This window comes from Lepus europaeus, chromosome X (assembly GCF_033115175.1).
Source record: "Lepus europaeus isolate LE1 chromosome X, mLepTim1.pri, whole genome shotgun sequence".
Classification (NCBI taxonomy): Eukaryota; Metazoa; Chordata; class Mammalia; order Lagomorpha; family Leporidae; genus Lepus; species Lepus europaeus.
Window position 1 is genome coordinate 1,662,349 of NC_084850.1, and position 129,953 is coordinate 1,792,301.

The 129,953-nt window shown below is 48.3% G+C and overlaps 2 protein-coding genes across 9 annotated transcripts; one reads left to right on the forward strand and one right to left on the reverse strand.

Moving 5' to 3' along the window:
- Nucleotides 1–25,301: 25,301 nt before the first annotated feature.
- On the forward strand, nt 25,302–26,591 carry PNMA5 (PNMA family member 5). The gene is given in 3 exon segments (XM_062184377.1): nt 25,302–25,935; nt 25,938–26,235; nt 26,237–26,591. Coding segments are annotated over 3 exon segments (1,287 nt in total).
- An 8,229-nt stretch (nt 26,592–34,820) lies between these two features.
- On the reverse strand, nt 34,821–102,098 carry ZNF185 (zinc finger protein 185 with LIM domain). Of its 8 annotated transcripts, none has more exons than XM_062183842.1 (24): nt 101,989–102,098; nt 88,790–88,865; nt 88,556–88,679; nt 88,127–88,192; nt 86,325–86,363; nt 86,132–86,209; nt 85,454–85,543; nt 84,599–84,685; nt 83,795–83,878; nt 83,455–83,496; nt 81,457–81,540; nt 74,221–74,307; nt 71,104–71,202; nt 69,852–69,950; nt 67,689–67,784; nt 66,969–67,046; nt 62,187–62,387; nt 53,882–54,082; nt 49,886–49,996; nt 49,454–49,534; nt 45,348–45,419; nt 42,092–42,194; nt 37,153–37,251; nt 34,821–36,392 (listed from the first exon to the last, which is right to left on the reverse strand). In XM_062183842.1, the coding sequence occupies exons 2-23, from the start codon at nt 88,821–88,823 to the stop codon at nt 37,153–37,155; spliced, it is 2,055 nt and encodes a 684-aa protein (XP_062039826.1). In that variant the 5' UTR covers nt 88,824–88,865; nt 101,989–102,098; the 3' UTR covers nt 34,821–36,392. The 8 variants fall into 8 exon arrangements, with proteins under 8 accessions (XP_062039826.1, XP_062039824.1, XP_062039823.1 ...); XM_062183840.1 differs by lacking the exon at nt 101,989–102,098 and adding an exon at nt 96,708–96,823 and having other exon boundaries at nt 83,455–83,493; XM_062183839.1 differs by lacking the exon at nt 101,989–102,098 and adding an exon at nt 96,708–96,823.
- Nucleotides 102,099–129,953: the final 27,855 nt, after the last annotated feature.

A 129,953-nucleotide genomic window follows, 5' to 3' on the forward strand; every position in this document is an offset into this window, starting at 1 on the left:
ATCACGCCAGCCCCATGTGAGCTGGCCTGGAAGTTCTTGTGTCATCTGTTAAGCGTGCTGTTGGACTGACAGCCTTTGAGGAATCTTTAGCATTTAATGAAGATAGACCTAGGAATATAATAAAAAGGATAATTATCAAAATGGTTATTAAGGATGAGTTCTTGGGTGAGCCAGTCAAAATTTTTCAATATTGGACCATAAGCATTTTCAGATAGCATAGGGAAGCATTAGTAATCTGGCAATTTTTCCAGTTAGCAGTCTGTGACAGTGGGAAATACTTCTTGGCCACCTGTTCAACCAAGAGTAAATTCAGGAAATAGCATTATTGTGGAATAGGAAGGGAGCACACTATTAGTCCGGGAGAGAGACAGGTTAATAAAAGTGGAGATACTGCAGGGTCAAGGAAGAGTAGGGGAAGAAACAGCAGAGGAAACTCTTCCAGAACTAGTGATTCACAGTGGACCTGCGTGGAGAGCGTGGGAGCCCAAGTTCGGGACACCAGCAGCAGACTCAACACACCAGCGCTGGAACGCGAGGTGAGCCGAACTTCAATAGCCCAAGACACCAGCGGGCAAGCGGAAAGAGGAGACTAGAGGGAACGAGGCTTGAAACTCTGTGGGGGAAAGTTCACCAGGCTAACTAGAAGAGAGAGAGGAAAAAAATAAAAAAAGTGACCGATACGGACACAAGTTTCTCTCTCTCCGCTCACCTCTCAAAGGCAAGCAAAACAGAGCAGGCGCCATTTTGGACACACGTCATAAGCAAGGCGACCTCAGGTCTGCACCAGCCCTGAGCCTAGCAGAAACACCTGACTCTGGGGGGAGGGGTGAAATAACAGGAGATTAGCATCTAACTTGGCAACCCAGTGGGAGACTGCAGGAGAATTGGAGCCCACACTGAGGGCAGCAGAGATTCCCTGTGTGGTCCTTGGGAAAGAGCTTCCAATCTCTGGCTCCTGTGGGTATATCATTCGCCTGCTAACTACCTCCAATTCTGTTCAGCTGTGTGGAATTGCTGCACTTTTGAATCAAAAAAAGAAAGAAAGAGAGATTTACAATGCCTAACCTGGGAGTGTCACCTTTGGCACACCCTTAACCTGGGGATCCAGAGCTCTCAGGCCACACCCATCTCAAGCCTCTAAGGCTCCATCAAAAGCAGACAGTCCACTTAATCCAGTCATAGTATAACAAGAAAAAACACCACATCGAGGGAAGAACAATCCAAAGAATATCTCCACAATGCCAAGCAACAAACGCAGAAACCGAGGAAACAAGAACAAGGAAGACACTATGACGCCCCCAAATGAAAAAGACACCCCAATTCAAGATTATGAAGATGATGAGATAGAAGCAATGCAAGAAGCGGATCTCAAAAAATTGATAAGAACATTAAGAAGTTCTCAAAAACAAATTCTTGAACTACAAAAATCCTTAATGGACAAGATAGAAAATCTCTCTCGTGAAAATGAAATATTAAGGAGGAATCAAAATGAAATGAAACAACTAGTAGAAGAAGAAACTGTGATAGTGACTAGAAATCATAATGAAATGAAGAATTCAATAGATCAAATGACAAACACATTAGAGAGCCTTAAAAACAGAATGGGCGAAGCAGAAGAGAGAATATCAGACTTAGAAGACGGAGAACAGGAAAGGAAACAGGCAAACCAAAGAAACGAAGAGGAAATTAGAAATCTAAAAAACATTGTTGGGGATCTACAGGATACTATTAAAAAACCCAACATTCGGGTTCTAGGAGTTCCTGAAGGCATGCAGAGGGAGAAAGAATTAGAAGGCATTTTCAGTGAGATACTAGCAGAAAATTTCCCAGGTTTGGAGAAGGACAGAGGCACCTTAGAACAGGAAGCTTATAGAACCCCTAATAAACATGACCAAAAGAGATCCTCACCAAGACATGTTGTAATCAAACTCACCACAGTGAAACATAAAGAAAAGATCCTAAAATGTGCAAGAGAGAAACGTCAGATTACTCTCAGAGGATCTCCAATTAGACTCACAGCAGACTTCTCATCAGAAACCCTACAAGCTAGAAGGGAATGGCGAGACATAGCCCAGGTACTAAGAGAGAAAAACTGCCAGCCCAGAATATTATATCCTGCAAAGCTCTCATTTGTGAATGAAGGTGAAATTAAGACTTTTCATAGCAAACAGAAACTGAAAGAATTTGTTGCCACTCATCCTGCCCTGCAAAAGATGCTTAAAGATGTGTTACACACAGAAACACAGAAACATGGTCACCAATATGAAACAAGGTAAAGGAAGGAAACCTCACAGCAAAAGATCACAGGAAGCTCAATTTCTCTTTGACATAGAATTAAACTCTGATGCTCTGTTAAAGCAATGTGTTAAAGTAATCTATTATGTTCTCTTGATGTCTGTTAAATTCTAATTGTTCAAAAACAGCTGAATTTTTATTAAGAGCTATGGGTTATTTAAATATGTGCTTATTTTCAAAGATTTGAATAATCACCTTGTAACAATGATCAAGTTTGATCTATGTTATGTCATGATTTTAAGGAATCTTATTTCAACCAGATATTTTGGATTTTGAGCCTTCTTGGCATTCTTGACAGGCATTCAAAAAATCAAAGTTTCAAACAATCTGGTCTCTAAAATTTCCAGTAAATCCTGGACTTTGGTTTTTCCAGTTTGGGCCCAACTGAAAAAATCGAAGGACCTATGTCTCTCATCTTATAGAGACACCAACTAATCAGGCTACTTGGATTATATTAGAAGTACTGCCAAGATGTGATGTGGTACCAAACTTTAAGTTTCTATAATGGAAAATGCTATTAATACAAATGTTTGAGAATTAAAAAGTCTAATGATCTTGTGATACTAGACATGATAGTTATCTTAATGAGAAAGTCCCAGAGGCCTAAAGGGTTAAATACTTGTAAATTCCTACAGGTGTTTTCAAAAATACTGTGAAGTAAGCAAGTGCCTCTTGTTGGTTGATGAGTTTATAATTTTAAACATGGCAACTTAAAGTCTTTTGTCATCCACAGTTATATATGATTTGCTGCTCATAAAACTAAAGCGTTGTTGGTTCTGTGTTTAGCTGTCCTCCTATAGGTTCCTATGGACTTTTTCCAGCCACTTCTATTGTATTCAGTACTTTGGGATGCCTCTGTAAACAGATGAAGCCAATAATGTATTAACAGTACCAACTGAGAGAAAGTATGGTTAACTGAGGTTGCTAAAAACAAAAAGCAATTCAAATCAATTGGCAATCTACAAAAAGAGTTAAAGGTTTTAAAAGCTATTATTAAAATTGCTATATTGGTCTACTATGCTATGTTATATGTGTGTACATATTGTATGTCCACATGGGGAAATTTTATTAAGAGTTTTATTTTAAATGGCTTATAAATAAGATTGTCCATAAATTTAAGCTGCTAAAATCAATCAAAGATATATTTTAATTTGTGTGACCTGAATCTGTGTATCATATGTTTTAAACGTGTTGGTAGAAAGAAACTAAAAACATTTTAGATGGTTGTGCTTAAGTTTACTGGCTAAACAAAGTACACCATGTTAGATATTTAAGAGGTGTTTTCAAATACATGATTCTTAAAATTTATAGAAGGCATTGGACCTTCTGGTAAATGTTTTCTTAAGTTGTTATCTAATGGTTGAAACGGTTTGCTAAGTATTCATGTGATATTGCTATTGTCAGCAAGCGATCTAGGACTTGCTCCCTCATTTCTCTATTCTAAGCCCAACTTGTTCTTTCATTTCTCTATTCTCTTCAAGGTAGGAAACTAATTCTATTATGAAGGAATCTGTAGGACGCACAATTTAATCTTTAGACCTTACAAAAGAGATGCTAACATTTTTCTGTAATAGCATAGCCAAAATAAGAACTTAAATAATAATCTCATAGCTAGATTCACTTCGCCATCAGTGAAGTATACAGTAAGTAGAAAAAACCTCCCTTTCAGACCAAAGGGAAGGAAAGTTTTAAAGTGAGAATATAATTTTCCTCATGGGCATTGTCTACCTTAGAAAAACTACTACAGAACACGCCTGTGACTATAGACTTGCAGTTCAGGCCACCGAAGATTAGAGATGGGACTTGGGCACTCCCTTGACTTGCATCCTCTGGTCTGCTTTAACACAAACCAGGAGGAAAAGAAAGCTCGGCATCAGAAGCAATGGGTGGCAGGCCTATTAATGGCTGATCTGTACAGTGATCTGCCCTCAAGGAGACCCAACAGGCCAGTGCACTGCAGTGGCTTTCAATGTGGTAAGCCTGGGCTTCAGCAGAAGTCAACTTGTGAAGAGCCCTGGCAGCTCTGCCAAGAGTTGGATCACTGGAAATGGACCTGCCCTGGAGTCGAAGGATGCCCAGGTCAGAGCCACAGATCTTATTGGCTCTAAGCTGAAAAGCCCTTCACTCAGCCCAACTTCCAAAGTGACCACTGCAGCTGAGGGGACGGCCAAGTAGGGTCAGCAACATTGCAGGCAGAACTGTAAATTTCTTGTTAGAGATTCCCCTTGCCTTTACCTGGCCAGCTCTCCTCCCAAGCCAGCCAATTAATGAAAGTCAACAGAGTGCCTTCCCCTAGGAGGTTCACACCTCCCTTAGGATATACCCCATGTGAAGAGATAGATAGGTCTGGGCCTCTTAACTTACAAGGCCTAAAGCCCACCAGATTATTATCAAGCCCCTTCTATCAGGTTCTATTAGCCTCTCAATCAGAAAACTTAATTGTAGCTTAGACAGCACCTTTCTTAGCTCCTCTAATAATGACTCTGTCCTTTGTTCTAGACCCTGTCTAGCGTACTTGGGCCTCATTCCTTTGTAATCATAACCTCTACTCTACCACCAATGGCTCTACTCCCAACCTGTGTGTACTGATGGTCCTCTTCCACACTTAATGCTGTATAATTGTTCAAACCTGGTAAATGCCACTCTTAGGATCATTGGTTACTATCCTCACCCTGTCTTTTATGACCTTGTCTAAATATGATCAGAGTCAGCGAACTTGGAAGACTTCCATAGTTTGGCAACTCATGACGACAGCCTAGGGTGGTTACTGGCGCCATAAACTAGAGTGTCAATTTGTTGGGTCAACAACAGGAGCCACTGTGCACTTGCTCCTCATGTGGGATCTCTGTCCTTAATGTGCTGTACATTTTGATTTAATGCTATAACTAGTACTCAAACAGTATGTTTCACTTTGTGTTTCTATGTGGGTGCAAACTGTTGAAATCTTTATACTAAATTGATCTTCTGTATATAAAGAGAATTGAAAATGAATCTTGATGCAAATGGAAGGGGAGAGGGAGTGGGAGAGGGGAGGGTTGCGGGTGGGAGGGAAGTTATGGGAGGGGGGAAGCCATTGTAATCCATAAGCTGTACACTGGACATTTATATTCATTAAGTAAAAGTTAAAAAAAATAAATAAATAAAAAAGGAAATAGCATTATTGTAAAAAAAAAAGTTTAGTTCTTTAAAAGAGAGAAGACTTAGTTCTCTTAAGTAATCAAGGACATGATTATTATAGACTTGCATGTTTGTGTCCTTCCAAAATTCCTATGTTAAAATCCTACCCTTGTGGATAATATTAGGAGGTGGGGAATTGAGGAAATAATTAAGTTTAGATGAAGCCATGAGAATGCAAAGCATGAAGCGTGCTCTCATCAGACACTGGATTCCCAGGGCTTTGACTTGCACCTCCCAGTCTCCAGAACTATGAGAAGGAAACCTTCATTGTTTGAGCCACTTAATCTAAGACATTTGGTTATTACACCTAAACTGACTTAGAACAATGATAAAATTCCATATAAAGCACCAAGAATTATTCTGATAAAACACCAAACCTGTGCCACTGTCCTAAAATGTATAAAGGTCTGTGAAATTCTGCTATACTTCCTAAGATGCTGTAAACTACTGAGTTGTTATTGTTGCCATCCATAACTGTTGAAATCTTTACTTAGTATATACTAAATTGATCTTCTGTATGTAAAGATAATTGAAAATGAATCTTGATGAAGAATTGGATGGGAGAGGGAGTGGGAGATGGGATGGTTGTGGGTGGGAGGGTGGTTATGGGGGGAAACCGCTATAATCCAATAGTTGTACTTTAGAAATTTATATTTATTAAATAAAAGTCAAAAAAATATTTGCCATCCACAATATGACTCTCAAAATATTTATGTATGTTTCAACAAAACATTGTAGGTCCTATGCTTAAATATCTTGTCTTCTAGGTTAAACATTTTCCAGAGACTCCTAGTGTCTACAACACTTTGGTAAACTATAATTGTGTAAAAATCCTTTGCCTGTTTCCTACTTGGATTCAAAAACTGCTTAAAGTAACTATGGGTTAAAATTATGTATGTTCCTTTAAACTCTCCTACTTGATGGGCACATGCAGATATCACATGATAATTCTTTCTAATCCAGGTTTTTCTGTGTTTTTTAACTGACCTAAGTAATATAGTTTTACTTATCTCAGGGAAGTTTCATGTTTTCTGTTGCTTTTATTGAGTTTAATTGCTTAAAAGTTTGAATCTTAAAGGAGTTAGCTTTATCTGACTACATCTAATCCACAGCTTTGGTCATATATTTTCCTTTTTGAATTTTTTTTTCTTTTTTTAACTTTTTTGAGGTGGAGGGAGGGAGGGACGGACGGAGGAAGAGAGAGAGAGAGAGAGGTCTTCTATCCGCTGGTTCACTTTCCAAGTGGCTGCAATGGCCACAGCTGGGTCAGACTGAAGCCAGGAGCCAGGAACTTCTTCCAGGTCTCCCACGTGGGTGCAGAGGCTCAAGCACTTGGACCATCTTATGCTGCTTTCCCAGGCCGCAGCTGGATGGGAAGCAGGGTTGCCAGGAATTGAACCGACACGCTTATCACTGGCAGCATCTTTACCCACTATACCACAATGCCAGCCCCTACAGTTTTGGTTAAAATAGTCAGGGCTAACTTACTTTGACCAGCTAGCTGGTTTAAATCTCTGACAATTCTTTAACATCTGAAACTCTAAAACTAGATCTTTGAAACTAAGGCTAATGAGACTTATGGTAACCAAGGGATCCTGCAGTGATGCCATGGAAACAGATGAAGCCTCTGTGATGTTCTTAGGAAGTAGATATCTTGAATTTGAGAAAGTGTTGGGACAGAAAACACTCTATGTAAATAAGTGTGGGCTATTCAAAAGGCAAGAGGTTTTTTTAAATTTTTTGATGTTTAAAGAGTTAGGAAGGTAAATGTTTTGATTAGAAAGCTTATATTAATTATTTTTGGAAATTGAAAAAGATGCGTCTATCTTAGAAGCTTTTCTTTTTTTTTTTTTTTTTTTGACAAGCAGAGTGGACAGTGAGAGGGAGAGACAGAGAGAAAGGTCATCCTTTTCCTGTTGGTTCACCCTCCAATGGCTGCTGCGGCCAGCGCACCACGCTGATCCTAAGCCAGGAGCCAAGTGCTTCTCCTAGTCTCCCATGCGGGTGCAGGGCCCAAGGACTTGGGCCATCCTCCACTGCACTCCCGGGCTTCAGCAGAGAGCTGGACTGGAAGAGGAGCAACTGGGACAGAATCCAGAGCCCTGACCAGGACTAGAACCCAGGGTGCCAGTGCTGCAGCGGAGGATTAGCCTATTGAGCCGCAGCGCCGGCCATAAGTTTTTTTGATGTTAGGAAAATATATGAATGGTTTTCTGGTAAACTTATATGAATAAATTAAAAATTAAATATCAAGGGGCCGGCGGTGTGGTGCAGTGAGTTAAAGCCCCAGCCTACAGTGCTGGCATGTCATATGGGCACCGGTTCAAGTCCTAGCTGCTACACTTCTGATCCAACTCTGCAAATGGCCTGGGAAAGCAGTGGAAGGTGGTCCAAGTGCTTGCACCCATGTGGGAGACCTGGAAGAAGCTCCTGGCTCCTGGCTTCAGATCAGCTTAACTCTGGCCGTTGCAGCCATTTGGGGAGTGAACCAGCGGATGGAAGACCTCTCTCTCTGCCTCTGCCTCTCTCTATTATAACTCTTTCAAATAAATAAAATAAATATTTTAAAAAAAAGAAAAGAAAATCCATCTCTTCTCTTAACCAGATTATTAAGCATTATTCTCACAACTGTTATGTTTTCCACTCAACCTGAGTGTGATATTATTTTATGTTTACCTTATATTTGTAACCTGATATTATCATTTAAATGTAATGTTCATATATTGATTCCTCAAAAGTGAAATGAAGACACTACAATAAAATATTCTTGTAGTAATATGTTGAACAACATTTTAGTATGGAAGGTCCCAATAGCCAATACGAATTTTGGCATGCTTCAGAGAGGCTGTTAAATAAAATATTACATCCACTTAAAAGCAGAAAGCTCCTCCCCCAGAGTATCTTGCATATCCTTTCCAGGGGTCCCTGAGACAGTCCCTTCTTTTTATGCAGGAAGCACTCTGCCTGTAGCTGAGGGCAGGCATTTTCAGGGAAGCTTCAGTGTAAAAAAATATATCTATAGGTGACAAGAGATTTAAAATGGCTGTGGATGAGAGTTTGTTCCAAAAAACAAATGATGCTGGGGCCAGCACTATGGTGCAGCAGATAAAGCCGCTGCTCGCAGTTCCTGCATCCCATTTGGGCACCAGTTTGAGTCTTGGCTGCTCCACTTTGGATCCAGCTCTGTGCTATGGCCTGGAAAAGCAGCGGAAGGTAGCTCAAGTCTTTGTGCCCCTGCACCAGCATGGGAGACCTGGAAGAAGCTCCTGGCTTCTGCCTTCGGATCTGTCCAGCTCCAGCCATTGCAGCCATCTGAGGAGTGAACCAGTGGATGGAAGACTCTCTCCCTCTCTCCCTCTCTCCCTCTTTCCTTCTCCCTCTCCCTCTCTCTCTCTCTCTCTCTTTCCCTCTGCCTCTCTGTGACTCTGCCTTCCAAAAAATAAATAAATCTTTTTTTAAAAAAATAGTGCAATTAGCAAGGACATTTTGGTACTTCTGTGACATCCAATATTTTCAAAGATAACTGAAGAGGTGGGTGTTTGGCCCACAGTTAAGATGCTGCTTAGGACACCCACATCCCATATGGAAGTGCCTAGATTCAACTCCAGGCTTTGCTACAGATTACAGCTTTCTTTCAATGCACACCCTGGGAGATAGCAGATGATGGCTCCAATACACAAGTCTGCCACACATGTGGGAGATCCAAATTGCATTCTAGACTCCTGTCTAATTTATCTTGGCCCAGCCCTAATTGTTGCAGACATTTTGGGAGTGAGTCAGTAGGTGAAAGACTTCTCTATCTTTCTTGTTCTCTCTCACACACATACATATATACATGCACATGCAAATATAAATGTATGAAAAAGATAACTGGGCCAGCACCATGGCTTAACAGGCTAATCCTCCGCCTTGTGGCGCTGGCACACCGGGTTCTAGTCCCAGTTGGGGCACCAGATTCTATCCCGGTTGCCCCTCTTCCAGGCCAGCTCTCTGCTATGGCCCGGGAAGACAGTGGAGGATGGCCCAAGTCCTTGGGCCCTGCACCCACATGGGAGACCAGGAGAAGCACCTGGCTCCTGGCTTCGGATCAGCGAGATGCACCGGCCGCAGCGGCCATTGGAGGGTGAACCAACGGCAAAAAGGAAGACCCTTCTCTCTGTCTCTCTCTCTCACTATCCACTCTGCCTGTCAAGAAAAAATTTAAAAAAAGAAAAAGAGAACTGAAATTAACTGATAAACCTGTATGGGGGCCGGCGTTGTGGCATAGCAGGTAGAGCTGCTGCCTGCAGTGCCGGCACCCCATATGGGCGCCGGTTCAAGACCCGGCTGCTCCGCTTCTGATCCAGCTCTCTGCTATGGCCTGGGAAAGCAGTAGAGGATGGTCCAAGTCCTTGGGTCCCTGCACCCACGTGGGAGACCTGGAGGAAGCTCCTGGCTCCTGGCTTCACTTTGGTGCAGCTCCAGCCGTTAAGGCCAACTGGGGAGTGAACCAGCAAATGGAAGACCTCTCTCTCTCTCTCTCTCTCTCTCTCTCTTTCTCTCTGCTTCTGCCTCTCTGTAACTCTGCCTTTCAAAAATTAATAAATCTTAAAAAAAAAAAACACTGTATGCTGTTGTCTTTTATCAGGCAAAGTAGCACTAGGACATGTCCTGGACAGCAAGAGACTTCATAAAACTCCTGAAATTTATATTAATATCATTTATATTAATATCATTCAACAACACAAATGTAACATGATGTGTTAAATACCTTTTCTGATTTGACGTTTATTTTTATATTAATATTTTATATTAAAAATTCATAACATATCAAATAAACCTATTATTTCTAGCATTCTTTTTTTAAATATTTATCTATTTATTTGAAAGGCAGAGTTACAGAGAGGTAGAAGCAGAAAGAGAGAGAGAAAGAGAGTAGAGAGAGAGAAAGAGTCTTCCATCTGCTGGTTCACTCCTCAAATGGCCACGAAGGCCAGGGCTTGGCTGATCTGAAGCCAGGAGCTTCTTCCAGGTCTCCCATATGGATGCAGGGGCCCAAGGACTTGGGCCATCTTCTACTGCTTTCCCAGGCCATAGCAGAGAGATGGAATGGAAGAGAAGCAGCTGGGACTTGAACCAGCACCCATATGGGATGCCGACACTGCAGGCAGCAGCTTTACCTTCTGCGCCATAGTGCCAGCCCCAATTCTAGGATTCTTACAAGATGAAAAACCTTTGTGATTTTTTGGAGTTATCTGAGAAATCTCAATGATAGTTTTAAGCACAGAAGATAACAGTCAAGATTTTATTTTGGGAGAGCAAAATGTCTAAAGTTGTCAATTTGAACAGCTGATTAAATAGGACCATGGATGAGTGAGAACTAATACACATCTGCCTATTTAACAGCAGTTACAGTAAAAAGTTTTAAAAGCAGACACAGAAAGTTATATGAATGCTTAAAAAATTTAGTTCTCTTTTTACTATTTTCTTAATTAATTTGTGAGGCAGAGAGACACAGAAAGAGTGAGGCACAGAGAGAAACAGCTAGTCAGAGAGGTCCCATCTGGTAATTCTCTTCCCAAACTCTCACAAGCACCAGGGCAGAGCCAGGCTGAAGCTGGGAGATTAGAACTCAATCTAGGTCACCCACATGGGCAGCAGGGGCCTAGTTACTGAAATCAAGCCCAGGCACTTCAGTGTGAGATACACGCAGGCATCTTAACCACTAGGCTAATTGCCTGCTCTAAAACAGGGAAAGTATAAAATGCTAATTTTGCAATAATACATATGATACTCTCTTTAAACACACACACACACACACATACACAAACACACACTCACACACTTTCCAAACCTAAGACAGCTATGGTCATAAAAGGATTTCCTTTTCATTCAGATTCTGTCTTACATTTTGGTAACTCATTCTAGAACACTCATTTGGCTTTAGGACAAAACTGCTTTTTCCTTAAAAAAAAAAGCACACCTTATATATTTGGCATAGTTAATTCAGTATAAGCCTGAGATTTTAAGTAACCGAAAGATCATGGAAACAATTTTCATGGCTGACATGCTACACATCAGACATAATTACTGTTAAAATTCTTTTTTTTTAATGAGTTCACTTTCATTAATTTTTGGGAATTTAGGAACATTCCTTAATTATATCTAAATCAATAATAGTGCAACTCCTTAAGGTGAATTTGTCACTAATACAATCATGTAATTGGGGAAAAGAAATATTACAAACAGACAGGGAAAATTGGATAATTTGTAACTTTGATTCTTTTAGTTCAGCCATGAATCAGGCATTAACACAGAAGCACATAACTTACTGGTGAATATAAAAGAGCTGGCTTGGTAGCCTTTACATTTTTACAAGGTTTATGTTTCTGTGCATTGGGGCAAGTAAAATTACCTGCTTGATTTGAGACTGAGGCAATCCAATCAACATTTTCAAAGGAGACCTTTAAGATTTTCTTTTTTTGGTATGTAATCTTATGGAGACTGTGGATGAAATTTGGGGTAAGGGACTGACATTGATAAAACACACAGACTAATTCCAATTAGGTTTTTCAGTCACAGATGGTTGTTACTGGGGACCCTGAGCCCCTGGAGAGTCACTGAGACCTGGAGAGACCAAAGCTCTAGTGACTATAGGCAGGTGAGGGATCGGACTTGGAAGGGAAACATCTGCAAAGGGTGGTTAGAGGGATGAAGGGGGTAAATGAAGAAACTCAAGGGAACTGAAGGGAAGGTACAAGCTGATGAAAAGTGAGGGGAATAGAGTGGTTTGAAGGGGGAAAGCTTAGATGACCCAGTTTGGAGAGATCCCAAGTATTCCAAAGAGGTTAGTGAAGTTTCTAACTGGCTCTGTCAATAATATTTGAACACATTTGAAGATACTGATATGAGTCAACACTTGAATGGCTAAGTATGTAAACAGCTGGGAAGAAAGGAATGGAGGCCCTGACAGAATGAGACGTGGTCATGCAATTAACATATAATTAAACAGAAGGAGAAAACTTGTAAGGTACCAGAAAATACTCCCAGTAGTTACATCTGCTACACTATCCGTATCTGAGAGCCTAAGAACTTCCTCCCCAACATCTGGATTCCAGGAATCATATCAGTGTCATCGATCTCCAGGTTCACAGAGGGAAGTGGACTCTCCTCAATCTGCAGGCTAGAGAGCCAAGGGGACACCCTCATGCAATCTCTGGGGTATGAGAGTGGAGAGAACCACAGCAGTCCTCAACCTCTGGGTTCAGAGATGAGAGAGAGCCCCCCATCCCCAACAAACTCCAGGTCTGGAAAGCTGAGGGTACCCCGTTGCACACTTTCTATGTACTGAAAGAACAAAAGAGGCCTTGGAAAAGCTGCAAATAAAAGATTTCATGGCTAGAAAGAATAAAACTCCTTACCATTACATTACAAGAGACTTGTGGCTGAAGTGGATGAGAAAATGTAACTCACCACCATGTATCCCAATTTACCCAGCTAGGATGGACACAAAGAATGTGGAAACTCATTTGAATATCTTGGTGACATTAAGGGTACAAGGGCCACTGCATGCCATCTTGGATGCAGCATGTTTAACTGTCACATAAAAACAAATCTCATGTCTAGCATTTATCCAACAGTGGGTTAAACTGCTTCCTGCGACACCAGCATCCCATATAGATGTCAGTTCATGAACTGGCTGCTCCACTTCAGATTCATCTCCCTTTTAATGTGCATGGGAAAGCAACAAAGGATGGCTTAAGTACTTGGACCCCTGCACTCACGAGGGAGACCCTGATGGAGTTCTAGGCTCCTGGCTTCAGCCTGCCCCAGCCCCACCTGTTGCAGCCATTTGTGGAATGAACTTGCAGATGAAAGAGTTCTCTCTCTCTCTCTCTCTCTCTCTCCCTCTCCTTCTTCCTCTCCCTCTCCCTCCCTCCCTTCCTTCTCCCCGACTCCGTAACTTTACCTTTCAAATAAATACATCCTAAAAATAAAAAATAAAAAATCAATCCCTTTGGATTTATACAGGAAATGTTATTGCTGCATCATATAGTGGTTCTATTTTTAATATTTTGCAGACCCTCCATAATGCTATCTATAATAACATTCTCAACAAACATGTAACAGAATCCGCTTTTCTTTACACCCTCGCCAATGCTTGTTATCTCTTATCCTTCTGACATTGACCATCCTAGGAGGTGAGAGGCAATATCTCATTGTGGTTTTATTTTGTATTTCCCTGGTGATTAATAATATTGAGCATCTTTTCATAAAATATTGGCCATTTGTATGCCTTCTGTGGAAAATGTTTATTAAGTTCATTCGCACACATTTCAGACTGATTTATTTATTTATTTATTTATCTATTTACTTGAAAGTCAGAGTTACAGACAGACAGAGAGAAATAGATCTTCCATCTGCTGGTTCACTCCCCAAATGGTCACAACTTCTGGGACAGGCCAAGCAAGGCCAAAGCCAGGAACCAGGAGCTTCATCTGGGTCTCCCACATGGATGAAGGGGCCCAAGGATATATGGGCCAACTTCTGCTGCTTTCCAGGGCACATTTAGCACAGAGCTGGATCAGAAGTGGAGCAGCCAGCCCATATGAGATGCTAGTGTCACAGATGGCAGCTTCACCTGCTACGCCACAGTGCTGGCGTAGCACATTTTAAATTGAGTTATTTGGTATTTGCTACTGAGTTGTACGAGTTCTTTATTTTGGATACTAGCTCCTTATCAGATATGCGGTTTGTAAATATTTCCTCCCTTACTTCAGGTTATCTTATCATTTTGTTGATATTTTCCTTTTTCATGCATAATTTTCTTATTTTGATGTACTTACTCATTTTTTATTTTGTTGTCTATACTTTTGGTGTCATATTCCCCAAAAAAATCATTGCCAAGACAATTTTCATGAAATTTTTCCCCTATGTTTTAAGATTTCACTATTTTTAGGTCCTATTTTAAGACTTTAGTCTTTTATTAAGATTTATTTATTTATTTGAAATTCAGAGTTACACAGAGAGAGAAAGAGAGGCAGAGAGAGATAGAGAAAGAGAGACAGAGAGAGACAAAGAGAGAGAGAGAGAGAGGTCTTCCAACCGCTGGTTCACTCCCCAGTTGGCAGCAATGGCTGGAGCTGTGCCAATCTGAAACCAGGAGCCAGGAGCTTCTTCCCAGTCTCCCACACAAGTACAGGGGCCCAAGGACTTGGGCCATCCTCCACTGCTTTCCCAGGCCACAGCAGAGAGCTGGATCAGAAGTGGAGCAGCCAAGACATGAACTGGCGCCCATATGGGATGCCAGCACTGCAGGCAGCAGCTTCACTCACTACACCACAGCCCCGGCCCACAAGACTTTAGTCTGTTTTGAACTGATTGCTGAGTATAATATAAGAGAAGGGTCCAATATCTTTGTGTGTGTGTGTGTGTGTTGGTTTTTGGGGTTTTTTTGTGTGTGTGCTTGGACATCTGGTTTTTCCAACACTGTTTACTGAAAAGTTTACCCTTTCCCCATTGTATATTCTTGATGTCTTTTCTGAAAATTAGTTGATTGTCTATTGTGGCCCGGGAGTGCAGTTTAGGATGGCCCAAGTCCTTGGGCCCTGTACCCGCATGGGAGACCAGGAGAAGCACCTGGCTCCTGGCTTCAGATCAGCATGGTGCGCCGACTGCAGCACACAAGCCGCAGTGGCCATTGGAGGGTGAACCAACGGAAAAAGGAAGACCTTTCTCTCTCTCTCTCACTGTCCACTCTGCCTGTCAAAAAAAAAAATTAGCTGATTGTATATGCTACCATATGATCCAGAAATCTCCCTTCCAAAGGAAATAAAATAACTGTCTAACAGATATCTGGACTCCCATGTTCGTTGCAACATTATTCACCATATGAAACCTAGATGCCCATCAACAGATTAACAGATAGAAAAGTATTATAGGGGCCGGCCCTGTGGCTCACTTGGTTAATCCTCCGCCTGTGGCACTGGCATCTCATATGGACGCCTGATTCTAGTCCCGGTTGCTCCTCTTCCAGTCCAGCTCTCTGCTGTGGCCCGGGAGGACAGTGGAGGATGGTCCAAGTGCTTGGGCCCGCATGGGAGACCAGGAGGGAGCACCTGGCTCCTGGCTTCGGATTGGCACAGTGCCAGCAGTGGGGGCCATTTGGGGAGTGAACCAATGGAAGGAAGACCTTTCTCTCTGTTTCTCTTTCTCACTGTCTGTAACTCTACCTGTCAAATAAATAAATAAAATCTTAAAAAAAGAAAAGTGTTATATATACATATATATTTGAATATTATTCAGCCCCTAAAAACTAGGAAACCCTGGGGCCGGCGCTGTGGCATAGTGGGTAAAGCCGCCACCAGCAGTGCTGGCATCCCAGGCACCAGTTCGAGTCCAGCTGCTCCACTGCCAATCCAGCTCTCTGCTATGGCCTGGGAAAGCAGTAGAAGATGGCCCAAGTGCTTGGGCCCCTGCACTGCCGTGGGAGAACCGGAAGAAGCTCCTGGCTCCTAGCTTCAGATCGGCACAGCTCTGGTCATTGCAGCCATTTGGGGAGTAAACTAGTGGAAGACCTCTCTCTGCCTCTCCTCTCTCTGTGTAACTCTGCTTTTAAAATAAATGAATAAATCTTAAAGCAAATTAGGAAGCCCTGACAATGGTTATAGCATGTATGAACTTTGAGAGTATTATGTTAAGTGAAATAAACCAGACACAGAAAGACAAATACTGAATTATCTTGCTTGTATGTGGAGTCTAATATTTTAAAAAGTCAAATTCATTTTAGCAGGGACTAGAATGATGTTTATCAACGGCTTGGAGTTGGTGAAGGGAAAGGAGAAATACAGGCCAAAGGGCACATACTTTCAGCTGTAACATGGATAAACTTCTGGAAATCTGATGTACAGCATAATAGCTATAGTTAATAATAATGTACTGTGTACTTGAAGTCTATAAGAGTGTCTAGTGTCTTCCAAAAAATGTTAACTAGGTGAGAGGACAGATATGCTAATTAGCTTCATTGTGATTTTCATGTTACAACATATGCCTACACTGAAGCATCATGTTTTGGGGCCAGCACTGTGGCGTAACAGATAAAGCTGCCACCTGCAGTGTCGGCATCCCATATGGGCTCCGGTTCATGTCTCGGCTGCTCCACCTCTGATCCAGCTCTCTGCTATGGCCTGGGAAAGCAGTGGAAGATGGCCCAAGTCCTTGGGCCCCTGCACCTGTGTGGGAGACCCAGAAGAAGCTCCTGGCTTCAGATCAGCACAGCTCCGGCCAGTGGTTCACTGAGGAGTGAACCAGCAGATGGAAGACCTCTCCCTCTGTCTCTCTCTCTCTCACTCACTCTCTCTCTCTCTCTATGTCTCTCCTCTCTGTGTATAACTCTGACCTTCAAATAAATAAATAAATCTTAAAAAACATCATGTTTATGCACAATAAGTATATGAAATGTTAATTTATTAATCATATCTTAACAAAACTTGGGTAAGGGAACAAATCATGACTGAATGAAGAGAAATTTTACTTGAAAGGCTTTTTGCAACTGAAGCAGGGTTGGAATGCGAGTGAGGGGTGCAGCAATACGGAGAACACTCTATGAGGTCCACAGGCATCTCAAGGATTAGAGAAGAAGGGGTTAAAGGTGGGAGTAAATGAGCCTAGAAAGAACCTGGTGTGATGATGTGGGGTGATCAAGTAGTAGATGAGAGAATTTTTTACCTGTAACCAGTCTACTCTTAAAAGGAGCTCTTAAATTATTCAAAACAATTGAAAGGGAGGAATCCTCCCAAATTCCTTCTATGAGGCCAGCATCACCTTAATTTTCAAACCTGTGAAATATACAACAATGAAAAAGAACTATAGACCAATATCCCTGATTAACAAGGATGCAAAAATCCTCAACAAAATATTAGCTAATCAAATCCAACAATACATCAGAAAGATCATTCACCTAGACCAAGTGCAATTTATCCCTGGTATGCAGGGATGGTTCAACATTCACAAATCAATAGCACACAATTAATTAATCACATTAAGAAACTGAAGAATAAAGGCTATATGATTATGTCAATGAATGCAGGAAATGCATTTGATAAAATATAACATCCTTTCTTTTTCTTTTTTTATAGATCAATTTATTTAGAATTACAAATATTAAGAATAAAAGATTTATGCATTTCTTAGTTAACATAACAGCTTAGCTCAATATAAACTCTGCACTACAGTTCTGCAGTGACACAATACCAACAAAGAATACAGAAGCATTTTTAAACTATACAAAAATTTCAAATGGAAAATAATCTTGTTTGAGTTTTATTATACATTAACATATATAAAAGTCTCATTTTATGAGACATCTAAAAGAATTAAAACCACCACTACAGCCCTATCTGAAACTCCAAATCTGAAAACAATTTATTATATTTTGACTCTATAATATTCTATATTAAAACAAAGAAAATTACAACTACATACGTTTTTACAAGATTAACATTTTAGGCAGGGGTTTCCTTTAAAAACACACACACACACACACACACAAGAAAACAAAACAACCAAAACCAAACCTCTCTTCTGCATTTCACAGCACTGGTTATTATATTTGTTTTCCTTATAAAATCTTTTTACTTTATAAATTGTGTACTGTTGGATTTTAACCAGTAATCTGGTATAAAGTTGTGCAAATAAACAAAAAATATGAAAATAGTGTGTTATCAGTCTTTTATATCTTAATAAATCTCCTAACAATAGCACTTTTTGCCCTGAATCAACAGGAAAGACATGCCAAATCCACTTTGGAAATTTAGCATTATGCAGTAATGGTTTTTTCCTGCTCCTTCATTTTCTTTCACAAACAACAAAAGTTTCTTTTATAAATTATGATAAATTAAAATATTATTATAAAATGATCTACAGAACCATGTCACATTCCAAGTATATATCCTATATACTTGTAAAGTTCATACGTCCCATCTATATTCCAGTGGCTTCCTTGAAACTAGGACTTCCTACACCTCATGATGTTATCTTCTGAAGACTGAGATGGTGAGCAACTAAATCAGCCGGAGTTAGTTTTCCGGGTGGAATTTCCACATTGCCACCAAAATGCACATAAAAACCAGGTTTCTTCATGTTCTCCACTGCAGGATTGCCTGCATGAAAATACAACATCCTTTCATGAAAAAAAACCCTACACAGATTGGATATAGAAGGAACAAACTTCAACAAAATATATGACAAACCAACAGCCTGCATCATATTGGATGGGGAAAAGCTCGAAGTATTTCCACTAACATTTTGAACCAGACAAGGATGCACCTTCATCATTATTACTCCACATAGTCCTGGAGACCAGAAATCTGTTGAAGGACAGCCAGATTCCTAGGCTTCCTGGAACACTGTATTCTTCCACAATTTATACTCACATTTGATTTCATGGTCAAACCAGAAGTTTCTAGGGTTGTTGTGGGTATATAGAAATATGGGGGGAGGGGGGGGCTGGCACTGTGGCATAGTAGGTTGAGCTGCCACCTGCCGCTCTGGCATCCCATATAGGTGCTGATTCGAGTCCTGGATGTGCTACTTCTGATCCAGTCCCTTGATAATGTGCCTGGAAAATCAGCAAAGATGGCCCAAGCCCCTGGGTCCCTGCACTCATGTGGGAGACCCAGTAGAATCTCCTGGCTTTGGCCTGGCCCAGTCCAGGTCATTGTAGTCATTTGGGAAGTAAACCAGTTAATGGAAGATATTTCTCTCTGTAATTCTGACTTTTAAATAAATATTTTTTTTAAAAAAAGAAAGAAATATTGGAAAGGACCCTTTTAACTTAAAAAAAACTGTGGGGATAAAAAGAAAACCCTTTCAGTCCAAGGCTTATCTGCCAACCTGGTTATAATAAAAAAATTTGGAGTCAGATAAGTATGTGATAGAGCCCAGATACTGCTGTTCCAGTGTGACTGGAGAGATTTTTTTCACCATATAGATTTTTCATCACTTTCCTTATCTCTATAATAAACTTATTGGGAGGAATCAATGAGAAAATGAATATAAAATTCTAGCAAAGTATGTTGCCCCAAATGTGTATTCAACAAATCACAACTATTGAGGTGCTTATTGCTGTCAGGATCCAGCATGTCACTAGGTTGTGCTGGCTTGTCTTTCCAAGCTGCAAGAAATAATCAGCTTAAATTCAATATGTATTAAACCCTTTGTATTGTTTAAAGAAGGTTGCTCTTGGAAATACATTCCCAAGTTATCACAGGGAATATTAAAGATTTATATGAAATTTTAAGTTTTGACATCCTCAGATTCTTTTTAGGTACCCAATGATCCTATGAGTTATAAAGTATTTATGTCTTAAACTCTTTTTGATTAGATAATACATTCCCCACAGTTCAAAAACAAAAATCTTACTCTTACTCTTGCCCCCAACTACACTGATTTTCCTTCCTGCCTTCCAGTCCCAGCTCAGGGAAACCACTTTTATTAATTCAAAAACATTTTTTGCATTTTGGTATTTATGTAAATACAATAAATTTAACTATTTTTTCCTGTCTTAAGATAACTATTCAATAAACTGTGTTAGGCATCTTTCAAAAAGAAAAAGAAGAAGGGATTGTGAAGTGTGATTGCTAGCTCAGGGCTTTGGAAAAGGAAGAGAAGCTACCTGAAGTTGTCCAACAAGTGTCTTGTTCCTACTTACCAGTGGAAACAAATAGTTCATTCAGCTAATCATTTATGAGGCAAAGAACGGGAATTTGGGGGATGTCAGGGCTGGATTTGTGATAGGTCAACAAAGGAGGCATCTGCTACGTGCTATTCAAGTCATATGAGGGAGCAGTATTCTTTGCAGGAGGCTTTTTGCCACAACACAAAAGGCTGAGGGATTTCTCAACCTTCTGGGTGGTCCGGGTTTACAGGGTTCAGGTAAAATGCACCATGATCTCCTCACCCCTCAGCAACTTTTTGTTTTTAAGGAAAGACTAGGGAGGAGCCAAGTCTAGCAGTGAGAAGTAGAATGAAGTACAGAGGTGCTCGGGACAGCTCTGCTCACAGCCTCATCCTGTATGAGACTGGGCAGCTGGTGGTGTCATCCAGAGGGTGCTGTGGACTGCTGTAAGGAAAGCCGTCTGGTCTGTGACCACGTGGCAACGCCAAGTTATCATTTTCTCCAGTAAGGAGAAGGAAATTAATTTAAGAGATAGTCCAAAGTATGTTCTTATTAAGTGCGCAGAATGGAGGTTTGGGTTACAGTGTCATGTCTCACCTAGGAAACATTTTCAATTAAAGGAGAATAATGCAATATTTGTACATATCTTACTTGGTGACATTTAGGTTTGTTTTTGTTTTTGTTATTGTTTTTTGACAGGCAGAGTGGATAGAGAGAGAGACAGAGAGAAAGGTCTTCCTTTGCCGTTGGTTCACCCTCCAATGGCCGCTGCGGCCGGTGCATCTCGCTGATCTGAAGCCAGGAGCCAGGTGCTTCTCCTGGTCTCCCATGGGGTGCAGGGCCCAAGCACTTGGGCCATCCTCTACTGCCCTCCCAGGCCATAGCAGAGAGCTGGCCTGGAAGAGGGGCAACCGGGATAGAATCCAGCGCCCCGACTGGGACTAGAACCCGGGGTGCCGGCACCGCAAGGTGGAGGATTAGCCTTAGTGAACCGCGGTGCCGGCCAACATTTAGTTTTAAAAGTCTTCTGCTTTTGACATTTTTATTAAAATATGATTTTTAAAAAGCCCTGCTATTCGTACCAAATACAGCAAAAGTTACATTCTGTCAGCTCACAACTTCTGGCCCTGGTAATCTCAGAGCAGTGCTACACAAAGCATGGGCAGGGAACTGCAATAGCCGCTAGAGTTTTGGTACTTTTGCAGACTCTGAGCTCTGCCAAGACCTCCTGACTCACAACTTGAACTGCTACCACCACCTGCTCTGGGAAATGTGTGTGCACTTTGTAATCTGCTACCAGTGTCCCACCAGTGCCCCTTGCTGGAACAGGGCTTTAGGGTCCCCAATAGCCCCAAGGAAAACAGCTAAGTCTTCCCTCTGTGGAAGAAACCTGCTTTGGGAAGGAAAAGAGAGAAGTTTCGGTACCTCGTGGGTAATTCTCCTGTAATCACGAGAATAATGGGAGAATGAAATCTTGATAGTTTTCTGTCTCTCAATGAGCCTTGAAAAATTGCATGTATTTGTAAAATGGAGGTAGTAGCTGTATTTTTTTTTATTTTTTGCCGTCCCCTAGGACACAGTGGATAAAAATTAACAAGGACAGAGATGTTTGGTTAGTTAGTAGGCACCGAGCTTGTAGTTTGCACCTGGGCCTATACTTTGCACATAGCCCTGTGTGCATAGCTTAGAATACACAAACAGGAGGAGCCACTGGTGAAAGTCAGAGACAGTCCCAGTCCAGTGGGTGAGAGACACGTACCATAGTAGCCGCAATGGTTGCTGGGACTGATGTGACAGGTGGTGGTCCTGTCGGCCTCTATTGAGCACATACAAGCTGGACTGTGAGCAACTCTGCAACGCAACAGTTCTCAGTACGGTTTGAATTCTCTGTTCCCTCTCCAGTCATGACTCAGAGGGGAAAGGTACGGTGGACAGGGCACAACCCCTTTATTGCAGGAGTGGGGGTGGAGGTGGAGATGGGGGTGGGCGTGGCTGTAGACGTTGCCAGGGCGCAGGAGCAAGTGGGCGGTGCTGAAGACCGTCCTTACCCGACAATTTCTTTCCCGCCACAAACTCGCGGCTCATTCCGTACAGTGGCGGCGGCAGAGTGGCCACGCTGCACGGGCGCTGTGGCCTGGAGGCATTCCCAGAAGGTAAGGAGCTGGGTTTGGGCACAAAAGGGAACCAAGGTTACAAGAGATTCCCTCCAATGATCCTGACTGTCCTCCATGAGGTCCCAGGGGCCAGTGGCCAGTGGCCTTAGATTCCCCTGGAAGCAGAATCCTAGGGGTCCCTGATATTTCCAGTTATCATGAGTGGCCTCAGAACTTTAGGAGGGCCCATTCTACCCCAGACCTGCCCAGATGTAGCAGTAAGGACAACTGGTACTGGCCCTTACCCTTGCGGGAAAGTGGCTTTGGCCATTCCTGTTCTAGCCTCTAGCTACCTCTGCTGACTAGATGTGTCCCTGCTCGGAGTAGTGGAAAGGGTGTGTGAGGTTAGGAGTGAATGGGACAGCCTGATGGGTACAGGAGGTTAAAGATAATAAGGTGGGGGAAAGGAGTACAAGGAAATGGGAGTGAGGAACTTGGGTGAGTGCAGGACGTGGACATGAATGGCAGAGTGTATGGCACTTGAATGGACACAGAGTTTGGCGGTTCAGTGGATCTTGGTAAAAGCAGATTTTGGTGCCAGGACTGGCGCCTGTGTGGACACAGACTTTGCCGGTGGGGTGGGGCTTGGGTGGACGCTGAGTTTGGTGGTTCAGTGGATTTTGTGTGAAAGTGGCTTTTGGCGCCAGAAATGGTGCTTGCGCAGACAGTTTGCCAGTTCAGTGGATCTTCAGAGGTTGGCTTTTGGCGCCCGGAAAGGCACTTGCGTGGACGCAGAGCGTTGCGCCGGGGTGGGGCTTGCGTGGAAGCAGAATGTTGCGCCGGGGTGGGGTTTGCGTGGAAGCAGAGCGTTGCGCCAGGGTGGAGCTTGCGTGGGCGCAGTTTGGTGCCAGAGGTGCGGCTTGCGTGGACGCAGAGTGTTGCGTCGGGGTGGGGCTTGCGTGGACACAGAATGTTGCGCCAGGGTGCAGCTTGCGTGGACGCAGAGTGTTGCACCGGGGTGGGGTTTGCGTGAACGCAGAGTTTGACGCCAGGGGTGGAGCTTGCGTGGGCGCAGTTTGGCGCCAGAGGTGGGGCTTGTGTGGACGCAGAGTTTGACGGCAGGGGTGGGGCTTGCGTGGACGCAGAGTGTTGCACCGGGGTGGAGCTTGCGTGGACGCACAGTTTGACGGCAGGGGTGGGGCTTGCATGGATGCAGAGTGTTGCGCCAGAGGTGGGGCTTGCGTGGACGCAGAGTTTCACGGCAGGGGTGGGGCTTGTGTGGACACAGAGTTTGACGGCAGGGGTGGAGCTTGTGTGGACGCAGAGTTTGACGCAAGGCCTGGGGTTTGTGTGGATGCAGAGTTTGGTGCGAGGAGTGGGGCTTGCATGGACGCAGTTACATGGCAGGCGTGAGGCTGAGGTGGATGCAGAGCTTGGCGTTGGGGGTGAGGCTTGAGTGGAGGGGGGATTTGGGGCTTGGTGGGGGGGATTTTTTCCTGGGGGTGGAGCAGCAGTTTCTTGTATTCATGAGCAGATTCAAAATTGGCACATCCTGAGCAGGGCATTTGGGACGTAACCACAGTGAAATACCTCTGCCTTGCTTTGGACAGATCCAGTGAAGGGATCCTGATCCATCTTCCCTGGATCAGGAACTGCCTGACAGGACAGAGCTGGAGAGCAAACTGAGTGCCTGATTACATCAGAATCACAAACTGTACACTGCCAGTGGAATCCACACTGCCAAGTCGTCAAGTAAGTTATTTTGGAAGGTGCCTCTGTGACCCTGGCAAACGACAAGGGGACAAAGGCTGCCTTCCAGGATCCACACACTCTGCAGGGTAGGGCCACACCTAGGGTGACAGTTGTCTGTTTCCTGCAGCAGGACAGTGGAGACCCTTCGTTGGGTCCCTTTTCTGCCCCTAATTCTAGCTGCCACACAATATGAAACCTTAAGCACTTGTTTTTTCAGCACTCAGTCCTTGCTGCTCACCTCACCCCCACCTCCCCTTCACTCTCCCAGCTCACTTGCTGCTAGGACATTCCATTGGTTGGAGGGTAGTGACATCACCTGTTGCTCTTCAAGTGCCTTCACCTTACCACATGACACAGCCCTGTGCTAGAAACCCATGGTCCATGCTGTTCTCAGTAAGCATAGTAACACTGTAGTTTCTGCACCTACCATTCTCAGATTGCACAGAGCTCTGGCCACCTTTGTCTTCTGTGGGACATTTCCTGAGAAAGAGAACAGCTCCCAGTCTCCTGCCAGCCTTTATCCCAGCAAAGAGATTTCCAGGTAATCTAGACCCACACAAATCCTCTTCTGACAGGCAGCCTTTTTTTTTTCCACAAGCAGAGTTAGACAGTGAGAGAGACAGAGAGAAAGGTCTTCCTTTCATTGGTTCACCCCCCATATGGCTGCTACAGCTGGCGCGCTGCGCCAATCTGAAGCCAGGAGCCAGATGCTTCCTCCTGGTCTCCCATGCAGGTGCAGGGCCCAAGCACTTGAGCCATCCTCCACTGCCTTCCCGGGCCACAGCAGAGAGCTGGACTGGAAGACGAGTGACCGCGACAGAATCCAGCGCCCCGACCGGGACTAGAACCCGGGGTGCTGGCGCCACAGGCGGAGTTTTAGCCAAGTGAGCCACGGCACCAGCCACAGGCAGCCTCTGTCAGTGTCCCTAGGCATCAGTCCCTGCCTGCTGACAATGGCCTTTGCCCCACAGGCACCTGCAGTGCCTACACGCAGCACAGTTCCCTCGACTTCTGAGGAGGAACCCACAGCAAGAGGAGGTCAGTACGGAGGAGTAATATAGGGGAGTTTTGGCTGGAGAGGCCCTCCACACTGTCCCCTCTTCAAAGTGGTTATAAGAGCCCTGAGAATCAAGAACTACTGTGGGTAAGGGAAGGTGGGGGCAGAGGAAGGGCTCTAGGTGGGAGGTGGAGGGTGGGCATTAACAATGTTCTCATCCAATTTGCATTTCAGACTGTGGAAACCTGTGGCACTTCTGCCTTCCCACTTGACATTGGCTCAGAATCCTTTGAGTCCTGGTAAAACCCAGAGCCCACATAGCGTGGGAGCAATGGCTGTGAGGCTGTTAGAGGACTGGTGCAAGGGCATGGATATGGACCCCAGGAAGGCCCTGTTGATCGTGGGCATCCCTGTGGAGTGCAATGAGGCTGAAATCAGAGAGACTGTGAAGGCAGGACTGTATCCCCTGAGTGCATATAGGGTACAGGGCATAATGTTCAGGAGGGAAGACAATGCTAAGGCAGTGTTCATTGAATTGATTGACACCATCAATTATGCTACCATACCCAGTCAGATTCCAGGACAAGGGGGCACATGGGAAGTGATGGTCAGTCCCCGCAACTCAGATGATGAGTTTCTCAGTAAGCTCAATTGTTTCCTGAAAGATGAAGGATGGAGAATGATAGATGTAGCCCAAACCTTGGGATATAGCAGCTTCCCCTTGGAGGGCATGGGGCCAGAGCCTTTGGCCCAAGTCCAAGAACCAGTTCTGCAGCCCCTGAAAGAAAGCATGTGGTACAGAAAGCTGAAAGTATTTTCAGGAAGCACTTTGCCGGGCCCAGATGAAGAGAGCTTTGACACCTGGCTGGAGCAGCTCACTGAGATGATGCACATGTGGCAGGTGTCAGAGGAAGAAAAGAGGCGGCACTTGCTGGAGAGCCTCCAGGACCCTGCACTGTCAATCATGCGAGTGTCCGGGCCAGCAATGACTCCATGACTGTAGAGCAGTGTCTGGAGGCCCTGAAGCAGATCTTTGGGAGTAATGAGGACTTTAGATTTGCCCAGTTTCGGTTTCTTCAGACCTATCAGATGGTTGGGGAGAAGTTTTCAGCCTTTTTGCTGCGCTTAGAGCCACTGTTGCAGAAAGCAGTGCAGCATAGCCCTGTGTTGATGCAGAGCACAGACACGATCCGTCTCAAACACATCCTAGATCAGGGCAAGATGAACACTGGCCTACGAGGCAAGCTGGAGCTCTTAGATCAGCAAGACTCCTCCCACTTTCATGGAGTTAATGAAGCTTATTTGAGATGATGAGTGGGAGACCACCATGGTGGTGACAAAGGAGAAGCAGAAGCAAGTAGAAAGGGGCCACAGGGCTTCTGGCAGACAGGCAGAAGCAGAATTAAGTACCCCTGTGTCTCTGGTCACCACACCGACAAGGTCTTTTAGTCAGAAGGGCACTCAAACCATGCAGGAAGAGGCTACCCCATTGCTAAAACGAAGGCGGCTGCGTCACTGCAAAAGAACAGGGAAAATAGGCCATAAGCAGATGCCACAGGATGCAGTAAGGGAGTCGGGAAACGAGTCGGGGGCTGGGGCCATGAGCCATCCCGAGCCCTAGGAAGCATAGGCTCAGACCCAGACACTCCTTCCCATAGCAGGCAGAAGACACATTTTACAAAAGGGAAGGGGGAACCAAGAAAAACAACAGAGGACCTCAGTGAGGCAGAGGGACATGGCAACCAGGCCCAAGCTGAGACCCCTCATCTTCTAACATTTGATACAGACTCCACCAACCAAGACCCAACAGTATGCAGCTCAGGGAGTACCATGCACAGGGCTCCCAATGGTGGGACAGGTGAGCAAGCACACTCAGCAGTTGGGGCAACCAACTTTATGGTAGGGACAGCAGTGATGAAGAAGTTGAAGTGCGTACACGTAGGGACTCTGGCCTGCAGCTTGCTCCAGTTGCTTGGTCACCCTCAAAAATCTACCCAGTGGGCTATGAGCTATGGGTGGTCAATGAACCCCAGGCTACATGGGTCCCAGATGAGCCTGCCCTGGAGCTGCCCCCACTAGAAGCTGGTGTTGGTGAGGAAGAGTTGCAAGGTAGAGAGTTAAGGCCTCGGAGGGCAGCACGCAGGGTAAATCCCGTCTTAAGGATGGTGTATACTGCTCTAGGGGAGCCCCAGGAAGGCAACACCCTTGAGACTCTGCGTAAGTAGGAGCTGCAAGTCAAAAGGCTCATAGCATGGGCATCAGTGGGTATGCAGGGAAACTTTTGTTATAGGGGAGGGGGAGGAAGGAAAAGAGGAGGAAAAAGGACTCTATTTGGCGGAGGGAGGGGAGGAGTGTTATTTTGTTCAGCTTTATTTGCACAGGGCCATTGGAGACTTGAAGAGGGGAGACAGGGAGAACCCAGGCATGGAATGGTGTGCCAAAACTTAGCAACTGGCAGGCAACTCCACAGCCTGGCAACTCAGGCGGCCAGTTTGGAAATGCCCCTGAGGGCCTAGGGCCTAGCACCTGAGGACCTTGGCCACCCTCCCGGGCCTGGGAGACACGGGGTGGGGGGGAGAGACCATCTCAAGGTGCCAGCTGCCTGGGGCTCCCCAGGGGGCCCCCCGACCCATTCACCACCCCCGGGGCAGGCTGCTCCCTGTCCTGGGGAGCCCACCCTTACCTGTGTAGGCCCCGTAGTGACCCACGTGTCAAGTCAGCATCCCCTGCCACACCGACCACCATTCTGTGCAGGCCAGGAGGTGTGTGTGCGCCCAGGCTGGAGGTCCTGGCCCGGGAGGCCTGTGCCAAGGCTCTGCGCGTCCCCATCGCGTGGTGAGCCCCGCCTCTCACTGCAGACGTAGGCCACTGCCACTGTCCTTGCGGAGTGTGTGTGTGTGTGTGTGTGTGTGTGAGCACACTTACCTGAGCAGCTCCTCCCCAGAGACCCCGAGCCCAGTCCCAGGAGGCAGCAGGAAAGACAGCCGAGGGCGCAGCTGACCAATGCTCCCTCTGTGATGGTGACCGCGATGGTGGCAGAGGAGGAAGAACTGAACCGACGATGGACTGGGGGCTCTGTGAGGTTCCACGGGGACTGTGCTCTGATGTTGTCCCCCTGAGTTAGTTGTGACTCAGTTTCCCAGCCTGATGTGACATTCCCTGCAGTGTTTCCAGTGTCCCTTAACTTCCCGTGTGGGCCATGGGCAGGGCCATGCCCGGCTGGTCAGGGGATTCCTGCAGTGACTGCGTCTTGTCCTGGCGAGGGGCAGATCCTGGGGCCCTCAGGAGGGGAGAACAAGACGGGAGGGCCCTGGCGTGCAGGGCAAATGAGGAACCCTGGAGGAGGGAGGCCTGGGACCCATGGCCTCCAGTAGCCGTCAGGAGTTACCCTCTGTGTCATCGTCCCTTCTCTTCAATGGCTGCAGTGTTTCTGTTCAATAAAGCTTGTTTAATGTTCCAGCTGTCTCTCCTCTGCTGTGGGTGTCTCAGGGGACCATGGGCTGCGGTGAGTGGGCAACAGTGGCCGTGTTAGCACTGGTGTACGTGCTGGGCAGCACCTGTGCCTCAGGGGCTGTGGGGTTCTCTGGGCTGGATGCAGCCAGGAAACTGCATGCTAGTGAGCATGGGTACGGGCTGGTTCCACTGCCAGGGTCCTCAAGGAGCCCCAGGAATCACTGAGTTAGCTGTTAATGGGTGAGCAAGGCACAGCAGGCAGGATCTGAGGCCTGGCATTCCTGGCAGTACTTTGAGGGGCTCAGGGCAGCCACACAGGTCAGCAAAGCCTCATGTAGAAATGGAGGCTGGCAGACAGTCAATGATGTGCCCCAAAAGGGCCCAGGCACGAGGTCAGGTGCCCCTGCCATGGGAGGATTGGGGAGGAAGGACAGGGAGAGCCGCTGTCCTTTTTGAGTCCTGACTAGGAGGGCACCCCCTCCATACCCTCTATCCTGGCAGCAGATGTTGGGCTGTGAGTGGAAGGTTGCAGATGGGTGTGGGGAGAGCAATGCTTACCCGGGACACCTGAACACTGGCTGGAGGGGCAGGAGTTTCCAGGGAGTGTCTTGCGGGTCACAGAGAAGAGCCCAGAACCAACCATCTTCAACCTTCCTGAGATTTCTGTGACCCTGCAGACTTTTAGGGCCGGTCTCTAGGTGCAGGTGGGGTTTTTAATATTTATTTATTTTAAGGCAGAGTTAGAGAGATCCTCCATCTGCTGGTTCACTCCTCAAATGGCCTCAATGGCTAGATCTGGGGCAGATCCGAATCCAGGAGCCAGGAGCTTCTTCTGGATCTCCCTTGTGGATGCAGGGGCCCAGGCACTTGAGTAATCTGCTGCTTTCCCAGGCACATTAGCAGGGAGCTGGATCAGAAGTGGAGCAATTGGGAGTTGAACTGGCGCCCATATGGAATGCCAGCACTGTAGGTAGCAGCTTTGCCTGCTAGGCCACACTGCTGGTCCCCTCAATATGCAGTTTAACTGATATAAAAGCCTTGGGAGATGGTGACTCTGAATTGGGCTCCTCCATGCAGGAGTGGAGCAATTCCATTGACCTGAAAGTGGAATGGCCTTCAGGGCTCCCTCTGGGCCCACAGGCATCCTCCAGACATTTTCAGGAACAGAGCCTCTGACCACTCCCATGGTATAGATGGCACAACAAGTCTGCAAAGCAGGTGAAGAGCCAGGGCCAGGTATTTGCCTCTGCCTGAGCAGCCTGCAGTGCTCCCCTGCCCCCCAGCACCTGGGCGGCCCGTCCAACCGATAGGCGCTACAGACAGCAGGGCTGCAGGGATGGAGGAGTACTAGGAGACACTGGGCCTACACAGGCAATGGGGATGTCAGTGTGTAGTAGTGAGTAGCAGGTCAAACGGGCCATGCCTGCAGCCTCCTTGGCTTAGCCTTGGCCCGTATTGCAGGTGCTCTGGGGTGTGTCCCTTCAGGGCACCCTGCAGGAACATGGTGGCCACCAGTTGTTTGTGCTCTCCCTGCCTTTTCAGGAAAAGCACCATCCACAACATGTCTACCCCGTGAGTCTCAGCAGAGCCATAGTGACTGGTGACTCCAAAATCCTTCCAGAATTTGGAAGCAGGAGCACAAGAAAGGGATTAAGAGAAGGGCTGATTGTTGCCAGAGCCTGCAGATCTCATTGTCTCTCCCTGTTGAGAGTGTGCCTGTGTGTGCTGTGGTACCTGAGCAGGTGTGAGTGTGTGAGTGTTGCATAGGAACGTGTGTGCACATGTGTGGGACCACGCATATTAGTATGAGTGTGTGAGCACAGCTGTGCGAGTGTGGGAGTGTGTCATGGAACATGTGTGAGCGTGTGAGAGCTTGTGTGTCACTGTGGGTGTGAGTGGGTGTACGATGAGCGTGGGTGGATGTGTGGGAGTGGGGCGGGCAGCTGAATGGGTGTACACACGTGAGAGGCTCCCTTGTTGGGATCGCAGTCGTTGAAGGGGTGTCACGAGGAGGTCGGGAAGGAGGCAGCCAGTGGAACAGGCCTCTTCCTCCCCACCCCGGAGCAGGGAGACCTCCGGTCTTCCCCGGATGCTGGGCTCTGCGTGGCACCCTGTCTTCTCTATCCCTGCCCGCGGCCCGTTCTCATCTGCAAAGCTCCTGCCTTACACTGTGTTCGACTACACGGCCCTCCACACGTACTGTGCGTGGGGCCGTGTGTGGCCTGGGACCACCAAGGGGCTCCCCTGGGTTCCCAGGGGCTGACTGTGTCTGACCGCGAGGCAGCTCCCTGGGACTGGAGAGAAAAGGTAGAGGAGCCCCATCAGGACCCCACCCGGGGACAGAAGCCAAGGTGAGAGGACCCAGAGGGTCCCTTTACCCAGCCTGTCCCCTGACCCTGGTGGACCGAAGTCTACTTTCTGGGTTTCTCCCTTGGCCTTCATTTGATAGCCATTTCTAGGTATCATGCTTACTTGAAAATAAACACAGTGTATGCTCATCTACCACTTTATGTCATCATGCAAATGGACAAGAATAAGGCTAAGCTAGGGACAAGGCTGGGACTACCTGTACTTTTCCCACCAGCTCTAATCCTCAGTGGCCTTTCGGAGATCTTGGCCTCCACATGCTCCCAATTCTTGGAGCATGGGTGTGAGATGCTTATTTGCCACAGAGATGAAAATGTCCTGTGGCCATCACTTTGCAAGCCCACGTGGCAGAGGAGACCTGGGTAGTCTGGATCAGGACAGGCCATGGGAATCAGCTCTGCTCCTGTGAGAGACAGGAGCATAGCCTAGCCAGAGACTCCCAGAGACCACCCCATTCCCATCCCTCAATACTCACCACAGGGCAATGTGAACTCTCTTCTCTTACCTTTTCCTTTGCCTGCTCAAATAGAATCATCACTCCAGGCCCCTGTTTCTGTCACCTCAGAGTGGGTGGGACAAGGACCAAAGCCCAGGAACTTGCCAGCTACTTCCTAGGCCTGGGAATGTTGCTTAAACTGTTTGGTTTGTGTACTTTGTCATGACAGTCCTTGGAAATGAATATAATCCTCCTTCTCCATAAGAGGTAAGACTCAGGGGGCCGGTGCTGTGACACAGTGGGTAAAGCTGCCGCCCGCAGTGCTGGCATCCCATATGGGTGCCAGTTCAAGTCCCAGCTGCTCCACTTGCCATCCAGCTCTCTGCTATGGCCTGGGAAAGCAGTAGAGGATGGCCCAAGTCCTTGGGCCCCTGTATCTGTGTGGGAGACCCAGAAGAAGCTCCTGGCTCTTCTCTCTCTCTCTCTCTCTCTCTCTCTCTCTCTCTCTCTCTCTTTCTCTCTGCTTCTCCTTCTCTCTGTGCAACTCTTTCAAATAAATAAATAAAATATTTTTTTTAAAAAAAGAGGTAAGATTCAGGAATGTTTTCCTTATTTACCTATGATGAATACAGACATGGACCCTCAAAATTCCCATTTATATTAGGATTCGTCAGAGCAGAACCGAGAGGAAATGACATTTAGATACGTAAAGATTGACAGACAGTGAGATAGACTGATTATGGGAATCAGCACAAGCTATTTTTAGAGACTAACGAGTCCCACTAAATGGCATTTTCAAGTTAGGGAAAGATTTCTTTTAGGTCTTTCTGCCACGCATTAAGATTCCTAGAAATAGCTAATTAGGAGCTGCTATCACAGTCCTTGTCTCCTCAATTAGTAAAAGCTCCTTCTCCTTTCTCAGTTGCACTCGAGATAATAGCTGATGTCAGGCAAAGAAAGTAGCTGTGGAACCAAGTTCAATGACCCCAAAGGTCTCTGCTCAGTGGCAGAAGTCCTCTGAGTGTCACATCTTCTATCTTTGGATAATCCTTTTTTGTCTCTGGATTGGATCAAAACTTGGATGCTTGGATAGTGTGCAGCTTTCATTTTCAGATTATATAAAACTTGGAAATATGGTTCACTTGATAGGAAAAAAGACAATTTAACAGGATCCAGGCTGCTTTCATGAGCAAGATGATGTTGTACATCTAGAGGAGTGAGTTCTGGTGTACATCAGGGAAACCTTGAGCAGAGTCTTTGAGATGTGTATTCATGATTACTAACAAGGAAGGGTGAAAGGAACCACGAGTGTTTAAATGGAAGAACTGTTAACCAGGAGAGAATCAAAGTAGCAGTTTCATTTATTTTAGGGGCTGGCATTTAGGAGAGAGATTAGAGGCCACCAGGGGCAACAATCAAAGGCAAACAGGTTTAACCAAATTGAAGAATTCATTTTCTGAAACAGGCTGTCCACAGACAGAATGGGTTTTTAAGGGGCTGAGTTCCTGGTCATTGGAAGTGTGCAATAATGATTAGGTTTCCCATGTCTGTAATGATAATGAAGGTAAGGAAGGACCCAAAACACTACAATAGTCTTAAGATTTGATGAGGAGCCGTTGCTGTGGTGTGGCGGGTGAGGCTGCAGTGCCGGCATCCCATATGGGCACCTGTTCAAGTCCTGGCTGCTCCACTTCTGATCCAGCTCTCTGCTGTGGCCTGGGCAGGCAGTGGAAGATGGCCCAAGTCCTTGGGCCCCTGCACCCACATGAGAGACCCAGAGGAAGCTTCTGGCTCCTGGCTTTGGATCAGCTCAGATCTGGCCATTGCAGTCATTTGGGGTGTGACCCAGCAGATGGAAAACTCACTCTCTCTCTCTCTCTCTGGCTCTACCTCACTCTGTAACTCTTTCAAATAAATAAAATAAATATTTTAAAGATTTGATGAGTCTAGTTTATGCCAGTGTGTCCTATAGTGTCTCCCACCACTCTCCAAGCCCAGACCAAGTGTGCTGCCTGCAAGTCATGGTGACAAAAGCCATGCGCATGCTGAAAGGTGATGGCACAGGGGAAGGCACCATCCATTTCGAGCAGAAGGGAACACATAACAGGACTGGCTGAAGGCCTGCAAAGATTCCGTGTGCATCAGTTTGGAGATAATACACAAGGCTGTACCAGTGCAGGTTCTCACTAATCTTCTATCCAAAAAACATGCTGCTGGCGGCAGGAGGCAAAGGATTAATAGAAGCATGTGGGTGACCTGGGCAATGTGATTACTGGCAGCAATGGTGTGGCTTATGTGTTAACTGATCTCACTCTTGGGAGACATGCCCATCAGTGGCTGCACTGGTGGCCCATGAGAAAGATGACTTGGACAAAGGTGGAAATGAAGTACAAAGCCCAGAAATGCTGAAGTTGTTTGACTTGTAGTGTAATTGGAATCACCTCATATTCCCTACCATCTGATGTGAGTTCTAGTAACTCATCTGTTAGCATGATAGTTGTAGAAATGTAACTTGATGAATATTAAACACTGTAATCTTAAAGTATAATTGTGGGGCCAGTGCACCACTTAAGCCACCCCCTGAAACATCAGTGTTCAAGTCCTGAGTTCCAACTGTTCTGCTTCTGATCCAATTCCCTGCAAATGGCCTGGGAAAGCAACAGAAGATGGCCCAAGTGCTTGGGCCCCTGCAACCCACATGAGAGACCCAGATGAAGCTCCTGGTTCCTGGTTTCCACCTGGCCCAGACGCTGCCATTGTGGCCATCTGGGAAGCAAATCAGTGAATGGAAACCCCCCCCCTTTCTCTTTGCTTTTCAAATAAATAAATCTTTAACAACAAAAAAAGTAGAATGTGAACTTCTTCAGCCTCTCTAAATATCTGTAATGAAAACTGATTTATAATCCATTGGAAGATTTCTATGGTTTTATAAAACTCATATTCAATTAAAATACCTGTTTGAGGAGCCAGCAATGCCAGCATCCCATATGGATGCCAGTTTGAGACCCAGCTGCTCCACTTCCAATCCTGTTCCCTATCGGTGTGCCTGGGAAAGTAGCAAAAGATGGCCCAAGTTCTTGGGGCCCCGTGCCCATGTGGGAGACCCAGAAGCAGCTCCAGGCTCCTGGCTTCAGCCTGGCCCAACCCTGGCAGTTGCAGCGATTTGGGGGTAAACCAACTGATGGAAGATATCTCCCTCTGTATATGTGTGTCTCTCTCTGTCTCTGTCTCTCCTCTCTGTAATTCTGCCTTTCAAATAAACAAAAAATAAAACTTTAAAGAAAAAGTCTGTTTGAATGGTCTGTGTGCTTTCTCAGAATTACATATGAGTATTAAACTTATTTTCTGAATTCAATTTTCATTCAACCCTGTGAATAAACACCGCGTATGGTGCTTTAAAAAGATCTGATGAGTCCAGAATCCATATATCCTGTGCATACAGTTTCTAGATCTTGCTATTAAGTATGTATTTTCTTTTGTAGAGAATGGCTTTAATAGGAGCAAAGAAGTTTCATAGCTGAATACACCAAGCTATTATACTTTAAAAAAGAAAACATCAATACTGATATGTATAATATCTTAACATTTATTATAACTGTGTACATTAATGTGGGTTAAGCAAGTATGATTAGAAACACCAAGCAATTAAAAAAGGAGCAAAAATAATGCAACCATTGCTCTTCCTCAAGTCTGCTGAAACCTGAGCCCTTTTAGACACGTAAGAGGCTGTTTTGGATTAAAATCAATACTGATCTTCCAAGCTTTCTTACAATATCTTGCACGTTGGTTCTAAAAATCACTTAAAGGCAGATTATAGCTGTAAGATGGGGAAAGCAGCCTATCTTGGGTCTCTTTCTACATTGCAGTTCACCATGTGGGCCTGCACTGAGCCTCATGTGCAGCATCTCTCAACAAAGAAATTACTTTTCTTTAACTTATTCATCCAATACTTATGTTTTAGTGCCTACCATGTGCCAAATACCATGTTGGGCTAGACTCAGGGAATCCAGGCACACATTCAGTGTGGGTTCATGAAAGAGGATGCCTGGGGGAGGCCTGATGGGGCAGTATTACCTGTCAGGATTTAGGTATCCTCTGCACAGTGCTTGGCACACACCAAGCACAGAATCAGTGCTTGCTGTTGTGATTACTGCTCCAGGAGAGAACATGGGCTCTGAAGAGAGACAGCTACGGTTCTGTGCAAGGCATGAGCACCTCTCTGAGCCTCAGCATCCTCATCTGGATTGTTATGAGGATTAAAGGCATCCCTCCGTGATAATGTCTGGGATGGGATAAGGCTTCAAGAAATGGTACTTACTTTTCTCCCTTCTTAATCTTTCAGGTACCTATATACCCTAAAATTTACTTCACAAGGTTTCTGAATAAAGCTCAGGGAGTAGGAATTCAGGATTAAAAGTATTGATCTGCTATCAAGAGTCAAACAGGAGGAGATATCCCTTTGGTCAGTAACCTCCTAAATTTATATCCAATCAAATGTAAATCTAGTTGTTCAAACTTCCCAATACATAGCCATACATCTGCAGGAAAAACTCAAATATGGTTAAAGGTGGGTAGGAGGAGGCCAACAAAATCCACCATATAACTCAATCAAAAGCAACTACTCCTTAAAAGTGTATGGAAATTCTAAAAATATACATATAGCAATATATAAATATATATATATATATATATATATATATATATATATATATATTGCAATAGACAAGACAACATTAGACTAGGCCAATCCCTAGTATTCAATGCCTACAATTTACCCACCAGGGATTGTCAATTTATCCCTCAGAAGCATCAAGGGAATCAGAACACACTGAACATCTTCCTTTTGCCTATGCCTAACCTTTCAGGACACCTAAACTCACTAGAATGTCAATCTGTCTTAGAGAAACCAAGATGGAATTCCTGTTCCATCTTTTTTGATCAAACCTGAAATGAGACTGTGAATGTAAAGTGCTTTCTAAGCTAGAAAAAGGTACACACATGAGTAATGATTGTCATTAAGATATGATACTGGACATAAGCTAAGGTAAAATTTATGAAGACATAAAATGGAGGGAGGAAGTGCAGAAAGAGGAATCAGCAACTTGGGGCAACTAGGGACAGCTAAACTTGTCCGGGAGTCATCAGCTTCTGATCAACCTGGAGGAGCTGCAAGAAAACAGGAAATGCTGTGAAACCACAAACACACATCCAATCCAGACATGGGTCACAACCACATGCCTTGGGGTGGGTGACTGCCCAGTGGATCTTCTGAAGAGAAGGTGATCAGCATGTAGCAAGCGGAGAGTCTCTTCTTCACCCATCCCCATTGCTTCAAGGAAATACCCTGCTCTTGTGCAGACCCTGGGGGCAGTCCCCCTGGCTGTTGGCATGCCAACCTGTCTTCAGCACTTTTGAAAACATGTCCTAGAGGTTTGTTTTACTGAAGGTCTGAGTTCCAAATCTTGCTTCAAGTCCTGATCTGAAGCTATGTGAGCAACAATGGAGGTGGTCCAAAGACAGTAACAGATAGCCTTAGATCTCAACCTGAAGACCTTGGATAAAGTCATGAGTAGACCCTAAACCAACTAGCTGTTTCCCCAGACCCTTTCTCTTTCTAAGTCTTTAATTCCTTGTCACAAAATGGGGCTACCCATAGAGACCTGGCCAGCATCACTAGGCAGCTGGAGGGCTCAGCAGAGGCGCTAGGTGGAAGGTGCTTCTTGGGTGGAAGAAGTTATGATTTCTGCAACTTTACAGTGTCCCTGGCTGGGGAGGAGGTCTGTTCATGCCACCCAAGACTCCAAAGTATCAACAGGTATAGGGTATAAGAACTTGGGGCCCTTGAACAGCAAAGCTGAAACCCAGGCACATTTCTCCTCCCTAATGAGTCTCTTGGCTGCTTACCCAATGGGGTTAGAGCACCTACCTAGAAGAGCTTCTCATAACATTTCCCACAATGAATGGTGTCACGGTGAATGAAGATCTGATCCAAGAGGTCACCCATCGGTTTGCTGCAAACTCCACACTGAGAAAGAAAGCAAGTTGGAGGTCAACATACAAATGAAAGCAACAGGGGCTGGAATTGTGGTATAATGGATTAAGCCACCCCCTGCAATGCCAGCATCCCATATTTGTGCCAGTTCAAGTCCCAGCTGCTAAACTTCCAATCCAGCTCCCTGCTGATGGCCTGGGAAAGAAGTGGAAAATGCCACAGGTCCTTGGGCCCTACACACACATCAAAGACCCAGGTGAAGCTCCTGACTCCTGGATTTGGTCTGGCCAGCAATGGCCATTGCAGCTATTTGGGGAGCAAACCAGCAGATGGAAGATCTTTCTATCTCTCCCTTTCTTTCTTTCTAACTCTGCCTTCCAAATAATTAAAATAAACCTTTACCACAAAAAAATGGAAGCAACAATGGTGAGTGAATAAATTAAGAAGGTGTGCAGGCACATGCCATGAGCTGATGGCACATCCTGGACCTTCCAAGTAAACTACCAAAAAACAGAAAAAAAGGAATTAAAACCTAAACTTATAATTCAGATGAAATAAGCACACTTTAAAACTTCACAGAAACTAGCTGGCAAGATAACCCAGGTTTTTGAATGCAGCCTGGGATTGAGCTGTGACTCTACTACTTATTAGCTGGGTAAGCATGGGCACACTACTGAAACCCCCCCAGCTTCTGTTTTCTCATGTATAAACTGGGCATACTAGCAGGTCAAAAATCTCAAGGTTATTATGAGGATTCAGTGACATGTTCATGTAGAGCACTCAGCAAGGCACCAGGTACAAGGTAAGTGGCTCAATAAATGTTGGCAGTCACTCTAGTTATAGAAAACATCCATTATTACTTTTAAGGTCCAAAGGAAGGTAATATGAAAGTCCTACTAGGGGCCGGCACCGTGGCGCAGTAGGTTTATCCTCTGCCTGTGGCGCCGGCATCCCATATGGGTGCCAGTTCTAGTCCTGGCTGCTTCTCTTCTGATCCAGCACTCTGCTATGGCCTGGGAAAGCAGTGGAGGATGGCCCAGGTCCTTGGGCCCCTGAATCCACATGGGAGACCTGGAAGAAACTCCTGGCTTCTGGCTTCAGATCGGCACAGCTTCAGCCGTTGCGGCCATTTGGGGAGTGAACCAACGGAAGGAAGACCTTTCTGTCTCTCCCTCTCACTGTCTGTAACTCTACCTCTCAAATAAAAATAAATAAAATCTTTAAAAAAAAGTCCTACTAAACGGAAGGATATTTTAGCAGTCCAACTCCTCCAACCTCAGAACTCTCACACCTGTCTTTTCAGGAATGCCAGCAGTGGACACCCCCATACACACACATACACACACAAATACACACACACACACACCCAGCATTGGAGGCATGAACAGCGTGGCCTGCAAACAGTCTTGGATAAGAGGAGCACATGAGTCCCTGTGTGTCTGGATCTCTAGCCCTCTCTGAGTGACAGGCTGAGCCTTCAGGCTTTGGGCTTTCATGGGGTGCCAAGAAGGCTGGAGAATGGGTGCTAGGCTCCACTGTGTCCCTTCTGGTCATTCTTGCCAGGTACCTTTCCATGGCAAGCTGCCTGGCTATTCCTCCTTTGCAATTCCTTTCTCCAGACAGTGTTTTTAAAAAATGTTTATTCATTTTTTATGAATTTAAAAGGCAGAGCAAGTTGAGTGAGAAAGAGAGATGGGGTGGGGGTGGGAGGAGGAAGAGCTTCCATCTGCTGGTTCACTCTCCACATGCCCTCAACAGTCAGGGCTGGGTCAGGCTGAAGCCAGGAACCAGGAACTCAACCCAGGTCTCCTACTTGGTGGCAGGGATCCAATTATTTGAGTCATCACCTGCTGCCTCCCAGGGTACAACTATCAGTAAGGCACTCCAATATGGGCTGCAGCATCCTAAGTGGCACCTTAACCCACTACACTATGATACCCAACCCTCCTGGCACTTTTGTTTCTTACTGTAAATTAATGAGCTCTCCAACTCATGTACCATGTTTCTATCACGTAAGTTATTGTGAACCAAAACTTGAACTTGCACTTTGCTTTGCTGACTGACCCATTTACAGTCACTTCTGGGTACACAAAAATAAAAATATGGGCTTGAAAAGTATTTCACTTAGTGGAGAACAGGGACCCCAAAGGGTTTCTATGATGCTGCAGCCATGGATATTTTCTCTTTTTTCCAAAGATGATTGAAGGCACAGTTTATACAGATGCCCTGGAGCAATGTGGTGGCCTTTCCTGGGAAGCAGCAGAGCGTAGCTGAGATATCACTGGTTTTGATGTCACAATCTTGGATAGACAACCTTGCTTCTGCAACAGCTCCAACTTTCTCATACCTTATGTGAGCCCCAATCAGGCAAGTTTACAATTCCCAACTCTGCAGCCTCCTATTTCCACATGTATAGATAGATGGGAGATCTGCCATGAGCCAGTAGCAGTTCCCTTTGTCCAGCATCCAGAAAATAACCCCATGCATCCCTTCACCCCTGACTGTAGACTTGCCTCCCTCACAAAGTCTTCCCAGAGCTACTGCCTGCTCTGAATGCACCCTCCCCAGATGCTTTGTAATGTGAGACCAGATGCACTTAGAGTAGCTTAGGTCTCAGGTGCCTCTCCTGCTGCTCAGTGTTTCATAGGAGTGCTCTGTAATTAAGGGTATAACTCAAAGTCTCCAAAAGATTCTAGGGCTTTTCATGGAAATCTAATCAGAAGAAAAGTGTTCTCTGTCACACCACCTGTCAGATCTTTAAGGGAAAGAATATATCCTACCTGGAGTACACAAATACAACTGGCCCTCAAATGAGTCCCTCTTGCCCCTGCTTTTAAAAAAAAAATATTTCTTTGAAAGGCAGAGTTAGAGATGAAAATATGAGAACAGAGAGAGAGAGAGATCTTCCATCTGTGGTTCACTCCCCAAATGTCTGTAACAGTTGAGACTGGGCCAGGCTGAAGCCAGGAGCAGGCAGTGGCTTAATCCACTGCATCACAACACTGGCCCTAACCCTTTTCCCCCTTCTCATCACAGTGTTCTGCTGCTCTCTATGCCACCCCCTGTTGTCTCTCCCCTGCGCTCTGCTGCACTCTCACTCCATCAAACTCACCTGGAAAAGTTTCCACCATGGCAAATGCAAGTCTCTCTGCTTCACTCCCAACCCGGACAATGTCTGGGGAATAGCACAAACCCCTGTTGCCCAGTCTCAGTAGGAGTGCATGAGCATTCACCCAAAGTGGGAACTGCACAGCTTCTCCACCCACCTTCCCACTCTCAGAGGCAATACTTCATACCCTCACCTCAAACACTCCTCTCCTCTCACTTATACACCAAGAAAACAGAAGCAACTACTGAAGAAATTCTTCATTCTTTACCACCCAACCTGGGACCTTCACTGTACGTGATGTACACACTCAGCACTTCCCATCCCTGCCACATGGAAACCAGTACCCACATGTCTCCTACTTAAGGCCACTGTGCTGTTTACCATTAGCCTTTCTCCTGCACCATCAATTTGCTCTCCACTGTATTGTTCCCATCAGCATAAACACGTGTTACAGCATCTCCTTCCCACTCCCTGCTTATTGTGCTCTCCTAGAAGATCATCCAGACTTGCTGACTCCATTTCCACATGTCCCAGTATCTTGAGTCCACTCCAGCCAGGCTTTGGTCCCCATCGCTCCACCAAGACAGTGCTTACTGAAAACAGGGACCACGATGCTGCAAAATTCAGTGGTCCATTTCCCATCTTCACCCTATTTATGTCTTGACAACCTCAGGGTGGTCACAGGGTGACCACTGCAGCCCTTCTTAAGAAATCATGTCACTTGGCTTCTGCAGCATTACACTCTCCATTACTTCTCAGCCTCCTTTGTAGACTGCTCCTGCCAACCTCAAAATGCTAGAAAGGACATAGGGTTTATTCTCAGCCCTCCTCTCCACACACTCACACCCTAGATGAACTCATCTGCTCCCACAGCTTGGGAAAAATGTATATCCAGAGGAATCCCAGGCCTGGTCTTCTCCTGGGACGTCAAATTTACATGCATCTGGCTATGTGACCTCCACACTTGGGTCTCCCCAAGGCATTCTTTAGCTGTCTACACTTTCACTCTTGAAAACATATCCAAATATGCTCCCCTTCAGTTCCTTTCATGGCACTGAACAGGATCAGCATTCTTCCAGTTAATGGCTTAAGCCCCAAACCTTGGGATCTCCTATGATTGCATTCATTCTCTCATAATGTCAGCATTATTTTATTTAAAAAAAAAATCACCCAGCCACCATTTTGCCAACACTGCTGCCAATTCCCTAATCAAGTGATCATTTTCTGTAGTTTCATCTACCACAACAGCCTCCTCACTGGTGCCCCCCACTCCAGTCTCTCCTTATTAAGAGACTTTTTATTAAGCATGAATTGAATCATGCTACTCTCCTATCCTCTGTAGTTTCCAGCTGCATTTACAGTAAAATCCAAGCTCTGTGTCCTCCAAAAGCTACATGATGATGCACCCCTAGCTCTCTCTGAGCTTATCTCCTACCAGCCATCCCCTCAATAAGGCCATTCCAGTCATGCAAAGTACAACAGTCTATGATTCTGCCTCAACTGTGTGCACTAGCTGGCCCTCAGCTGGAACAGTCTTTCCCCAGAAAACAGCTTTTCTCTCCCTTGTGGTACTAAGCACATGGAATCACCAATGTTTATTCCCTCCCTTGAACTTGGGAATACATTCAGCTCTCAGAACTGTGAAGCCTCTGAGATCATGCACAATTATATATGGAGACCAAGTCTCTTCCACAGTCTCCAAATCCCTGAGCCTGCTGAGCTCTGCAGCATGAGGTTCTAAGCAGGACCGACTCTGTTCCTTACCTTAAAACAGTATTCGTGGCAGCAGATGCCAAGATGTTCTAAGGTAATCTTTGGACAGTCTCGGATCTCACAGCTGCAGTAATTACAGATCCCTCCAGATGTTCTGCAAAATGAAAATCAAGAACCCAGCGGTCAGGCAAACAGATTTCCACTATGATGCAGCCAGAGCTAGTTTTGCTGTCAGATCCCCAGTCTGCCATCTTTCTTGTAGTATACAACTGGCAGCAGTGATTTTTTAAAAGATTTATTTTATTTATTTAAAAGACAGAGTTACAGAGAGAGGTCTTCCATCTATTGGTTCACTCCCCAAATAGCCGCAATAGCCAGAGCTGAGCTGATCCAAAGCAAGGGCCAGGAGCTTCTTCTTGGTCTCCCATGCGGATGCAGGGACCTAAGGACCTGGGCCATCTTCTACTGTTTTCCCAGGCCACAGCAGAGAGCTGGATCTGAAATGGAGCAGCCGGGACTTGAACCAGCATCCATATGGGGTGCTGGCTCTGCAGGCGGTGGCTTTAACCCGGTGCGCCACAGTGCTGCCCCAGCAGCAGAGTTTTGATCAGACTTGTTCTCAGTCTGATGTAGACTTCTGCATTATTTCCAAAATCAAACATGAATTTTTGCTCCAGTCACTCTTTTTTTTAAAGATTTATTTATTTGAAAGTCAGAATTACACTGAGAAAGAAGAACAGGCAGAGAGAGAGAGAGAGAGAGAGAGAGAGAGAGAGAGAGAGAGAGGTCTTCCATCCGCCAGTTCACTCCCCAATTGGCTGCAACAGCCGGAGCTGTGCCAATTTGAAGCCAGGAGCCTCCTCCAGTCTCCCATGTGGGTGCAGGGGCCCAGGGACTTGGGCCATCCTCTCCTGCTTTCCCAGGCCATAGCAGAGAGCTGGATCAGAAGAGAGCAGCCAAGACTCGAACCAATGCCCATATGAGATGCCAGTACTGCAGGCGGCGGCTTTACTTGCTACACCACAGCACCAGTCCTGCTCTAGTCACTATTATAGTACAAGGGAACGCTCTGACATGGCCTTTATTCCAGGCAGCTTGTCTCTCCCTGCCCCTCCACCAGGGCCTGCTATCCTCTAGAGCAGGAATACCAATGCCTTCTCTCACAGGAGATATGCCATCATATGCCCTAGCTGACCCTGTCTTAATGGTCTTCTCTTCATGCCTGGAACCACAAAGCCCTGGCCCTTCTGTCCCTACATTCTTGGATCCATACTGCCCTTTGTCCACCCAAAGAGCCTGCTTGGATTTTACGTTGAAGTCCTGGGTTGACCATCTCTCCAGTTCTAGGATTCCTGCTTTTGTCCCTAGGAATCAATTCTGCTTTTCCTCTTCAGATAGGGTCTTCTCAAAGTGTCTGCTTTCCCTGATCCAAATCAAGGATACTACCTTCCAGATATGTGAATCTGTTTCTGACAGGAGCAGTGGTGGTGTAACCAATCTGATTACCATGGGGATCTTGGGTTCACCCTAACATCCTCATGCTGGCTTAGAGCTCCCTCAAAAGCAGCATTGCTAAAAGCTCTTGTGCTCAGGGTGAGCATTTGGTGCAGTGGTTAAGTTACTGCCTGGGACACCTGGAACCCATATTGCAGTGTCTGGTTCAAGTCCTAGTTCCTCTGTTTCTGATCCAGTTTCCTGCTAATACATACCCTGGAAGGCAGCAGGTGATGGCTCAAATACTAGTGTGCCTGCCACCCACATGGGAAACTCAGATGGAGTTTATGGTTCGTGGCTTCAGCTAGGCCCATCCCCAGCTGTTGCAGCCATTTGGGGAGTGAAACCAGTGGGTGGAAGGGCTCAGTGTCTCCCTCCCCTCCCCTTCCATCCCTTCCCCTCCTCTCCCCTCTCCTCTCTTCTCTTCTCTTCCTCTCTCCCTCCCTCCCTCCTTTTCTCTGCCTTTCAAATAAAAATGTTAAAAATAAAGACTTTTAAAAAGACATCCTTCTGGGGCCAGCACTGTGGCATAGTGGGTAATACTGCCATCTGTGGTGCTGGCATGGCATATGGGCACCAGTTTGAGTCCTGGCTGCTTCACTTCCGATCCAGCTCTCTGCTATGGCCTGGGAAAGCAGTAGATGATGGCCCAAGTGCTTGGGCCCCTGCACCCATGTGGAGACCAGGAAGAAGCTCCTGGCTCCTGGCTTCAGATTGGTGCAGCTCCATCTGTTGTGGCCATTTGGTGAGTGAACTGGCAGATGGAAGATCTCTTCCCCCTCCCCTGTCTCTCCCTCTCTCTGTAACTGCCTTTCAAATAAATAAATAAATAAATAGATCTTTAAGAAAGAAAAAGATACCCTCCCAAAAAGACTCCTGCACTCAGTGAAGATCTGTTTGTCTCAATATTTTACCACCACCCATCTGAGCTCACATTCTCTGTGCATACAATGTGTGTAAGTGCAGGTGACTGGTGTTGCCCTTAGAAAGTCCATTTCCTTTCTCCAAGCTCAGCAATCCATTAGTAATGCTTGATTCTGGATTTAGTAGTTGTGCCATGAGGACAGAGTCCCCAGGGTAAGTGATCTTGCATACACTGGAAGTGGATGCCTCTTTTCCTTTGCTCTAGTATAACTGGGTGGATCATGGTTGTCTGACCAATCTTGCCTTTCTGCTAAGACTTTATGTGGTGATGTGTGGCCTCTTGGGATCTGGTTGCTTCTGCAGTCATAATGGAAGGGACCTCCTTGGCCCCATCAGCTCACCTGCCTCTATATCTGAATGCCCTTGGAGAAGTCAGAGCCTTAACTAACTAACTCCCGACTCAGCTCATTCAGTGTAACTTGTGTGAATTAAGTCTCTCAAATGCTTTTCTCTCCTGTTCCAACAATCCAACAATTTTAAAATAGAAATCTGTCATGAGGTTCATCTCCTGAGGACAGAATTATGGCACAGCAGGTTAAGCTGCCACCTGCGAAGCTAGCATTGTATATGAGTGCTGGGGTGAATCCCAGCTAATCCACTTCCAATCCAGCTCCCAGCATAAGCCCAAGTAGGCAGCAGGGGCTCCTAAATGCTTGGGCCCCTACCATCCACATGGGAGACCTGGAGAAAGCTCCTGGCTCCTGGCTTTGGCCTGGACCAGCTCTGGCTGTTGAGGCCATTTAAGAAATAAACCAGGGAGTGCAAGATTCTCTCTCCTTTCTTATAAACAGTTCATTTAAAAAAATTGCAAACAGATCAGACACTGCAAAGTTATATACAAAAGCAAAGAGACTTAGCATGGCAATTTTCCTTAAGAAAGCAGACATACCTCTCAGAGTACAGAGTGCTGTCATATGGGGGTTTCTTCTCCATGTCAAATGAGTCATCAGTGCTGCTGATGCTGCAGGAGTGTGATGATGGGAGAGAGCAGAGTAGAAGATGAGAGTCATGCATGAGGGCACACTTTTCTTTGTGCCACAAGGTGAGACATGATTCTATACCACGGAGTGGCACTTGGTGCATACAGAGTGATGCTAAGGAAACATAATTCTCATGGAGAAGAGCTCATCCTCAGAGGATGAACAAGACACATGGTGGTGAGGGAGATGACAGGGGCAGGGGACTAGGATTCCTGAAACTGTATTACCAGGAAGACCCTCAGTTTCCAGGGAAGGGTAATAAACTAGCTACAATCTCTGGGTCTCTGTTAGTGAAGCTGTCATTCCCCCAGTAGAAATGTAGCAGCTCCATAAGGTAGCCAGCAGAATTGCTACTACAAGGTTGGGTGACCTGCAAAGGTTACACTGGGAAGAAGGGGTGAGTCAGCATTTCAACCCAGGTCCCAGTTCCTTCTAAGAATTAAGCTTATAGTTAAACTTTCAGGAAGATAAAGTAAAAGGGCAAAATATGAGCCAGTGTTGTGATGTGGCAGATATGGTAGTGGTTTACATCCCAGCTGCTCCACTTCCGATCCAGCTCTCTGCTATGTCCTGGGAAAGCAGTGGAAGATGGCCCAAGTCCCTGGGCCCCTGAAACCGCATGGGAGACCTGGAGAAGGCTCCTGGCTCCTGGCTTTGGATAGGCCCAGCTCCAACTGCTGCAGCCATTTGGGGAGTGAACCAGTGGATGGAAGACCTCTCTCTCTCTCTCTCTCTCTCTCTCTCTCTCTCTCTCTGCCTCTCTCTGTAACTCTGCCTTTCCAATAAATAAATAAACCATAATAAAAAGGGAAAGGGAGGCAAAACACAACAGGATAAGCAATCCTCACTGCTCGACAAAGCAAGTCCACTTTTTTTAAATAATACATGTTTTGACTGAATGTTCAGTTCAATTGTAAAATGAATGGAATTGTCAGAGTCTAAGCATTAACAGCATTAACTAAATTTTTTAAAAAGATTTATGTATTTGAATGGCAGAGTGACAGAGAAGGAGAGACAGAGAGAGAGAGATTTCATCTACTGGTTCACTCCCCAAATGGCCACAATGGCCAGGGCTAGGCTAGCTGAAACCAGGAGCCAGGAACTCCATCTGAGTCTCCCACATGGGTGACATGGCCATCTTCTACTGCTTTCTCATGTGCATTAGTGAGGATCTAGATCAGAAGTGGAGCAGCTAGGACTTGAACCGTTGCTCCGATGTGGGATGCGGGTATTGCAAGGGCTGGCTTAAACTGCAGTACCACAATGCTGGCCCTGTAAGCATTAAATCTTACAAAGTGGTGGGACTGGGAGAAGAAAACCCTGAGGATGGATACAGCTCAGTTAAGCAGCTGTCAGACAGCTGCCATAGGTGTGCCAGAGGCTTCACAGAAATTATTTCTAATCTCAAAACCTAATCAAAGAAAACCTAGAGAGAGAAAATAGATGAGTTGGGGGAGGCTGATAAGAGGTATAGGGTTGTTGTAGGGGCAATGAAATGTTCTGGAAATGGATACTGGTGGTGGTGGCACACCTATGTGAATATACCCAAATTCACCAAATGATAAGTGTGAAACGCAACTCAATAAAGCTGTTGAGAAAAACTACCTTAAAAGGTTATAGATGAGAAAACAGGCTTAGAGAAGTTGAGACTGTTGCCCAACAGTGGGAGGTGTCAGCAAAAACATCAACTGAAGGACCTGTTTCAGTGTGGGTATCCAGTATACTTCCATCTGGCATGAAGCAGCAGATGAAGACGTGATCAGTAAGAAGCTACATGTGGGGTCAGTGTTGTGGTGCGGCAGGTTAAGCCACCACTTGTAATGCTGGCATTTCTTGCTGGAGTGCCAGTTGGAGTCCCACCCACTACACTTCGAATCCAGCTCCCTGCTAATGTACCTGGGAAAGCAGCAGCTTTGGCCTGGCCCAGCCCCGACTGTTGCTTGCATTTGGGCAATGAACCAATGGATGGAAGCTCTCTTTCTCTGCCCCTCATTCTCTATCACTCTGCTTTTGAAATAAATGAATGAATCAGTGAATGAATGAATGAATAAATAAATAAATTTAAAAGAAAAAGAAATTACCGTGGCCAGTGTTGTGGCATAGCAGATAAAGCTGCTGCCTGTGAACAGGCATACGATATGGGCACCGGTTCAAATCCTAGCTGCTTCACTTCCAATCTAGCTCCCTGATAATCAACCTGGGAAAGCAGCAGAAGATGGCCCAAGTGCTTGGAACCCTGAACCTGTGTGGGAGACCCAGAGGAAACTCCTGACTCCTGGCTTTGGATCTGCCCAGCTCCGGCTGTTTCAGCCATTTGCAGAGTGAACCAATGGATGGAAGATCTCTCTCTCTCTCTCTCTCTCTCTCTCTCTCTCTCTCAACTCTTCCTTTTAATATTTCCTGAATTGATGTTTCCCTCTTCTCACCATGGAGAACAAAGCTGGTGCTGTGTTTGCCTCCCAGTTCCTGGTATAAATGGCATCTTGGGGGGCTGGCATTGTGGCATAATGGGTACAGCCCCCATCTACAACACTGGCATCCCATATAGGTGAGATTCATGTCCTGGCTGCTCCACTTCTGATCCAGCTTCCTGCTAATGCACCTGGGAAGGCACCCGAGGATGACCCAAGGGCTTGGGCCCTTGTAGCCACATGGAAGGCCTGGAGGAAGCTCCTGCATCCTGGCTTCAGCCTGGCCCAGCCCTAGCTGTTGCGGCCATTTGGGGAGTGAACCATTAGATAGAAGACTGAATCAATCTCTCTCTCTCTCTCTCTCTCTCTCTCTCTCTGTAACTCTGCCTTTCAAATAAATAAAATAAACTTTTAAAAAAAGAAAAGAAGTTACATGTGTATCAGGAATTGTTGTCACATGTGTGTTGAAACAAGACTGCCCAGCATGATGGAAAGAGTAGGGGGTTGACAAGAGGATCCCTATGATCTGCAGTGGGATATATTAACAGTTTTCTTTTTTTAAAAAAATGTATTCCCATCACTTTTTTTAAAAAAATTTACTTATTTATTTGAAAAGCAGAGACAGAGAGAAGGAGAAGGAGAAGGAGAGAGAGACCAAGAAAGACCGAGAGAGATCTTCCATACACTGGTTCACTCCCCAAGTGACCGAAACAGCCAGAGCTGGGCCAGACTGAAAGACTGGAGATTCTTCTGGGTCTTCCACATGGATTCAGGGGCCCAAGCACTTGGGCCATCTCCCACTGCTTTCCAAGGTGCATTAGCAGGGAGCTAGATTGGAAGTGGAGCAGCTGAGACTTGAACTGGAGTCCTTATGGATGCTGGCACCACAGGAGGGGGCCTAACCTATGCCACAGTGCTGGCCCCTAATTAACAGCTCTTGAAAAAAAAATGATGCTCTTGGAATTTCACAACAGACAGCAACAGGGGATGGTGTTGTGTCACCATGGGTAAAGCTGCCACCTGCAACATCAGCATCCCATATGGACACCAGTTTGTGTCCCAGCTGTTCCACTTCTGATGCAGCTCCCCACTACTGGCCTGAGAAAAGCAGCGGAGGATGGCCTAAGTACATGGGTTCCTGCCACCTACTTGGGAGACCCAGATGAAATTTCTAGCTCCTGGCTTCAGCCTGGCGAAGCCCTGGCCATTGCAGTCATCTAGGGAGTGAACCAGAGGATAGAAGATTCATTCTCCTCCCCACCCACTCTTATTTTCCCTCTCCTTCTTTCTGTAACACTGCTTTTCAAATAAATTTTTTAAAATCTTAAAAAAAAGACAGCAACAAAGACAAGCAGAAAAGGATTCCATGGGAAATGGGGTACAGGATGACTTGACCATGAAAGAAGAAAGCAAAAGTACCCAGTTAGGTAGAAACAGCTGAAAATGCATAAATCACATCAGCATGCAATTATGTTACTCACTCATTCAACAAACATGATCTACAACCTGTCTTGAACCAAGACCTGGATGACAAAGGAACGAGGACAACATGGAGCCTGGCAGGAGAAGGCCATGACCTGGATGTCTCTGGGGCTTTCTCTTACCTGCCATAGCGGGAAGATGCTGGCTTTCTGGAAGACACTTCACTAGCATTCATGTATTCCTTCATGAAGACAATTCCTTGGCTGTGGAAGGAGCACAGCAGAACAAAAAGAGGTACACTAGAAGAATCCAGGGGACTGGCCTTGGCCCAGAGGAAGGGTCCAGGACTAAGGGGACCCCAGGCTGCTATGAAGTAACTGAGGGTACTCTGGCAAGGCCTACAGCAGAGGTATCTGTAGTGTTTTGAGCCCTAGAAAAAGGGGGAGTTCAGACTGGAGGCATTAAGACTGCACTTATATGGCCCTTGGCCAAAAGGCTGCCAAGGAGTTGAGTGAGGCATTACAAGGAAGCTGAGTCATTGACCTCCAGAAAGGACACAGGAAAGCCCCTGTGCCCAGAGAACATCTCCGAGGGTGCCAGGTATCCCTTCTTACGTGGTTGAGCTGGAGTCCAATTCACTGGGGGGAGCTGGAACATAAATGTGAGGCTGTTCAGAGGCGGCAGTGACAGTAACAGTGACCATGCAACTTGAAGGGCTTCTCACCCTGTGAAGAATGTAGAGGAGGTGAACTGGTTAACAGGGAGAGCTGGGGGCCAGCGCCGTAGCTCATTTGGTTAATCCTCCACCTGTGGTGCCGGCATCCCATATGGGTGTCGAGTTCTAGTCCCAGCTGCTCCTCTTCCAGTCCAGCTCTCTGCTGTGGCCCAGGAAGGCAGTGGAGGGTGGCCCAAGTGCTTGGGCACCTGCACCCGCATGGGAGACCAGGAAGAAGCACCTGGCTCCTGGCTTTGGATCGGTGCAGCGCCAGCCATAGCGGCCATTTGGGGAGTGAACCAACGGAGGGAAGACCCATCTCTCTGTCTCTCTCTCTCTCTCTCTCTCTCTCTCACTGTCTAACTCTATCTGTCAACAAATAAAAAAAAGAAGAGAAAAAAAAAACATGGAGAGCTGACATCTTCCAGGGTTTTCTGGGTCTAATCCCAAGCCTGCCCTTTCAAAGCATTTAAAATGCCAGAACCATCCCTGTGGCGTAGAAGGTTAAGCCTCCGCCTGTGATGCTGGCATCCCATAGCAGCACTGGCATGCATCTCAACTGTTCCACTCCCAATAAAGCTCCTTGCTAATGCACCTGGGAAAGCGACGCATGGAGGTTCAGCAAAACCATGAGACCTGTCAGTTTCCTGCCTCTGCTGGTAGTGGATGCCTTCCAGAATATGCTGCATCTGATTTCTCTTCTCCTCAACACAAAAGTTCATTTGACCCTCTGCCTGTTTGCCTTGTCTTCTTCAGAGAGTCCTCTGCAGGATGGGAGTCAGGGCAGCGATGGAGTATGGCCCAAGTGCTTGAGCCCCTGCACCCTGGTGGGAGTCTTGGAAGAAGCTCCTGACTCCTGGCTTCGACTGGCTCAACCCTGGCTGTTGCAGCCATTTGGAGAGTGATCAGTGGATGGAATTCCTCTCTGACTCTCCTTCTCTAAGTCTGCCATTCAAATAAATAAAGTAATTTTTAAAAAGAAGAATGCCAGTGTTTTATAATGATGCCTGCAAATCACCCAGAGATCAACTCATGGAATACCTTGTTTTACAGGTAAGAAAACCTAGGCTGGGGGTGGGGTGGAGACATGGTCCAGGGCCTCATGTCAGACTCTGATCTTCCAGTATCTGCTGAGAACTCTTGACTGCGGCCAGGAGCCTCCCTCCGAGTGGAGTCAGGGAGCTTTCAGATATGTGACAGGAGGGGGAAGAATTACAAGACACAGCTTGGCTCACCTCCTCACTGGATAGGACAGTGCCTCACTAAGACCCCCCACCATCACCGACACAGCCCTGACTCCCATCCTGCAGAGAACTCTCTGAAGAAGACAAGGCAAACAGGCAGAGGGTCAAATGAATTTTTGTGTTGAGGAGAAGAGAAATCAGATGCAGCATATTCTGGAAGGCATCCACTACCAGCAGAGGCAGGAAACTGACAGGTCTCATGGTTTTGCTGAACCTCCATGCTTTGGTCACAATGCATGGCCCTTGGTCTGGAATCTGATCTTTGAGGCATCTTACAAGGCCTTCCTTTGGCTAAGCCCTTTACTGGCTCTCACTGTGCCTCCCCCACTCACAAACCCTATACTCACAAACCCTATACTCACTACTGCAGTTGCCCACTGCACTTGAGGGCATTCTGTTGGGCACCAGCACTGACCACCCTGTGTAACTTCCAGCTCACATCTGTCCAACCTCTAGTAGTCTTGGGCTACCACTATGGACACACAATACAGCCCTGGGCTGATTTGAGCTTCTCTCCAACATGCTGCCACTCAGGTCTGCACATGGTTGCCTCCATCTGGTGCAGGCTCTAAGGTATCACTCCCTTGTTAAAGAATCCAGTGCCCAAGACCCCAGCCAGTATAAGAGTGGGGAGGGGGGCCGGCACTGTGGCGTAGTGGTTAAAGCCCTGGCCTGCAGTGCTGGCATCCCAAATGGGCACCGGTTTGAGTCAGCTGCTCCACTTCTGATCCAGCTCTCTGCTGTGGCCTGGGAAAGCAGTAGAAGACGGCCCAAGTCCTTGGGCCCCAGTACCCACATGAGAGACCTGGAAGAAGTTCCTGGCTCCTGGCTACGGATCAGCGCAGCTCCGGCCGTTGCGGCCATCTGGGGAGCGAACCAGTGGATGGAAGATTCTCTCTCTCTGCCTCACCTTTCTCTGTGTAACTCTGACTTTCAAATAAATAAATCTTTAAAAAAAAAGAGTTGGGAGGGAAAAGAACAATAATGACCTAGAACCCGACTAGTTGCCCTGCTCACAGTCTTAATCTACGTCTTCTCATTTGCAGCTCAAGCTCAAGCCATACTAACTGACGTGAAGATCGCCTGGATGTGCCGAGCTCTGTCATGCCTTTACAGACTTGCCACTGTGGGCTGGGTGAGACAGCCTGCCTCAATATACTCTCTCGCCATTTCTCTATTCCCCTGTCACCCTGGGATTCAGGAAAGTGCCATGGAGATGAAGAAGGGGCCCCTGGGAAGCTGGAAAGACAGATGGAACATGAAATGCAGAGCCAAGGAATGAAAGGATTGAGCATGAGAGGAAGGCAATGAGATCGTCTGCTGACCGAACACCTAGCAAGGATCAGGCATCCTTGGATCCATGTCCAGCAGAATAGTCAAGGGGAGAGAAGAACTGAAAGGGCGAGGTAAAAACAGATCTCAGGATGATCCTGCCCCCTCCCAGGACTACCATGGGAGTAACAGGAGCCCTCCAACAGTCCCCATCCCTTGTACAATAACATCTCACCTCCTTCCCAATTGCCTTCTCTCCCTAACCTTCCAGGCCCTACAAAACCCAGCTCCTGGCCCCTCCTCAACTCATTTCCATCTGCCAACCATCCTAGCTACATTACCCTCTGCCTGGGTGCCCCTCTATCAGAGTACCAACTTCTTTTGGTTGTAAGGCAGTTTCCATAGCCCAGTAATTGACAGCATAGGCTCTGGGCTCTGACTTCCCAGGGACTAATCCCTGTTAAGCCATTTCCTGAAACCAAGAGATATTAAGAGGCTAGAGGTCACAGCAAGGCAGGTAAGGGGACAAGAAAAAACAGTCACAAGGTGCCAGAAATGAGGGAATCTGGAAAATGATAAGTCCTGAAGGCACAAAAGCCAATGGATGACCTCCTAGGGATGAATGCTGAGTCTGGGCGCCAGATATGATCCAACAATTCCAACTTTCCATGGGCTTTTAGAAACAAAAATTGACAGAATGCTTCAAGATGGTGTATAATCTTATACTAGATTGATTGTAAAAATACACCTTCAAAACTCACGGCTGTTTTAAAATGTGACAAAAATATTGCACAAATTCACTAGGTCTTCAAACTTGGGAACTTCTGAGAGCTACTGCAAACAGGATTTGGTGGGTCAGTGCTGTCCAGTACTGCCTTGCTCCTTGGCTTCGCTCAGAAAACTCACAGCCCCTGGTTCTTCAGGCTACTGCTGCCAGTCTCTTGCAACTACTGCCCAACCTTAGGTCACTATGGCGGAGATGAGTTATTGCCCAAATACCGCCCTTGTATGGCCATCCTGCACACAGTGCCAGAGGAACTGATCTTCCCTCTAGCAACTTTTAATTATGCTCCTCAGAGATGGTTCGTGCCTGTGAGTGACAAAAGAACCCATACCCTTCCCTCAGACCAGGTTTTCTCTGCACTTGCCCTGCGTTGGGCTTGCTCCAAAAGAGTTGATGCCATGATCCACAACTGAAACTTATGATGACCTATCCCTGCGATGCTCCCATCTGCTCTGCAGCTCTACGGCTTATTACCAGTCACACTTACACAGTGCAGTGGGCATGCCTAGCTTGTGGTGGGCTTGTCCTGGGTTGTAACCCCTGGCCAAAAACCCTGGCTCCATCAGGCAGGAGTCCAGTGCAGCTTGGCCCTTACCTGCTGGCACAGCCCTCCGGTTCAGGTTCAAGGAGCTTCTCGGGTGCCCTGGGGCTGCCCTGCTGCTCTGGGACGCTGGGATCTGCAGGTTGCTGAGCGGGTGCAGTTGGGTCACCACGGCCTTCTCTCAGGGCTCCAGGCCTCTCCTGCCAGGCTTCTCCCACCTTGGTGGCCACACTGTTCTCACCACCAGCCACGGCGCTGAGGAAGAATGAACACCCTTATGGAGAGAGTGCCCTGAGACTCGTCCCTGCTCACCCAGCGCACGCCAGCTGGCACCTCCCACAGGCATGGAGGGGTTCACCTCCCGGGTGGTGGGGCTGAGAGCAGCAGCCAGGTACGGACCACACACCCTGGGGAGCAGTTCGTGTCCTCTTCAGAGGACCTCAGTATCACTGCTTTCTTCTTGCTGAAAAAGGCAAGGTACACTTGATGAATTAAGGAAGTGTTAAAAGACAAAGTCTTCTTGCTGGAAAAACATTGGCATTCCTTTTCCGCTCAGTCCATTGCCATCCCCTTTTCCGTCCTTACCCGCCTCCAGCCCACCTGCCCCCTTAAAAAGGCCTGAGTCATCCAGTACTGTAGATCGTCCTATACTCGGCCAGGCGCAGAAGGCGTTTGTCCGTGTGGAAAGGGGTTTCTCCCCTAGACTACCCTGTAAGGATAGCAGGGGGAGAAAGCCGAGGAGCAAGTCCATAGCGGCGGCGGGATTCCCAAATCAGCAGTGGACTTCACAAAGAGGGGGAAGGGCCGTGAAACCGAAGTTTGCAGGGCGGGTCTGAAGAGGAGCAGCCGGGCCCATTTGTGATCCTCGCGCACCACCTCGCGGCCAGTGTGGGCAAGGCAGCAGCAGAACCCAAGCCAACACCCATCATAGCCCGGATAACCATTTTGTTGGTTGACGGTCTAATTTCCCAAAGGGCACGGACGCCCTAGCTGATGGTTGTAGGAAATGGCGGCGTGCGCAGGCGCACTAACTACAGTCATACGCGGTGCTAGACGCAGGATCCCGGCGTGCGCTCATGCAGACGGATTGCTGCAGCCACTTTGTTTTCCGAGCTAGGAAGTCATCTTCTTTATTGCAAGATTTATTGTTATGAGTTTATATAGTTTTCATCTCATTTTTACAGATGGTAACGCTGGGTTAAGGACCCACTTGCAGCTAATAAATGATAGGATGCAACATCCCTTTTTGCCCCCATCGCTAAACTTGATCTTGTGACCGTTGCTACACTGACAGACACACTAACACTTACTGTAGTAAGTAGGCCTTATGGTGGGGTGGAAGCAGACACCAGGGTTCATCAGTTAAATGTACCATTTAAAAGGCTGGCACTGTGGCTTAGCGGGTAAAGCCAATGCCTGCAATGCCAGCATCCTATAAGGGAACCAGTTCCAGTCCCAGCTGCTCCATTTCCAATCCAGCTCTCTGCTATGTCCTGGGAAAGCAGTAGAAGATAGCCCAAGTGCTTGGGCCCCTGCACCCATGTGGGAGACCTGGAAGAAGCTCCTGGCTCCTGGCTTTGGATCGGCACAGCTCCAGCCATTGAGGCCATCTGGGGAGTGGACCAGCAGATGGAAGACCTCTCTCTCTCTCTCTCTCTGGGGAGTGGACCAGCAGATGGAAGACCTCTCTCTCTCTCTCTCTCTCTGCCTTTCAATTAAACAAATACATCTTTTAAAAACAAATGTCGCATTTAAAGCAAAAGTCCCTTTCAACTTCAGGCTCCCATAGCACCCCCACACGGTCTTTTCCCCTTCCACCCACCCAACTCTATAGAAAGAGCTCTCTGCACTCACTCTTGTTACCGTTTCATTCTCGTTTTAGCATTCAACATTCCACAGAAACTGTTAGTGCTTCTCTGAAAATCTGTGCTGGACCCCTGCCCTTCCCCCATATGATCTTACAACACATCTTGCACACCATAATGTGCCTACTTATCAGAGGCTTGGGTGTCCTGGCATTGTCTAAGTGCTATAGAAGTTTATATGGACTATCAATTTCTGTACTTCTTTGAGGGGGTACCAAAATGTTGTGCGGGAGGGACAGCTCTTTTTTTTTGCCCTTCCATGGCAGCACACTAGCTGGCCTCCTGCCCCTCTGGCCATTCCTTACCCTTGTCTTTTGACAGGTTTCTCTTGTTTTGGCCTACTTACTAATATGGATGTTCCTATGGGGTTGCAACACCCACATCTTCTCTTCTTACTTTATGCATGCTTCAGGAACAATATTATCCATTTATATGTCTTCCATTGCCACTGACATACACAGGACTCCCAAATGTCCTTTTTCAGTCCACACTTTGTTCCTAAATCCCAGTCCCATTTATTACAGCGTCTGCCTCCTGAGCCTCTTTTCTTTTTTTAAGATTTAACTATTTATTTGAAAGGCAGAGTTCCAGAGAGACAGAGAGACAGATCTTCCATCTGTTGGTTCATTCCCAAAAGGCCACATAGACTAGGGCTGAGCCATGCTGAAGCTAGGAGCTTCTTCCTGTCCCTGGTGCAGGGACCTAAGGACTTGGTCCATTTCCCACTGCCTTCCCAGGGACACCAGGAGGAAGCTGGATTGGAAATGGAGCAGCCGGGACTCTAACCAACACCCACATGGAATGCCAGCACCGCAGATGGCAACTTACCCACTGCACCACAGCACTGCCCCAAGACCTTACCTCTTACATGTCTCATAAGTATCACACCTAACATGCCCTGAATGTATTTTCTTATTTCCCCTGGTTGAAAGTCTAAGTGAAAGGAGATGGCATTTTTTGAGATAGAGAACACATGGGAGACGCATAACTGGTGTGCATTAATTTGTTTTATTTAGGTGAGAAAGATTGTGTTGTGAAAAATGTTTGAGACAGGCTGAAATTTGGAATACTGCAGATGTCCATAAGGCAACCCTGTGGAAGCACACTTAGGCAAACCTGCCATCATTAACAGCTGTTTCCTCTTGTTCTCCAGGAGTTTTCAGCCAGAATTGGTTACTGCCTGGGGTGTTTATAACTGTATTTCTTATACTCTCCTCTGCCTTAACCAAACTCTAGGCAGGCACCTCTCCTCCCCACATACCCCTGAACTTTGGCTTACCCTTGCTTCAGGTAGCACTAAAATGCAGAACATGCCACACTCATCAGCTCACGCTGAGGGACACATCTCCAGTCAAGCTATGCCCATCAGGTTCTCCCATGCTTGCCCAATTGCCTCTTAAAAGTAGATAATTGCTCTGCTTACCTGTCTCTTTCAGAGAAAAAAAAAAGGGTTTTTTTCTTTGCTCAATTTTATGATGCTTGTAAATTTTAAGGTTGCAGGATTATTCCTATCATAAGTCTTTCCCAGATAAAATTTTTCCTTATCTATGTCCAAAATGTATGAAGGGACAAACTAATAGTGCATGACTGATTGCTGCCTTCTTATTTCCTGGCTGTGCCCTTTGCTCCTGCTTTCTCCCTTCTCAGTTCTCTCAGTGACTCAAATCTTTTCCCTTATACAAAAGGGTCTTCACTATTGCTGTGATAAACTTTTGTTAAAGTCAAGTATTCTTTTTTTTTTAATATTTTTCCTTACAGAGTACTAGAAGGTGGGTATATTGTGTGTGTGTGTTTGTTTTTGTTTTTTTGACAGGCAGAGTTAGACAGTGAGAGAGAGACAGAAAGGTCTTCCTTCTGTTGGTTCACCCCGCAAATGGCCACTACGGCTGGCGCTGCGCCGATCTGAAGCCAGGAGCCAGGTGCTTCCTCCTGGTCTCCCATGCGGCTGCAGGGCCCAAGGACTTGGGCCATCCTCCACTGCCTTCCCGGGCCATAGCAGAGAGCTGGCCTGGAAGAGGAGTGACCGCAACAGAATCCGGCACCCCGACCGGGACTAGAACCCAGGGTGCTCGCACCACAGGCAGAGGATTAGCCAAGTGAGCACGGCGCCAGCTGAAATCAAGTATTCTTCACACAAGGAATCCTATTGGTTCTTTCAAGTAACTAAGGATTCTGTCTCACCAGCAAAGTCATCCAAGAAATCCAGCAACTTATTCTTTTTATCCCAAAAATTACATTGTTCTTCTCACCCCCAGTCATCTGAAATGACCGTTAGTAGGTTATTCAAGTTAAAGCTGGCCATTTAAAGCAACAGTGTCCCATATGCTAAGGTCTTATCTTTAGTACTGATTGCCCTATGAGTCTCTGCTGCTGGGTCATATCAATTGTCTTCATATGAAACAACAGCTGCCTGCCATGAGAAATCCATATTGTCTGGGTTTTTCAAAGATTCTAACCTTGTCAACCCAGACATTCTATTGACAAGGATTTTTCCTATCCTCCATTCACTCTCCTTCACAAGTTCTGCTGGTATCACTGCCTACATCTCAGGAAGTTCTCAGTCTGCCGCTTTCTGGCACGAAGGAAAGTGCACCCCGGCTTTCCTCCTAGTACATCCCCAGACTGGGGCTGAGGCAAGTCTTGCTACTTGGGGCTGTTAAAAGTAACTGGCCTAAAAACTCCAAAGACCACCTATCCAGAGCCATGGTATAATTCACCCTTCCCGGTGAATGGCATCTGGTCTACTAGAGATGCCATGCTAGTGGTCAAGCTCAAAGACTAGAAATAGGGGACCCAGTAGGTCTAGAAAACGGACTTGTCTAGAGCCATAGTCTAGCAGCCTCCAAAACTTGGACCCCTGAGAAGAAGTGAGGAAGGGCACTTTCATAGCGGTGCTCCCTACCTTACAAACACAGCAATATGCCAGAGCAATCTACCCAGGCCAGCCTTGTAGGAACCTCTACCTGAAAGCCTGAGCCTTGCCTATTTAAGTATGCTGCCTTGGCCCAGAATCTCCATGGACTGGGCACTTGCTTAGTCAGTTCCAGGTAGCACAGAAACATATTGGAGACAACACATAGTCTATCCAGCTGCTCCACACAGAAATGTTGCTTTCTGAATTGACATTTGCCTCTCCTTTTCTACTCCTTCAAGTCTTAGCTGTTGCCCAATTCTCAGTTTATTCTACTTATTTTATAGTTCTCTCTGTGTCCATTTTCAAAGTTACTACTAAAGTCTGGGCCCCATCATGTCTTCCATGGAAAACTGCACCCACTTCTTGGCTCTTCTCCCTGCCTCAGCTCTGCCCATCTCCAGTCCACTTTTTTCACTACCACTGTAGAGACCAATCCAAGGCACTAATCTCACCATAATCCCACCCTGTTCCTTTCTGGCTGCTTTTTGTCCTGCAAAGAAAGCCCAAAGTCTTTACTATGGTATAAGGGACTGACCTTGATCATTTATCCAACTCCTCCACCACTTCTCACCATAAACTACCCAGATCAAACCAAAGCATGCTCTCCAGTTAGTTGTGTACACTAGCAGGAGATTCCCCATACCTCCTCTTTGCCACCTGGAAAGCTTCTTCAAGAAGACCTCGTGACACTTCTGTGCAGCCTTCCGTGATTCCACAAGGATGGCCAAAGTAGATGCTCTTTCTTATATGTGCCCATTGTAACAGCATACCTCTAGGTCAGCACTTACCACTGTTGAGGGCTGTGACCTCCTTGAAGACAGGAATCAAATCTTATTTATCTACATTCCCAGTGTTTAGTATATGGCTTGCATTGTGTAGTTACTAAGTACAATTTGGTTTAATAATGGAATGCATACCTTATTAATTCAGAGCAAAAATCAGACTGTGCGCATCTGTCTACTCAATACCTGTCCTGCCTCCCCACCAACATCCAGCTCAGAAACACAACTGCCTTCTTCCTTCCCAAGGTTCTAAGACTGCACCATGACCACAGTGATCCTTCTCCTTTGGGTTTGTCCATGTCTCTTGGAACTCTGCTTACCCCACATGTAGTTCATCTCTTGAACATATAAACATGTACATGTTGCTGCCACCTCAAGGAAACCATCCCACATTCATGGCTTTATGGCTAACATTTTAGAGTTCTACACCTATGAACTACACCTCATATTTTCCACTCCCTCCAGAATCCACCATAATCCAACCACATACTTCCCTGTTAGCAAATCTCATGAGCCTATTTCAGCGTCTACAGCACATTGGAAAATTAGCTCACCCTGGTTTGGTTTCCAAACTGCAATTTTTGCAGAGTGCATTTTTTCTTGGTTATTCTATTTAGCTAAAACTTGCCTTCTCAGTACCTCTCCACAATGCCTTTTCAAGACCCTTTAGTATGGTTTTCTACAATTAGGGCCCACCTGCCTTTGTTTCTTTCTTATCTCTTCTTATTTTATATCCTTTGGTTAGGGCTTTAGGGAGAAATAATTCATCCTCTTTTCTTTTTTTTTTTTTTTCAGCTAATGGAGGTAGGTAACTCTCAGATGTACAACTCAAAAGAAAGGCTCCCTCTGCATCCCTGAAGCACACAGACCTCTCCAAGGAAACTTGTAGAGACAGAGAAGCAGGAAATATGTGTTTTATACACATTGGCTTCCAAAGAGATTCTCTGATCCACCTCTTATGCTCTTGCACTTGCCGCCTAGCAGCTGACAAGTCCCAACTCCCAAGCTCCTGGTCAGATGTTTGCTTGACTCCAGACCTGTTAATTCAATATCCCACTAGACACTGTTGCCTGCATCCCCTAAAGGCACTTCAAATTTTGTGTGGGCCAATGACCTTATCAAATCTTCATAGCAACCCCTCCATCCCTCACGCTCAGCTAGTTCCCAGCACCACCCACCCAGGCACCTAGTGCTGTAATCTGGATCAGCCTTAGCTACTGCTTTTCCCTCACTGTTACCTGTAATAACCCGGTGACACTTGTGGCCTCAAAACTGCCCCTTGTTCTACACAAGAAGTCTTCTAACAGATCACCTGCCTTGTCCTTCCATACCTCCACCCCAGGCCTGATCCTGCACAGGGCAGTGGAGGGATTGTCCTACAATTCAAGTCTCCACAGTTTCCTCTACCTGGAAGTCTTTATCCAGCATGTCCTCCAGGCAAAACCCTTCTTCACCCTTCCAAGCCCAGTTCCAACCTCACTGCACCTATAACGAAAGCTTTCCCTGGCACCATGACCACCCCTCAAAAACCAAAATAAAAACAGAACTGATCACCTCCAGCTTTGTCTAGGGGCTGCACTGATTGGAAAAGTGACCAGCAGTGACACTCAGTGTTTGTGCATTGGGCCCCTCCAGGCTTGAGACCAAGGAGTAAAAGATGTGTTGGGTACTCTTAAATTAGAAAACCTGGGAAAGGGGGCCGCTCTCTCGCCCGTCACGCACCGCACGTTCATGGGGAACCTGGCGCTAAACCATTCGTAGACGACCTGCTTCTGGGTCGGGGTTTCGTACATAGCAGAGCAGCTCCCTCGCTGCGATCTATTGAAAGTCAGCCCTCGACACAAGGGTTTGTAAAAAAAAGGAAAAAAAAAAGAATAAAAAAGAAAACAAAAAAATTTAAAAAAAATTTAAAAAAATAGAAAACCTGGCCCTAAAATAACTTTGTAGAAGAAGCCCCAGAACCATGAGGATGGATGAGTGGCCCTCCCCACAGATTCCACCATTGCTAATCTCCTTGGGCAGTGAGACTCTTAGCTCTCTCCTCTACCATTTCTACCTTGTGTAAAGAGATTTTCACTTTAATCTGCAGAAGTGACAAGTGCTTTTTGTTTGCATTCCTGGAAACGACTGAGCTATACAAGCCCACTACATTGTAATGATCTGTTGTTTCTTTAGTATTGGAACCAGCAGGTTATGTACCTTCCAGAGAACCTTGACTTGGAAACATCCCCCTGCCCCTCAACACACACCACATGATCACCTATAGTTACAGTCACTCTTACCCTGTCACTCACGTCCCACATCACTCTCTCACGCCTTCTCAATCATGCTGCTTTCCTCTCACTATGGCCTGCTCTCTGCTTTACCTTGTCATTGTCATTCTCATTCATTCTCTCTCTGTCTCTGTGTCTGTCTCTCTCTCTCTCTCTATTTTCTCTCACTTTACACACACAAAGAGCCCTCAGCCTACCTGGGATCCTGAAGTGCACCTGCACTCTACAAGAATGTCTTCCCTTCTGCCTCGTGTGTTGGGAATTAGGACAGACGCCTCCTCCTATCACTGTCCACCCCAGCTCCTTCAACAACAGGAATCCCATCCACACTGCTCCAGGTTCAGTGAGTCACCACAACTCACTCACAGGGCGGAAGCCCAAGCACCTTGCATATAATGTGTCAGAATTGGCATGGAGTGGGAGGGAAAATACCTCCCACCTGAGGTGCAACCACTGACAAGAAAAAAAAAAAAAAAAAAAAACCTGGCTCCAACAGGCAGGAGTCCAGTGCAGCTTGGCCCTTACCTGCTGGCACAGCCCTCCGGTTCAGGTTCAAGGAGCTTCTCGGGTGCCCTGGGGCTGCCCTGCCGCTCTGGGACGCTGGGATCTGCAGGTTGCTGAGCGGGTGCAGTTGGGTCACCACGGCCTTCTCTCAGGGCTCCAGGCCTCTCCTGCCAGGCTTCTCCCACCTTGGTGGCCACACTGTTCTCACCACCAGCCACGGCGCTGAGGAAGAATGAACACCCTTATGGAGAGAGTGCCCTGAGACTCGTCCCTGCTCACCCAGCGCACGCCAGCTGGCACCTCCCACAGGCATGGAGGGGTTCACCTCCCGGGTGGTGGGGCTGAGAGCAGCAGCCAGGTACGGACCACACACCCTGGGGAGCAGTTCGTGTCCTCTTCAGAGGACCTCAGTATCACTGCTTTCTTCTTGCTGAAAAAAAGAAGCAGCCTCTATTTGTAATAAAGGAAGCTCAAGACAAGAGCTGCAGGCAAGTGGATGTGATATCACCCAATAACCAAGGGGAAAACATCCCATTGGTACAGTGCCTCTCTGTTTTGCTTCCATGCTGACAGTCAGTACAGATATCATAAGTGGTATTACCCACCCTACCTGTGCCTGTAACATATACTCTCGAGCCAAACAGAGACACAGAAGGCCTAAAGAGCTCTTCTCCAAATTCTGGGAGGCAGCTGTACCGTGGACTTAATCAGAGTTCTATCCTGCCCCATGTCCTCTGTAGAAGTAAGATAATAGGGGTGTCCTCACCAAATTTTGTGACTAAAGCCAAGATTCTCCACAAAGTGCAATTTGAGGTTCACTGCAAGTTAGGGACTAATGGACTAGTAAGACTTTTTTCATCCTAGCCCTTGGTACAGGGCTACTATCATTTAGAGATGTAAGCCATCTGGGTTATGAAAAGGAAATCATAGTCAAACACCCACAGCAGGCTCACCAGTGTAATATCCTGCCAGTCTTATTCTTAGATGCTAAGTGGTTAGAGACAGGCTAGGTAATCCTGGGAGTAGCCACCACTGAGGTCTTAGAGTTTGGATTAGTTGGTTTCCCTGAAGCCCTTCCTTCTGAATGTAACTGGATTAAAGTTCTAGCACCCCAATGCCACCACTGCCAATTCCTAACACAACCACATTCTTTACACAAAGCAGAATGTCCCCATTCTACTCCTGTACTATCTCTACTCGACTCTTCCACTGTTTGACAGTGGTTGTCAGCACTGTGAAAATTGCCTAAAGTTTGGCTGCTAGTCATGAAGAAGGAATGCAAGACTGAAAGCCCACATTTGCAATCTAATAAGGAAGAAAACTGCCTGTTTTGGATATGAAGTCTGGTAATAAAAGTTTAGTGTGGGCCGGCACCGTGGCTCAATAGGCTAATCCTCCGCCTTGCGGCACCGGCACACCGGGTTCTAGTCCCCGGTCAGGGCGCCAGATTCTATCCCAGTTGCCCCTCTTCCAGGCCAGCTCTCTGCTGTGGCCAGGGAGTGCAGTGGAGGATGGCCCAAGTACTTGGGCCCTGCACCCCATGGGAGACCAGGATAAGCACCTGGCTCCTGCCATCGGATCAGCGCGGTGCGCCGGCCGCAGCGGCCATTGGAGGGTGAACCAACGGCAAAGGAAGACCTTTCTCTCTGTCTCTCTCTCACTGTCCACTCTGCCTGTCAAAAAAAAAAAAATTAAAAAAAAAAGTTTAGTGCGAAAGAGGTGACATACTTTGTTTTATTCCTGTTGGGGTTCTGCATTTAGTTTTAAGGTTTTATAGAACTGGCTTTTGACATTTATACAGCACTTTGTACCAAGAAATGTCCTACATGCTTTATATATGCAAATCCAGTTAAACCTAACAGCAATGCTATATGACAGGAGCTATTAGTTCCATTATTCTACACATGAGGACACTGAGGCAGAGAGGTGAGTAACATGCAGAAAGCCACACAGATACTAAGTGGCAGAACTTGGATTTGAATCCAAGCACCCAAGTCCATACTATTAGGGTATTATACCACTTTCCTTTGTACATGCAGGACCAAGTAAGTATAAAGCAGAATTCGTAACGTTTGGACCAGTTGAAATTAAATTCCTTTATAACCTCCGAAAAATAAGGTTCCACTGCTCTGCAGGATTTCAACCCCCCAGCCCCACCCCCACCCCCCACAATCCCTCACCACTGAATCCCAAATCCCAGGCCAGGTCTGCCCAAAGGTTAATCATGGCGGGAGGATCCGGTTGCTCTCCCCACAAGACCACACTTCCTGCCTCTGGCCAGCTCTGAAGACCAGTATACAGTGGCCAAGAGGTGTTGGTGCTAAGGCCACCTGACAAACTAGAGCAGAGAACTCTCCTTCGACTCCTTAGGGTCACTGTACTCTGCCTTCCTGTAGCCAGGGCCTGGGTGACCGGCAGTTGTCCATGCGCAGTCATCCCAAGGCCAGTGGGGCCATCATTACCCATTTCGCTATGTGACCAGGAAAAGCTTAGAGCCCTCAGGGAGGGGCCAAAAATTAGCGGCCGGGATATTTGTGGTCCTGGAGCGCCACCTCGTGGCCGATATGGGCACGGCCGCAGGAGAAGCCCTGTTGTGGCAGATCTTGTTCTGGACAGCCATTTCCCTTGACCGAAGGTCGCACTTCCCCAGAGGGCATTGCAGCCCAAGCGCGCGAATGCAGGAAATGGCGACGTGCGCAGCCGCACTCACGACAGCCGTACTCTGGTTTAGGCGCGTAGGATCCTGGCACGTACACGTACAGGCGCACAAACACCCTACCGCAGCCTCTTAAAGGCACAGGCGCATTCAGAGTCCTCCAGTCGGCAAGGACACGAGCAGGCGCACACGTTTTCTATCTCGTTAACCTCTTGCATGCCTTTTTTTTTTCCCCAAAAAAGATCGTGAACCCTCCAGAGCAAAACTACTAACATTTTGAGCCGTGTAGTTGTGGGGGCTGGGGTGGGGGCTGGGGAGGAGGACACATCATGAGATTTTTAGCAGCATCCCTGAACTCTACACTTTAGTAGCCAGCAGTACCTCCCACTTTCCGTTGCGACTACAAGATCTCCGGATATTGTTAGCTCTCCTGTTAGCGGGGTGGGAAAGTCCAGAAGATGCCCGTGGTTCAAACCCAAACAAATCAGGAAAAATTTTTTAATACTTCCTGGGTGATTTTTCAAATGTAGCAGGAGTCAAGACGCAATGTGATCTCGAGAAACTTTGTATTGAGTTTTGCAAACTTTTAAACACCAGAGGAAAGTAGTTCGGAGTCTGGGCTCCAGAATTAGCCAGATCTAGACTGCCACCCGTTTTGCTTCTCACAGCACTGCACCCCTGGCTTTCCGTGGTAACCAGCTGGAAGTTATGGGTGTGGGATCTTGAGAACAGTCCCCAAAGACTTCCTAAACTAGCTTTCTGTAGTTTCTCTTGAGGTTTTCCAGAGACCCTCTTAATTAGCACTACTACTTGTAAGGCTCTGGATAAGTCATTTAACCTTTTTGTGCTTCAGTTTCCCCATCTTACCCATCTCACAGGGTTGCTGGGAAGACTGTAAAGCACCTGGCACTGCACATCCCACCCCCCAGCATCTGGTTTAAGTAAAACAAAATAAAAAACAAACAAACAAAAAACCAGTTGCAATACCTGGAGATGCAAATATGCATTCACTTACAAAAGCAATCCCAAATCATAGCATGCTCCCCTTTGGGTTGAAACTTGAAATAAATAAAATGCAGTTTCCTTATCATGCCTAACGAAAGCTCTGTTCCATCTGCAGTCTCTTTTTTTTATTTTTATTTTTATTTATTTTATTTATTTTTTTTTTATTTTTGACAGGCAGAGTGGACAGTGAGAGAGAGACAGAGAGAAAGGTCTTCCTTTGCCGTTGGTTCACCCTCCAATGGCCACTGCGGCTGGCGCGCTGCGGCCGGCACACCGTGCTGATCCGATGGCAGGAGCCAGGTGCTTATCCTGGTCTCCCATGGGGTGCAGGGCCCAAGCACTTGGGCCATCCTCCACTGTACTCCCGGGCCACAGCAGAGAGCTGGCCTGGAAGAGGGGCAACTGGGACAGGATTGGTGCCCCGACCGGGACTAGAACCCAGTGTGCCGGCACCACAAGGCGGAGGATTAGCCTAGTGAGCCACAGCACCGGCTCCATCTGCAGTCTCTTACCAGCTAGCCAGGCTCCAGTAATTCTACACTTTGGAACACACTAAGTACATTCCCACTGCAAGCTTAAGTTTTTGGGTCCTTATCAGCAGCTCCCTTTTCCCTGTTCTCTTTGCTCACTGCCCCCCACTGCACTACCACCATACTCGGTAGCCCTTGTTACTACCAATCACTCTTTATCTTAGCACCCTGGCTATTTTTTTTCAGATAAGTCCTTCCCAGGAGGCACAGAGACCTGAGTTCCAGGCCTATGTTCTTCATTCTAATTAGGTATCAACCTTGAGAAGCTGGAAAGTAGCACAGGAGATGCTGTGACTAGAGAGTTGTGTGCATAGTTAAACAGCTGTGTCAGTCATTGGCAATAAGGTACAAAAGGCCAATCATCCCCTACCCACTTTGGCAAGCCTCCTCTTCCATTGCTTCTGCCTAAGGACCTCATCACTGGCCACACTCACCTATGTACAGTGCCCAGGAAACACCAAGTTCTTTTGGGCCCTTTGTTTATCCTACTCCATCTGCTCGGAGGATTCACATTCACCTTTTGAGATTCAGATTAAAAGCCAGCTCTTCATGAAGCCATCCCAAGCCTCTTCCTTGGGTGCAGAAGCTCAGCACTGTGTATTCATGCCTTACCCCTTTGTGTCCTCCAGGTCTGCTGGACTGTCATTCCTTCTATCATCCAGAACAGCAGAGGTCAAAGTAGTACTGGAGCTGAGAGGAAGCACACAAGCCTACTCTGTCTCAGACCAAAGGAGGCTGGGGAGCCCAGGTCTTCACCTGCCTGGCTGCTTTCGCACAGGAAAGGGAAGAACTACATCTGCCAGTAAAGTCTGCCCTCTCAGTCCTGGCACAGACATCACTGTGTCTGATAACATCATTTAAGCCTTGGATGTGGCCTTAGCATCTCAGTTCAAGACTAGGCAATACTGCCTGATAAGACTGGAGCCACTGTTCTTCCCAGTTCCCTGCTACATGCTCCTTGCTAGCAGTATCTTTTCTCAAGCTCTGCCTCCCAGTGCCCTCCCCTCTACCACAGGTACAGTCTTCCCCTCCTTTCTTCCCCCTCCCTTGCTGGGCACTGCAGCTTGGTTCTATGTAGATTGGTGCTGGACTGTCCGGGCCAGAAATCTTATCACCTGTCCCTCTTCTCCCACTGCACTGGGTGGGTAGATCCAGCTCCAGGTCAGGCCCCTCTTAGGCCTCTCAGGCCTCCCTGTCCTGCTGTGATCACATGATGTGACGAAAGCATAGAGCTAAGAAGTGTAAAGGATGTCCTGGAGTGCTGGGGCTGAGGCTGATCCTGAAAACTGTCTGACAATGGGATTGCTCACTGGGAAGTTGCTCCGTGCTTACCTCACAGCCAGTGGTCCAGCCTTGCAGGACTGAGAGTTGGCACTATCCACCTCCTGATCCCCTGAGAAAGAGGCAAGGCCAGCAGCTGAGCCCATCCTGTGGAAGGAACCAAATGTAGTCTGGCTTCAGGACTTTGTGTCTCTTCCAAGAGAGTGACTTCAATCCCCAGTAGCTGATAGGAACTGAGGAGCTGCTCAAAGCAATGCTTGGGGCACAATACTACTGAGATGCCATAGGGCAGTGTGGCATAGTGGTTGAGTGCATACTCTTGGCTTTGCTCCCTCCCAGCTCTGTGTCCTTGGACACATTACCTGACCTCTTTGGGACCTTAATTTCATCACTGGTGAATTAGGGAATGAGAGTCATCATAACTATTCCTACAAGAGTAAATGAGTTCAGAGATTGCAAGTACTTTGGGTAATACCTGGGCTGTACATACAATAACATGTTCTGGTCTTTACAGGGCCCTGTGGCCAGTGGGAGAAGCAGTGCCCCTTCATAGTCCCTCTGTCTCCACCAAGTTCATACAGACTCAGGGGGAGCTCTCTCAGTCTTCCCAGGGTTAATTTGCCTTCTCTGTCTCTCTATAAAACAGGCAGACTTATGCTCACAGGGCATCCCATCACCTGCACAAGCCTGTACCCTGCACTTGATTTAGACACTCACCAAAGTAAAAAATCATAAAAATCTAGACGGGTCTTCAGATTACTTTACCTGTTATTTAGAGGCTTGGCTTCACTTTAAGGAAACAGAGTAGAAAGCAAATACTTCTAGCACAGTTCTGCCCCCTGGTGGCAGCCCAAGGACCAAATCTCTGGTCCCACAACCCTTCCTTGGACAGGCTCAGAGACAGTGGTCACAGAGGCTGAATTTAGAAGTCAGAGCTCTGGCTCTATGCAGCCACTGAAAACTAGTAAAGTTAGCGAGGGAAGGGGGCTCCTGATGGCCTTGGAGAAGTAGAGGCAGCCAAGTAGAATTGAGAAAGGGTAGTGGGCTGGTATCTTGTAGTTGCAGCCATCTGCAGACACCAGCTTTGCCACTCCTCCCTAGTCATCTGCTCTCAACTGTAAGGGCTCTAAGCACAATTTGCAGCTAAACGGTGTGAACCATCTGCACAGGTAGTCTTGGTGCCCAGAGATGACTCATGCTTGCTTTGGGATTCTTTGGGGACAGCTGGGAAAGTGGCTTTGACTCCACCCAAGTCCAGGTACCCACAGCCCAGCAGAACATGATTATAGCCTAGTTTATCTCACTAGGGCTATTGCTTTTCCTTTCACTGAATCTCAGAGTAGAAGTGGACAGAGGGCCGGCGCCGCGGCTCAACAGGCTAATCCTCCGCCTTGCGGCGCCGGCACACCGGGTTCTAGTCCCGGTCGGGGCACCGATCCTGTCCCGGTTGCCCCTCTGCCAGGCCAGCTCTCTGCTGTGGCCAGGGAATGCAGTGGAGGATGGCCCAAGTGTTTGGGCTCTGCACCCCATGGGAGACCAGGAGAAGCACCTGGCTCCTGCCATCGGAACAGCGCGGTGCGCCGGCCGCAGCGCGCTACCGCGGCGGCCATTGGAGGGTGAACCAACGGCAAAAGGAAGACCTTTCTCTCTGTCTCTCTCTCTCACTGTCCACTCTGCCTGTCAAAAATAAAAAATAAAATAAAAAAAAAAAGAAGTGGACAGAGAAGGCTGGGGGCAGGAAAAGGAGACTTTGGGGCTTCTGGAAGGGAAAGCAGAAAGCAGGACCAAAGAGCCTCCTAGTTGGTCCTCAGGGCCCAGCCAAAAAGTAAAAAGGTACCAATTCCTCCATCATTCAGTCATCCATTCATTAGTTTGTCCCTTCACATATTTCATTTATTCTATCCGCCCAATGCTAGCTCCATGCGGAAGCTGGGCCTCCAGCTGGGAGTGAAGCCCTGTGCCTGCTCTGGTAGAGCTTAAGAGCCAGTGGCAGTGGGTAGAAGAAGGAATAAGTCTCAAGCCTAAGGAAGCCCAAGAAGCAGTGGAAAGCCCAAGGACAAAGGATTTGGTGGGGGTGGGAGCATGGGCAAAGCAGTAGACAGGAGCCCCAGGAAATGACTAGTGTCCTACCCTCAGCAGCCCAAGTAGTTGGACAACTTGACCCTGGCTTGTCACCAGGAATATGACTGAATCTACCTCTCCAAGATAGCTCACCCTCCTCTTTCAGAGCTGATATCTGTTCCAGTCAAATCTTCAGGCAAGGACCCCAAGGCTCCAGATCCCATGTTGCCATCACTCAACGGTGCAGTTGGCCTATTTAGGGCAGAGAAGTATTTATTGACTCTGAATGTCCTGAGAGCAGGCATCAATGGGCAGAAACATGGGCCCTTGATTGCCATCCTGCACTATTGTGACCAGAGCTGAGCCAAGCCCGAGTTGACTCTAACAGGAAGTATTTATGTGTTTCTTCCAAATATAATGGGCTGCAGCAAGAGTAGAGCTAAATAAAAAAAGAGCAAAATGGAGGAGACCCACACATTGGGGATCTGATGACCAAGAAAGCAAGGGGCAAGGCACTTGGGGCCACTAATAAGCCACAGAAGTCAGAGACAGGGATCTCTCAGTCCTTCCTTATCCCTGTGGCTCAGAGTCTGACTGCAGGTTCCAGTGTTCCACATCAAGAAGGCCTGTGCCTTCTTTATATATTTTTAAACTTATTTATGTTATTTGAAAGGGAGAGAGAAAGGGGGAAGGGGGAAAGGAGAGGGGAGAGAAAGAAGAGGAGAAGGGATAGCGACAGGAGGGGAAGGGAGGGAGCTTCCTTCTCCCTGACGGGTCCATTGGTTCATTCCCCCAATGCCTGCAACATCCTGGGCTGCACCAGGCAGAAGCCAGGACCTCAGAACTCAATCTAGGTCTCTCATGTGGGTGGCAGACACCCAAGTACTTGAGCCATCGCCTGCTGCTTTCCCAGGTTGTGCATTAGCAGGAAGCTGAAATCAGGAATGCAGCTAGGGCTCGAACCCAGGTGTGGGTTCTTATTCATTACTGGCTAAGAGATTCCAATTCTTTTCTGGCTTTGCTGTGTCCTGGCCATTGGCAGCACTGTTATGTCCTGGAGTAAAAGTACAATGAGTGTAGCAGATTCAGGTCAATGGAAGAAACCAGTGTGGGGCAAGGGCTGGGGTGGGGGTAGCCTGGCCTAGTATTTGGTTCTGCTCTGCAACTGACTCCTGAATGATCTTGGCATGGGCTTCTGTTCTACAGGCCTCATTAATTCATTCTTTCGACAGATAGGCATTGAAGATTTGCACTACCAGAGGCACTTGGGATTACAGCAGGAACAGGACATTCCTGGTGTCAGCTCTAGCCCTTGACCCTGGACCAGTAGCCACAGAAGCCTTTCAGCTGGGTGCATATGGCCCCTGAATTCTGGGGATGATACATGCTCCCTGCGCTGACTTACCTCTCAGAGTCTGTGTCAGGGCCCTTGAAGTCCTCCTCACCAGCCAAGTTTCTTTTGAGCTCCCTGGGATGTGGGGTCCCCTTGTCACCTAGAGAGGGCCTACAGAGGAAACAAGCGTAAGTTAAGCACACAATAGCCACCCATGCTTAGGCAGGGGCAGTTACATCATCCTCTGATGCCAGCTGACTCCAAGGAGCTTAAAACCTACCATTGACGGATTGGCTCATTTATAAAACCTTACTACAAATGGCTGTTGTTGACTGAAGGCCAAAGTCTGTTCTCATGACTTCACATGCTTTACCTTTCCACACTGAACCCACACACGGGCACTGTTGTCATCTATGCCCACCAGACAAGCAAAACAGGGAATGGAGAGTGTGAGTGAGAAAGAGCTAGGATTTCCCAGGCAATTTGACTTCAGAGTTCTGGACTATATTCTGTCAGAGTGTACAACTGAGCCTACTGTCCTAGTTAAACCATTTTTCTGTTCTCTTTGAGGTTATGAGGGGGTTCCACGTTGGCCAATACAACAGAACCAGTCATGTCATTATCTCAGCCCACCTCCTTGCCACCTCTCCTTCCTTGTCCCAGTGACGCCACTTCCCACCTCCCTGGCTGCACATTCTTGGTCCTGTTGCCTTTTCATTCATTAAGTACTAAGTATGTCTATCAATGCTCCCTGCTCCCATGCCCCCTGTCCTCATGAGTGTAGTGGGTTATTGGGCAAAAGCTACAAGGTTGGGGCCGGCACTGTGGCGTAGCGGGTGAAGCCGCCACCTGCAGTGCCGCATCCCATATGGGCGCCGGTTCGAGTCCCGGCTGCTCTACTTCCAATCCAGCTCTCTGCTATGGCCTGGGAAAGCAGAAGATGGCCCAAGTCCTTGGGCCACTGCACCCACGTGGGAGACTTGATAGAAGCTCCTGGCTCCTGGCTTCGGATAGGCGCAGCTCTGGCCGTTGCAGCCATCTAGGGAGTGAACCAGCAGATGGAAGACCTCTCTCTCTCTGCCTCTCCTTTCTGTGTAACTCTGACTTTCAAGTAAATAATAACAAATCTTAAAAAAAAAAAAGGTGCAAGGTAGGAGTCAGGTAGGCTGGATGGGCCTGCCTGCTCTCGACCTGGAGCAAGTTAATTAACCATTCAGGCTTTTGGTTTCTTCAGCAGTCACCTGGATCTCTGAGTGTTGCCAGGCTGTCTGGGACAGTATGGGGCTTGGTGAATCCTGGCTTTCCTTCTTTCTTCCTTCTTCCACTTGAACCTCCAGTTGAAAAGTATGTGTAGGGTGTTCGCTAGAGGATTTTTTTTTAAAAAAGATTTATTTATTTATTTGTTTGTTTATTTGAAAGGCAGAGCTACGGAGAAGCAGAGGCACAGAGAGAGAAGTCTTCCATCCGCTGGTTCACTCCCCAAATGGCAGCAATGGATGGAGCTGCACTGATCCAAAGCCAGGAGCCAGGAGCTTCTTCCGGGTCTCCCATGTGGGTGCAGGGACCTAAGGACTTGAGCCACCTTCTACTGCTTTTCCAGGTCACAGTACAGAGCTGGATTGGAAGTGGAGCATCTGAGACTAGAACTGGCGCCCATATGGGATGCTGGCACTGCAGGCAGCAGTTTTACCCACTACGCCATAGTACCAGCCCTCTAGAGGATCTTAATGGGCTGTTGTAGCCTTGCCACCCCAGACAAGGTACAAGAGGCCTGGTGGACTATGGAGGTTGGGGAGACAGCAGAGACCTCTGCTATGACAGAGGCATCCTTGCTTCTGTTTGCATCTCTCAGGATCACTGCTCATTTTTCAGACACTGATCATCTTAGAGAAACCAAGGAAGCTTCCCATGTTGCTTTATTAAAAAATTATACTGGGTGATTCTAGATTATTCCAGCAGCAGACTTTTGAACTCATATTTTGGGCCAATTGTCATGCTTGGGTGCAAAGAGACTGTAGGGAGCACTGAGCTGCAACCCCTGCTGTCTATGTACCCATAGTCCTTTGGTTAGACAGATCTATGGATAAATGGATGATTGTGAGGTGGAAAAGATACACAAGGGAGAAAGGTGCCTTAGAGGAAAGGGCATTTGAGGTGAGACCAAACAATGCAGAGTGGGTGCACATGGAGGGAGAGTCTAAGGCTAGGAGGGGACCAGTTTGTGGAAGTTTCATCTGACAAGGTGGTGAGTTTGGACTGCAGAGTGTAATCGAGTGGGTGAGGAAAATGACATGGTTCTTCACAATGACTCCTGCCTCCCAGGCAGATGCATGGAGGGCAATGCGAGGATGGTACAGCAGGAAAAGGCTGCAGACAGCTGGGCAAGTGATGGTGGAGGCCCACACCTAGGGAGGGCAGTAGGGTTAAAAACATCTCTAACAGGAAGTGGCAGTGGAGAAAGTAGGGCTCAAGAAGGACAGGAAAGGAACCTAGAGATCCCCAGGACTCATCTTGGATGTCACTTCCTCTGTGCAGAGCTCCCCTAGCTTCAGTCCCAGCTTTCCTAGGCTCCAGGCCCAACCTCCAGTCCTAACTCCCTGTTCCCTGCCTAGATCCCAGACTCGAAAGCATTGTGAGCCCTTGCTCCCCACTGCCCAGGGCAGCAGATGGGCCTGTCCCACTTTCTGTTGGTCCCCCATCCCTCCTCATCTCCAGAATTGGGCATGGTGGCATTGTAAACTGTGGGGTGACCCAAGGATCCAACCCTGTGCCTAGTGGGCCCTATCACGTAGGCAGGACAATGTTCCAGTGGCCTCAGGTGGCTCCGGATAACTGCTGTCCCCACCCAGTGCAGGTGGCCAGTCTTGGCTTCAGGGATGAATAGGGCTGAGCTGTCACATCTGGGAGCTCCTGGCATATGGTGCAGTCAACACAGAGGGCTGACCTCACACTCATGTCTGTGTCTGCCTCTCCCTCCCCCATGGGACAGTCAGACATTCCAGCCTATGGTGGGTGGTGGCCACCACTAGATCTCCAGGACCAGGCCTGCCTCTCACAGCCCAAGCACTAGCTCCATAACAGAGGCAGAGAACTCATAGCTCATGACTTCCACCCACCTGTTGGCCCTACAATGGCAGAACCAGCCCCCAGGCTGTGGAGGGAGCCAGGACAGCAGCAGGATCCCCATACCTCATGTCTTCCAGGTCTGGGGCCACCAAGCGGAGTCCTGGCCTGGGTGTCATGATCTGTAGGCGGACAGTCTCCTCACCCCTCGAACTGCAGGCCAGAGGAGAGATGCAGGAGGTGCTTGTGAGAAAAGTGTCGTCCTTCCCCATCACCTGCTCCCCCCTGACACACATATCATTTTTTCTCATTTCTTCCTTGGCCTGGAACCTTCTTGATGTTGCCGAACTCAGACAAAAGTGAGTAAAGAGCTCCTTCAGCAGACTCCCAATCCCAACCTGAACCCAGCCCTGCCTCAGACACATCAAAGAAGCTTCTGGGTAGAAATGGGACCTCCCAACCCTGATGTCCCATCTGTCGCTGTCACTAATGGGATTGTCCTCGTATCTATGTATGAGTTCATGGGCTGATGGGGACTCATGGGTATGAGATGCCAAGGAAATCAACAGACCAAATTTGGAGGGGATGTGCCCAGGTGCCCATGAATTGGAGCTTATGGAGAGGGAGACCAACTCAGTCCTCCAAAGAAGGCCACTCAGAACTAAGTCTGATGTACTCTCTGGCCCCATTGCAGGTCCTGACACCAGTCAGGTTTGGCCAAAGCACTGGCAAGGGCTGAAGAGAAAGTAGAGCTCCCACACCAGACCTTCCCAGGTTCATGGAGGGAGGCTTAAGTTCCCCTTCAAGAAACATCCCAATTCACACCATAAGCACTCTCTCCCCTGGTCGGGGGAAGCCATGGTTTTTGACACAATGTGACTGGTGCTTTGAGAAAACCATTCAGCAGTCCCAAGAGGAGGAAGGATTGATGGGGCAAGGGTGAAGGCAGGGAAGCTGGCCTTGGAGTTGACTTTGGTGTGTGGCTCCAACCTAGACCAGGACCCTCTGTTCTTCTACCTCCATCCTGGGAAACACTGCCAGCAACAGGGCCTTTCCCCACCATGAAAGCCAGGAGGGGCTTTCATTCTGCCCATCTTTTCTTGTGATAACGATGATGACATTGGTATTGATTATAATGTCATTTATCACATCATAAAGTCCCTAACCTCTGGCCCTACTATGCCTCATTTAAAGCATGTGGTACCAGGACAGGCGAGTATGAGGAAGATATCCTGGTTACATAAGGGAGGCAAATGAACAATTTTCAAGTCTCTGCGATTCTGCCCAAGCTGGTGCCCCTCCTTTACTTCCTTCTTCTTCCTTTGTCTTCCCCCTGAACAATCCTCTTCTTAGAGACCCAGCTTGAATGGCACCTGTTCCAGAGGGGTCTGGAGTTGGGCTGGGTTCTCTCAAAAGCTATAAGACATTGAAATCCAAACCCCTGAGTTCTGTGACAGATGTCATCAAAGTAAGACAAAGTCGGCCGGCACTGCGGCTCACTAGGCTAATCCTCCGCCTGCGGTGCTGGCACACCGGGTTCTAGTCCCAGTCGGGGCGCCAGATTCTGTCCCGGTTGCCCCTCTTCCAGGCCAGCTCTCTGCTGTGGCCTGGGAAGGCAGTGGAGGATGGCCCAAGTGCTTGGGCCCTGCACCCCATGGGAGACCAGGGGTCTCCTAGCTCCTGCCTTCGGATCGGTGCGGTGCGCCGCGCCGGCCGCAGCGCACCAGCCACAGTGGCCATTGGAGGGTGAACCAACAGAAAAGGAAGACCTTTCTCTCTGTCTCTCTCTCTCACTGTCCACTCTGCCTGTCAAAAAAATAAAAAAAGTAAGACAAAGTCAAATTCAGTAAAGTGGGTGCTCTTCCAGAGACAGGTGTCCTTGCAAGAGGAGAGAAATTTGCACACAGACACACAGAGGAAAGACAGCCATGTAAAGAAAAGGTGAGATTGGAGTAATGCAGCCACAAGCAACAGTGACACTGAGGATTTTCAGGAACAAAAATGAAGAGAAATGCACGTGATGGATTTTCCCTCAGAGGCTTTGGAGGGACCACAGCCCTGTCAACATCTTGGTCTTAGACTTGCAGATTCTAGAATTATGAAAGAATAAATACTGCTGCTTTAAGAAACCCAATTTCTGTTACCCTATTATAGCACCAGAAAACAAATATAAAGAATCTCAGAGAACCTCATGGAGGAGTGTGCATGTAACCTAGCAGTTAACGTGCTCGTCTAACATGTCAAAGTGCCTGAGTTCAAGTCCTGGCTCCATCTCCTCACTCCAGCTTACTACCAGTGCAGACCCTGGGAGGCAGTGGTGATGGCTCAAATGAGTGAGCCTGGCCCAGCACTGAACAACGCAGGCACTTGGGGAGTGAACCAGCAGGTGGGAACACTTTCTATCTGTCTCTTAAATAAAAAAAAATTTAAAGACTGAAAGAAAAGATGTCAATGGAAAATGGATATTATGAAAAAAATACATAAGTTTCAAATTTGGGGGCACCAAAATAAAATCATCTTCTAATTCCATTTTCCATAAACTTTTTGAAGTTCCCTTGTATTAATTCTAAGAATCCTTCCAGCCTGTCCTTCCCAGTAACCTCTCTTCCAACTCCACCACATCCAAAAACCTTCAACCACAGTTAAGTGTAGTCTAATTTAAGGTTCTCAGTTGTTCTCAGATCTGTTCTGAACACAGATCTGGATGTTTTCTGAATCCAGAGGCCCAGAAACACTGATCAGCAAACGTCCAATGTGGCCCCAGTCATCTGTGGGAATGCAAGTGATAGAAGAGGGGAGCCTGGGGGAGGGGATGCCTTCTATTCACTGCCCTTAGTCGCATTTCCCTAAATTACCAGTAGATGGCAATATTGGTCTCTCCTTGCATTTGAAGAATGGCCTGCAACAAAGCAAGCCTTTAACCAGGAAGGCCCCACGATACCAGTGCCCAGGACTGTGCCAAGTACCTTCTATGCATTACCCCACTTAGTATTCAGGACAGCCTTGCAAAGTGGTTGTTACTGTTCACCCTACTTTACACAGAAAGACAAAGAGACTGCTCAAGATCACACAGCCAGTATAGGGCAAAGCCAGGGTTTTGTCTGATGTCAGAAGCTATGGTCTTAGTCATGGCTCCCCAGCTACCATAAAGCCAGGGCCTGGCCAAGGACCAGGTCCCAGGAGGCCCTTCCCTGGTCTTATGAGGCAGAAAACTAAGGACAAGGGGTGCTCACGCAGTGCCAGTTTTTGCAAGAGGGTACCTCAATTTGCAGGGTGTGTGGGAGCTAGTTAGGAGGAGCTACCCTTTGGGCTATAGTGAAAACAGATAAGGCATAACCAGGACTGGGGAGGGACAGAGCTATGATATTCTCCTCTCCCACTCTGCCACAAAGCAGCCTTTCCTGGAGGAGCTAGAGGCTGGGTTGAATTACTCACACAGCTTCTCACACAGCCAGGGAGACAGGAGATGAGTGGGGAGGTACTGATGGTGGCTACCTGGCCCAGTACAACACCTGATGGCTCATAGAAAAACGCCCCTCATGGCCAGCACCACAGCTCACTAGGCTAATCCTCCGCCTGTGGCACCGGCACCCCGGGTTCTAGTCCCGGTTGGGGCACCAGATTCTGTCCCAGTTGCTCCTCTTCCAGTCCAGCTCTCTGCTGTGGCCCGGGCCTGCACCTGCATGGGAGACCAGGAGGAAGCACCTGGCTCCTGGCTTCGGATCGGCGCAGTGCTGGCTGTAGCGGCCATTTGGGGGTGAACCAATGGAAGGAAGACCTTTCTCTCTGTCTCTCTCTCTCTCTGTCTAACTCTGCCTGTCAAAAAAAGAAAGAAAGAAAGAAAGAAAGAAAGAAAGAAAGAAAGAAAGAAAGAAAGAAAGAGAAAGAAAGAAAGAAAGAAAGAAAGAAAGAAAGAAAGAAAGAAAAAAGAAAAACGCTCCTCAGGACCAGGGTTAGCCAGAAACTCACCTAGAAGCTACCTGGGTGGATTCCAAATATTTTGTGACTGCAGAATCTGAAGGAGTAAAAACTATCTAAAGCATCAAATTCAGCCTCTTACTAGGAACGTGGATCCCTGTCTCCAGCTTTCCTGACTATCCCCTGTTGTACACTTCTGGAATGGCAGGGCTCATGAGATTCCAGTGTCTATAATATTCCATAAGCTGGCCCTACTTCCATTTCTTAGGGCGAAATAGGCAAGATAATTTTGCTTCCTCTCCTCCTAGCAGCTCTTTAAAGATCCCAAGATGGTAGCCATGGCCCTCATGTTTGTTCTTTTCCAGGTGGAGTACCCTAGGCCGTTCATCTCTTCCCCAATCCCCAAATTTTGGAGTGCCTTGCTAACATAGGTTTTGTTTACTTTTCCCTTCTCTCTCACTGCTGCTGGTGGTTCTAACCAATTACAGGCCATTTACAACTGCTCTTTCAAGTGCCCAGAGCCATGTATCTACAGACTATGGCTCTACAGGCAAGCCTCTCATGGCCTGAGCCAAACACCACATCATCCCAAGTCCCCAGTTCTCTGCCTTCCTGGCCACTCAATTGCTCTAGGCTGTCATTTTCAAGTCTCTGCCTTGCTCAGCTCCTGCTATGGGTTGAATTGTGTCTTCTCCACCCCTTACCTAAATAGTTTGTTGAACTTTTAACCCCTAGTACCAGAGAGTGAGCGTGTTTGGAGGCAGGTTGCTTGCCAGAGGTGATCAAGTTCAAGTGAGGTCATTAAGGTGGGCCCTAAGCCAGTGTGACTGGCGTCATCATCACACACAGGGGACATGAGGGCTGGGAGACACACGTACAGGGAAGCCAATGTGCACAGATCCCTAGAGAAGATGGTGGCCGCCCTGGAACACATTCTTCCCTCATTTCCCACATGAGGAACTTTGGCCTCAGGCCTCTGGCCTCCAAAAGAGGCAGAAAATAACATTTGTGTTTTTTTGAATCATCCAATTTGTGGTATAGTCATTCCTCAAAATCTATAGGATATTGGTTCCAAGACACCTCCCTCCTCCCCAATGGATATCAACATCTTTGCATGCTCAAGTCCCTTATATTGAATGCTATAGCATTTGCATAGTATCCACACACATCCTCCCATGTTCTCTAAGTCATTGCCAGATGACTTATAATACCTAATACAATACAAATGCTATTGGGGCTGGCACTGTGGCATAGCAGGTTAAGCCTCTGCCTGCAGCATTGGCATCCCATATGGGCACCGGTTCATGTCCCAGCTGCTCCTCTTCTGACCCAGATCCATGCTAGTGGCCTGGGAAAGCAGAGGAAGATGGCTAAAGTGCTTGGGCCCCTGCACCCACATAGGAGACCCGTAAGAAGCTCCTGGCTCCTGGCTTCACATCAGCTCAGCTCCAGCCATTCTGGCCATTTGTGGAATGAACCAGCGTATGGAAGATCTCTCTCTGTCTCTGTCTCTGTTACAGACTCTCTCTCTCCCTCTCTTGCTCTCTGTAATTTTACTTCTCAAGTAAATAAAAAAATCTTAAAAAAAATACAAACACTATGTAAATAGCTATTACACTGTCCCGTCTAGGGGATTATGACAAGAAAAAAAGTTTGTGAATGTTCAGTACAGATGCAATTTTTCCCCAATATTTTTGATCCACAGTTGAGTGAATCTGCAGATATGGGAACCTATAGATACAGAGGGCTGAATGTACTTTGTTATGGCAGCCACCTTGCTGTGACAGCCAGATGATGTGTATTAAATAGTCACAGGAATTTTCTGGAATAAATGTTAAATGCCTCTTAAATACAAAATAAAGCATAACATAATTCTCCTACATTATCACTTCAAAAGTATTTGAAACCATTTGTGGCATTTTTTTCAAAAGATAAACAAGGTGCAATGAAAGATATACACTGTGTCTCTGAAAATGTATATGCTGAAATACTAATCCCTAGAGCCTCAGAATGTTACTGAATTTGGAGATAGGGCTTTTAAAGAGGTGATTTAGTTAAAATAGGGTCCTTAATCCAATGTGACTGATGTCCTTATGAGAAGAGAAGATCAATGCACAGACACACTCTCAGGGAAGACTCTGTGAGGACACAAGGACAGGAGGCCATCTACAAACCAAGGAGAGTCCTCAGGAGAAGCCAATTCCACCCACACCATCATCTCGGACTTCCAGCCTCCAGAACTGGGAGTCAGTGCATTGCTCTTGTTGATGCCTTGCCCCCATATTGCAACCATCACCAAGTCCCCTAGATATTGTCTTGTAAGGAGCTCTCAAATCTTCCTCTCCACATCTTCAGAGGTTCTTATAGATAAAAGTTCCCATGGAGAGAGTCAGAGAAACAGAGGATCAAGAGGATGGGGTGACAGGTCTACAGACGGTTGTGGAACTCAAACTAGGGAGAAGAGTTAGAGGTTGCAATGACATTAGGAGAGTCAGGACAGCCCCTGGAGTTCAGGAAATGACCTCTAGGGGAAGGTACTCTGCCCTTCTGGCCTCACTGGTTTTCCAATAGTGTCACAGAAGTGTAGCTCTCAGCAGTCACAGGTTTAGGCAAAGCTCTCAATGCAGGCAGGTGCTTTAAACATCATCAACAAGGGCTATAATACTGTCTGCCAGACTTAGCATCATTCAGCACCGATTACAAGGAAGTATTGATTGCTTTTCATCCCACAGAAAAGAGAGCATCATTATCTTCCTGGATACCCTGGGGTTGGAAATCAGGGTGAAATTAGGGTCCTGCCTAGAGTGAGATCAGCTGTGCTCAGCCTGCCCCTGGCCTGTCACCTCACTGTCAGACTCTCCCCAGTTGGCAGGCCATGCTAACAGCTTACAGACCAGAGCCAGGTGACAATACCCACCTAGGCTCCTGGCTCCCCACAGGCTGGTCACACTCAGCGTGCTCTCGATCCAAATCACTCGAGACACTTTGGTCCTGCCTTCATCCACATGGTAAAGAAGGCAGCTGCACTGGGGATCCAGAGCCTCCTTCCCAGGCAGGTTGAACCTGGCCAACTTACAGGGGTGCCATCAACAAGGCTACCCAATGGCAAGTGACATTGTGGCAGCTGGTCCACTCCAACTGCAAGGTTGGTAATTTTTCTCAGGATGTTGTGCTGCCACCAGGCTCAGTGGTGCAAGGGTTAAGGTGACTCAGATAAGTACTAAGTAGATAAGAGCCAAGTACACTCTCCCTGGAGGCCAGACTGTTTTGCTCCTTTCAGCTCTGGGACATTCAGCAAGATGGGCTTTACTGATTGTCATGCCTCATCCTGTCACCAGGCACAGGAGGACATGGACCCTGAGGGCCAGCTGGGAGATGGTCTGACAGTGACACAGTGGCAGGTCTGGCAGTACCAGCCCCAGGCAGAGATGAGCGGTTGATTACCTGCTCAAGCCAGGAAACAGTCTTGCCACTGCGGGTGGCCCCTGGCTCTTCTCAGAAGGCCCGTCCTCATCCACCACCTCAATCCTGTGGGCAAGAAGAGAAACAGCCCAAGTAGTCTTCTTTGCTGCCCAAGAGTGTTCTGGCCTTTGAAGGATGTGTTTTCAGTGGCGACTAACTGCCCCAGCACTTCAAGGCCAGGTCAGGAAGGTGACCCAGGCTGGGGAATCAGAAACTGCAGCTCAGGATAAGCACAGCATACTGGGTTGAATGGAGTCCCCCCAAAGTTAATGTCCCCAGGGAATCTGTGACAGTGATCTTATTTAGAAATATAGCAGTGCCTCTTATTTGTGGTTTGGCTTTCTGTGGTTTCAGTTACCTGTGGTCAACCATGGTCCAAAAATATTAAACGGAAAATTCCAGGAATAAACAATTCCTAAGTTTTAAATTATAAGCCATTTTGAGGTGCATGATGAAATCTTTTGCCTCCTCACTCTCTTCCACCTGAGCCATGAATCATCCCTCTGTCCAGAGTGTCCACACTGTATGTTCTGACTACCTCTTATACACTGAGTAGCCTGTCCTAGTGATCAGATCAATTGTCACAGTTATCACAGTGCTTCTGTTCAAGTCATCCTTATTTTACCTAATAATGACCCAAAGTGCAGCAGTTGTGATGTAAAGGAGGTACCAGAACACAAAATAGTACCAGAGTCAATGTAGATAGCATGAAACCCTATATATACACACATCATCCATGATTACACTGGGAGTCTTGGAATGTATCCCCTGAGGACAAGGGGAGATTACTGTAGGGTCTTTGCACATGTAATTAAAGTAAGTTGACATCCTACTGAATTAAGGTGGGTCCTAAATCCCATGGCTAGCGTCATTCTAAGAAGAAGGAATCTGGACAGAGACACACAGTGAAAAGAAGTCCATGTAAAGACAAAGGCACAGATGCAATAATGCAGGTACAAGCCAAGGAATTCCAAAGGCTGCCAGCATTGATCAGAAGCTAGGAGAGAGGCATGGGACAGTTTCTCCATTGGGAGCTCCAGAAGGAACCAACCCTGTCAACACCTTGATCTCAGACTTCTGCTCTCCAGAACTTGGAGAACATCCATTTCTGGTATTTGAGCCACCTACTTTGCGTTACCTTGTTACAGCAGCCACAGGAACCTAACACAGCCAGTAAGAACACACCATGCTTTGTCTCTTCCTTTGTTTTGCCACCAGCCCTCGGTCACTGTATTCCAGTCAGCCTTTCTGGTCTTCCATTGAGCTAGTCCCACCTCCAGACCTTTCCATTGGCTGGGCCTTCTGCCTGGAACATTTGGTTCTTCCTTGATTTTCAGACCTCAGCTTGTTATGCCACTTCATCATGGAGAACTTCTCTGTCCACCCCAACGAATGGTCCCTAAATTCAACTCTCTAGAAGTTGCCTCTGTGCTCTTTCCCCAATATTTTCCTCAACTAATGACATCCCTTCCTCACTTGGCTGGGGTGTCCTGACATCCTGATCATTCCCTTTTGAACTCTGTTCATCATTTAGGACCCATCTATAATGTCACAATCAACTCCCAAAGGAATTTGTCATCATGGCCCTGGTCCTGATCCTAGGTGAGAGCAGAGAGGAGGTAAGAGGCAGGAGGATACTTGCTGGGGCCAAGGAGACTAACCCTGGATTCTTCCCAGCTGATAAAAGGAAAGAGAACTCCCAAGACAAGTCTCTGGAACAGCCTGTCCCTGGCAGGACAGAAGGAGGGGTAGAGAAACAACTCTTTCGTGTCTCAGGAGCTGCTGCTGTTTCACAGTCTTGTTAGCACTTGACAAATAGAAGCATTGGGCTACATGCCACCAGAGGCACCCACGTGCTCACCTGGCCTGCAGACAGCAGCTCCACCCTCCCCTCCCCTCTCATACAGTGCCCACGTTATCCCCTTGTTGATGAGAGGCCTTCTTCCTTGCCAGCAACAGACTTCCCTTGATGACACTTACCTCTTCGCAATAAATGGGGCCTGTGTCTCCTGGGTAGGACTGCTGGAAAGGAAGCAGAATGGTGACATATTGGGCAGAGCCTGTAAACAAATGGCATCCTGACTGTGGTGCCCAGAAAGTACCAGGCCTCTCTTCCATCCCTAGTACCTTGCCTGCCCTAGTGGCAGTAGTGAGACCTCTATTTTCTAAAAGGTGTATGTGAGACTCCAAGAAGGTCTGGCTAGGAAGGCCATTGGGAGTGGTCTTTCAACCCATGTTTTCACCAGCCAGAAGAAGGCTGGAGTCCTGAGGAGAGGGCAACTATCCCAGAACATGCCAAGCCCCCTGCCATATACCTTACCCAGTGCTCTTCTTGGCAGCTGACAGGACGTAAGAGTGCTCCCGAGGGGCCGTCTTCCTCACCACACTACTGGCAGCCTCTGATCTGGGGTGACACAGGATGGGGCTAGCTGATGGGTGGCAAGCTAGACGTGGGCAGCCAACATAGCCAAGCTTATACTAAAGATGACTCAGCATCACCCCAGGCAGGCACGGGAGAGAAGTCAGTTTTTCACCTTTTCCAAGGGTTATTCAAGAGAGAGGTAGAAACCGAGAGAAGGGCAGTGTGGGATGGCCCTGGCCCTGCCCTGGACACCCCTGTGTTGGTTCACTCATCTTGCCAACCCAGGAAAGTAGGTGCTAGCATCTCAATGAGTTACAGATGGGGAACATTTATGACTTGCCCAAGAACACACACGTGGCCCATGGCAGGGTAGGCATTGAATGCCAGCCAGTTCCAGAGCTCCTGAATCTTTGACTTGTACACCCAAGTGTGGGAACTGGTGCCACCATGGGATCTCCTTTCAGGAGGCTTCCAGAGCCTCCAGTAGAGGGGAAGGATGGTTGCTGTGCTTCCTGAGCCAAAGATGGGTCAGCAGATGTTGGGAGTGCAGGCAGCCTAAGCACAGGAAGGACAGGCCTTTATCTTCTCAAGGCCTAGATGCTGCCCCAGCCCCCTTGGTAAAGGGTAGCAGAGAGGCAAAGGGTGACAGATGACAACTACATCTATGACAGTTTAAGGAGCTTTGTTTGCTGAGGAGGGGGAAGAGGGTGGGAAGGCAGAGCCCCCCTCCTGTCCATCTGGATGCCCAAAGGGTCCTCTTACCTCCGCTTCTGCTCATCTGAAGAGAAAGGTGCCTCCTCTTCCTCGGCAGCCCCTGATGTTGAGCTGCGCCTAACATTGTAGGGTGCCCTGGGGGGGGGGGTGAGGCAGTTCTGACTCATCTTCCCCACCTCCCTATGGTTCCTGTCCCAGGTTGCCTCCTCAGCAGCTTGACTTCCCAACTTTTCCACCAGCACCATACACTGGTGTTGCTCCATTGAGAGCCAGCTCTCTCCTCTCTCCCTGTTGCAATCCCACTGCCCCAGAAGTGCCAGCTGCTCCAGGTCATAGATGATGCAGGACAAACAATACGAAGGTGTGGCACACTTGGGACCCGCAGGTACATCTCATGTTTGTGTATAAAGTCCCCCCTCCCTGGGAATGTAGTAGGAGGGGCTTTGAGAAGGACCCCAAGAGGTGCTCCATGGGCAACCTTAAAGGTTTCTTATCTAAGAAGCAGCTCAGATTTAGGCACAAACTGCCATCCTGCCAGGCTACCAGGGCCCACAGCATGCAGAGAGCCTGAGGCCAAGAGGGCTACAAGGGTAGGCCTTTGAAACAGACAGAGGCACTACCCTGTGGCCACGACTCACTGACCTTTCCTCCAGGCCTGTGGGGCTGCTTCTACAAACTCCTTGCAGTCCCTCAGATCAGAAGGGTAATGTGCATGGCCACTCAATTTTCTGGGACTTGTCATGCTCTGGTGGACTTCAGGCTACAGCTGCAACTGATAGGGATGTCAGGCCAGTGCTCTTGGCCTGTGCTGGAACATGAGTGGCCAGCTGCTCGCAGTGGGCTCAGTTTTGGACTTGTTCCTTGAAGGAAGGAATGGAACTGGGGCCTCAGTGGCATACTCACAGCTTCTTGTAATCCTCGGTGGTCATCTTATAGCCAGAGGAAGGAGTGCGGGCAGAGCCAGTGGTAGCTGCTCTCACCAAACCGGCAGCACTGCAGAGGCAAGCAGTTTCCATGGACCCACCCACAGGCCCCATCTTGCTTCTGGATTTACCGGCACAGTCACAGCCTCTTTTCTTTTTACTTTCAACCTTGCTCCACACTCCAATCATAAAGCAGCCCCAGCTGAGCCCCATGCAAAAAGCCTGGTGGGCTCTCATCTGTGTCTTGTCTTCTCTTCACCCAGTCCCTTTGACCTTTTTCTTCTGATGGATCCCCAGGTTCAGCCTGATGCCAAAGTGTTTGCACAATATACTACCTCAGCCTTCTGGGAAGAAGTTGGACTACAACACACAGTTCAATGCCATCAGCAAATCGAGGGTGTCACCTGCCAGACTAGGAGGACCCTGGGCCCAGGCCCTCCAAGGCTCCTCTCTGTCTCAGTGACCAGTACCAGGGGACTGCCCCGGAACAATGGCACTGTTAGTGGTCCAGGGTCTCCCAGAGGCCCACACATCCACCTGAAAGCCTGCAGGCCTTGCTGTGCACCTGCATCCCACCCCATCCCATCTTCTCTGTACAGCCTGCAGTACACCCTCACACCTCTCCACTACCTGGCTGGACAGCACCCACTAGACATACCTTTTTGGAGCTCCATTGGACTTGGGGAAGTGCTGCTGGGGCTGGGATGAGCTGTCTATGGGCTTTGTGAATACTCCCCTAAAAGAGACCCCAGAAGATGCTGTTGAGCTCCTGAGAGAGGCTGAAGGGCTGAGAAGTCAGGGGGTGGTCCTGGTGGACATGGAGAGGCAGACAGGGTCCTGTGGTCACTTACCGGATGATATAGCCAGTAGGCGCCCTTGTGTTTGGAAGCCTGCCAAGGGAAGAGGTGAGAAGTGAAGTCAGGCTGCATTGGAGGTCTCAGGCTGCATTGCTTTACTCTGCACCCATTTATAGCAAAAAGGATTGGCTGACGGGTGTCCTGGTACAGCAGAAGCAAGGGGAGCCAGTCACACCCATACCCTTAACCCTGGTACTTGCCCTGCTCTGTTTTTCTTGTGCTCCCTGGGGGAAAGATTCCTCTGTGGCCAGGACTAGCATGCCCTAACTTACAATAGGTATTCAAGAAGGTGTGGTCCATGGCTGGGCATTTGCTCCAGATGTATCCCCTTAAAAGTCTGACTTCCTGCTGGCCTGGTGAGCCTTGTTGTTCCCTTGAGAGTGAGCTGTGTTCTCAGGGCTGAGCCAGCTCAGCCTGGAACATCCCTGGTCAGAGGCCATAGCAGGCAGAGGAAGCTTCAGGAGGGTCCAGCTGCTCTTCCTTTCCCACTCCTCTGGAACTTTCTTTCCTCTGACTCCTTGGATGTCCACATCACAAGTCTTGAAGGAAGTTTGAGAGCATATCTAAGCCTTGGTTAGTTAGCTAGATGGCATTGGGCTCCAGGATCAGGGACCTCCTTCTTGGCAACAGTGGAGGGGGTTCAAGGAGACCAAGCAAAGAGTTGATAACGAGGAGTGGTCAGGGCTGTAAGTTTTAGGCTCAGGGGCAGGAGATAAGGGTAGCCTCAAGGAGTCTTCCTTAAAGTTGGGTGAGGTAACCAGGACTCACAACAGAGAGTCCCTCTGTCCAGCCATGGAAAGTCTTTGGGCTGGAGCAGTGGAGGTTGGGTCTAAGGGCAATGCAGAATCTCAGCTTTTTCCATCTCCACAGACTCTGTCCTTAACAGGGGATGGCCTTCTGGAGGTGGCAGAGTTGCAGGAATACTTGGATCATAAAGGTAATGTACTCCATTCTAGCTCTATAAGCAGTCATGACTGAAATACCTGTGGATGGCAGAGGCTAAGCCCATGGCCTCTGGCTGGGCCCCCAGTGAGGCTTTATGTAGACTTCAAGGGAGCCCCGCTGTGGCCCTGACTCGATGCCCCACGATGTGCTTTCCCAATGCATCTCAAAGCAAACCCTTGGGTGAGAAGTGCATCCCCTCTCCCTTCCAGCTGCTGCCACTGCCTGTACTGTCACCTGCGAAGCCCTTGCACCACACCCACCACCAACGATCAACTGTTTGGAGCAAACTGGAAACCACAATTTCATGGCCCCCCTTTCCCTCAGGATGTGCTTTTGTTTAAGAGCCCCCTGGACACTGTTGCAGAAAAGTATTGAAATAAGAGAGGCCACATCCCCTTGTTCAGCTGTCAAATATGTCATGCTGAACTTGGGGGACACTTGGAGCACCCTTGTGAATCTTCCTGGCATGCTGATCATCAAGTGCACTTGGCAGTCAGGAGTCCTGCAGGAAGCAGTTACGTGGGACTCTCAAAACTGCCCACAGCACCTCAGAGTCCCTGTGGGGAGGTGGGAAGGGGGTTTCAGAATAACAGTCTTCCTTTCAATGACCATTTTGATGTCTATTGAAGCTGAAGCTGTGGAGGCCTAGCAGGGAAGTCAACTGTCCCCGTAGCCACACAGCACAGTTAGTAGCCTGGACCTAGGGACTCCTAGACTCCCTTCCCTATCTTCCTGTACATTTGAAATGACTCATGGTAGACCCTCCATGCCGCTTCTTGGTGCAGCCTCCCTCCCTGGCCTCCTGCTGCAGAAGAGTCCCTGGGCACCAGCCACTGGACATCACTTCTTACCTGGCCTTTGAGATCTCTCCAGCTGATGAAAAGGATGTGGCACGAGTCCGGCCCGATGGCAGTTCACTGAGGAAAACAGAGATTCCACAGGAGTGGCTCCCAGGCTCCCTACCACCTGTTTTATCCCATGGCCTCCATCCTATGGGCCACCTTCCAAGCCCCACCATTCCTGTCTCACCTTTTCCTTCCGTGGCTCACCTCCACAGGTGCATGAGCACACACAAGCGTCTGTACTTGGCGACTTTCCCACCCTGGGACCTTGTTCTGGTCTTGTTCTCAGCTGGACTGCTTTGCCCCATGTTCTTCCCTCTCCAGTTGGTATGTGACCATGTGACCTAGCTAGTCCTGACTGGTGGAAGCGCCTCAGCATCCCCAGGTGTGTTTGAGGCCCTCATGTCACTGTCACCCCTCCTGGCCTCTTAGACTTACATGGTGCGGCTTTCTGATTCATCCTGCTTGGTGATCCAGCTCTTGTCGCCCTTCAGTGTAGTGCGCACTTTCATCTGCTTGAGGACGTTATTGCGCTCCTCCTCGCCTGGTGGCAGAGGCTTCCCTGGCAAGGGCAAGGCCAAGCAGCCTCAGAAAGAAGCCCCAGCCCCAGGATCATGGGTCCTCCCAATATGCTGCTCTCCCTTGGCTGCTCAGACAGTGCCCAGGCCTCACCTTTAGTGCCACCTCCAAGAGCTGAGATACTCATGGTGTTGGTGCTGCAAGTCCCTTCGTTGTTTCCACGAGGCTCCTAGGGACAAAGGTAAGCACTGCTTGGCACTTCACAAGGGTCACCATGTGGTCCCTGGCGTGCCAAGATCATCCAGACTCTCCTTTGAGCTTTAGGAAGGGCAAGAGTTGGTGGAGTCTTGGATGGTGAACAAGAGCCAGGGAACAAGCACTCGCTGGACCTGCCACTGCCAAGTGTCCACCCACCTGTCTGCCCAAGGCTGCTCACCTGAAGAACATGAAGTTCATGAGCAGAACATGAACCTTCCTCCAGAGTCCTAATGATCAGACTCTGGCCCTGGGGGCAGGTGGGTGGAGAAAGTTGGCAGCAGGGAAGGTGGGTGCTGGGGACCAGCTGCTCTGGGGTTGCTTCGTACCCCTTAGAAGCTGTCTGACGACCTGGAGTAGGTCAGCTAACCACTCCGCGACGCCTCAGTTTCCTCATTAGTAAAATGGCTGTGAGGACATAATGAGTCAATGTTCCCATAAGAGCCCAGCACCACTTGGCACAGCAAAGACCACTGGACCAAACAGCAGTGGCTTTCAACTTATTTTTTCTGGGAGAGGGACATTTGCTGGTCCCCAAATCAGCACAAAAATGGCCTTGTGGTGTGCAGCCCTATTTGATTTGGAAGGAGGCTCCACCTCCCGTGCAGAAAGGGCAGGGTCCCACTGGCTACTCCCAGAGGCCCTCAGGGACCAGACAAGGGCATCTTGTTAAGGCATCTGTTGGTATCCTGGCCCACAACTGCCCTGTGCTCTGCTTTCCCTCCTTGCCTCCTCCCTGGACCAAGATGGCCTTGAAGGCCTTTATAGCATCATGAAGTAGGAGACAGAAGGCCTAGATCATGGGGCTACTCATGGTCCTGCAAGGTTACAGCCAGCCCCTTGCACCTCAATAGAGGAGCTGAGGGCTCAGTGTGTTGGCACGACAGTGAGCAGGACCCTGGCTGTGCTGACACAGTCCCAAGGCAGGGCAGCCTCTCTTCCTGGGCTTTCTACCCTCTGTGCCCTTCTGAGCTGAGGCCCTGGTCAGCCCAGCACAGCTGCTAGCTGGCAAGGCCTGTACATGTTTCTGTGGTGGTCATGCGCACACTAAAATGGGCAGGGCAGGGGGCAGAGAGCAAACCAAATTCTCTTCACCAGCAAGAACTGGCTCTCCCATAAACTGAACCAAATCGGCAGCCCAGGCGGCTTGAGCCTGCCACATGCCAGGAATGGCACTTCATCAGTGGGAATGGAAGCCCCAGGTGCTCAGGCCTTGCACTGAGGCTGCCACATCAGAATTCTGCTGAGTGTTGCTCATTCCAGAGGTGATCCTAGAACCTTGCATGCCCAACTGTCCCCACCCTGACAACCTGTGGAGTGACTCCACGAGGTGGGGCACATGAGTAGAATCACTACCTGTGGGCAGGCCTGTGCAGCTTGGCCCCTGGTTCTTCCTTCAGCTCCTTGCCTGCAAGAGAGGCCCTCTTCCCACTTGGTCTTTAGGTTCCTTATAACTCTACTAAGCCATATTTGGTGGTGTAACTTATTTTGTGCAATGCACATCAAAGGTATATTTGTTTCCAAGGCCTAGGGGACTACAGACATCTGCTTGCACACATGAACTGGCAAGCAAGTGAAGTTCATCCACAGTTTGGGATGCTAACTCCATCCTAGTAACTCATCAGTTTCCCCTTATCAAAGCTAATGGCCACATTGCATAGAAGCTTCCTGCTACCACAGAACCAAATAAGCCACTTCCAAAATTAGGACTCACGTATGTGCAGAATGACAGAGGCAGAGGGGCTACTGGCAATTCCTGAGCCAAAGTGTGGGATGTGTTGTGTGTGTGGCATGTGCAAGAACCCAGAGTGAAGAAGGGCAGAGCTAGGTAGGAATACCACTGGTCCCCTCATACAGCTAAGACCCCCATGTGAAGACCAGAGCTGCTGTTTCCACACTGGCTCTTTTCCCTCAGGCCTGGCTGCATCTCAGAAGCCAAATTTCTTCTTCTCTGACCTCCTCCTTGCACTGCCTCCTTCCAGCAGCACTCATCAGCCCCTAATCCCATTTGGCCACATCAGCCCACACGTCTCACTCAGCTGCTCACAGTTCCTTACTGTTTTTAAAACCAGGGACAAACTCAGCAGTCCCCTGGCCCAGCCTCATTTCTCCTCAGCCTCCTTCAATATCAGCACATGTTGCAAGCAGGCCATGTGTCCGAGACTCCCAGTACCTTTGCTCATATCAGTGCCCACACCTTGAACATCCTCCCAGCTCTCTTGCCTCTCCCTCAGGGCTCAGCTGAGCTAACCACTCCTGCTCCTGCAGGCACCCCCTGCCCCGCTAAGCCGCAAAGCCAGGCACAGACCCAAGCACCCAGAATTTGTTGACCCCGATGGGACCTGCTCCTGCACCACCCTTAGCAAGGACAAGGCCCAGGTATCCCGTCACTCCCGAGCGCATAGCCTGCACTGACTGCCCCTCCTCACATCCCAGTGTCCTCTCCGTGGCCCCCTGATCAATGACAGTCTGCAAAGGTCATGCTGGGGACCAGTCAGAAGGGGGTTTCCTAAGTGGCTGCCAGGTGCTGATGGTAGTAAGCCTTGCAGAGGACAAGTCTCTGATGGATAAGCCTGGGAACTACTGATCCTAGGCCTAGAGAAGAAATCGCATGAGGAGAACACGGATGTATACAGGAGGGGATCGTGCCAAAGCTGAGTATGATGGTGAAAATCTGGCAACAGTTCAGTGCCCAACATTCATGGTTATAAACACTATCATCTATTCATCTATTCAAGCAAAGACTATGCGGCTATTACAAAGGGTCATGGTCCCACAGCTGCTGCCCAGAATGTGCTCTCACTGAGTCTGAGGGCAGTGATAAGGAGAAGTAAATTCAGTCAGCCTTGGGCAAAGCCTCTGGGGCCTGTGTGTGGGCCTTTCTGAGTCTCCCTGCCCTCTCCCAGGACCCTATCTAGCTTGGAAAAAAACCCAGGCACTGGACTATTCACCTGGGGTTGACCCTTCTGTGGGGCCCTAGGAAATGCTAACAAGGTAATATTGCCCACTTCATGGACTGCCTGCCCTGTGCCAGCTGGACACGGTGCATGTTCAGTCCAAATATCAGGGCTCTGGAGCCTGGCAGCATATGTCATCCCAGCGTTACTTTAACCCAACTGAGCCCTAGGCCACATTCTTAGGGATCAGAGCCCTGGTGACCCTGATAGCAACCCCACACAATGGAACACTCACTACAGCCAACTCTATTGCTTCCTCCGATGTGGGGCACTTGGACTTAGCTGCCAATTCTACCTCATTGTTGCGGGAGGATGCTTCAGACTCAGGTCAGCCACATGATGGTGGGCCTATATCCCTGAGTTTAAGAGAGCAGCCCACACAGCCCCACAGTCCTCAAGTCTTCTCATGCCTTAGATCTTGTGCCTGAGATTCAAGATCCAGAAAAAGTACAAGCAGCAGAAAGAGAGAAACTTCTGGGACATGTGGGGAAAACGGAGAGCAAATACTCCACAGGTAGCTCCTTTTGGGAGTGGGGCTAAGGACCTCCTGCCTCTCCAGGCTTTCCAGTCTTCTTTCTCTGAGAACGTGAGCTTCTTGTAAAGTCTACCAGGCCACCCTGTCCCATTAGCCCTAATAAGGCAAAAAGGCTGCCCACTCTGAGAGCAAACACTGTTCTCTGGGCTGAGACCTCTGCTCACAGCTCGGCACCTCTTCTCATTTTCTGTGTCTAAGACTCTTTGTGTGCCAAAATACTCCCAAACTAGAGTGCGTGCCTCTGCCTGGAATTTTCCATTCCACAATGTGGGTATCCTGATGCTGGTTGGTATCTTCATTTCCCAAATGGCCCAAAGAGTGCATTTCTGACCAGGATGGCATCTCTGTGGCCCTGTCAGTACCATGGCCCCATTTCTACTTTGATTGGAAAAAAGACTTCTGGCTCTTGGAGAGCTGCCATATCACACCACTTAGGGCATGGTCTGGGCTGCCAGTGGAACAGTGGGTTTACCTGACTCCTTCCACATGAGATGTCCCTCATGGCACACCCTTGGAGCCTCACTAGAAATGGCTCCAATACACAGTATCCCTCCCTGGGCCAATTCTGAACAAAGCCCTGCATTCAGACAATACCAGCCTGTGTCAGGAAAACACAGCCCCAAGCCCAAGTCCTTCTAAGCAGGCCAGACCATCTCAGGCACTGGGAGGGCACCCCCAGCCCACCATCTGGGCCCTTCATCTCATTCTTTCTTTCTCTTTTATCAGCCTGCAGATGGCTCTTGGAGCAGGATGGGCCGAGAGTTGGCAAACAGGGCAATCAGGGGAAGTGTCCCTGGCAGTGCTGTCAGGGAGATGAGGACAAACCCTCCCAGAATTCAGATGGCCTCAGAATGTCAATGGGCATGCTCCCTCTCCACCTTCCTCTGGGCTACTGTGGCCTCTCAAGGCTGTCCAGTAACCTTCAAAGGAAGGGGCCCTTGGCCCTAATTGGATAGACAGAAATGAGGAGCCAATGAGGTAGCTTCAGGGAGCCTGTGATCCTGACCACAGAAATCCTGGTGTCATCAGAGGCTGTCAGCAACTGGAATCAGAGTAGGAGCTGACCTGGGGGTGGGGAGCTGATGCACGCAGATTATAGCAGGCTGGTGGGAGCAGTGAGATCAGCAGCAATGACACAGCTGCTCAGCTGGCTCATGAGGAGACAGAGATGGGGACACCCTGTTGCTCCACAAGGATGTGCTCTGCTTCCAGGACCAACTCAGAGAAAGTTTTCTAGAACTGCCCTGTTGCCTGCCTCCCCATTGGAGGCACCTCCCAGAGGAAACTGCAAATCTCATGGCTGTTAGCTCAGGGACACAGCCTAATCCCATTCTTGGTCACATTACACTAATCATGGAAGCAAGAGAAAGCCACAGGAGAGAAGGAAGGTGTGTCCATGGAGAAAGATCAGGTGGCCCAACAGAGGGGCCATCCTCCTCCAGACCAAGCCCCCATGGCAGCCCACTCCAAGACTGCAGCATCCTTCCTTCTCACTGACCTCTTCCAGGAACCTGGAGAGAACACTGAGGGAGGCAGTGAAGAAGCGGGGCCTTCCTACATAGGCCCAGCCCAGCCACAACCCCCAGTGTGGCTTTTCTGTGGCAAGAGATGTTTCTGGGGAGGGAGACAGCAGGCAGGGTATTTGCCTTTTCTCATCCTAGGAGTCAGGGGAAGAGGATGGCTCTGAAACTCAGCAGAGAGAGGTGCTGGATTCCAGGAAGAGGCCTTCTTCCTAGGTGCACTGGGATAAAAGAGAAGCAAAACAGCTTTTGGTCTCACTTTCTAGGAGCACCAAACATTGGTGCATGTGAATGAGATACAGCTAGAGGGAAAGAGTGATGGAGATTGTGTGTGTTCTGCTGCTGGGCAAGGGCTTTATTCCTAGAGGTGAACTGTCCATTTGGCTGAGCCCAGTAAGCAAATACAGACGTGGCGAGTGACATGGATGAAGTCATCAATGCTGAAGCTGGCCATTGCAGGAGCTCATTGCCAGGCTAACCTTAGGCCATGTTTTAAGAAAGCTCTGCCTGATGTGCCTCTATAACCAAGGGCCCTGACAGAAGCACAGGCCCAGAATGTAGCTGAGGATCAGTTCTTTTTCAGCAGAAACCTGAGCACTCCCATCTGGTCATGAAAGAATTGGCAAAGACAGGGGTCTTAGCCCTGTCTCCATGAAACTTGTTCTTACAGGTGGATGGACCTGGCTGATCACTCAGCTGTGCACTGCCAGGGGTCTCAGAGAAGTCAGACAGACTGTGGGAAAGAGACTGCATTCTCATCCCAGCTCTGCCATGCTGGGCAAATCCTTTGTCTCCCATGGGACCTTGGTTTCCCACCAATGGAAAAGCAAATTTTGAAAGGGAGACCCCAACTGTTCACCTGTTCCTTACAAGAACCCAAGGCTGGGCAGTTTCCTTGAGTGGAGTCCCTGCAGCCTTCTGAGCTGGTTCAACTCAACCTGTTGACAGCCAGAGATGGGGACATGGCCTTGAGGTTGCCCTGATCTCAAAATGCTCGCGGACCAACCTCTGCTCATCATTGCTGCACAACACTCCACACAGTGTCCTTGGCCAGTAGGGGTTGGGCCTTGGCTGCGGTACAGCTTCTTCCTGGAGAGTGCAGTAGCTCAGCTCACCACATGGAGTTTGGGGGCTAGGGAATGCTCTAAGTTGGGGAGTACGACCTCCATCTTCTGCCCAGGTGCCCTCGTCCAGTTCTTTCTCAAGGCATACACTGTCTAAATCCAAGCTGTCCAAGCTGGCACTCAAGCAGCCAGCCCAATTCCCTGGGCCAAAAGGGCTGGAATGCTGAACTGCCCCAGTTTCTAAAGCAGCCTCCTGCGGCCAGCTCTCGAGAATCAGGGCGTTCTGATTCCCAGTCTTTTGCTCTGGAGTTTCAGCAGCTGGCTGCTTCACTAGCCAGGTTGCTTTCCTCCAGCAAGGGGATACAGTAGGCACTGCAGTGGATGCTAAGAGCCACAGGGTCTTTAGCAGTGCAGGGGGGAAGGGGCCCTTCAAAGGTGATTTAGAGACCTCAGGCAGGGCTAGGCTTGCCAGAGTGACAGCCGAGCAACAGCTGGATCACATCCGAGCCCTTGAGTTGGCCGCTCACCACACAGGTCCCAGGAGCCCCAGGCCAGGCCCCTCTCTCTAGAGCACACACAACTTGCCAATGATGCTCCAGTCCCGGGGGCTTCTGCCTGGAGGCCAGGGAGGCGGCTGGAAGGAGGCTCACCAAGTGGAAAAATACAGTTGGAAGAGACTTGGGTTGCAGAGGGAAAAAATGCAATTTGGAAAAAGAGCGCCTGGGGGGTGGTATTTGTAAATGCGCTTTACAGGTAAATGACTTCTACATGAAAGTCTGTGATTTCACCTCCCCTCCATCCTGCCCTCAACACCCCAGAATCCAGACTTCTCGGCGTCAGGGCTGGAGGAGCCCTGGGAGGCAGACGTCTGAGCCAAGCCAGCTCCCTCCCAAGGCAGTGGGGAGCTGGAACCCTGAAGGGGGGGAAGGCAGCCAGGGCCACCTACCACTACTGGAGCCCCAGAATTCCTCCTTGCTCTGCCCCATGCCCATTTTCTAGCTCTCAAAGGGCTGAACACGAGGGAGTGTTCATGAGGACTAGGCTAATGCTGAGTCGACAAGCATGCAAGGCCATGAGGGCTGCTGGGCAGGGCCCTTGGAGATGTCTCTGTGGATAACAGGGGACTGGGTAGAACCAGCATGCTGGAGAGAGCGGGACCCCCATGCCCTCTCACTCTAAAGAGAACCCCTGACAAGAGGAATCTGCATGAGCTGATCAGGGTGTCAGCTCCTCAGCTGTAGTAGCCTCCCACCAGGCCCTGGCTTTCTCTTCCCCCACCAGCACCTGTCTGTGAAGCCTGGGAACCAAGGTCTTAAGCCAGTCTCACACAAAAAAGGCTATCCCATCTGCAGAAAAGGCAGCTAGTGCCATGCAAAGGGGCCCAGGGTTCATGGGGGCCATCCTCAGCCCAGCTCTCTGTCTCACCCCCTCGGAATACTCACACCCTTGCTGCTACTACCCATTCAGCCTTGGCCAGAGCAGGGCCAGTCACAGGAAGGCATCTCCACTTGCCCCTGGCCAGCATTGGCCAAGGTTAATTGCTTTTGTCCTATTTACAGTGATCACTAGTGAGGCTCAAGGGAAAAAACAAAGCACCCAACCACCCCCCCACCCTGCTCCCCAACAAAATCTCTGCTCCCTAGCCCTGAGGCGGAGCTCTACCTCCTCCCTACTCAGAGCCTCTGCAGCCTCCTTCTCTCCCTGTTTCCCAACTTGGAATCCCCTTAGCTTGACTCTTACCTCTATCATTGTCCCCAGTTTTGGAAAAGAATATGGAAGGCCAGAGAGGAGAGAGCATTTGCCCAAAGTCACATTTTCCTTTCTGCACCAAGCATTTCTGGGAAGCTACTGGCCAGCCTGGGTGCTGGGGGAGACAGAAAGGAGTCTGGAGGAGGAAAGCAGCCCTGCGAGGCCTCGCGAGAGCACTACGTTTCCCAAGGAGGCGTCCTTGGCTCAGGCCCTAAAGAATGAAAGAATGAGTAGGAGCTCTCAGGCAGAAGTGGTGAAGCAAGTCCTGGTTTTCGGGTTTGTTGTTTTTTTAGGCTAAACCCGGCACTGCCTGATGTAAGCATTTTTGCCAGGGATGCCCGTCCCTGGGATTGGAATCCTTGTGCCGGCCCTCTCCATAGCAACCCTTCGCCACATCAAGCTCTCAGGGAAATTGACCCAGTCATCAAAAAGTGGCGTGCTGAGCCAACCATCACAACAACCAGACCGAGGGGCCCCGACTGAGTGCCAGACTTGTGCCCACAGATGAGGCCGAGCCCCGGGACCACCAGCAGCCACCAGCAACAGCTGGGGGTCAGCCCACCACTGGCCCCCACAGGCCAGATCCTTTCTCCAGCCCACAGTGTGGCTCCTGAGCTCCTCAGCCTTCTCCAGAGCCCAGACACCAGCTGTACAGAAAGAGGGGCCCCTCAGCAGGCACTGACGACTCGGTGAGGAACCACCCACTTCCCTGCTCCCCAGTTCTCTCAGCTCCATCTGCAAATGGGAAGTGAGCAGCTCCCCACAGGAAAAGCCCAGACATGGTTTCTGAAAGGGGCTTCTGGGTCCCTCTGGCGGCCAGATTCCCCTGGGACATCTGCTTAAGCTGCAGATTCCTTCCCGCCTCCTCCCCTCTGAGTCTGAGTCTGCACATTTGACTTGCAGAATGACACCCATAGGGCCGCTTGTCCTTTCGTTGCCAGTCTTTTCTCTGCCCAGACCTGCCCCTTCTGCTTCCCTGTCCAGGCCTTCTCAATTTGCAGTCATCTCTGTGCCCAACAGGGAAAGTGAGCAGGAAACACTGGCCAAATGCTTCACGTGGCTCCCTTCCTGCTCTGCAGATGGGACTTGAACAAGTCTGTCTCTCTCTGTGTATCTGTTTCCCTTTAGAAAAGTAGACCAGCTCCAGGCCTGCATACCTCCTGACCCCTCCTGGCCACCAGTGAAGAAAAGTCATCAGAAATGTGGCAGAATGTCCACACTGGGAAGACTTCAGCAATTGTCTGCGGGATGCTCATAACTTTTCAGAACACTTCAAATCAATTTAAAACTTAAACATAAAAAGTGAAAGCAAAACAGCAAGTGAGTCAGACTTTAGCAGGCATGGAGGAATTGACATAAGAATTCAGTGTTCTATACCAACTCACTTCACTGTGGCAGACACTGTGTGCATTACCAGTGGACACTAGCAATGAGTTTTCTATAGTTTTTTTTTTTTTTTTAATGTGGGGCTGGCACTGTGGCGTACTGGGTAAAGCCGCCACCTGTAATGCCAGTGATCCATATGAGTACTGGTTTGAGTTCCAGCTGCTCCACTTCTGATCCAGCTCTCTGCTATGGCCTGGAAAAACAGTAGAAGATAGCCCAAGTCCTTGGGCCCCTGCACCCACATGGGAGACCCAGGAGAAGCTCCTGGCTCCTGCCTTTGGATTGGTGCAGCTCCAGCCGTTGCTGCTGTCTGGGGAGTGAACCAGCAGATGGAAGACCTCTCTCTTTCTCTCTGCCTCTCCTTCTCTGTCTGTGTAACTCTCACTTTAAAAATAAATATTTTTGGCCGGCGCCGCGGCTCACTAGGCTAATCCTCCGCCTTGCGGCGCCGGCACACCGGGTTCTAGTCCCGGTCGGGGCACCGATCCTGTCCCGGTTGCCCCTCTTCCAGGCCAGCTCTCTGCCTGTGGCCAGGGAGTGCAGTGGAGGATGGCCCAAGTGTTTGGGCCCTGCACCCCATGGGAGACCAGGAGAAGCACCTGGCTCCTGCCATCGGAACAGCGCGGTGCGCCGGCCGCAGCGCGCTACCGCGGCGGCCATTGGAGGGTGAACCAACGGCAAAAGGAAGACCTTTCTCTCTGTCTCTCTCTCTCACTGTCCACTCTGCCTGTCAAAAATAAATAAATAAATAAATAAATATTTTTAAAAATGTATTTACTTATTTTAAGGGCAGAGTTACACAGAAAGAGAGAGGAGAGACACAGAGAGAGATCTTCCATCTGTTGATTCACTCCTGAAATAGCCACAATGGCCAGGGTTGGGCCAGGCTGAAGCCAGGAGCCAGGAGCTTCTTCTGGGTTTTCCACAAGGGTGCAGGGGCCAAGCACTTGGACCATCTTCCACTATTTTCTCACACACATTAGCAGAGAGCTGGATTGGAAGTGGAGTCACTAGGACTCAAAGCAGCACCGCTATGGGGTGGCAGCACTGCAGATGATGGCTTAACCTTCTACATCACAGCGCTGACCTCTAGCAGTGAGTTTTCAGCTGTTTTCCTTCTTCTTCCCAATCCAGTCCCCACCTCACTCCTTGCCAGCATGGCCGCTCTGCCTCGAAAGAGTGCCGCAGGCCTCTGGCCCTGCAGAAGCTGCTCCTGACTTCAGTTGCAGGACACACTGCAGCTTGCACACTTAAGTAGTGGTTGAGTGGGGTAGGAACCCAGTCTGCCCTATGAGTTCTCTTAACCACCATACTGTAGTGACACCACCCTCACCTGCTACACACCCTAGAAATGGTGATGGATGGTGGATAATTCACATCCCGCTCCATTTCACAAGTCCCTAGACAGCTCTGTGAGCCTTGATAGTGATGACGCTAACCTCTCCAGAGCGTCACCTTCAGGCAGGTAGGTCCCCTAGTGCACTGTCTTTGTCCTGGCATTAGCCAGGTTTCTGCTGGTTCAGTGGAGACAAATGCACAGCCCTTGTTCCTGTCTCAACCATAGTGGTCTAACGCCTGGGGCACCCAGAGTACCAGAGCCCTGGGAAGCAGCTTTCCTCAGGCACTGGTCCTGTCCCAGGCCACCAAGTTGGCAGTTGGGGCAGCCTTGGGGCTCGGCAGGCAGAAGGAAAGCTTATGATACACGTGACCTGGTACCTCATGGACTGTGGCTTGAAGCAAGAGCCAGACCAGAAGGGTCAGTCACCTGTGGAAGCTTGAGTGGAGAAGGAAGTAGGAGGCTTCAGCTTCCAGAATGCACTGAGCCACAGCTGGGGGAGTTCCTTGGCATACAGCTGAGGACAGTTCAGGGAACAGGTGCTGATGCCTATCATAGCCAGATGCTGGGCCCAGTGCTGGGCCCCGCTGGATCTCAGGAGGCTGCAGGGACCCTGGGCAGAAGGGCAGAGCGCATAAGGCAGGTCGAGGATGGTTGAGGTAAGGTGGCTGTCCCTGGACTCATTGCCCTCATATGGGAAGGACTTTGTCTGGAAGTGGGCCTTGAGCTAGCTGAGCAGGAAGTGAGGTGAACCATTTCAATTCAGAGGGCAGCTCCTTACTGAGTGGCCTAGCCATGTCCTCAGGCAGACTGCCACTCCTCGAGGCGGGGCGGGGGGCTGCTTTCTCTTTGACTACTCGCTGCCTGCCTCTGGGTGCAACGTACATAGAGGGGTCTTTGGTAGAGCAGGAGGAGGAGGCAGAGCAGGAGGAGGCAGAGTCAGGCAACCCAACAGGATGAATGGGGCTTAACCTGAAGGCTGCTGAGCTCCTCCTGCTTCTCATCCCCACCCCTCCAGAAAGCCTTCCCTGAGCTTCACAGCTACAGGTGCTTTCCCGCTCCCCTGAGGTTTTTATGCAGAGCTGCAGCACCCTATGTGGGCTTGTGCCTCTTCTCTCTGACCCATATGACCATCCACAGGGTGAAAAGGAACAGATCACCTGCTGTGTGCAGCTGAGCAGAGCCCCCAGCCAGAGGCTGAGACTTGATAGATGGAGGGGGTTGGGCAGGTGAGATGACTGTGCGCCTTCCCTTCCTGGAGTGACTCAAAGGTGATGAGGGGAACCGCACAAGCACCCAGGCCCCCAGGAAGCCGGCCGCTGATCTGCGCATCTGTATCCTGGCCACTCACTGGGCTTTCAGCTGCTCTTGGTTTTTCAGATGAGGCAGTAGAGGTCCTGGGAAGGAAGAGCCTCCCCTGCCTCCGTCTGCAGCTCTGCAAGAGCTGGGGAAGAGGGAGTAGAAACGGAACTGGGCTTTCTAATACAGACCTGCTCTCCCTCAACTGTTAGGGACTAGCGGCCTATGCCCCCCGCCAGGTGTTGTGAGCAGAAATGCAAAGGGCTATGTGACCAAGGCGAGGCTGAGTTCAGGTGCCAGAGGCCTCGACCTGCTGTCTCAGGGTTCACAGAGTGTAGGCTGAGCTTCCTGACCCCCTGCTAGCTGGAGTCCTGGGATGCTGCTGCACAGTCTTCCACAATGTCAAGGCCAATTGCAAATGGCTCAGTGGGAACACAACTCCTAGTGCACTTCAGAGGCTCCAAAGCCCTGGGACATCCACTACCTAGCTTACTAGAGTCCTCAGCAGCCCTGGGTGGGAGGTGGTCTGGGCCCCCATGCACCAGTGGAGCTGCCCAGGTGACTCCAGCTCGGAAGGAGCAGAGCAGACAGGAGGACCTGAGCTTTCAGCCTTTCTTTGAGGCAAAGTATCACTCTGCCTTTCCAAAGAGGACAGGGCTCTTGGCTCCCCCTGCCCCCATCCAAACAATCCAGCCACAGAGCTGGCGCACTGCAGATCCCGGCGATAACACCACAGTGACACTTGATTCGGCGCCTTCTGTCTGAGCATGAGCAGCTCCCTTTCCCAGCCTTCCTAGCAACTGCCTGATGCCCAACACATGCCCGATGCAAAGCCACCCGTGAGTCCCAGGTTCCAGGACGAGTGAGGGGCTCCTCAGGGTGAGCCAGGTTCTCGATTTTCTCATCTCTACAGTGGACCTGGGGAAGCCGAAGGATCTAAGTTACCTGATTAATCCAGAAAGGGCAAGGACAGAGGGACCAGGCCAGCAAGGCGGCTACGTGCCTCAGCGGGCCACCTGGCCTCTTTCGTCTCCCTCTGTGAGTCGCTTCTCTTTCACAGTGAAAGCCAGAAAAGTAAAATCACTGCCTTTCCTGGGGTAGCCCAACAGGGGGCTTGGAGCAGATTAAAGATTAAGGATGGGGAAACTGAGGCCCTGACTTCTCCCCAACTGGGCATAGACCAGGTGACCTCCCCCCCCCTCCCCATGACTCCCTGCCAGACCGCGTCCGACGGTGACTCGACAGTCCTACCTGGCACAGGTGCCTGGTCCGTGGGGTAAGAGGAGGGTCTGGCGGGTGCGGGGTGCGGGCTTCCTCGGGTGGGCAGCGCCCGGCCTGGCCGGGACGGCGGGCGCGGGGCGCGGGGCTCAGCGGGGAACTCTCAGGGAGGCAAGGAGGCGCGGACTGGGCTCCGCCCGCAGGAGAACAAACAGGTTTTCTCCGGCCGCCGGGAGCCTCGCCCCTCGCCCCTCCCCTCGGCCGGCCCCCTTCCTCTGCCCTCTCCTGGGGTAGGTAGATGCGCCTGGCACATTCCGAACATTCTCCCGCCAGTGTCCTCAGCCTGCCCGCCCCTTCCCGGCTCCGCCCCGCGGGGCTGCGGGAGAAATCAAGGCCGGGGCTCCCCTCGCCGAGCCCAGAGCGAGCTCCAGGAGGCTCTGCCTCGGTGGAAAAGTTCCAGACAAATTCCTCCGGGCTCGCGGGCCCCAGGCCGGGACGCCTCTGCCACGTGAAGGGCCCCCGCTGCCTAGTTGTGTCCCTGCCCGCGCCGGACGCGATCCGGCCCAGGCTCGGGGCCAACGACTTCCACAGATGCTGTCGGGTTAATTCTGTCGAGAACTACTGTTCCTAGATCCATTTTACAGATGGAGATCCCAGACAGGGGCGGGGAGGGGGGTGGGAGGGAGGCTGGCGGCTGAGATCATGCAGGAAGTCCCGGAGGCAGGGAAGGAGGAGAAGAAAGTGCAGGAAAAACTTTCACCCTGGAAGAGCTTCCTGCTGGGATCTGGGGCTCCCAAGGCACAGCAAATGTGGCCACCTCGCCGACTGGGCAAGTGGGACCATAACCAGGCCTCCAGAGGCAATGCGGCTTGCTTCTTGTCATTCATTCACACTTACTGATCGCTTGCTATGTGTAAGGCGCTGGCCTAGGATACAGGGAGCACCAAGAAGTCCCTAAACCTCTTAGGTGACAAGACAACACAGCTCCAGCAAAGGCATAGAGTTGGTCTGGCAAGGTGATAAGAGCAAGAGGGCCACCAGGTCCACTTCTATCAAGCCCTGCCAATTCCATGTCCCAGGGGCCCTCAAATCCATTCACTTCTCTCCATCCACACGCCCAGCCTCCTCTGGCTTCCCTGCCTCTGGTCTTGCCTTCCTTCCCTGTCGGTGTCCACACAGAAGTCAGTTTAAGAGCTCACATGTGTGAGTATGATCGCATGGCTCCCATGCTCACAACTCTTCCATGGCTCCCCATTGCTCAGAAGAAAAGCCAAAGTCCTTTAGATGGCCTCTCTGTCTCTGCAGGTCTAGTAATTCTCCCCCTTTGGTCCCACATTCCAGTCACACTGGCCTCCTCCTGGCTTCTGAACACATCACAGGTCCTCTCACCTTGAGGTGCTTGCTCCTGGTATTCCCCTACCACCCAGTTAAGTTAACCACTTCCTTCTGTGCATGCCTCTAGTTCCCAGAGAGAACATCTATCTAGCATAGTGGCTGTCAACCTTTATTGTTCTAGACCTGGAGCTGTGGGAAGGGCAGGGCCCTGTCTGATTCATCACTAGGTCACAGCGATCAGCACAAGGAGTCTGAGGAATTTGTAGAAGGAAGGGAAAGAGCAGTGATTGAGACTCTGGGAGCTGTCCACATCCTTCTCTTTTGGGGGTTCATCAGAAAGAGGAATTCTTAGTAGTGCTATGTATGCTATGTATGAAGTCACTTCAGTTCATCTCTGTCACTTCCCATCAAACATTTTCTTGCTTCCAATATTGAATACCCCAGTGTAGAGGAGCATCTAGTGGCAGCCATGGATTTGGCTTGGCATCTGGGCTCCTAAACATAGTCATTATGTGGCCTAGGGCATGCCATACTGCCCCTCTGAGCCCCTGCCCCATCAAGATCCCCTAACTTCAACAGGTAAGACGTCAAGGGATCGGATGCAGGGATGAGCAAGAGGGGCATTTTTCCCTCACAAGGCCACCAGTGGGAAAGGTTAAGCTTGCTTCTGAGCCATAAGTTAGCATGAGCCTGCTGGGGAGCATGAGCAAGATTGCTGTTCAAGGACACAACCAGCTAGTGAGGGCTACCCTGGGCCAGGCTGCTTCCAGGCCTTGAGCTCCTCTAATGTCCCAGGTGACTCAGTCCCTGCCCAGGCCAGATCTGTCACGACAGCTACAACCAAAAAGACTAGCCTTTCCTCGACTCCTCCCTCCCTGCCAACCTGCCAGGCCCTGCAGCTGATCTTGCCTGCAAACGGGTTTGACTCGAATGGTCACTGCCCTGCCCTGCCCTGCCCACCTGTTCATTGCCCCAACAGAATCTTCCAGCGATGCTTTCCAACCCCACTCCCTCCAGGGCTATGTCCAGTCACCTCAGTTAGGCTTCTAGGTCACTGCCAGTGTCTTCAGCTTCCTCAGGCAAGTGACATGGACCTAGATACACCAAGTGTTCTCATCCCAGCAGGACACTGAAAAGCATGATCCCTTTGGAATGATATTTCTTCTCTAGGGACACCAGGGGACCTCCCACTCATTCTCAGCTTCCTTGTTGTCTGCTTTAAGTCTTTCTTCCCTCCCCTCCCCCTCCACCCCTACTGCTGCTCCTCTTAGTCTAGGCCAAGGCCCTGGTGACTGTCAGCTCTCTCCAAATTGAGCTCTACTCCTGCCTGGCCTGAGCCTGGTCCTGTCCCTCCTTCCTCCTCTCCTGTCCTCCTGTGCCTTAGCCCCTAGCTGCAGCTCCATTACTGTTCAGCGTCTCTGGCTATGGCAGAGTTTGCCCACAGCTCCCCCAGCTTGGGCAATAGTACCACCTTCAGGGTACCACATCCCCATTCTTGACAAGCAGGCCTCCAGCATGACACTGATCTGAGGGTGCAGATGCTGACTCTGAGGCCATAGGCTGAGGAGGTCTGGAAGGTAGAGGCAGGAAGCAGCAGGAGGTGATCATGTGCTGAAGGGCCACATTGCTGCAGGCAGTGGGGAGGAAGACAAATGCCTATTTGGAAAGAAGTGGTGAGGAGTGCTCTAAATGCCCCCATTCTGATCTGCAGGGCTGAGCCTAGGACTTGGCCAAGCCATTCTAGCTGAAGTATTCCCAGGATAGGGAGAAAAGATGGTGGGTTCCTGAAAGCCAGCAGGCCCGAAAGCCAACAGAGGCAGTGAATCCCCCACCAGAGGGAACTACAGCTGAATGCTCAACCCTCACTCTACACTTGACCAGATGGGGAAACAGACACCTGGAGATGGACGGAGTCCCTGGTGCTCAGGTTCACATGTGGGGAGGGCTGGAGTCCTGCTTGGACCATAATCCCTTCCTTCCTTCTTTCCTTCCAGGAATCTGCCTTGCCACCTTGTCCCTTGGACTCCCAGCAGGGTGGCTTTCCTGAGGGCAGGGGTCCCTGGTGGGGCTGCATCCAGGATAGGCCCTATGCAGCTCCAAATCTGTGAGGCCAGGCCTCTGCATGTGTAACCAGCTTCTCCTCAGCATATGGGATGAGTCTCTTAGCCACCAAGTCTTGCCTTGGGGATCCCCTGCCCCACACTTGCTAAATGCTCCCACTGTGCTGCCACTCTCACCCTGCTGAGATAACAGTCACAACCATTCTCAGCTGCATTGGCTCCCGGTCTAGTGGAGGAGGCAGACCTGTCCCACACCAGGGGGCAACCCCCATGCCAGACCATTTGTTCTGTGGGCAGTGGCACCACTGAGAGCCACTTAGGAGCAAAGAACTGAGGAGAGGTTGTGTGCCTTCTCAGAGGGGCCATATTCTAACCTCTTGCATCCCTATGCCTGGCCTCCTGCTGCCCTTTGAATCTGCTGCTCTCTGCCATCAGTCTGGCTCCCTGTGACCTGATGCCCCAGAACACAGCCTCTGCCGTTTGTCTTTGGCTCTGAAGCAACCCCAGACCAGGCCTGCAGAGCACGAGTGTACGCGTGGAGCCAAAGCCTCACTGGCAGATAATCCCTGCATGCCCTGAAGAATGGCTTTTTGCTGCTTTAAGAATCATCTACAGATCGGAAAAAGAATGTTCTAATTGGAAAACCTCCCCGCCATGGTTTTCCGGAGTTTTAGTACAGTTGGCCGGCAAGGAGGCTCCTGGGATGAGGAGGAAGGGAAGTCATGAGGAGGAGACAGTGGGCTCCCTGCCCAGCGCCCCCTCATCCCCCGAGCTCAGCTCAGCCACTGCTGGCCCATGAAGGGCCGCACAGAAGGCTGGGCTCGTCTTCAGCGTGGGGAATCTGGAAGCTGTCTGGCCTCAGCTGGGAGCTCCTCCCCTGAATGGGGCCCAACCCTGGCCCAGAGACCCTGCTGCCGCCCCAGAAGCAGCCCAGACTCCTGGACTCTCTGGAAGGACTGATTCCTGGTGGGCATTGTGAGCGCTGCCCTGAAGAGGGAAGGTGTGCAAGCTGCTGTCTGATCAATAGATGGGAAGGCCAGAGTTGGGGCTAGGGTTTGTGAAGTCTCCCGGAGCTGATTGAGGCTCTAGGCTGGGAGACCGGCAGGGAAGTGCGGCTGCATGGGAAGCCTTGAGGGAGAAAAAGCTCTGACGCCAGGCCCTGCTGAGCCCAACAACCTGAGGCTGTCCAGTTGCAAATTTGCTCCTTTAGGTTAAGCCTTGCCCCTTGCATTTGGGAAATACTCATCTTGGAAGGAGACATGGAAATCCATGTCCTCTTCACCTGGGAGATACCAGGTTACCATGACTCACCTCTTGTGGGCTGTATGCTTCTTTATTAGTCTTTTCCAGAAATCTCTTTCTTCAAGGGGCACATCCCTTGACAGACTACAGCATGGCCATGGTCTCTGACCTTCAAGGTCAGACCTGCTACTTTTCTTCTTATCCTTCTGCCCAAGTTGCTGCTAGCCAAAGCTTCCCTACCTGCTGTGGAAACTCAGATCTTCCCAGCACAAGGTAAAGTACTGGTTCTCATCACAAAGGATTGATCAGCCTGGCTGGGGGACACACTTGGCTCCTATTCATTGCACTTGGCCCCAGTAACCTGTACTTAGATACCATGAATTCAATCACATGGCTGTATACTTCCTGGCATTGGCCCATCTGCTCTTACTCCCCTTCCTCTCATACCTGTGTCATTTCAGTCCTTGGGGACTGCAGCTCCATAATCTATTTAAATTTAATGAATTCTAATGAAATAATATTGGAAATTCAGCTCCTTAGTCACACTGGCCACATTTCAAATTCTCAATTACCCCATGTGACTAGTGGCTACTGTGTTGGAAAGCACAGACAGAGGACACAAGCATCATGATGGAAACTTCTACTCTACTCATATTGACAGTGCTGCTCTGTATGCTCTGCTTTTCACTGGGGGCAGACTCCCTCCACCAAGAAAGTAGGGCAGGCTCTTCCTTCAACCACATCCACATATCTCTGGATGGATTAGTCTGTCCCTGAATAGAAACCTTTCCTCCTCTGAGGCTCAGGCCAACTGGCTCTAATGCCTACCATTCACGACATAGGCAGGTCTTCGCACTGGGAGTGAGAAAATCATTGGGAGGATGGGATGCTAGCAATGGAGTGGGCTAGTGAGTGTGTGACTTAGCCATCCCAAACTCTCAAGCTTCCTGGGTTTTTCACCTTGACTTCTTGTCAACTCCACTGCAGACAACTTTCTTGCCAGGTGCAGCCTGCTGTCACCTCCAGGATCTCTAATACGACCTTCTACTTTCTTACTGTAAGCTCCTCTCTGACCAGCAGGCTTCTTCAGCTACTTCAGTGACAACTGTCTTTCAAGCCCTTAAGGTCCTCTTGGCTGTCATCTCCTCCACTCTCTTTTCATCCAGTTGCCCATTGCTTTCTTCATTCATTTCAGCATCCTAATCTTCCTCTGCCTTCTGTTACCTCTAGCTGACACACCATCAAATCCAGACAAATCTGCTTTCTTCATGCTTACCCCGAGGCAATGAAGCATACTGGCTATGGTCACTCAACTGTGCACAATGGTGCCAATACAAATTCCTGGATACTGCTCCTTCTCCCCTTCACAAAGACTTCTGTCTTTGTAATTGGCCCTTTCTCTTTATTTGGAGCATTCTCATTATTATTTTTTTATTTGACAGGCAGAGTTAGACAGTGAGAGAGAGAGACAGAGAGAAGAGAGAAGGGTCTTCCTTCCGTTGGTTCACCCCCCAAATGGTCACTATGGCTGGCGCTGCGCCGATCTGAAGCCAGGAACCAGGAGCTTCCTCCTGGTCTCTCATGCAGGTGCAGGGGCCCAAGCACCTGGGTCATCCTCCACTGCCTTCCTGGGCCACAGCAGAGAGCTGGACTGGAAGAGGAGCAACCGGGACTAGAACTGGCGCTCATATGGGATGCCGGCACCGCAGGCGGAGGATTAACCAAGTGAGCCATGGTGCTGACCCCCATTCTCATTAACATTAAAAAAAGAATCTCACTTGGCCCTACTACCATCTCCAGTTACTACCTCTGTCCCTCTAGTGAGGAAAACTCCTCAAAAGAGTTGTTCAGACTCACTGCACATCCTCCTCTCATTTCCCATAAACTAATTCCCATCAAGATTTCAACTCTACCACTCCCTCAAAATTACTCTTGTCACCAATCTCCATGTTGCCAAACCCAGTGTTCACATCTCTGCCCTCACTTACCTCTTAGCCACAGTCAATCACTCCCTCCTTCTGGAAAAACTTGCTTCTCTTGGCTTCCCTGACGCCCTACTTATCTGGTGAAATGACAGTTAAGAACACAGACTCTGGAACTGGACTGTCTGGGTGCAAGCACTAGCTGGGCCAATGAATAGCTGTGTAACCTTGGGCAACTTACTTGTCCTCTCTGGGTTTCAATACAGGAGAGCATACCATCTGCGCAATAAAAGAGAGAGTACCAACACTTGCCTGCATAGATCACTGTAGAGATTATATAGTATAGGATATAGAAAGTGCATAGAGGGTTTGGCACTGTGGCATAGCAGGTAAAGCTGCCACCTGCAGTGCCGGCATCCCATATGGGCACTGGTTCAAGTCCCAGGTGCTCCACTTCTGATCCAGCTCTCTGCTATGGGCTGGGAAAGCAGTAGAAGATGGCACAAGTCCTTGGGCCCCATGGAGACCCAGGAGAACCTCCTGGCTTCTGGCTTTGGATCAGTGCAGCTCTGGCCGTTGCAGCCATCTGGGGAGTGAACCAGTGGATGTAAGACCTCTCTTCTGCCTCCCCTTCTTTCTCTGTGTAACTCTGACTTTCAAATAAATAAATATTTAAAAGAAAAAGAAAGTGCATAAAATACAGCAGGTTATGTGGCGGTGCTCAATGGATATTTGCTGTTGCAATTATTGTTACTTGAAATCAGCATATGGAGGTCTAAGAGGCAATTCAAACTGAACCTGTCAAAACACAATTCTTTTTTAAAAAGATTTATTTTATTTATTTGAAAGAGTTACAGAGAAACCGCTGGTTTGCTCCCCAAAATGGCCGCAATGGAAGGAGCTGAGCCCATCCAAAGCTAGGAGCCAGGAACTTCTGGATCTCCCATGAAAGCACAATTCTTGCTTCCCCATCAGACAACCTTTAAGCCTCTCTTCCCTTGCTCTTTTTCATTCTCTCATCTACATATCCCTCCCACATCCAACTAATCAGTAAGTCCTGATTGCAGCTCTATCTCCAGAACAGATTTGGAGCCTGATCACTTCTGGCCCCCTTTCCCTGACACCTCCTCCTGGTTTCCTGGTGTCCTGACTGCAATGGTTGCCCCATTGCAGCGACTCTCTGCAAAGCAGGCAGAGCCATCTCTCCCGGTCCTCTCTGTCTGGGTGATAGGGTGACTCCATTTTCATCTGTGCGCATTGGGAACGTGGGCACCATCTGAGATTACTTCTCTCTGCCTTTCTGCCTTAGCTCTAAGCTGCTGGCATACTGAAGCCACACCGGACCTCCTGCTGATCCCCACTGCCTGGTGTTTGACTACTACACTTCCTCTCAGCAGAGTGTCTCTTTCACTTCTTTCCTCCACAGTACTCACTATTCCTGCCTCTCTCCTGCTTGCCTCCTTGGTGCTTGAACTACATCTCACTCACTCTCCCACTGGACACCTGGTGCAGTGCCTGAGTGGGCACCCAGAAAACATCTGCTGAATGCTTGAAGGAAGCGATAAAAGTTGATTTCAAATATAGTGTACCATCAAGGTGACATTTCAGATTAGTGGATCAAAAGTATATCATTCAAGGTATGATGCTGGAACACTGGTCATTTGAAAAAAATAAGCTGGATTTCCTACCTCACACTCCACACCGAAATAAACTCCAGATGGCTCAGAAATTTAATGTAAAAAAACGAAACCATAAAAGTACTAGAAGGAATCCTGGGGTGGGGACGGCCTTTCTAAGTATGTCATGAAAACCAGAAACCATAAAAGAAAAGATGGAGAAATTAAAAACTTCTGTATGGCAAAACCTACCATAACTGTCATTAGACAAATGACAAATGAGGAGGAGTTATTTACACCACGTAGGACAGCAAGAGGCTTAATCTTCCTAAAATAAACGCAATCACAATTGTAAAATGGGTCAGCAGAGAATGGAAAAGGAACAATTAACATATGATGGAAATGCAAATGAAGGCAACTGCTGGCATCCCAGCCTCTGGTTGGTGAAAGTGAAAACTGATCTGCAAAACAGTGGGTTCCCTGGGTTGTGGGAAAATGGGCACTCTCATACCCCAAGGGCCTTAGGAGTGGACCTATAAACCAGTGGGGGCTTTCTGGGGCACTAATCTAGAAATCTGTAACCTAATGGGTGATAAGAACTTCCTTTGATCCAAAAATATCAACATTTTAAAAATTCTCCTAGTTATCTGATATATATCTATATATATGTATATAATAGTACATATGTATATTATAGAAACTATGATGCATATAAATATCTGACCACCATGGATAAAGTTCATTCTGCTCTCTGTCCATGGGAATGACCCATCCTGGCTCAAATGAAAAGTTAACTTCTTTGCTTATCGTTCTAGACCCCACCTTTTGTCTCCTACTTAGATTAATATTTCTGTTTCTTTTGGACCATCAGTTGCTCCCTGTCTACTGGATCATTCTGATCATCAAGCAAACAGGCTATTAATTCTTCCCACCACAAACAAACAAGCAAACAACTTTCCCTTGGCCGCATCTTCCACTCTGGCTATACCCCATTTGTTTCTCTTTTTCTCTTTACAGTAACAACCCTTGGGAGAATTATCTATACTCAGTGGCTCCTCCTCTTCCCTTCTCTGGTTCACTCCCACCAGTGCTCAGGAATGGCTCTTGTCAGCGTTGCTGATGTGCAAAATCCAATGACCAATTTTTAACTCACATTTTACTGGATGTTTTAGCAACATTTAACACGAGAGATATTGCTCTCCTCCTAGAAACACTTTCCTCTTGTTTTCCAGGACTCTTCACTCTCCTGCTTTCCCTCCTACTCCACTCATGGCTCCTCTTTAGTCTTCTGTGGCTCCATCCCATCTCACATTCCCTCCCCCAGCCAACCTCTTAGCTTTGGAAGGACTCAGGACTCAGTCATTGGGACTCTTCTTTATTATACTCATTTCCATGGTGATTTCAATCTATGTTGTAAATTTAAAAATCATCTAGGGGGCTGGTGTTGTGATCTAGTGGGTTAAGCTGCTACCTGTAGCACTGGTATCCCATGTCCCATCTGCTTCACTTCTGATCCAGCTCCCTGCTAATGTACCTGGGAAAGTAGCACAGGATGGCCCAACTGCTTGGGCCCCTGCACCCACATGGGAAACCCAGATGATTCTCCTGACCCCTGGTTTCAGCCTGACTTAGCTCTGGCCATTGCAAGCATTTGGGGAGTGAACCAGCAGATAAATGGTCTCTCCCTCTGTCTCTCCCTCCCTCTGTAACTCTTTCAAATAAATAAATATCATCTGGACACTAAAGACTTCTAGGTTTACATTTCTAACTCGGGCCCTTTCCTTGAGTTCCAACATCTCTTGCATATCTATTAGGTATCCCACTCTGTGCCCCAAACCAAATATACTAGCTGGCCCTTCCAGATCCATCCTCTTTGCAGCTGTCTACCATATTTGGTGGCCATTCCATCTTTCCAGTGGCTTGGACCAAAAACCTTCATGTCATCCTTGACTCTTTTTCTCATTTCCCACATCCAATCCATCAGCAAAATCCTTGGGCTGGCTCTTTCCAGTAAATCCATAATCTGACCACTTATTCCCATAGATGGGTTGTTTGCATGAACATCGCTGCACTGAATATTCTTGTACACATCTGATGACATGAGAAAGAAATTCTCTAGACCAGTGGTTCCTAAACTTTGGCAGGCATCAGAAGCCCCCAGAAGGCCGGAACAACCCTGAGTGCTGCATCTCACTCCCAGAGATCCCCATTCTGAGTCCGAGTCAGGGCTGGACATTTGCATTTCTAACAATATCCCAGGTGAGGCAAATGCTGCAGCTAGGGTATATTATACCCAGAGGCAGAAATGCCAGGTTGCAGGGTATGTATGTGCATGTTCGGCCTGACAACACAACATCAATTTTCCTGCCTAGAAGTCCCTAGTGCTCCACACCCTTGCCACCACTTGGTGTTGTCAGATGTGTTATGTTTTTTCAATGTGGTGAATACAAAGATTTAGCTCATTGTGATTCCGAGTTGTGTTACCAGTACTCCCAATTTAAGGCATTTATTCTCAGATTGTAACAGTATATGCAGGGGTTTGGGGAGATAGGGACCAATATGCTTTTTGCAACACTGAAACTGGTTACAAACTAAGTTTCCACCAATAGATAAATTCATATAGTTTATAAGAGGATCATACATGGCTGATCAAAATGATGAGTTTATTTTTTTTAAAGATTTATTTTATTTATTTGAAAGAGTTACAGAGAGAGGTAGAAAAACACAGAGAGAGGTCTTCCATCCGCTGGTTCACTCCCCAAATGGCCACAACTGCAGGAACTAAGCCAATCCAAAGGCAGGAGCCAGGAGCTTCTTCCAGGTCTCCCACACAGGTGCAGGGGCCCAAGGACTTGGGTCATCTTCTACTGCTTTCCCAGGCCATATCAGAGAGCTGGATCAGAAGTGGAGCAGCTGAAACTCGAACCAGCGGCCATATGGAATGCTAGCACTGCAGGCCAGGGCTTTAACCTATTGTGCCACAGCACCGACCCCCAAAATGATGAGTTTAGATCTCTAGTTATGGATCTGGAAAATACCTGTAATATATTATTGAACAAAAGGGGGGAAAAGCAGTTTGCATAAAAGCAAGAAACCTGACAGCATAGTGATATTTCATTTCTGTAAAATTGTCCAAAGGCATTTGAATGTTAACATTTTGATATTGTCTACTAGTTGGATTTTAAATCATTTTCATTATTTTTATGTTTGTTTTGTATTTGTGGTAATGTTCAACTTTTCAAAAATGTGCACATCTTCTTTATCATTAAAAAAGCAATTTTCAAAAGTACATTTTCATATTTCTCATATTTGCATTATCTGTAGAAAGTATCCAGGAGGTTTCACATGAAACTGATCATAGTGACTGCCTCTGGGAAGTGGGTTTATGTGGGCTGAGTGGGAAGGTACTCGGAGCTTTCTCTTTATTCCTTTCTGTACTCTTTGAATTTTTATGACAGCGTATTACTTTCATAATAAAAAACACTAATAAAAACAAAAAAGAGAGCTATTCTTAACATGCAAGGCAGCCCCTTCAGCCCCTGCCACTGTGGGCCCAGCCCACCCAGCCAAGCTGGGGCCCCTAAATACTTCACAAGGAGCCCACTCAAGTTGTGCCAGACCTCCTCTGGCTGGGGAGCTTTTAAGCTACGGGCCAATGCCAGTTGTTGGGCTGACCAGAAGAGAGTTTCTCCTGCTTCTAGGGGCTGGCTTGAGCCAAGAGCAATGTGTCACCCCCATAAAGCATGTGGCTGTGGGCACCTCCGCCCTCCAGAAAGCCCAGAGAGAAATGATTAACTTAACCAAAGAGCCATCATGCCGTCAGAAGCTAGAAAGCTCCAACCACAAACCCACCTGGGTTTCTGACCAAGCACTTTCACCTCTGTAAACGTGGGACTTTGGGGGGAAAAAGTGTGCAAAATCAGAAAGGTGTGGAGGCAGTGACTATGAGCTGATCTACCACACAGTTGCATGACAGAATCCAGGGCTGCCTGGAGCTGTGAAAGAATTAATTACATGTAAAACATAAAAACCCAAACTTCACAGGGCTTGCACTGAGCACTCTGTGTGACAGGATATAGTTGTAGCTTCTCAAAGGCCACCAGAAAGGGTACCTCTTCCTCATGTAGCACTTATGAGCTATTGGCTACTGTTTAAGTCCATATACATGGCTCTGTCCCTTTGTGGAGCACAAGCTCTGGGAGCCCCAAGCATGCATATTTCTAAACTCAGGGTGAACAGTCACAAATAGATGTCCCCTGTGATCACTATACAATCTGCCATGGCCCACTGTGCCAGTCTGGGTGGTGATGCGCAGAGCTGGGATCATGTTGCTTATCTGAAAGTTGTGCAGGTGGCAAAGCCTGTAGCATTCTAGGCCAAGGTATCCACCTTGAACAGGTGTACTCCTCCCCCATGGATGTCCTTGGAGGGCCTACGTTCTCTTGAATATACAAGTTTTGATCTTTAATAAGACAATATGAAGCAAAATCTCATGATGAGCAGCAGATGTAACCAGCCTTCAGCTGTCCTGGCATGATCGTATTTGGTCATTCTGAATGTTACTGTGAGGATAATGTTTGTTCACAAGTAGGAGCCCAGTAAATACTTGATGTATTATAAAAGCAGGTTGAGGGACTGGCGCTGTAGTATAGTGGGTAAAGCTGCCGCCTGCAGTGTCGGCATCCCATATGGGCATTGGTTCTAGTCCCGGCTGCTCCACTTCTGAGCCAGCTCTCTGCTATGGCCTGGGAAAGTAGTGGAAGGTGGCCCAAGTCCTTGGGCCCCTGCAGTCGAGTGGGAGAACTGGAAGAAGCTCCTGGCTCCTGACTTTGGATCGGCTCAGCTCCAGCAGTTGCAGCCATTTGAAGAGTGAACCAGTGGATGGAAGACCTCTCTTTCGGCCGGCGCCGTGGCTTAACAGGCTAATCCTCCATCTTGCGGTGCCGGCACACCAGGTTCTAGTCCCGGTTGGGGCGCCGGATTCTATCCCGGTTGCCCCTCTTCCAGGCCAGCTCTCTGCTATGGCCCAGGAAGGCAGTGAAGGATGGCCCAAGTCCCTGCACCTGCATGGGAGACCAGGAGAAGCACCTGGCTCCTGGCTTCGGATCAGCACGATGCACTGGCCGCAGAGGCCATTGGAGGGAGAATCAACGGCAAAAAGGAAGACCTTTCTCTCTGTCTCTCTCTCTCACTATCCACTCTGCCTGTCCAAAAAAAAAGACCTCTCTCTCTCTCTATCTCTCTATCTCTATCTCTCTGCCTCTCTGTAACTTTGCCTTTCAAATAAAAAATCTTAAAAAAAAATCAGGTTGAATTGTGCTTTTAAATTCATTTTGTTAAAGATTTATTTATTTATTTGAAAGAGTTACACAGAGAGAAGGAGAGGCAGAGTGAGAGGGAGAGAGGGAGAGAGAGAGACAGAGAGAGAGGTCTTCCATCCGCTGGTTCACTCCCCAATTGGCTGCAACGACTGGAGCTACGCCAATCCAAAGCCAGGAGCCAGGAGCTTCTTCTGGGTCTCCCATGCGGCTGCAGGGGCCCAAGGACTTGGGCCATCCTCTATTGCTTTCCCAGGCCGTAGAGAGCTGGGTTGGAAGTAGAGCAGCCAGGACTCAAACCAGTGCCCATATGGGATGCCGGCATTGCAGGGGGTGGCTTTACCCACTATGCTACAGCGCCGGTCCCCTAAAGATGTATTTATTTATTTGAAAGGCAAATTTACAGAGACAGAGGGAGACAAAAGGATCTTCCATTCTCTGGCTCATTGCCCAAATGGCCACAAATGGTCAGGGCTGGGCCAGGCCAAAGTCAGGACCCTGCAACTCCACCCGGTCTGCCTCATAGGTGCAGGGGCCCAACCACTTGGGCCATTCTCTACTGCTCTCCCAGGTATGTCAGCAGGGAGCTGGATGGGAAGTGGAGCAGCTGATATTTGAATCAGCTCCCATATAGGATACTGACTTGCAGGTAGCGGCTTAAACTATTGAGCCACAATGCTGGCCCCTAAATTCATTTTTTAAAAGTCGCATGTACAAACCCACTGTAAAATATGGAAATCGTGTAGGGTTGTATGAAGGCCCCTGAAGGCATATTCTATGTCTTCCTCCACCCCATGATATAGGGCTTCAGGCAAATCCACATGTGTGTCCTCAGTACCCACCGTGAGCCAGGCCCCAAACCCAGTGGCTCTTGTCTGGTAGGAGAGACAATATTGCCACCAAGTACTGAAGAAGAATGAGTGCCCAGAGGTGGGAGGAGTTGCTGTAATGGGGCTGGGAAGAGGGTCTGTAAGTCCCTTAGAATAATAAAAAGAAGACATAAGAATCCCAAATGTTGTCAAATCAACACTAAATGGGGGTTACAGGGGCTCCCAGGGGTCTCCTGTTGCATCAGCTTAGGAAGGACGGGAGGAGGGCAGGAAAACAGCATAGGCAGGCCTTTCCCTCCCCATAAAGTCAAGGTTCCACATAAAGTGCAGTAAAAGTGGAGTCATATTTGTCCATCTTGTATTAGCTCATCTTGTGGCCACTTTGATGTAGGTTTCTTGCAGCAGCAGAAATGTTCCTACGTGGCTGGGGTATACTTTCATCTCCCCTTTCCCTGGCCCCTGCTCTCAGCTTCCACCAGGGAGGCCTCCACCAGCCCTCTCTGCCCGAAGACTGGAGGAGTTCCACTGCTTGGCGCATCCCCATCCTGGGACAGGTGTTTGGCATGCATTGTGCCAAGGAATGGGCTTAGCCCAGAGGGAGTTGGGGCTGGGAAGGAGACAGAGGGGCTTGTTTGCATTGGTTACTTGCACAAATCTTTGATTTGGGAATTAGACGTGCCACATAAATAACCAGGGGAAGGGAAGGAAGCCCCCGCATCAACAACTCTCTTAGGAGTGGGGGGTGAAGTCTTTTTAGGATGCACTGAGGCTGAGGGGAGTGTGGGACAAGCAAGGAAAGACATGGCAAGGCAGAGGCTCTCTGGGGCCATATGGAGGAGACGCCAAGTGTTCGGGGGCAGAGGTAACTCCATGGCAGCGATGGGAGGGCATGGCATCACCAGAGTAGTATGGGAAGGGTTAAGTATGTGTGGAATGATCCCAGAAGGCTGGGGAGGAGCCCCAGGCAGCTCCACTGCAAGGGAGCTGCCACTAGGATGGAGCCTGCAAAGAGGGTGTCAGCAGTCACCTTTGGCAAGACTCATCTGGGTGCAAGGAACAGAAACCTACTCCCTACATGATGGCCTTTCCTTCTCCCCCAGAGGTTGGTGTAGCAGGAGGAACTTGGAGCAGCCAGCCTGTCCCAGAGGCCCTGATGAGGGGAGATTAAATTGGCTGTGAGATTGACATCTTAATCTGGTCTGTTTTAGTAACCACAGGAGACCTGAAATTTCCGAAACCTGCCCAAGAAGCTGTTAATAATATATAGGCAAGGCTTTGTGGCATAGTGGAGGGAGCGATTAGAGGGTACACAGTTAGCTTTTTTATGTCCAGGTGCTGTGCCAAGTCCTTTACAGAAATAAGTTCATTCCATCCTTGCATCAGCCCTGTAAGATTAATACTGCTATTGTCCTCATTTTACAGATGAGGACACTGAGGCACAGAGAGGCCAGTAGACTGCCCCAGGTCACACAGCTGGTGAGTGGTGGAGCTGTGATTTGAACCTAGGCTGAACTCTTACATGTATGCTTATCATCTCATTGGGTGCAGAATGTTCAATTAGCTACTTACATGTGGAATTAGGAGGTGTTTGTGGCTAATGATAGCCATAATGATGCTAATTACTGAGGACTTACCACATACTGGGCATTGGCAAGGCCCAGGGTTGGGGGTTGGGGGGACATGGACATAGAGCTTCTACACCCTCACTGGGTGTGCCACCTTCCCAGTGCCTCAGTGTGGTCATCAAGCTGGAATCTCTCTGAATATCATCATCCTGGGGTTTTTAGGGAGGTTTCATTACGTAGACGTTGTGTAGGCACCAATTTTTGCCATGTTCAAGTGTCACATGTACAATTATTTACTTAAAATACGTCATTTTATTGATTCATGTTTAAAATTTACACATACCTAAAGATAAACTTTATACTACTAATATAGATGAAAGACTAGTATCATTTGTCATAAATAGAAAGTAGCCATAAAATGTATAATAAAAACCAAATAATGTATTATCTAGCTCTGGTTTCCTGATGACTGCTTTGAAGGGAGACCTGTTTTCTTATTGTTAAAGTGGGAGATTCAGCAGGTGTTCAAGAGGCTCAAGATACACTAGTAACACAGTGTAGGGCAGTTGCAAAAAGATGGACTTTTCAATAAATAGTGCTGGGGTAACTATCAACAAAATATCTATGGATCCTTCTTGCACACCAAATTTTAAAAGAGTTGATTCCAGATATACTGTAGATCCAAATGTGAAATGTAACAAAGCCTTTATGAGAAGGCTTTTATGAGACCATTTTTGTAAATTTGGAGCAGCCAAAGATTTTTTAAACAAGGCAAAAAGGTGGGAAGTGTGAAAGAAAAATTTCAAAAATTGAACTAAATTAAAAAGAATAACTTCTGTTCATCAGAATACAGTTTTAAGAAAGTGAGAGGATACTCAAAATGTGAGAGGAGATCTTCACAATATGGACATTTAACAAAACCCTCATCCAGGGTTTTGCCCATAAATAAACAAGAAAGACATGGCTTGGGATACTATCTCATATAACAGTACCTGAGTTTCAATCCTGGCTCTGCTCTCCATCCCAGCTTCCTGCTAGCATGCATCCTGGTAGGCAGCAGGTGAGGCTCAAGTGGTTGTGGTCCCCGTCACCCACGTGGGAGGTCCAGATTGAGTGCACTCACTCCTGGCTTTGGCTCTGGCCCATCCCTGAGTATCATGGGCATTTGAGGAGTGAGCTCATGGATGGAGTTCACTGTCTTTCTCTCTCGGTCTCTCAAGTACAAAAATTCAACAAATATGTATATATTTTAAAGATTTATTTATTTATTCTAAAATCAGAGTTATACAGAGAGAGAAGGAGAGGCAGAGAGAGAGAGAGAGAGAGAGAGAGAGAGAGAGAGAGAGAGAGAGGTCCTCCATCCGCTGGTTCACTCCCCAGATAACCGCAATGGCTGGAGTTACTCTGGTGCGAAGCCAGGAGCCAGGAGCTTCTTCTGGGTCTCCCATGTGGGTACAGGGGCCCAAGGACTTGGGCCATCCTCCACTGTTTTCCAGGCCATAGCAGAGAGCTGTATCAGAAGTGGAGCAGCCAGGACTCGAATCAACACCCATATGGGATGCTGGCACAGCAGGCAGCGGCATTACCCACCAAGCCACAGCGCCGGCCCCAATGAATATATATATATATATATATATATATATATATATATATATATTTAAATTTAAAGCAGGTAAAAGATCTGTATAACTCCTTTATCAGTGTAGACCAATGGTTCAACATGAAAAGGTACTCAACATCACAATTTCTCAAGAAAATGCTGATTAAAATCATGGGGCCATGAGCTGGTGTTGTGGCATAGAAGGTTAAGCCTCTGCTTCCAGTGCCGGCATCCCACATGGGTGCCAGTTTGAGTCCTGGCTGCTCTACTTCTGATCCAGCTCTGTGCTAATAAACTGTGAAAGTAGAGAAAGATGGTCCAAGTCCTTGGGCCCCTGCACCCACGTGGGAGACCCAGAAGAAGCTCCTGGCTCCTGGCTCCTGGCTTCAGACTGGCCCAGCCTCAGCCATTGTGGCCATTTAGGGAGTGAACCAGTGGGTTGAAGATTTCAGGATCTCTCTCTCTCTCTCCATATATTTGCATTTTAAATAAATAAATACATCTTTTTAAAAAATAGAAGGTGGAAACTTAAAAGATAGAAACCATGAGGGTATTTCAAAAACTTGTGGAAAAATGAAATTAAAGACATATTTATTTTAGTGCAAGACATTTTTTAAATTTAAGCATTTTTTCCATAATATACATTTTTCCATGAATTTTTCAAAGATCCCTCATACCAAGTGTTGACAAGGATGCATGGCAACTGAAACAGAAATGTCTGTTGTTAGACATCGGGGCAGTAGTTCTACTGTTTTTGGCCTGGATGCTTTTACATGGATATGTTTTCTTTGCAGCCATCATCAAGCTGCACACTCAGGTGTGACATGCACTTTTTAAGTCTATATAGTCATCTCTCCATGCCTGCTGGGGGATTGCTTTCAGGACTCCCCATGGATAGCAAAAGTTCATGAAGGCTCAAGTCCCTCATGTAAAATAATTGTGCAACCCTTCCATATGCTTTCAGTCATCTCTAGTTTTCTGATAATCCCTAATAGAATGTGAATGCAATGTACAAACACTGTATGTTTTAGAAGAAAATTATTAGAGAGTTAAAAAGCATGAGATGAACAGACTCTGAGGATTTTTACTTTTTTAAGTTTTCCTTTGTTTTGTGTTTTTTTTTCCCCCACAATTTGAAGAATTGAAAGAGGAGAATTGAGCAGGGGCAGTCTTCCTTTCTTCGTTATTGAACACAAGCGGTCTTTGTACCACAGACAAGAATCAAGTCCATCTGCTGGGACATATAGGAGAGGTTTCCAGTGGGCAATGCTAACAGTGGTTATCCCCAGCATATGGTGCTCTGGGCCACTGGGTGGAGGACGAAGGGGAGACCACATGGAGTCAGGGAAACTGGGGGTGGGGCTGTTGCTGTCATTCAGGTTAATTAGTGGCAAAGCCAAAGGCAGGACTCTAACCCTAGGCTCCTGACTTCATCCACTGTAGCATGTCCACTGTATGTCCACCAAAAACTCTGGCACAGCAGGGACAATTCCAGTCTTGTCCCTCTTCACTATGTCCCATGGACCATGCTCTGACTCTTCCTCAACTCCAGCTTCTCGCTTACACTGAATCTAGCTTCCAGGAGGCTCCTGTCTCCAAGCCTTGCAAGTAGGTGCTTGCTTAGCTAAACTCATGGTCACATACTGGGGTCCTGAGCACCCAGAACAGAGAGATTCTTCTTGATTCTACTAGGTAAGGAGTGCAGAGGCCTTTAGGGTCACAGGGGCTCATTCTCAGCAGTATTTGAAAGCACACAAACTTTTGTACCTTTTGTTCAGCATTGCTAATAAGATGTGGGGACAGTGCAAGTGATGTGGTTAACACACACACACACACTCCATTACAGAAACCATTTGTGCTGTGCATGTTTGATAGGCTTGGTGTGCTCACGGCTGGCCATTTTCTGAAGCCTGTGGTGCCGAGGTGAGTACAAGGCCCTCCTTGGCCATGTTCCTGGGATGGTTGTGAAAGGCACAGCATGTTACCACAAGACAAGGCTCACAGCCCAGCAGTCACTAGACTTCACTTGTGGCTAAATCTGGGCACAGAATGGGGATGATGTCACTAGGGCTTCATGTTATTTCATCCAATTAACTGAGAGTTAATTAGTATTTCCAAAGTGCTTTGAAGATGAGGAGCACTGTTTATGCCCAGTTGGGGTGGCAGTGGCAAGCTATGAGAAGCAATACAGGGAGCACTGACAGTGGCAATGATTCTACCTCCGACTTGTGAGGCTGTTATGAAAGTGTCTGAGTTTTCTGGGGTTGCTAGAACCAACTACCACAAACTGGGTGGCTTAAACAGAAGAAATGAGACCAAAAACCTGAAATCAAGGGGCTGGCATGGCCAAGCTTCTCCAAAAACTTCTAGGGAAAATCCTTGCATCCTCCAGCTCCTGGCAGCCCCAGGTATTCCTTGGCTTGTGGACACATCACTCCAATTGCTGCCTCTGTCCTCATTCTGTTTGGGGTCTGTGTCTCTATTTTCCTGTTCTTATGCTTTTGGGGAAAACTTATTTATTTACTTATTTGAAAGGCAGAATGATACAGAGAGTGAAACATTGGCAGAGGGAGGGAGAGAGTGAGAGAATGTGTGTGTGTGAGAGACAGATATCCCATTTGCAGGTACTTCCCTGTTATTCTTTTTAAATATTTATTTATTATTTGAAAGTCACAGTTACAGAGAGGGAGGGAGGGAAGGAGGAAGGGAGAGAGAGAGAGAGAGAGAGAGAGAGAGAGAGAGAGAGAGAGAGAAATCTTCCACCTGCTGATTCACTCCTCAAATGACCACAATCACAGTGGCCAGTGCTGGGCCAAACTAAAGTCAGGAGCCCAGAATGCCATCTGGGTCTCCCACATCGGGGCAGGGGCCAAAATACTTGGATCATCTTCCGCTGCTTTCCCAAGTCCATTAGCAGGGAGCTGGATCAGAAGTGGAGCAGCCAGGACTTGAACTGATGCCCATAATGGATGCCAGGGTCACAGGTGGCAGCTTAACTCTCCATGCCACAACACTGGTCCCTACTTTCCTGTTCTTATGAGGACACCTTTATGTTAGATCAGGCTCACCCTAATGACATCATATTCACTTGATTACATCTACAAAGACCCTTTTTCCAATAGAGTCACACTCATAGGTACCAGGGGTTACCACTTCAATGTATTTTTTGTCTAAGATTTACTTACTTTTTATTTGAACGGCAGAGCTACAAAGAGGCAGAGGCAGAGAGAGAGAAAGGTCTTCCATCCGCTGGTTCACTCCTGAAATGGTCACAATGGCCAGAGCTGAGCTGATCTGAAGCCAGGACCCAGGAGCTTCCTCTGGGTCTCCCACGTGGGTGCAGGGGTCCAAGGAGTTGGGTCATCCTCCACTGCCTTCCCAGGCCATAGCAGAGAGCTGGATCAGAAGTAGAGCTGTTGGGACTCAAACTGGTGCCCATATGTGATGCTGGTGCTACAGGCGGTGGCTTTACCCACTACTCCATAGTGTCAGCCCCTCAACGTATTTTTTTGGGGCGGGGCACAAAGAAATGCATAACACTGCCCATCTGGTTTCTAATGGCTAATGGCGGCATCATGGCTGTGCGTCTCCCTTGCTCCTCCTTTTCTCAGAACAGGAACCTAGGAGTGACTGAAAGGGACAAATGCTTCTAGAAGGAGCTGAACAGAAGAGTCTAGAAGAGGATTGCTGTTATAATAGCTCTTCTTTCAATGAATGAGATTTGCTTCTTGAAGGATCTTGCGCAAATTCCAGGCCCTTTTTGAGGGTTGGCCCCTTCATCTGAGAAATGGGTAGGGGGGTTTTGGCCTAGGTTTCATTTTTGTTTTCAACAATTTTCTGAAAGACCAACAACATCTTTTCAAAAAACATATTTATTTGATAGGCACACATGGAGGAGGGGAGGGAGGGAGAGAGAGAGAGAGAGAGAGAGAGAGAGAGAGAGAGAGAGGTCTGATGTGGGATGCAGGCATCTTAACCAGCTTCTTGACCCCAGGTCAAATGCCCATCCTTAGGTTTTAAATGCTACAAGAGGAAGATCAAGCCAAGTGGGTTCTGAGATATGGCCCCTAAAGGCAGCTGGGAAGGGCCTGTCCTGTTCCCAGGCGATCCCAGACTGACTTGAATCCATGGAGCCTGGGTTGTGGAGGATTCCTTTAGCCCTAGATCATTGCTGTTCTCTCATTGTAGCTGAGTTCTCATACCAGTGCCTGTCAAACAGGGAAGGCCTCCTCTGGCTCACCTCCCCAACCATCACCTTCTGCTTTCTCTTTACCATTGTTCAACTCAGTTCCATGGAGTGCTCATGCTGGGGTGGGGAAAGGCAGGCTTACAATGCTGATTCCTGTGCTAGTCCTTCAGGAGTTACAGGTAGGCTTCCAGCAGGCCCTGTTCTGAGGACTTGTTAGTGTAGAGGAGTTATGTACAAGAGCCAGAAATCCCAGGCTAGTGTGATGATGGAGAAAGTCCCAGACAGATGCAGAAGGAGCTTCATGCCAGTCCAGCAGGGAGATGTAGGCCTCAAATTTGAGGCCTAGATCCAAGATCAGAGGTCCAGGTTTCCAGCCTGGAAGCAATGCTGGGACAACCACTTGCTTACCTGGGCCTTTGGATTCTCAGGTCTTTTGGATCCCACTCTGAAGACCCACCCACATCTCTCAGCACACTCTAAGTCAGCACCACTCTTCTGGTGACCTCTGTCTGGATTTTGCAACTATTAGCTGGTGCCGAACTGATCCAGTGAATGATTGGAATGGTTTTGGTAGACAGGGCTGAAGGATCCAACATGATTTATTCAAGATCCTTAGCCTGTCAGAAGCCAAGCAGGAGCCTTGTGAAGTAGGCTGGAGCGTCAGGTAGGCAGCCCTTCAGCTCTTTACCCAAGGGCATGCCTCTCCTAGCCAGCTTGACAGGCTGCCCCACCCTGGATTTGTGGCAACTAAACCTGTTAGGACTTGTCTGCCCTTAGGATTTCCTTGAGGTTGGAGCCCAGCCTCATATCCAGGCTCCAGTACCTTCTGTGTCTCAGCAGCCTGTTCAGCACCCTCCTCTGCCTGTGTCTCCCCCTGGTGAGCAGGGTTCAGACTCAACTTCATCTTTGTAAGCTAGTTCTGTCGCTACTGCGTTGTTTGGGTTTGGATGGAACTTTGTGCTCAACTGGTTTTGCCAGGTAAACCTCAGAGGACAAAGACATTCACCCTGTTGCCCCACCAGCCCACAGGAGCCCCTTTCTAGCTCTCAGGTAACTTAGTCACCGTGGTAGGTTGAATAATGAGTCCCCCCAAAGAAGTCTACATCCTAACCCCCAGAATCTGTGAATGGATTTTAAATGTCAAGAGATTTTGCAGATGTGATTAATGTGAAGACCTTGAAATGGGAGGTCAATTCTGGATTATCTGGGTGGGACAGAAATGTAGTGAAATGTAGCCTTATAAGGATGCAGGGGACGGTGTTGTGGCACAGAGTGTTAAGTTATTGCTTAGGATATTGTATCCTACACTGGAGTGCCAGTTACAGTTGTGGCACATCTGCTTCTGATCCAAATTCCTGCTAATGCATCCTTGGGCCCCTGCCACCCGTGGAGTTCCTGGCTCCTGGCTTTGGCTTGGTTCAGCCCTAGCTATAGCAGGTCTCTCTCTCTCTCTCTCTCTCTCTCTCTCTCTCTCTCCCTCCCTCCCTCTCTGCTTTTCAAATGCAATGAAAATAAACTTTTTAAAAAAGAAGGAGGCAGAGGAAGATTTCACTACAGAAGAGAAGAAATATGAACAGGGAAGCAGATTGGAGTGATGCACTTTGACGATGGAGGAAGAGGTCACAAGTCAAGGGAAACAGGTGGCCACTAGAAGTTAAAAGGACAAAAAAAGATTCCTCACACAGAGTGCCAGTCCTGATGACTGTTTGATTTTAGCCCAGTGAAGTTGATTTTGGATTTCTGTGCACAAAAATTCTAAATAAAAAAATAAAGCAATGTTTTAATCCACTGAACTGGTTTTGATTTCATACAGCAACCATGGTAAATGAATCCATCCAGTGTTCTCATGTAGTGCAGAGGCAGTGTGTTCAGGTGATCCACTCAGGATTATCCTGAGGGAGTACAAGGCCATGGTAAAAGCATGTCATGTTAGAAGGCTGCCAGCCTAGGGTTGAGGCCCAGCTCTGCCTCTAATTAACTATGTGTCTTGAGAAAGGGATCTTGGAGGCTTTAGGCTTCCCTATACAATGTGGGGACTATAATAGATCTTGTTGGACTCAACAGGCTTGTGAGGATCTTCCTCAAATGCCTTCCCATCAAAACCACCAATAAACCTAGAGTAACCATGTTATGACTAGCACTGTGAGGGTTGGGAGCTAGAGGTGCACTCAAAAGGCCTAAGAGAATCTGCCCTGGAGAAGACTACCAGTGAGGAAGGATGCAGGAGAGTGAAGGCAGGATATGAATTCCATGGACAGGATGTGAAAATCTCTTTTCAGCACAAGAGTGCTAGCAACTAGGATGGTGCTTCCTCATAATCCTGCCTTCCCATCGCTACTTAGTAGAGTTGTAATCAATTGGGATTCTTTCCCTTCCTAGATCAGGAACTTGGCAGTACAAGGACAGGGACCAGAGGCAGGAGACCAGTGGGTGTTGGGTCTATGGCTGCTACTTGAAGTCATAGGAACACCGGAGGAGAGAAGGGCTAACGATAGGATGGTAATCAGTAATGTTGGGTGGTACAAAGATGTTGAGGAAGCTGAAGATCATTACCAATTCCCCAGGACAGATATAATCTTATCATCTCTGTCTTATACTACAGAAGTAGTTGCCCACTGGTGCCCTGCCCCTCTCTGGTCCCTCTCCTTGTACTCTCTCCACCATCCAGACACAAATGTTGCTATGTTACTCTCCAGGGGGTGATCAAGTCCTTGACCCTGCAGCCTCATCTCCTGCCATTTCTAGCCACAGTGCCATAGTGGTTCTCTCAGCCCATTCTCCTCTTCTCAAGCTGGCCAAATTGCTCATTCTTCCAGGGCTGGCTCAGGGGTCCCCTCTTCCTTGTCACATTTCCTCTCATGACTTCTCTTTCCTCTGTGAGCAGACAGGCCTTTATTAATTACTACTTATTAGAAATTTAAACTGCATGAAAAAGCACATAACAGGGGCCGGTGCTGTGGCGCAGTGGGTTAACACCCTGGCCTGAAGCGCCGGCATCCCATATGGGTGCCGGTTCTAGTCCCGGCTGCTCCTCTTCCAATCCAGCTCTCTGCTATGGCCTGGGAAAGCAGTACAAGATGGCTCAAGTGCTTTTGTCACTGCATCCGCATGGGAGACCTGGAAGAAGCTCCTGGCTCCTGGCTTCAGATTGGTGCAGCTCCGGCCATTGCGGCCATCTGGAGAGTGAACCACTGGATGGAAGACCTCTCTCTCTCTCTCCCTCTCCCTCTCCCTCCTTCTCTTTCTTTGCCTCTCCTCTCTCTATGTAACTCTGACTTTCAAATAAATAAATAAAGCTTAAAAAAAAGAAAAAGCACATAACAAAATCTACCATCTTAGCCATTTTTAAACAATTATTTATTTATTTATTAGAGGCAGAGAGTGTGAGAAACAGGGTTCCTGTCTGCTGGTTCACTCCCCAAATGCCTGCATTGGTTGGATCTATTGGACTGGGCTGGACCAAAGCTGGGAGCCAAGAACTCAGTCCAGGTTTCCCATGTGGGTGGCAGGGACCCAATCACTTGAACCATCACCTGCTGCCCTCCCGGGTCTGCAATAGCAGGAAGCTAGTCAGAAGTGGAGCTGTATATCAAACCCAAGCACATATGTGGCCACCTAAACTAGCACCTTAGCCACCAGGCTAAATGCCTGCCCCATTTTTTAAGTCTATTTTTAAGTCACAGTATTAAAAACATTTACATTGTGATGCAACCATCCATCCATAAAACTTTTTCATCTTTCTAATTAAAATTCTGTACTTTTTTTTTTAAAAAGATGTATTTATTTATTTCAAGAACAGAGTTAGAGACAGAATGAGAGACAGCTCTTTCATTCTCTGGTTTACTCCCTAGATGGCTGCAATGACCAGGGCTAGGCCAGGCCAAAGCCAGGAGCCAGGAGCCAGGAGCCAGGAGCTTCTCCTGGTTCTCCCACATGGGTGCAGAGGCCCAAGCACTTGGACTATCCTCTTCTGCTTTCCCAGGAGCGTTAGCAGGGAGCTTGATTGGAAGGGGAGCAGCTAGGACTGGAACCAGCACTCATATGGGATGCTAGTGCTGCAGGCCATGGCTTTAACCTGCTTTGCCACAGCACCAGCCCCAAACTTTGTACTTGTTAAACACTAACTCTTCACTCCTCTCCTCCATTCCTAGGCCCTGGCAACCACCATTCTACCCACTGTCTGTATGGGTTAGAGGGCTGCCAGCCTAGGCTTGAGGCCCAGCTCTGCCTCTAATTAACTATGTGTCTTGAGAAAGCCCTAGGGACTGCTCTAGGGACTTCATCTATGAGGAATCATACGGTATCTTTCCTTTTGACACTGGCTTATTTTACTCAACATAATGTCCTCAGAGTTTCTTACACACTCTAGCATGCTGCACGGTCTCTCTCTTTTTTAATGTTGGATAATATTCCATTGTATGGATAGACTACATTTTGTTTATTCATTCATACATTGATAGACACGTGGGTTGCTTCCGCCTTTGGGCTATTGTGAATCATGCTGCTGTGACATGGCTGCACAAATATTTCTACAAGACCGGGCTTCAAAGTCTTCTGGCTATATATCTACCATTGGAAATGCTGGATCCTATGGTGACTTTATGTTTAATTTTTTTTGCAGACATATGTTGAGTAAAATAGGGCAGTCACAAAAGGACAAATACTATGACTCCAATTAGATAAGGTCCTTAGAGCAGTCAAGTCCACAGATACATATCATTTTTCCATAGTGGCTATAGCATGTCACATTCCCACCAAGAGTTCATAAAAGTTCCAATTCTTCATCAGTTTTTCTAATTTTTAAAATTCACTTTTTTTTATAATAAGCTTCCTAATGGGTGTCAGATGATATCTCATTGTGGTCCTGATTTTTATTTCCTTAATGATTAGTGATGTTCAGTATATTTTCATATGCTTGTTGGCTTACCAGTCACTGTTAAGTGGAGGTTGGCAATCTTCCTGTGAAGGGAAAGATGGTAAATATTTAAGCTTCATGAGCCAGATGGTCTGTGTTGCAACTATTCCGTCCTGCCATTGTAGTAAAAAGGCAGCTATAGACAATACATAAACAGATGGATGTGGTTGTGTGCCAGTAGAATTTTACTTATTTACAAAGCAGGCGGCACATTGGATTTGATTCAGAGCTCATAGTTAAGGAGCACTTGGATGATTTATTTCTGCATTCTATTGCTTCTGTGGGACTATGTGCTCTCTGAGGGCAAGGGCTATCTTGCTCACTTCTCCATTCCTTTGGATGTAATGAGTACCCAGTTAATATTCCCTGGGTTGATATTTCCCTCTTCCTACCATGGAGAACAAAGCTGGTGGTGTGTTTGTGTCACAGTTCCTGCTATAAATGGCATATTGAGCGGCCAGTGCTGTAGCACAGATGGTATAACTGCCACTTACAACACTGGCGTCCTATATGTGTGCCAGTTCGTGTTCTGGCTGCTCCACTTCTGATCCACCTCCCTGCTAATGTGCTTGGGAAAGCAGCAGAAGGTGGTCCAAGTGCTTGGAGCCCTGCACCCTCGTGGGAGACCTGGAAGAAGCTCTGGGCTCCTGGCTTTGGCCTGGCCCAGCCCTGGCCATTGCAGCCATTTGGGGAGTGAACCAGTGGATAGAAGATCTCTTTCTTTCTGTCTTCCCCTCTTTCTGTAACTCTGCTTTTCAAATATATATATATATATATATATATGTATATATATATATTTAATAAAGCATCTTGGGAGAGTTGCTAGGAGATAGTGCTGTATAGGACAAAGGCTGAGACTTTTGCTTTCTTCCTTCCTTTTCTCCCCTACCCAGGCCACTTTAGAGTTTTCTGGGGGCATGCTATGGACTAAAGGGACTAATATGAACAACTCTTCTGGGGCTCAATGGGTAAGAGACTGACCAGGCAAAAGCAAGACTCTTTTTTAGGTCCACCATCATTTAAAGTCTTCCATAACCAATGACCAGGTAGTGCTGGTGAAAGGAGTATCATACTAAAATGGAAGTTCCTAGTGTCTCCTGACATGCTTCTTTCCTTTCTCAAAGTTCCTACTTGGATTTTTTGCATACTTCATCTTTGGGTGCCTCAGACTAAAGCCTGACTCCAATCAGATTGGTATCCTGACTGCCTCTTTCCCCACATGGGCCCCTCTGCTGCATTAGGGTGCTTGACTCTTAATGGGTAATATGGGGTACACTGGCCTGGGGGATTTGGAGCATGTGGTCCAGTCCTGACTGCTAACTGCCCTTCAGCGTCCCTGGCCATGGCTTTTCTCTGGAGCTCCCCCAGCTGGCCAATGTGGGAATTGCTGGCTTTCTCCCATAAAG

Excerpts from the sequence above, each read along its gene's own strand:
- ZNF185 (XM_062183839.1), bottom strand. Across the intron at positions 86,210-86,324 it reads CCTACTGGCTATATCATCCG|GGGAGTATTCACAAAGCCCA; the intron begins GTAAGTGACCAC and ends GGTCTCTTTTAG. Across the intron at positions 85,544-86,131 it reads TCCAATGGAGCTCCAAAAAG|TGCTGCCGGTTTGGTGAGAG; the intron begins GTATGTCTAGTG and ends TTGCCTCTGCAG.